Genomic DNA, 133,484 nt, shown 5'->3' on the forward strand with positions numbered 1-133,484 from the left:
CTGCAGAATGCTGGTTCTGACCCGATCAGGTAGGGCCCTGGAACCTGCATGTTAACACCTCTCGGGTACTCCCACAGCCAGGGTCTGAGGGCGCTATCAGCAGGCACTAGAGAAAGAGACAGCACCCTGGCCCTAGAAGTCTTGGGTCCCTCAGGCCAGGTGCTTCTCACTGCACCCTCAGATGCTGCCAAGCTGTAGGCGAAGTTCTCATAGGCAGCTGCGCATGCTCTGGTGGACTGTTTAGATGAACAGAGATCTGCTCTTAACACGACAAAGGCGATACAAGCAGTGTGTGTGTGTGTGTGTGTGTGTGTGTGTGTGTGTGTGTGTGTGTGTGTGTGTGTGTGTGTGTGTCTGCGCACATAGTACTGGAGCTTGAACTCAGGACCTTGCCTTCTCCCTTGGCTTTTTTCTCCTCAAGGCTGGTTTTCTTACTGTTTGAACCACACCTTCACTTCTACTCTTTTTTGTTGTTGTTGGCTGTGGGGCTTGAACTCTTAGCTCAAGGCTAGTGCTCTACCACCTTGAGCCACAGCACCACCTCTGGTTTTCTGGTAGTTAATTGGAGGTAAGAGTCTCTCGGACTTTTGTGCCTGGGCTGACTTTGAACTTCGATCCTCAGACAGTAGTCTCCTGAGTAGCTAGGATGACAGGCATGAGCCACTTGTGCACGGAACTTCCATCTTTTCCCTTTTGCTGGTTAAGTGGAGATAAGAGCTTCATGAGGGGCCTGGAGTTCAGCCTAGTGGTTAAAGTGCTTGCCCAGCATGCATGAAGACCCAGCTTTGATTCCTCGGTACCACATACATAGGAAAAAAGCCGGAAGTGGTGCTGTGGCTCAAGTGGTAGAGCTCTAGTCTTGAGAAAGCTCAAGGACAGTGCTCAGGCCCTGAGTTCAAGGCCCGGGACTGGCCAAAAAAAAATAGCCTCATGCACTTTTCTGCTTGGACTGACTTTGAACTGTGATCCCCAGATCTCAGCCTCCTGATTCGCTAAGATGACAGATAGGAGCTATGATAACCAATGGTCACAAGTGTGCAGAATCACCTTGTTAGGTTCAGTGCGTTATCTTCACCAGACTTCCCAAACCAGGGGATGTTTTTGGATGGTCTCCAGGACCCTCTTCTTTCACCGAGGCTTGGCACCCACCCCGGCCATGCATCTTTCCCTCCCCTAAGACACAAAGACAGGACTTTAAAGTGGTTTCATATTTTAACAAACTTTCCTTTATTAGGTTACTATTATGAACCATCATAAAATAGAACTGGAGTTTCAAAACTGTACACGCCACAAGGCTCTGGGCCTAGGAAAGGAGGGCAGGGCTGAGGACCCCGGGGGCTGGGGGTGCAGAGAGAGCATGGATATTCACCAGCTCTCTCAGGAGACAGCGGGGTCAAGGTGACATGTTGGGACCTAGACAAGTGGACCCCTCCCTTGTGCAACATTTGCTAGACCCACCCTGAAAGTGGAGCAAGGAGAATAATCTTCAGGAGTCTGACGGGTAAGTCTCCTGCCGCAAAGGGAAACAAAAATCCTTAAAATACAAAGGGGTAGAATACATTCCTCACCCAGTCTTGGCACCAATTGTGTGCTTTAAAAAATATACTTCACTGGAAGAACGTTGTTTTTTTTTAAACGGTACCCTACAGCAGCTGCTTAAAACATAATTCTTACGGACAAATATATACGCATATATATTAAACATTTTAAACAAATAAAGACATCTATTGTACCTGTGCAGAAATGAACAGACCTCAGATTCTAAGAGTTGATTTCAAGAGAAAAGACCTGGTGGGGTGGTGGCAGGTGCTGGGTGCCAGCTGGGGGCTGGGATCCCCTCCTGCTGGCAGCCCCCCCTGAGGCCCTGGAGGGGTGATGAACTTGGGGTGATGGTTTCTGTAAGGCTCAGCTCTGGTCTCCCCTGCTCACATTGAGCGTGGCTTCTAGAGCCTGAGATTGACTCTTCTCTCTCCCTTTCACTGCCCCATATTCTGGGCACAGAGCTTCTGAGGCCGCCCTAGGGAATCTCAGCAAGAAAAGCAGATGTAAATTTAAACTCACACCAAAAAAGATCCCCTAGAAAAACAAAAACAAAAACAAAACCCAGAAAACCAACCTACAAAGAACAAAAGGAACTCAAACGTGTGCAAGGACGCATGAACTCCAGAGGTAAGTGGCTCCCCCCCCCACCCCCCGCTGGCCCCTGGGACCCGCACAGCTGGCAGGGAGCTCAGTGACAACCCTGGGAAGCAGGGTAAGGGATGTACACAAAGACACCTCGCGCCTGCGTGCAGGTGGACGGGGAAGGACAGGTGTGGCACACAGGCCCTGGGAGTGGCTAGTGGAAGAAAAGCAACAGAACACCAGGGGGAGGAGACTGAACAAGAGTTTTCCTTTGTTAATGGAATAAATAAATGGCCTTTGTTATTGTTAAGAGAATAAATACAGGGCATGGGGTGTGGCCAGAGTCACTAGGGCCTGGGGAAGAGCTAACTCGGGGTTCGGTCTTGGTGTCCATGGGGTAGATCTCCTGAGGCTCACTGTGCAGCCTGGCTTCCACCCTTCTCACTCCTGGTATGGCTTCAAGCACTGGTACCGTCCACTGGTCCCATTACCTTAGACCTGCCCCCCCCCCCAGGTGACATCAGCTTTTCCCCAAAGTACTCAAAGCAGCCCGCCCCACCCAAGAGCAGACTGTGCCCATTGAGGCTTTCGTAGGAGTTTATTCTCCATCTGGTTGGTGGAGGGGCTGTGATTCGGCCAGGGGGCTGCTCTGGCCGGCTATGCTGGCACATGTCCTGGGCAGAGCAGCAGGGAGGATGAGGAGGAAGCAGGGAGGATGAGGAGGAAGCCCAGGCTGCATCCAGGCCAAGTGCAGGTGCAGTGGCGGTGGCTCAGTGAGCTGGCACCAGGTGGCTGTCGTGCTGCGTCCCGGGGCGCGTCACTGGTACAGGAGGTAGGCCTTGAGGGAGGCAGGCAATGGCAGTGTGGGGATGGCGCCCAGGCGCTCCTTCCCCAGGGCCAGGCGCACTGAGCGTCGGCAGAGGTCCATGAGTGGCAGGGGCTCAGCTGCGGACAGAGAGGGAGAGAGATCGTCAGCTCAGCTCAGGATGGTTCCGGAACACACAGCGATCACCCAGGCGCAAGGTTACCTTTGATTCGTGTGGATCCCGGCAGATAATTAAGAAATAGGAGTTTCTTTTGGCTTTAAATGGATAGCGGCAGCTAACACAGAGAAACCACTCTGGGCTGGGGAGCTGTGCCAGCCTTCTGCAATCTCTGATTGACTTTTTGAACCAGTACTAAGGCTTGAACTCAGGGCCCCTTAGCTTTTTCTGTGCAAAACAGGGCTCTAGCTGGGCGAGGTCGCCCATGCCTGTAATCCTAGTTACTCAGATGACTGAGATCTGAGGACCAAGGTTCAAAGCTATCCCAGACACAAAAGGACCTGAGACTCTTATCTTTAATTAACCTCTAGAAAACTGGGAAATGGGGCTTGGCTCAAGGGTAGGCTGAAGAGCTCAGGGACAGTGCCCAGGCTCAGAGGTAGGGCGGTAGCCTTGAGCTGAAGACCTCAGGGACAACGCCCAGGACGAGTTCAAGCTCCTTGACCCACAGAAAAAACAAACAAACAAAAAACTGGTGCTCTACCATTTAAGCCATAGCTCCACTTCTAACTGGTTAATTTTTACTGGTTAGTTGGAGATATAAGTTCCAGAATTTCCTGTTCAAGTTGGCTTGGAAATGAGATCCTCAGATTTCAGTCTCCCGAGTAGCTAGGATTACAGGCATGAACCACGGATGCCTGTTTCATCTCTAATGGGTATCACAAGTGACAGAATAAGCAGAGATGCCATCCTCCTCCTCTCATTTTACAGGAGAAAATTCACAAGAGTGTGAAGATTGCCTGAGGTGCCTGGGTGGGGGACTCGGGCTGGGACAAGCACCCAGGCACCTCGGGCCTCTTTCCTGTCCCATCTGGACAAGCAGCGTCTTGAGTGCAGGTCTGTCCTGGCATACACAATGCGTGCGTGCACACGCACCTGAACACATTTATTCCAGGGACTGGGCTCTGTCCCCTAACCTTTTTGCTCAAAGCTTGGTACTCAATGAATGGAGCCAGCTTTTGGTCATTGGTTATGGTTGCTCCAAGAAAGAATAAATCATTCTTACTCCTCCACAAGACAAGACCTCACCCCACCCAAATGACTCCCTGCAAGGACTAGCCATGTCTGCAGTGCGGTGTCTGTAGTGCTGGCTCCAGTCCTCAGGTAGAGGAATGGCCAGTCAGGGAACAATGTCACATCGGGAAAGAATCCTGACTCAGCAGTGGTCACATTCATTGCTCATCCTCTGGTGCCCAAATAGTGGTCAGTGTTCACAGCCTGCCATCACTTTGTCCTTCTCTTCCTCCTCCTCCCCCTTCCTCTCCCCCCCGCTTCCTCCTCCTCCTCCTCTTCTTCTTCTTCCTCTTCTTCTTCTTCTTCTTCTTCTTCTTCTTCTTCTTCTTCTTCTTCTTCTTCTTCCTCCTCCTCCTCCTCCTCCTCCTCCTCCTCCTCCTCCTCCTCCTCCTCTTCTTCTTCTTCTTCTTCTTCTTCTTCTTCTTTTTCTTCTTCTTCTTCTCCTCCTCCTCCTCCTCCTCCTCCTCCTCCTCCTTCTCCTTCTCTTCCTTCTGCCAGTCCCAGGCTTGAGCTCAGGGCCTGAGCACTGACCTTGAGCTCTACCACTTGAGTCACAGCACCATTTCTGGCTTTTTTTCTATGTGTGTGAAACCAAGGACTCCAACCCAGGTCTTCATGCATGCTACGCCAGGCTCCTGGCCACTACTTTGTCTTTGAAGCTCTTTTTTCACCAGCTGCCTCAGATACTTCTCTCCCAGGTCTCCAGCTACATGGCCATTTTTTTCTGCCTCCTCTTGAGCCTCCTGACCTCTAGCAGGGCTTGGCCTTACTCTCTGCCTAGCCCTCCCCACCCTGGTGGTCTCTTTCAGGGTCATAGCTTCTTATTTTATTTATTTTTTGTTGGTCATGGGGATTGAACTCTGAGCCTGGGTATTGTCCCCAAGCCCTTTAGCTCAAGGCTAGCACTGTACCACTTGAGCCACAGTGCCACTTCCAGTTTTCTGGTGGTGGAGATAAGAGTCTCGCAGACTTTCTTGTTTGGGCTGTCTTTGAACTGTGATCCTCAGATCTCAGCCTCCCGAGTATCTAGGATTATAGGCATAAGCCACTGGCGCCCAGCTCTTGCTTGCTTATCTCATCTCACCCGACACAGCCCCAACCTTCCATGTACATGGACTAAACACGACAGTCTCGTGAGACGCACTGATCCCACCACCTCTGGTGGCTCTCACACTGGACCGTGCCTCGTTATCTTTCACTCTGACAACTGTCATGGTGGCCCTGCAATCAGCAAAGGGTTCTTCTAAGGCCTGTGTCCACCCCCTCAGGAAGGATACTAAGGCATGGGTGCTGGTAGGCATCCCTACAGCGGGCTGACGACAGACCAGCACCCTCATGTCCTGCTCAGCAGCCCTGGACCTGGCCACCCATGGCCTCGGTGGGTCCTCGAAAGGCAGCCCTATCTGACTGAGCGGGATTGAGAAAGTGGAGAAGCCCAATGGAGAAGCCAGCACAGGAGTCAGCATAGGTGGAGAGGGCGAGGTTCTCATCCTTGACTCGGAGTCTCCTGATGTTCTCACAGTTTGATTCTCTGTCCAGATTCTAGCAACTTATACACTGTGGTTTCCAGCCAGCTCTTCCCATTCACAATCCTCCACCCAAATCGTGTAGAATTTTCTAAGCAAGAGCAACGGGAAACACGTTCACGCTCCAGCCAGGATGCAGTGTGAGAGAGCATCGGTGGTGGGACACAGGCCTAGACCTCTAGAACAGTGTGGGTAGAATTTTTATTTGAGAGGTTGCTCTCCACGGGCAATCGGCCCCCAGGCCCCTCCACCGCTCAGGAACTATATACATCAAGCAGTAGTGCAAACTTGCAGTGCTCATGAGGATATTGGCTGGCAAAGATTCCCAGAAGGGGCTGAGAGTGTGGCCTAGTGGTAGAGTGCTTGCCTAGCATGCATGAAGCCCCGGGTTCAATTCCTCAGTACCACATACACAGAAAAAGCTGGAAGTGGTGCTGAGGCTCAAGTGGTAGAGCTCTAGCCTTGAGGGAAAAAAACCCAAGGACAGTGCCTAGGCCCTGAGTTCAAGCTCAGGACTGACCAAAAAAAAAAGTTCCCAGCGGGACAATGCCGGGCCATTCTTCCTAGTCAGACACTGGTGGATCATGCTTGTAATTCTAGCTACTGAGATGGCTGAGATCTGAAAGTTGAGGTTGGAAGCTAGACTGGGCAGAAATCTGGGCTGCTTCCAATTAACCAGCAAAATGTCAGCCTGGAGTCATGACTCAAGTTATAGAGGACCAAACATCCTGGGGGCCCTGCGCTGCAAAAGTCTCACCCAGCTGTCGGCTCACTGTTAACCCTGGCAAAGCACGAGTGGAGGACAGAGAGAAAGGGGCAAGGAGGGCTTCCAAAGAGAAAGACAGAAGACTGCACTCATGTCTGACTGTCCTGGGTGTTCCAGCAGTTTCCAGAGTACACTGGTTACTCTTCAACAATCTCCCAACACTGTGAGGAAAGAAGTCCCTCCCAGGGGGTTGGGGATTTAGCTCAGCAGAAGAGCCCTTGCCCGGCAAGCGCAAGGCCCTGAGTTTGGTCCTCAGCTCTGGAAAAACAACAAAAAAAGAAGTCCCTCCCAGGACCCTGTCTGACCCAGGAAATAACCAAATCCCAGCCAGTGAGGTCACTGACTTCCATTTATTTGAGAGGCCCTAGAGTGCCCAAGGCTGTAAAGAGCAGACTGCAAAAATAATACTAGCGGGCTGGGAGTTTGGCCTAGTGGTAGAGTGCTTGCCTAGCATGCACGAAGACCCGGGTTCGATTCTTTGGTACCACATACATACAAAAAAGCCAGAAGTGGTGCTGAGGCTCAAGTGGTAGAGCTCTAGCCTTGAGAAAGTCCAAGGACAGTGCTCAGGCCCTGAGCCCAAGTCCAGGACCGGCAAAAAAAAAAAAAAAATAATAATAATACTAGCTTACTGTTCTAGAGTTTAGCCACTGCAGATCAAAGCTGTAGGTGGGTCAATCAGAAAGAAATGAAGAACTCATTTGTTTATTCATCCATCCATTCATTCCTGCGTCACCCATCTACTCATTCATCCACTCAACCATCATTTACCAATCCATCTATTCTTCATCCACCAAACCGCTCATTCCATCCATCCCTCACTCATCCAGGTGATTATATCCTCTATCCATTCATCCATCCATCTGTCCATCCAGCCATTACCTAATCACTCGACCATCCTTTCATTCATGCAACCTCTCACTCTGTCCATCATCTTCCATCCGTCCATCATCTATCCATCTATCCAGCCAGCCAGCCAGCTAGCCAACATCCATTCACACTGAACCAGTCAAGGAGGGTAGGTTACAGTAATCATTCATCTTCCACCCATTCGTCCAGCCAGCCATCGTCCATTCATTCAGGAGTCAGGTAATCCAGAAGACTTCTGCTAGAATTCCTCATTTAACCAGATGAAGGCAAGAGTGGCCTTAGACTACACTGGTGTATCTATTTGAAGTCCAGCAAGTGCCTACATTCTGGCCCAGTTCCATGGAGATGTGTGGAGGGTTCTGACTTAGACGTGGTGGGCAATACTTACGATCGAGTCCATTCAAGTAGCGCATGCGGATCTCGCAGTGGCCCCAGACGGCGCTTACTACAGGATACAGTTTCTTGCCTTTGAGTCCACGAAAAGCCACTCCCATGTACTGTCCATCCACAATGAAGCTCAGCGTCCCGTCATCCATGTCCAGGGCCACCAGGAAGGAGTCAGGCACGAGGAACGTCTCATCCGGCTCCAGAAAGGCTGGGTAGGTTTTGCTTGGCTGGTTCTTGCCATCGTGGTAGAGCCGGTTGCGCCCCAAGTCCCAGCCCCAGGACTCATGGTTATTGCCCACAAGGGTCGTGTACCCCACAGAATGTAAGGGGGCATCAGCTGTAGCCACGCCCACCACAGCATGCGTGCCTCGCTGCCTCATGGCCCACGTGATCTGCCACACATGCAGCCCGCGTGTGTACCCCACTTTGCCCCGGATTGCGTCCGTGCTCTGGGCCACGGGATGCCGGTGGAAGATCAGCTTGTCGTCCTCCTTCACAAAGACGTTGAGCGAGCGGTCGTTGTTATTCCACGAGTGGAGCAGCTGTATGTCGTAGGACACGGGGGGCATGTCCAGCAGCAGGTCCAGTCGGGTGGGTTTGCAGTAGTCCAGCCCCTGGAGCTCCTGCTTCAGGGGTCGGTATGTGGGGTCACGCATGTCCACAGTCTTGACTCCTCCGGTGACCTTCTGACCCATATTTACCTCGGCTTCACCTTCTCACCGACTCCCAAGGCAAACTCATCAATCTCAAGGTCTCGGCTCCAGTTCTCTAATCGGGGCCAGGCAGAATTCCTCAGGAAGGTTGCTAGGAGACCTTGCACGTTGTGGAGCACTCAGTATTGCCTAATGGATGGAAAGAGAAACAGGAGTCTGTGTGAGCAGGGGCGGAGGACGAGGGGGAAGGTTAGTGAGGAATGCAGGCTACCCACACCAACACACCCCAGCAGCCCGGCGTGGGGCAGTCCTGGCACAAAACGAGGTACCCCTGTCCCCCTGGCTACATTATCACAAAGCGAAGGGACCATCTGCTCGTGGTCTTCGTGGAGAAGTGGGGGGACCAGGCGCTGCTCTCAAGGCTTTGGCTCTGAGACACACAATGGGTGCCCACAGCTACCTTGTGAGGGTTTCATAGGGCAGGAGGCCAAGGTGGCACCGAGCCGGGGCCCAGCCATGGAGCAGCAGGCAGCTTTTAGGCTGGATGAAGGGAAGCAGACTGGCCTGGCTGTGAGAAGGGAAGGGGAACTCCACATACCAGCAGGGGTCTGAAGGTCCTTCATCCCCACTCCCCCTCTCCTCCAGGAAGGGGACCCAGCAGGAAGGCCTAGAGATGGTTCTGGTTCCACAGCGGAGGCCACAGGTGCTCCCTGAGCAGGCCCTCTCCTGCCTGGTCCGCCAGCAGCCATTCAAGCCCCTGGCTGGCTCTGATTCCAATGGCACCTGAGCAGAGGGCGTCATCTCCTAGCCCCAGGTCAGTCATGAGCCGCCGATTAGAAGATGCAGAGGCTTTGCTTTTCCTTCTTTTTTCAGTCCTAGGCTTGAACTTAGGGCCTGGGCGTGGTCCTTAAGCTCTTCTGTTCACAGCTAGTGCTCTACCACTGAGCTCCACCTCCAGGTTTCTAGTGGTTAATTGGAGATAAGAGTCTCACAGACTTGGGGCAGGGAGTTTGGCCTAGTGGTTAAAGTGTTTGCCTAGCATGCATGAAGACCCGGGTTCGATTCCTCGGTACCACATACATAGAAAAAAAAAAGCCGGAAGTGTTACTGAGGCTCAAGTGGTAGAGCTCTAGCCTTGAGAAAGTCCAAGGACAGTGCTCAGGCCCTGAGCTCAGGACTAGCAAAAAAAAAAAAAAAAAAAAAGTCTCACAGACTTTCCTACGTGGGCTGGCTTTGAACCATAACCCTCAGATCTCAGCCTCTTGAGTAGCTACGATCATTGGCATGAGCTACTGGCACGTAGGCCCATCGCTGCTTCGCCCACTTGTACCCTTCGGCTCCAAGCAAATGTCTCACCCTTCTGGTCTCATCAGCCCCCCGAAGATGGAGGTCTGACTCCGTAATGCCTCATTTTTTTGAGATAGGACCTAATTTTTGCCCAGACTAGCCTCAGACTGCAGTCCTCATCTCTGCCTCCCAAGTCCCTGGGCTTCTGGGTGAGAGTTATCTCTATCCTTTTTTAAATGTGGCTACACAGATTTCCCTTTCTTTCCAGTTCCCAGAAAGCTGGCTCCCTTCCTATCTTTTTTTACCTTTCTGCCTCCTTAGGATGGCCTGGCCTGGTGGAATGCACCCTGTGTCCTGGGCTCCCAAACTCTGTACTTCAATAGTGGCCTGAGGATTAAGATTTTCCCTGAGTGTTTCCAAGTGCCTGCTGGTTCATCTGTGCGTCACATTCTTATCTACAATCAAATGGAGATGGTGTTCTGAGCAGGCCTGGCACACTGGCATTTTACTTTTTTTTTTTTTTTTTGTGGGTCACAGGGCTTGAAACTCTGGGCCTGAGTGCTGTCCCTAAGCTCTTTAGCTCAAGAATACCACCCTACCCATTGAGCCACAACCCCACTTCTGGTTTTCTAGTGATTAAGTGGAGATAAGAGTCTTACGGTCTTTAGTGGCAGGGCTGGCTTTGAACCATGATCCTCAGATCTCAGCCTACTGAGTAGCTAGGATTACAGGTGGGAGCCTCCACGCCCAGCTGGCATTTTACTTTTGCTCTTACATTATGGAAATGTGTTCAGCCAGTGCAATACCTGGTCTTCCTGCTTAATCCACCTGTCACAATGGTTGAATGCTATCTTTTGGCTAGGATCCAAGTGCCAGGTCTCTCCTACGCTAGGGCTTGGCAAACTTGTTTTGGGCATGGCCAAGTGACAAAGGCTCTGCTAGGTGTAAATAAATGGATGTTCTATGGTCCAGTAAAGCTTCAGGAAAATAGACAGTGGGCTAGCCCTCGCTCTACCTCTGTGCAGTCCCTGAACACAGAGCTGGGGAAGGAGGAGTGAATCACTCCAGGTGCCACCAGAGCCAGGTGACAGACAGGGCAATGGGTGGACCTGCACAGCTCCGGTTAACAGGGAGGGAGCCTGACAGGGGTGCCAAGCTGCTGGCAGGAAATGGGGAACCACTACAGGGGCTGCTCTGGGTTACCCCATTACCAGCTGCTCTGGAAACAAATGCCAAAGCCCAGGCCTTGTGAGAATGTTAAGGTCAGGATCACAAAGCCAGCAGGTGGCCAGCAGGAGGTGAGAAGACAGCCCTTGTCTCCCACAGGAGAAGCCAGGCCACAGAGGGTGTGAATGGATAGTTGTATGCTGCGAGAGGACAGAGACAGCCTGCCACCACCACCACCCCCAGCCGTCACACGCTCACACATGCGTGTATACACACACAGCACACGTGTACACCCGCATGTACAGGTGCATGCACACACGTGATGCACACAGAAATTTGGGGCTGCCTTGGCTCTGGAGTGGAACAGAGGCACGGAAGCCGCACAGTTCCCTGACCAGCAGCTCCTGGTCCTGTTCCTGGGCAGTTCTGGCATGACACATGTCCTCAGCTGGGGATGCTAAGGGGACCTGGATGCCAACAGCAAGCTCATGGTGTGAGCCTCTCACAATGGACTCGGGAACACGTAGGCTGAGAACACAGAATCGAGTGGAGGAAGAACCAGAGGCAGCACACCCCGAAGGGTGAGCAGGGCTGAGTGTGATTCAGGCACGAGCCCTGCGTTCACCCTGTCCCGTCACCCCCACCCCCAGTAATGTCACAGGAGGTCCTGGCTGGGCTCATAGCTCAGGTGATATTCATGAAATTAAATCTTTCCACCCAGTGTCCCGGACAGCTGCTCTGAACGAGAGCTGTGTCCCAAGAAGAAGTCCGGTGAATGCCTGGCCTGGGAGAAGATGAGTTCCCAGTCTCACCATCGGCTGCAGAGCCCCTTCTAAGGTGGCCTCGTCCAGAGCCCGGCACCTCTGTCCAGTTTGCTGGGAACATGGTTCTCCATGGAAGAAAGGAAAAGCCATCATAAACCACAGGCTATTCCAGCTCCTTTGGCCCTCAGATGGGCTGAGGGCAGCCAGACCAGGAACCATCGCTCCCCATGAGCACGGGGAGCCAATACACCCCGAGTTTCCATACACTGAGGGCCCTAGACCTGGGGCCATGGCTCTCTCCCCTGCCTGCCATGATTGGAGGTGATTCTCTCTGCCCGGGAGGGGCAGGAGAGACATGGCATGCAGGGGACATGACTTGTGGATACCCCACTGTCTGTGTCGCCACACCAGTCATTCCACGAGCCACAAGGACAGAATGAGCGAGGGCTGAGGGCGCCAGGGGTGCACAGGGTTAAGGAACTAAGAGTAGAAGGGATGAGGGTGAAGGCACCGCCTGTGCAGATGTCATGTGTGTCCAGAGACAGGTGCGATGTGGCAGTTCCCTGCCCGGATGTCCAGCAGCCAGAGTTGTGGAAGAGTCTTGGCAGAGCCTCACTGTCACCAGGCAAGAGGTTAACTCTCAGGGAGAATTAGCAGTAACATAAGGCTGTTTTTTGTTTTAATGCAAAACCATAAGCACAGCATGATCCCCTTACCCTAAAGAACAGAATCTAAAAAGCTTCTCCCTGTCCATGTTTAGCTGCAAACACAAATAAAGCCCCAGAAGACAAAACACTGTGCCTTTCACAGCAATGAATCCTGGGAGGGGGTGAGAAGAAATAGCTGAGCTTAAACACATTGTGTGTGTGCTGGTCCTGGGGTTTGAACTCAGGGCTTGGATACTACCTCTGAACTTTTTTGCTCAAGGCTAGTATTCTACCCTTTGAGCTACAGCTCTACTTCTGGCTTTCTGGTGGATAATTAGAGCTAAGAGTCTTGTAGATTTTCCTGCCCCAGCTGACTTTGAACTATAATCTTCAGATCACAGCCTCCTGAGTAGCTAGTAACACAAACATGAGCCACCAGACCTTGGTTTAAACACTGTGTATGCATATGTGTGCATGCATGCGTGATAGTTCTGGGCTTGAACTCAGGGCCTGGGCACTGTCCTTGAGCTTTTTTGCTCAAGGCTAGTACTTGTACCACTTGAGCCACAGCTTCACTTCCAGCTTTTTCTGAGTAGTTTATTGGAGATATGAGTCTCACAATTCTGGCAGGTAGTGTGACTTAGTGGTAGTGTGCTTGCCTAGCATGCACAAAGCCCTGGGTTCAATTCCTCAGTACCACATACACAGAAAAAGCTGGAAGCAGTACTGAGACTCAAATGGTAGAGCTCTAGCCTTGAGCAAAAAGTGTCTAAGGACAGAGCCCAGGCCCTAAGTTCAAGCCCCAGGACTGGCCAAAAAAAAAAAAATAGAGTTTCACAATCCTTCAAACCATGATCCTCAGATCTCAGCCTCCCGAGTAGCTACAACTTCAGGCGTGAGCCACTGGAGCGCAGCTCTATTAAAGTTTTATTTTTTTAAATAACATATTTATTATAGATTCTCAGGAAATCAATTTGTAGCCAATTTTCTCCAGGTGCAACATCAAACAACCAAGTACAGTGAAGCTTTTTTAAAAAGCACATGTATATCAGCTGCCAGGGGTTTATGCCGGTAATCCTAGCTACTCAGGAGACTGAGATCTGAGGATCATGGTTCCTGCTAGCCCTGGCAGGAAAGTTCACGACACACTTTTCTCCAATTAACCAGCCAGAAGTGGTGATATGGCAGTGCAGTGCCAGCCTTGAATGAGAAAGCTAAGCAAGAGCATGAAGCCCTGAGTTCAAGACCCGTATGAGTATACACACACACACACACACACACACACACACACACACACACACACACACACACACACACAGTGGAATATTTTTCCTACGATTTCCACAAAGACTTCCAACTGTGCTGCTTCTAAATCACTCATTTACCCAGTAAAAGTCAGAGCCACCGCCTGTTTCCTCAAGCCCCACACAGCTGCTTAATACCACAACCCAGCCTGGTAGGTTGTAGCTCAACTCTGCGCTTGGCCAGGGCCTGGCAATGCTGCCATACCACAAACACAACAGCTGCCCTGGCCTTGGCTGACCACCTCTAAGAAGGATGAATGGGGACCTCAGGGGCTCAAGCCTTTCAGCACTGGGCTCTGCCTGGACTGCCTGCAGCCCTGTCACCTCCCTCCAGTGATAGCCACGCCTCCCCTTCTCCCAGATCTATTAGCCAGAGCTCCACGTATCACCTCTCCCAGAAATCCTTGGTTGTGAGGTTTGCTCCTACGGCTGGAGACTCTGCCAGGGCGACAGGTGGTCAGAGAATGGGTAGGCAGGGGACCTCCTGAAGCTGGGCTCCCCTCTTTGCCTCTGACCCCAGAACAGCAAAACCATTGTTTTGCTACAAGACCAAGACAGACTAAAATTCAGGATGTGGAACAAGTTGACCTATTTATAAAGCCTCCTTTCACCTGCAGATCAAACACCCTCCCCTCCCTCCCCCAGCCCCCCCCCCAGCACACATTAGTGGTTGCAGCTCAGGATTTTGCAAGAGAAACATAACCCTAGCTGTATGCTATTATATGAAGCAAGGCCTGGCTGAGTTGCAGCCCCTCTGGATTACTTGCTAATTAGGGTTCCAGGCTGTGGAAGGCAGTAGGCGGCACATCCCTCTCAGGGCACGCTCTGTACGAGTGGGGCTACTAAGGTGCCACCACTAGCAGGACCCATACCCTATGGTTGCAATTCTCCCCACCCCACCCCAGGGACTCCAGATATAAAATCTCTGCCCCTGGATCCAGCAGAGAGGTCTGGACCATTCTGGAAAGTTCTGACAAACAGTTTTGGAGAGAAAATTCCCACACCGTCCACAGTACTAGCCTCTGACCTCAAAAGACCAAAAATGCACCTGCCACAGACACCTACGGCAGGACGGAAATTACTCACATACTTTCAGAAAGGACTTAAATCAGTTGAGCAGTGCCCCTGGGAAACCAGCGTGCTATTCATACAGAGACTGGAAATTAAAATACAAACTTAGGGTAACAGCCTCGTTAAAAGTGGTGATGTGGAGCCCTGGGGCTGGAGGGTCCCAAGAGACACAGTGGTATGTCTCCTCCAGAGCCAGTGAGGACACCGATCCTGCATGGCTAAGGCACCTGGCCCACACAGGAGCAGGGCACCCGAAAATACAGAGCTCGCAAGGCAGGGGAGGGCTGTTCACCACACATTAGAGGAAGAAGGGTGGAGATCGTGATTTCAGGATAGAACTTCTAGCTGTGACTCCTGACAACACAAAGACGGGGAGAATAATGGAAGGGTGACACTTATCAAGGTGTATTGGCTCCATGCCTACAATCCTAGCTATTCATGAGGTTGAGAGCGAAGGATCATGTTCAAAGCCAGCACAGGCAGTAAAGTCCATGAGACTCTGATCTTCAATTAAACTCCAGGAAACTGGAAGTGGCGCAGTTTCAAAGTGGTAGAGCAGTAGCCTTGAGCAGAACTCAAGGACAGTTGCTAGGCCCTGAGTTCAAGTCCCACGACCGACCAAAAAACCCCAAAAGTATCCTCCCCCCCAAAAAAAACCCCTCCTGAAAACAGTATGGGCACACAGTAGGCAAATAATACATGCAGCTCCTTCAAAGCCAAGGGACACCTGAAAGCAGAGCATTTGAATGGACACTCAGCTTGGAATCTCTAAGGCAAGCCCAGGCCCTCTGCTCAGTGGGGCAGCCCTGAAGGATCATTTGTCAAGAAGGCATCCTGAAACAGGAGAATGGAAAAACAGGAAGACAGGGAGGCCCGAACAACTTCACACTCTCAGTGCCCCCAGAACCAATCACAGAAAGCCGTTAGGGCAAAAGCACAGGTCCCTTAAAATATCCACAGGGATCCCTAGACCCCTGGCAACGTGTCAGAGATACAGATTTTTGGCTCCACAGACCTTCTGAACCAGAAACTTGGGGTGGGCTTTCTAGGCATTTAGGGGGTGATATGGTTTGAGAAATAACAGATCTAAAAGAATTAAATATTCACATTCTAGAATCTGCAAAGTCTTACTCCATGGTGTGTGTATGTATGTGTGCCTATACTGGGGCTTGAACTCGGGGCCTAGGCCCTGTCTCTTAGCTTTTTCACTCGTTTGTAGTTCTGTGTGGGAGTGAGTAACTGGAGGTAAGTGTGTTGTGGACTTTCCTGTCTGGGCTGGCTTTGAACCCTGATCCTCAGATCTCCAACTCCTGAGTAGCTAGGATTATAGGCGTGTGTGCCACTGCGCCTGCCACGTGGTAGTTAGGGTTTTTTTGTTTTGTTTTGTTTTTGCCAGTCCTGGGCTTGAGCTCAGGGCCTGAGCACTGTCCTTGGACTTTCTCAAGGCTAGAGCTCTACCACTTGAGCCTCAGCACCATTTCCGGCTTTTTTCTATGTATGTGGTACCGAGGAATCGAACCCGGGTCTTCCTGCATGCTAGGCAAGCACTCTACCACTAGGCCAAACTCCTGGCCCCGGTAGTTAGTTTTTTAACTTCTTATTCTATCTTGACATGCTACATTTCCAATGCTACATTTACCATAAGAAATCTCAGTACAGAAATGCATAAAATACAAAGAGTTTTTCCTTCCTTCTAGGCTATTCTGGGGCACAGACACAGACACAGGACAGTCATTTCTGGCCAAGGGTCATGATATACCTTGTGCTACAATACCACACAACAGCCCTTCGTGTGCTCATGCTCTTTTGGTGGTATTTCCTTACCGTGCACACCTGAGCCCTCTACCTGGGACAATGGCTGTATGAGGGCTAAGCATTTTCCCCACAGCCAGGCGCCTTCAAACCCATGTCTTTTTTCATTTAGTTCACAGCACCTTCCCCACTCATCCTTGAAACCTTGGCTCTTGGGACTCCCACCCACTGACCTCTCCTGCAAATGAAAATTTAAACATCTAACTAGCCTACCGTTAGGCTTTCTGGTCTTTGCAACTGTCCGTGCGGGCCGGGCACTGTTTGGACTGAGGTTTGTCAAGTGAACCTCAGCTGGATGGCAGCCAATGCCTTGGGGAAGGTTTTAAATGGAATCAGCAGTGTGTGGAGTCCTGCAACCCAATCACCTTTCCCCGGCTGGGATTTCACAGGACGGAAGTGGAGGTCAGGAGAGAGGTAAACCCCTGGGGCCTCACAGCAGCTGGGAAAGGAGTTTAACTTAGTAGGCTCCAACAGCCTGCAGGAACTCCCTCATGATGTTCCAGGCTTTCCTCGTGTAAGCCTATCAGTCCTGAGTCCTCGAGAGGGGAAGGCCCTGGCAAGCTCCAAGTCACTGGTCCTACACTTCTAGGCAAGCTAAATGTCTGGAGCCAGATTCCTGATTCCTACAGCACTAGCTTGTCTCATGCAGGATAAGGCAAGGAGAAAGGAAATGACCTAACGGCAGAAAATGGATGGCATACTCCTCAGCTGTCAAAAATAATTGCTAATGGGAAGATTCACTGTACAAGAAGCAAGCTAAGCCAGGGGTGGTAGCACAAACCTGTAATCCCAGTACTACACAGTGAGAGCTTTCCTCAAAATAAATAAATGAATCATAACTAAACACAGAACCACCCTGTGACCCAGCCATACAACTCTCGGTCATCTACCCAGAATATCACAAGTTAGGCTGGTTACAATAAAGACACTTGCACATCCATGTTCACTGCTGCACTATTCACAATAGCTAAGTTATTGAAACAGCCCAGATGCCTTACAACAGAAGAGTGGGTGAAGAAAATGTCGTACCTTTACGCAACGAAATGTTTGTCATTTGTAGGGAAACATGAACCTAGAATAAATCATGTTAGGTGAGGTAAGTCAAGCTCAGACACAAATGGGACATGTTCTCTCATATACATGAGCTAGATCTAAAATACAACTGGACATGATAACTTACATGGGCTCTATACATTTACACACAGGCTGAAGGATAGCCTTAGAGGAGACAACAAAAGATGGAACTTCTTACTCTTCTGAATGTAGTACTATGCATGTATGTACGTATGTATGTATGTACGAATGTATGTATGTATTTTTTGGTTGGTCATGGAGCTTGAACTCTGGGCCTAGGTGCTGTCCCTGAGATCTTTAGGTCAAGGCTACCGCCCTACCCCTCGAGCCTCAGCCCCACTTCCTAGTTTGTAGTGGTTAATTAGAGATAAAAGCCTCAGGTTCTTTAGTTAGCCCACACTGGCTTTGAACTGTAATTCTCAGATCTCAGCCTCCTGAGTAGCTAGGATTATAGGTGTGAGCCACTGAGCTCAGCTAGACAGTACTATTTATCAAAACAAGTTCCAAGGAATGGAAACACATTTTATTTTATCCTGTCTTTCTTTTGCAGGGGAGGAGCACAGAAATGGAGGGAAGAAGGGTGAGCAAATTAAGTGATATATTCCACACACGATGTAAAATACACAGGTAATGGAAACATAATGGGACAGGAGGGGGAAAATGGGAGAAAGTGAAAGAAACGGTGACATTGCCCAACAAGCAGTTTCTTTACTGTACTTTACTTATTGTTGTTGTTTGCTAGTTCTGGGGCCTAAATTCTGGGCCTGAGCACTGTCCTTGGGCTTTCTCAAGGCTAGTGCTCTACCATTTGAGTCATAGTACAACTTCCAGCTTTTTCTGGGTACGTGGTATTAAGGAATCAAACCCAGAGCTTCAAGCATGCTAGGCAAGCACTCCACCACCAGGCCACACTCCCAGCCCTTCACTGTACTTTTAAGTGTATGGTCCCATGGTGTCCATTCACAGATGGAGAGATAATAAACAAGCTGTGAGGTGCACCTACAGTGGGGTAGTATTCAGCCATAAGAAAGGAAGTACTCATTCTTGTTCTAATGTGGATGAACTGGAAACTTTCCACTAAGTCAGAGAAGCCAGACACAGGGGTCAGAGGAGGTGGTGTGGAGAGTGACTGGGCAGGGCCTCTTAAGTAATTTGGGGATGGAAGTGATGTTAAAAATTGTGATGTGTCAAATACTAGTGAACTGTCCTCTCTTTACGCAGCAAACATGCTGAGTCTCACCTCACTACCTATGAGAGCTGCCCATCTGTCCTATGCCTGTGGGAACAGAGCTGGGTTGAGGAGATCTGGAGCTGGGGGAATGCAGTCCTCACAGGGACCTAGCTGGCTCCACTCAGACAGGACTAATGACTTCAGATGTGGGAGTGGTGAGCCTAGGGCCCAAGTGCCGCAATCAGCATCTCCACCCTCCTCCCCTTTCTTTTCTGCAAAAGAAAAAGTACAGAGCTGCGGTTTGGCAGCGCTGCTTCCTCGCCGGCACCTGTGGATTGAGTTTCTCTGGAGGAATCTGGCTTGTGTGCCTGCATCTCGTGCCTATGCCTGAACTGTGGGGAATGGGGTTGGGGGGGACCTTGGGCCTTGCTGGTGTGAGAAGAGATGTTGGGGTAGACAGCGTCTACTGCGGCCTCCCGCCAAGGCGGGGTGGGGGCTTCCTTGCAACTGGTCCATACCCTGAGGCTGCTTGCCCCGACAAAACCCTCTGCTCTGATTTCGGGAAATCATCCCAGCCATGCAACTCTCTGGTTATCCCTGCCAGCGGTGGCAGGACCTGGCTTCCAGCCTTGCCCACAGTCACGAGGACCCAGGCTGAGATACAGCTGGAGAGGACTTGTCACCACATGCAAACTGGCAAAGGACAGGTGGATCCATTCCCAGGAGGATTACCCCTCAGGGCCCCAGCCACAGCCCGTCACCTCGGCAGGGGCCACCACTGCCCACATGTCCCTTGGGGCTGGCCTCTCTCACGTGGAACACAGGCTCTTGGCCTATGCAACACTCAGTGGAAGGAAACTCAGCTCCAGACTTGGGTGACCTGTGGCAAGTTTCCTTCCCTTGCTGAGCCTCAGGTCCCTGTCCCTCAGCCACTGAAGTGGGGGTGAGGGTGGCTCCCCTTACTGGTTTGTTTGAAGAGATCCCAGGAGATACTTAGTATTAAATGAACAGCCATCATATGTGTTCAGTCTTGTGTTCATCCCTGAGTTGTGCAAGGAGAAGACGGGAGGGGAGGAAGCAGGGGTGGTCTCCAGGGACGGGATCTCCGGGTGGCCCCGTTAGTAGAATGCAGCCATGCAAATCCCCAAATTCATTTTTGGTCCTCAATTCAGCAAAGAACAGCAGCTTGGAGGTGCTGCGACATAGCTTTACATACAGCCACCTCACACTCAGTGGCAGTAGAGGAAGCCGTTGGGCACTGCTGGCAGACAGGCTGGCAGTGGCTTTGTCTGGCCCTGCCGACGGTGCTCTGGGTGAAGGGTGGCAGTGGCAGAGGGGCTGGGCCTCTGGGGCAGCCCCATCTTCCCCACCTGTGCTCTCGAGGCCGGGCAGGAAGGATCTGAGCACTGGGGAAGTCTCAGGAAAGCAACTTGGCTGGGAGACGCCTGTTCCATTCCTCATGTCTTGAGAACACAGGGAGGAAGGGGGGAAGTGGAAAAAGGGAAATTGGCTCAATAGCCATTGAATGGGCCAGTCCAGGAGGCAATCCAGGAGGCAATTACAGCCAAGGGAGGAAGCACGGATAAAGGCAGCTTGGGAGACCGCGGCAAGCCCACGGCCAGCCACTTGAGTGTGACCTGCACCCCACAGCCCCGGTGCATTAGAGGCACACAAGTGTGTGCTTCAAGTGCTTGCCTTTGCAACATTTGGGGCCGGGGGTGGGGGGCACTGAGTACAAAAGGAATTTCCTGAGCAGGCTGGGTTCCCAGGAAATGAATACAGTGCTTTACAGACAGGTCCCTGTGTCCTGGACGGCTGAAGGGCGACTGTCCATCTCAGCTCCACACCCAGGCACAGGGGAACCCCCCAGCCCCCTGCTGTAGGCTTCTCGCTTGGGTACAAATTTCTGCTGGCCCTGATGCCCAGTCCTGCTCCCACCAAACACACAGAACACACCGACCAGTCCTGATGCTGGCCGAGCTCCCTTCTCATATCAAAAGTGCCTCTTTTCTGCTGAGACAGCAAGAGCTGCCAACAGAACAGCCACTGGGACCCACGTTTTTGCAACACAACGTGCTGACAATGAATCACTGAGGTTTAATGAGATCGACAGCTGGACTGGTGGCAGAACCCGTGTGAAAGTCGCGCTGTGGTGCTCGGGGGTCCTGTACTCTCCTCAAGCCCCACATGGAAAACCTGACAGGATGGAGAGCCTGTGGGCCAGTTTGACTCTTTTCAGCCCCTTGGGTGGCATGGGATCTGGGTCCCCATATGCCCTATGCCTGGTGGTGACACCCATGGGAGCTCACAAGGCAGACGTGGCCCAGGAGCTTTGTGGAAATGAAGTTGAAGGACCCACTCAAGCCAGGTGACTTGGGGCTGTCAAAATGTGTCCTTGGGGATCCCGAGACTTAGAGGAAACCTACCACATCAAGAAGAAGAAGCTTCATCTTCCCCCAGAAAGCTGATCTTGAAATACAACAGATGGGGGACAGAGGAGGCAGGCCCTGTCCCAGGTTAGGGCTCTTGGCTTACAGAGGCAGGGGGACCCTGTGTCACTGAGGGTCTGGGTAGGAAAGCCCAAGGAGACATCACCCGGAGGCCCCTCTTCTACTCACCTTCCAAACTCCATAGTCTCTCGGCTTCCTCTACTTCCCCAAATATTCCTTAGACCAGCTTGTCAGCATTCCCTCCAAGACACACCTGCTTACAAAGCGTTCCCAGATCTCCCCGTGCCTCCTCCACACAGCCATCTCTGGTTGGCCTCCATGGCTGCCTCATGGCTGGCTCCTCCTCCAAACTGCCCCCCAAGATTACCTCAGGGACCTCGTTCCTGCTGGAACTGAGGCCAGTGGTTAGTCAGCGCCCCAAGTTCTGGCTGACACCTACAAGCCTGCTCAAGACCCAAACACATTCAGCCAGTGGCCTCACAGTCTCCCAGACACCTACCAGAGGATCCAGAGTTCTGGAATGTTCCGGCCGAATGCCTTGGGAAAGAGCCAGGAGAAGAGCCCATGGGTCCTTTCCGCTGGGAGAGAATTGGAAGAGGAATGAAGGCAGCTCCAGCATCTGGGCAGGGTGGCCGCCCTGCAGGCTCCCCAGGCCTGCCTCGCCTGGCCCGCTGGATCAGCCTGGCCCGAGTGAGTTCCACCGTCACCAAGGGGAAGAGGCCCTTGGTTACCACTGGCCGAACACAGAAGGCAAAACAAACACTGCAGGCCAGGCAGGCCTTGCTCCTCACTGCTGGGAACCATTACGGGCTAATGAGCCCAGAAGTTTTAAAAGCCCTCCAGGAGTAGCAGGCTGGTGTGTAACTTGTTCCTTTCTTGTACCACTGTACCTTTCCTTCCCAGGGCCTGCAGACCCCTCAGCCAGCCCCTCATGAAAGTGGGGGAAGCCAGGCTTGCGCAGGACACTGGCATAGCCCTGTGTCATGAGGTACCCCAGGGACCATCTGTTGGGGAGTGGTCCTGGTTTTTAAAGAAGCTACATGATTGTCAGACACCAGCGGCTCACACCTGTAATCCTAGCTACTCAGGAGGCTGAGATCTGAGGACTGTGGTTTGAAGCCAGCCAGGTCAGAAAAGTCCATGACACTTATTTCCAAAATACTACATAAGAATCTGGAAGTGGAGCTGTGGCTCAAGTGGTAGAGCACTAGCCTTGAGCAAAAAAGCACAGGGACAGCATTCAGGCCCTGAGGTTAGCACTGGTACCAAAACAAACCCAAAACATTGTCTCAGGAAGCAAAGGCTCTGCCTCACTGAAATGCTCCTTCCTAATCTTCACTCGTCTCAGGGGAGCCTGATGGCCAACTCCCCCTGACCTCCATCTTGCCCCAGTGGCAGAAAGGGGGTGACAGGGGTGTGGAGTTTGGGGTTCTCAGGGTGATATGCTTGGGAACTGAAAGGGCACATTCCCAATCAGGAACTATCAGAGACCCCTCCTCCTACATGGTGCCCTGAGTCAGTAGGGAAATTTCTTAGAAAGCAGGAATACTTAGGGTAATAAATACTATGACACAGACCTAGACACATGGCCTGAAGCCAGATAGCCAGGGAGTGAGAATGCCATAGCAGGCTCTTCCCAGCGGGGACCAGACTGGAGGCGGCACATCAGACAGCTTCCTTCACAGTGCGGCTCACCCACCTGGTTTCAAATGGGAGCCTGAAAGCACTTTATATAAATGGAGAGCAAATGTCCCCGCTTCCCAGAGTGGCTACAGTTCCACTACCTGGTGACAAGGGCAGGGAACGGCAAGAGTTCCAGAAACACAGCAACCAGTGCCTTCTTGGGGTTTCTAAGTGGGGACCTGCCCACGTGGCTCTAATATGGGACATGGTCACCAAATATGTACTTGAATGACATTGGAAAACACACCTTTCTTTGCTCTCCTCCCTTCCCCTTCCCTTCTCTTTCCTGCCCTTCCCATTGTATTCTTGCTTCCTTCAGGCTTCCATTCTGTCTTCCTTTTTTTCCCCCTTTCCCTACTTTGATTCCAGTGAAATAAATTGAAAAACCACAAAGGTACAACTAGGAAATATTTTTTAGGTTCACAGAAAATTTGAGTGAATTGATAACCCACTAAATAGCACTTCAACCTGGCAGCATAAGAAAGCCTTGCTCATTTCTCACCTGAAAAAATACGGAGGATAAATATCTCCCCTATAGGTCTAAACCCTCCCAAGTCGAATAGCTCCCGGCTCATGGCATGGTTTCTAATCACGCCCACTGCTCACACAGCCGCATGGGTGGGTAAGTTGAGTGTGAACAGGACATATGTACAGGAGGGTGTTCAGTCTCAGTGAGAATCGGTGGCCAGATCTTAACACATGATCTCATATTCCTGCCACTGACAGAGGGACCCAAGGACCTCAGCACTGCTTGAAGGCAGAGATGTTTGATGACCACCCTGTACACAATGCTTCATGTGGTGAAATGTTGCTACTGCTGAGGAAAGCAGCATGGTCCGCCTCCAAAACCTCAAACTAGAATGGCCATAGGATCCAGTGATTCTGCTCAGAAAGCAGGGTCCTACAGGTAGGTATGCGACACCCATTTTCACAGCAGCCCAGGTGGAAGCCCTGCCCTTGAGCACCCCCAGGGGCCTGTCTGGAGAGATTCTCACACCCACAGAGCTCAGACTTCAAATGGAGGAACAGTTCAGATGCATGGATGTGTCTTGGGGCATTCGGCTTATGTGAGATGTCAGTCAGACGATAAGCACTGCAGCTTTACTTCTATGATGGCCCTAATATGGTCACATGCATGGAGACCGACAGTAGAATGGGGGTGGCCAGGGCTGGGAGAGGGGAAGCTAGTGGTGGATGAAGACAGAGTTTTAGTTGGCACAGGGGCTCACACCTGTAATCCTATACTCAGGAGGCTGAGATCTGAGGATTGCGGTTCAAAGCCAGTCCAGGCACTAAAGACCATGAGACTCTTATTTCCAATTAACCACTAGAAAACGAGAAGTGGTGCTGTGGCTCAAGGGGTGGGCGGTAGCCTTGAGCTGAAGAGTCAGGCCCTGGTACCTCTCACCTGTAATCTTAGCTACCCAGGAGGCTGAGAGCTGAGGATGGCAGTTCAAGGCCAGAACAGGCAAGGGATATCTCCAATTAGCTACCAAAAAGCCAGAGTGAAGGTATGGACCAAGTGGTAGAGTGCCAGTCTTGAGCAAAAAAGACCATGCAAATGCTGGCCTGTGACAGTATGTATGATGCTTTCACTGTTCAGAGGAGGCCCACACCTTCCCTGCGTGGACTCTGCACATGCTGTCAGGACACTGCTCTCTCCCCCTCTGCCTTTAGTGGCGTCTGGAATATCTGCTACACCATTAACCAATATGCTATATTTATGAGCAATTTGCAAGTGGACATGATAAAAATCTGAACTCTAAAACTACGTCCAGTCCAGACAGTGCAGCGTGTAGGTCACACCACAGCCTTGGCTTCCCTCTTGGCCTTGGTCCTTACCTGCCTAGGGGACAGGATCCAGGTGGATCTCAGAGATAGCAGTAAGCTTTTCAGTATCAAGCAAGTGTGTATTTGCCAATAGATCCCCCTTGTACACCGTGCCAACAAGTAAATGTCTATTGCACACTGGCTCCCACCACTGTCCTCACCTGGCAGGCTAGGGTGTGTCCCTGCTAGGAGGGTGGGAGGACTCCTCATCTACATAGATTTTATGTTCATACTAATTTCCCTTTTTATATGTCAAGTAAATATTTGTAAAACTTATACTCACACAAATGAAATTATTATAATGATTAATATATTTTTCCATGTTTCATTGCCTGAATAAAAACTGTTTACCACTGTTAAAAGAAAAAAAAAAAAGACCAAGCAAGAACAGGAAGGCCTAAGTTCAAACCCAGGAGTGGCACAAAAAAATACTTATTGAAAATAACAGAAAGAAAAACCTCTAAGACAGAGAAAATAATAAAAAAGTAAATACTGGTTGGAATGGCTAAGAAATGTGGCTTGTCACCCTTGGCTGGGCCCCCTCTGCCTCGTTAAGCTGACCAATGGCCAAGGCCACTCGCCCATCGGGCTGCTTTCCCAGCAGCTCTGCTGCAGAGGACATTTGGCCTAGCAGAGAGAAGAGGTTGCTGAGTACTTGACCAGGAGTTTCCTGGGCCCCTTTACAGCCTCTGTTCCTTTTCTGTAGGAATGGGAGCTAGGCGGTCACCATCTCCAGCTGTATCTGCTTCCAGTCCCTGCTGGCTGACGCCCCTGGAGCAGGGCGCATGCGTATATGGTCACTCTGACGACAGAATGAGCAGGGAGAAGTGGGCTTGATAAAGCAGATCAGATGCACTGAAGGTCAAGCCCCCAAAGGCTAAGAAGCTGGGACCCCACTTCATGTTCTCAGGGCTCCTCTGAGAGCAGACACTGGACAGTGTGGATGGTGGGTTCCACCCAAGAAGGCCTTCAACTCTTGGGGCATCTAACATGCCCACAAGGACAGCCCAGCTTAGCGGACACTTGCTGGTAAAGCCAAATCTGAGAAACAGAGCCTGGGAGGGATCGAGACCACCCTGTGCCCTGCTGTCACTCTCACTTCCCGGGCCTCTGTCCCCATCTGGTGCAGAGCCAGCCGACTCAGGCCCAGTGGGGAAAGTGTTCTTCCAAGGTCATGAATTCCTAATCAATAAATTGACTGGGACTAAAATAATTTCCCTCTGTCCTTCTTAACTGCATCTGAAAACCCTGCCCAGGTCCCTGATGCCAGGCTTTCACTCTCTTTAGCGCCCCCACCACCACCTCATCCCTGTTTCTATTCTAGTCCTCAGCCAGTCTTCCGGCTCCTCTGCCCAGGTGGCTCTCTGGAGCATTTTGTCTCAAACTTGCTGTGCTCTGCCCCAAATATTCTCAAGGCAACTCAAAGCAACCCCTCCCAGCCTCCACACATCTGAACACGTCTGTCCTCAACCTCCACACCACCCGGATCCAAAATCTCATCTCCTGGTCCTCCTCCACAGTGGGCTTCATGGATACCAAGTACAGATTTTCTGCCCAGGCTGGCTTTGCACCATCATCCATAGATCTGATTTGTCTGAGTTGTCAGGATTACAGAGTAAGCCAATGCCACCCAGCATAGGATATATCCATGTACATCCATGTCAAATTATGGGAACAGCCCAGATGCCCTAAGTAGATGATTAGATTTTAAAAATGTGGTACAGATACACAATGGAATTTTACTCATCTCTTAGAATAAGATTGTGTCATTTGCAGGGAAATGGATGAACTAAGAATAAATCATGTTAAGTGAGGTAAGCCAAGTTCAAAGATACAAACATCGCATGTCTTTTTTCCCCCTCATACATGTAAATAGATCTAAAATATAACCTGGACATGATAACTTAACAAAAAAAAGTATGTTGCTGGGCACAGGGGCTAATGCCTGTAATCCTAGATATTCAGGAGACTGAGATCTGAAGATCACAGTTTAAAGCCAGCCCAGGCACTAAAAAGTCCATAAGACTTTGATCTCCAATTAATTACCAGAAAACCAGAAGTGGCACTGTGTCTCAGAGGTAGGACAGTAGCCTTGAGCTGAAGAGCTCAGGGACAATGTCTAGGCCCAGAGTTTAAGTCCCACAACAAACCAGAAAAAGAGGAAAAGTATGTTATAACAAGATGCGGGGGTGGTGGTATCCTGGGAGTATGGCCTAGTGATAGAGTGCTTGCCTAACATGCACAAAGTCCTCAGTTCAATTCCTTGGTATCACATACACAGAAAAGTGGCACGGTGGCTCAAGTAGTAGAGGGCTAGCCTTGAGAAACCTCAAGGATAATATCCAGGCCCTGAGGTCGAGCCCCAGGACTGACAAAAAAAAAGACTGCAGAGTGGCTCCAGTGATGAGTAACTACCTAGCAAGTGTAAGATTCTGAGTCTAAACTCCACTACTGCCCCAAACAGCAAGCACAACAAACAATCCCAAACTCAGGATAGAATTATCACAAGATCCAACAATTCTCCTCTAGGTATTTCCAGAGAACTGCCAGGAGAGTGTGGAAGAGACAGTCACATACCCAAGCTCCCGGCTTTATTCACCAGAATCTTCACCCTGACATTCCTGTTCCCTTTCTACGGGACCCCACCCTGAATCTGAGCCAGTACAAAGGCTGTCCCCACACTGCCCCCGTCCTGCTTCATTAGACAAGGGCTTTCTCTAACTTTCTTCTCAATTGTAGTGGTCACAATATGGGGAAGAGGCTGCCACTGTCACCTAGTCAATGTCTTGTAGTGCCAGGACCTGCCTGGCCCCATCCAGTGGTGAGCTCTCACTCCTCAGCTGGTCCCAGGACCCACACCCAGGACTCCAGTGGCTCACAGCTCTCTATCTAGCCAGAATAGAGGAATTCAGCACTGAGTGCATGCTATTACCAGCCTCCCATGTCACCCAGACCAAGGTTCCCTATCTACACAATGAAAGATCAAGGCAAATCCGCCTTGGAGAAATGCTGGATCCTCTCCTGCAGTGTCACCAACATCAACAGCATCTTAAAGGCCCTAAGAAGTCCTGCAGGGCAGAAGCTCCCAGGTTCAATTTAACTTCAGCAGTGTCCAGACTTGAAGCAGACCATCTTTCTGAAGCCCCTCTTTTCACAATATCCATAGGGATGCCAGTTCAAGGGCCTCCAAACCTTGTTGGTTTCACTGCTGGGAGGTGAGCCTGCCTTCCCCCCGCCCCCCCGACTCCCTTTACAGCTTCCTCTAGCATAGTTCTGAAGAAGACGCACATGCCTTACAGAGCCTACACTCTGCACGGTGATGTGACAGGGTGTCCTTCCATCTGCCCTCCATGGCCCCTCCAAGGGCAGACCTGACTGCAGTACCCTAAGACCACTCCACCTCTGAGGAGGCAAACAGGCTGGCTCTGAGCCTCACTGGGCCTGGCCTTCAGTCCAGGGCTGGGCAGACTATGGCCTGGGGGCTAAATCTGGACCACTGAGTGTTTTTGTAAATAAAGTATCATTGCAACATGGCCAGGCGCATTTGTTTACATCTCATCAGGGGTGTTTTCATACAGTAGAGCTGTGTGGCAGCCATGACGCCCTGTGCCCCCACAAAGCTCGCGTATTTACTGTCTGACATGTAGTTTGCAAACCATGGTTGAGACCTCAGGGCTTCACTGTCCACATCTTCTCCTTCTAGGCTCAGGCTCTGGCAAAAGGACCAGCTTCTAGAGAGCAGAGGACCCTGCTGTACGCCACCCTGTCTACACGTCCCCGCCCTCCCTCTGCACTTCCCCAACCTACCTACGACCCTCAGGGACAGGGGCTTTCCTCCCCAGTCCAGGCCTCATTCACGCAAGTGCTGTCCTTTTTCTATTTCCTTACACTGATTGGCAAGGAAATAGAAACATGTACCCCAAAAAGACACAGGTTGATGCATACTTTAAACTCACAATAATGCTGTAGTAATAAGTTCTATATATCACAAAATAAACACACACCAGAAATTAAACTGGAGGAAATAGAAACAAAGCTAGCTATTCTGGAGGCCATAGGCTCGATGGTCAGTTGGCCCTCTCCATGTGCTAACCCTGCACACAGAATCACCCCATCTCTTCAAGTCACTCTAGTGGATACCTATCCCCTGCATCTGACCAAAGCGAAGACCCTCAGGTAGGAGGAGGTGGAGAGTCCCAGGATCCGGGTCCCTGGAGACCTAGGGGCCCAGGCAGGAAAGGGCTGGAGGCAGGAAAGGAAGGCTTAGGGACCCCCCAGAGAAGGCGCCAGCTGCTCCTGGGGTATATCCAGGGAGATTTTTGTGTTTTGACTCAGAGGCACTAAGTCTTTCCAATTAAGCTGAGACAGACTAAACTGTGGAAGGAGGAAAACCCCCTGGGAAGTGGGACTTGCCGCTCTGCTGAGCTGCTGTATGTCTCTAGAGACTGGGGAAAAGGGCTCCTTCATCCTAGTGGCCCCTTTGGGAAAGTAGACAGGGCAGCCACAGCAGGATCTGTGGGTGTCCCAGCTGCTCAGGGTTCTCGAACCTGGCTTCTGCTCCTGAACTGGGCCCACACAGATGCCATCCAGCCTGCGCAGGAGGGCATCCAGTCATGGGAACAGGGAGCTAGCAAATCCAAGCTTCATGTCCAGTATGGTCATACCTCTAGACCATGCAAGAGCAGACAGGATGGCTTCATGGGTATCAGCCTCAATGCTGGGCTCCAAGTGCCCCTCCAGAGTGAATCTGTGTGACCATGACATCTTTGTCTCCATGGCATGGGGAGACTGAGCCAACATGAACTGAACACCAGTGGCTCACCCCTGTAATCCTAGCAGCTCAGGAGGCTGACATCTGGGGATCTGGGTTCAAAACCAGTCCAGGCAGAAAAGTCCATGCAACTCAAAACAGCCAGCAAAAAGCCAAGCTGGAGATGAAGCTCAAGAGGTGAGTGCCAAAGAGAGCAAGCCAAACATGTGGAAGGACCCCACTTGGTAAACTAAGAGAGCCGAGAGGACTTGGCAGCTTCTTCCGTGCCGTGTTTACGGCAGGGAGCTTCCTCCAGCCAGGCCTCAGGACCATACTGGTGACCAGTCGGCCTTGTTTTTAGAAACTGCCAGCTCACCTCCAGCCCTGGCTGGCAGCTCCACTGGGGAAATGAGCAAGGCTACCCTCAGAGCCGACAGCCGAGAGGAGGAGGGGATAGGATAATGACAGGTTCAACTGTGCCACCCAAAACATGTGTAGGCATCGCACATGCAGACAGGCACAGCAGCACACGGGAGTCCCAGGAGGGCAGACAGTAGCCACGAGGGACTCCCTGGGGTCGTCCCCCAGTCTGGCCTCCACAGGGGCCTCGTCACATGCTCATCTAGATCATACCCATCCCTGCCACCACCCAGTAGCCACCCGTGACACCAGCAGGGCCTACTATAAACCAGGCATGGCTCCAAGGCCACAAGGGTCACCTGTCCCTTCCATCTGTTTCCAGCCCCCACATCTGATTCCTCCCCAGATGCCCCTGACAAGGGCAGGGGTATCTGTCCCAGTGCTCTCACCCCACACCCAGCTCTGTGCTTCACTGAGTCACCTGCCTCCCACTTGCCCCCTGCCCCCCACCAGAATAGCTGCTACAAGGGCAGGGACTCCATCCTGCTTTGTGTCACAGCACCGTGCCTGGCACAAATGCTGCTCTGTGGCTGAGGGGCTCTTTCTGTCTCACACTACCACAGTCCACAGAAATGCTGTTCCTAGGGGTGGGGGAGCCTCCCCAGCCTCCCCAGCTACACCATCTTGATTAAGGGTTGGCCAGGCATCCATCCATCCATCCATCCCCCATCTGCAATGGAATCTTCCTCCATCCAATCTGAAGCCCCTGTGGAGACTTGATCGACAGACTCCTCATTCCTGCAGGACTCAGTTCAGTGTAGCCCAGACTTTAGTAGGTAGGACTTGCTCATCCCCAGATGCAGCAAGCAGCTTTAGCCTCTTTCTCAACACGATGCCAAGAGTGACGTCACCAGCTCGGACCGGATGACTGAGGAGGGAACGACACCCACCCTATGGGTTAGGGCACCCAGACCCACGGACGCAGCAAAGGTGCATCCATGCAGCTCTTCTGTCCTTACAGACCAGCAAGAAACTGCCCTTCCAGATTGCACTGCCCACTGGCACAGGATGGCTCCCACACCTCATCCCATCCACCAGCCCACGAGGCCCCCAGTCACTTTTCTAAGAAAGAATGAGTCTGTTCTGCATCCAACCACACAGACCCCGAGGCACAGAGAACAGACTTGTCTCCAATTTGACTGCCTGGCCAGAGCTGGCTCTAAGAAACCGGGGGTCACAGTGCATTATGGCTCCTGAGCCATCAGTCACGTCCCTCCCAGAGTGTCTGTGTGCCAGGAGACACTGACTGGCTGCTGTCTCCCACCAGGAGCCACACACAAAGTTCCCTTTATGAGAACAAGACAGGCAGACACTGGCCGACCCAGCATCAGGGAATGCCAGGTTTGGGCTTTCTCCAAGGACACAACAGGCTTCTGTCCTAATTCTTTACTGTCCCCACCTGGCCAGTATCCTCAGCAGGCACAGATGGAAGACCCCAAGCCCTACAAAGTAAGCCTTCTATGGCTGGCCACAGATACCACAGACATATGAAGGCAGAATAGCCTGAGTGTGAGACGCCTCTCACTCCCCAGCAGAAGCCCATGGAGAGCTGAGGATGGTGGAACAGGCCATGCCAGTGGGTCCCTGTGAAAAAGACTCGGTCCTGTCCACCTGGTCCCATGGTAGCTGCATCAGATGCCAACTTGCTGAGAAAAATGTTCACGATTGATTTTTAAAGATTTTTGTGCCAGTACTAAGCCTAGGCACTGTCTCTTATCTTTTTTGCTTAATGCTGGCACACTACCACTTGAGCCACAGCTCTACTTTCAGTTTTCGGGTGGTTAACTGGGGATAAGAGACTCATGTACTTTCTTGCCTGGGATGACTTCAAACTAAGATCCTCAGATCTCAGTATCTTTCTTCTTTTTTTTGCCAGTCCTGGGGCTTAAACTCAGGGCCTGAGCACTGTCCCTGTGCTTTCTCAATGCTGGAGCTCTACCACTTGAGCCACAGCACTACTTCCAGCTTTTTCTATGTATGTGATACACTACGGAATTGAACCTAGGGCTTTGTGCATGCTAGGCAAGCACTCTACCACTAGGCCACACTCCTAGCATCAGTGTCTTAAGTAGCTACAATTACAGGTATGAGCCACTGGTACCTGGTTGAGATAGGCTGCCAGAAATTTCTAAGGGTGGCTAGCTTACATTGCTGATGAGGGAAATGGCGATCTCATCATAGACACACACAAAAAAGATTATGAATTTTAAAAAAAGAAGAAGAAAAAAAGGATGGCCTAGAAAACCACAGCACTGTGACATGGGTAGAGCTACCAGGAGGCCTCCAGGAGGGATTCCACAGCAGCGTTTCCAGCAGCTAAGGAACGCCTGGAGTCGGGGGCCTGTGAATAACCTCCTCTTTGGAGTCTGTCTCCTGGTTTTCCTTTCTCAGGAAAAAAGAAAACAACAACTCCAACTACAACAAAAACAAAAAACCAAAAACCAGGCCCCTGAATTTCTCACTGCTCTTTGGGAAGATGGAGCTCCGAGTGGAGGGGGTGGGCGAATGGCTCCAAGCAGGGCTCCAGCCATCTGTGGCCAACGATGTGGCCGTTTAGTCTTTGTCCCTCTGGAAACCTAGGAGCCACAGCAATGGTGAGCACATGAAGTGGCTGAGACCTGGGAAGTTACGTTAGGAACCTGCAGAGGCCGTTGCTCCAGAATCTGCCCAACAGGGGCGCCTCTGCCTGAAGAGCAAGGGCAGCCACACGTGAGAAAGGGAGCTGCCTCATCTCTGCTCGCTCACGCCTTGATTCTGTGAAAGTGAAAAAGGCCAGGGCTGGGAATGCAGCTTAGTGTTGAGTGCTAGCCTAGCATGCATGAAGCCCATATACACATTGTACCACTGTGGCTCAAGTGGTGCAATGCTAGCCTTGAGTAAAAGAGCTCAGGGACAGTGGCCAGGCCTGAGTTCAAGCCCCAGGACTTGGTTGGGGGTTGGGGGAGCAAAGTCCATTTAAGCCATCCTGATAAGACTGGGCTCCAGTATAGGCAAGGGGTCTGTCTTCTGATATTTAGGGTCTTTCTTGTCCCCAGGTTCCACGGTGGGCATCATCTGAGATTGCCTGACAACTCTGCCAATGGCCTCAAAGCAAGTCAGAGGAGAACTGGAAAGCCCCAATGATCTGTGGACATCGCGTTAGGGAGGGCCGCCAAAGACTGCCAGCTGCCCTCTCTGCAGCTCAGCAGGAACTTGTCATGTCATCCAGGCTCTTGAACTGCCAGGCCCGCCAGGGTACTTCATAAGACCGGAAAAGGTCAAATGCTCTGACAGAAGGTCCTATGGATGGATTTCCCCTTTCCAATATGGAAGAGGGGAGGAGGGGCTAAGGGAAAGCCCATCTGTGGGGTGATGGCTGAAGCAGCCAAGTCCTCAAAGGCGAGAGCTGGGAAGAAAGGACCACCTGGCCCTCCACTGCCAGCATCAAAGAGTGATGGCAAGACACTGTCACCACGGGAAAGGTCACTTCTAGGTCAGTGCTGGCGGCACGGGAAGGGAGTGACCTATTTCCAAGACCCAGTCAGGAACCTCCCTGCAGACCCAGACATCTGACACAGCCAGACAACAAAGGGAAGGGAGGGTGGGAAGAGCACCAGGAAGGGCAGGGTGGGGCTGAGGGGCTGGGGGTGTCTGGTGACCTCACAGTGCTTTCCTATGTGACACCAGCTCCTGCCTCCTATGGTCATCAGAGTGGTTAGGCATGGTGCAGCTTATAAACCTGCTAGCTGTGTGTCCGCTCTTCTGGCCCTCCAAAACACCTTGTCAACCTTAGCCACAGAGGAACCAGCCGGTGGTCCTGGCCTCCTCAGAATCTGGCCCACCAGTGACCCCACTCTGAAGAACACACATCACCGTGGATCCTCTTCCTAGACACCAATTCTTAACCAGCCATCAAATTAAGATTTTAAATCCCACTTGCCAAAAAGTTCCAATCATAATACACCCCAGGTGGGTGAACGAGTACTTTTCCACTAAGCAAGAATAATCCAGAACCTGCTGAAAACTTTTAAAAATGAGAGATTGGAGTGGATGAACCTAGAGTGAATCATGTTGAGACAAGTCAAGACCAAAAGAACAAAAGGCGCATGGTATCCTTAATATGTGGCTATTAGATCCAAACAGTACAAGAGCGAGGACTCAATATTTGCATACCCAATGCTATGGACATGGTATTGGAAATGTAAACACAACTACATATACATAAAAACCTATGACTCTATAGACGTAATGTTTTATTACATAGATTAATATGTATCTACAATATACCAACCCTTAGTTTTTAGAACATAATCAAAATTAGGCTAAGTGCCAGTGGTTGTATATAGAGATTCCCTTCTTGAATACTTGTTTGTTAAACACATCATTTGAAATATGATGTAAAAATCAATGTTAATTCTTTAATAAAAAAATAATGAGAAAAAAAGTGAGAGATTGGCACAAGCTTTGGGGTTGACAACCCTGGGTTCAAATCTTAGCTCTCATCCAGACTCAGATATGGCTAGCAATTTTCTAAGCCTCATAGTTTCCCCATTTGCAGAGAGAGGATCATAACCTCGTGACAATATTATCCACTCAGCCCTGTACCTGGTAAATGCAGAGTGCTAGTTAAGCTAGAGGGATCGGCCCAAGACATAGAAAGCCCAGGTGAACAGGGCTGGTTCTCAAAGCTGGGCTGTTAATAAAGGGCCACTGAGTGCTTTACCGGACAGCAGGCACAGCATCACAGTCCCTTACTCATTGTGCCAGTGGATATACTTGACCCCTACAGTCATACCCTTGTGTTAAAACAGAGATGTCGTGGCTTCCTCTGCCCCAGCCAGCATTGCGCACTGGCACTGAGAACCAGTGCAGAGCCCTGCATAAATGGCACCCACTGGGACAAATCCTGCTGTTAAGGCTAATTTTTGCCACAGAAGACTCCAATAAAGAACCTTTATCATGACCTTGGCAGTGCCCGTGCCCATCCAGCATCCTCTGCTCCTCACAGACTCAGTCACAAAATTCACATCTTACCACTCTGCCATCAGGCTGGTCCTACAGTCAATGAGCCTTTTGGCGGTCAGAAATAATATGAAAGATGGCAACTTCAATGTGAAGAAATAGGGACATGAATGAGCCATTACACATCTGTTTTTTGTTCTGTGTCAGTACTAGGGCTTGAACTCAAGAGCCTCGTATTCTTATTTAGCCTTTTCGCTCAGGGCTGGCACTCTACCGCTCGAGACACAGCTCCACTTCTGGCTTTCTGCTGGTTAGCTGGAGATAAAAGTCTCATGGACTTTCCTGCTTGGGCTTTGAAACTGACCTCCACGGTCCCGCTGTGTCTGTATCCCTGCTGCCCATTAGCTTCTTCTCAGATGCACCCCTGCAGGACTGGCCCCCTTCTCTCCTGGCACCGGCACTGAGGTAACGAGAATGGGTCTGGGTAGGTTTCAGTGAGGCCTCATAGGACTGTGCTCCCCAAAGAATGGGGGCCACCCTGTACCACATGGAATATTTGGGATTCCATGGCATGCACACTTCCCTCGTAGACTTCCTGTTTCAGCCTTGGGTGGACCACTAACCCAGAAACTCGACACTCAAAAGAGCAGGCTGAGCCCCAGGAATGCATGATTAAGGCCCCACCAGTGACTGCAGACTAAACCTAGGAAGGCTTAAGAGCTTTCTTCACCTTTGTGTTTATAGACAAGCTTGTTTGTTGAGGGTGGTAGAAGCTTGGAAGGAAATAGGACTATTTCCAGCACCTGTAATTACTGTGCTCTCTCCTACCAGAATCCTCAGCAAAGTCTCTCCCATAGCTGTGAGCCCAAGTCAGAAACTTGGAAACTCAGAGGTGCCAACAGGAGGAGGAGGAGAAGCCAGACGGCCTGCTTCTAGAGGGGGGCTGTCCCCTGGAGTTTGGGAGGGCTCAGTTCCTCCTGGCACCAAGAGTTCATGGCCAAAGCATGCTGTAACTCCATCCTTTCGATCCCTGGAAACACCAGTGACATAAACGAAAAGTTCCCCTGGGAGGAAACAAGAAACAGAGCACCCCTAGCACCCGGCCAAGAGCAGGATGAGCTCGGCCTGCACAGGGAGAGGCAAGCTAGGGTGCAGACCTGCCCATCAGGCCAGACTCCACTCCACTCTAGGTTAAGGGATCCAGCCTGTGTTGTGGCATATTATCTGAGGCTCTGGGGAGCAGAGCCATGGAGTAGGAGCTGACTATCCCACATTCATGGAGAAGATGGCTAGATTATCTGCTCATCCATTCATCCATCGTCCATTCATTCACATTCCTTCCAAGCACTTACCATGCCCCAACCATCTTGCCCCAGCCATTCTGCCCCAGCGCCTAGTTCCAGACTTTGAATAGCTAAGTGCCAGGAGCCCAACAGTGATCAACCAAGGTCTCTGGTGTGTGTTCCAGCACCTTCCAAAGTGCCTCTGGAGTTCCACTGATGCCTTCAGTCCAGGACTGACTAAAGGAAGCAGCCCCAGTCCTGTCTCCCTAGCAAACTTGCAATATTCAAAATGGAAAGGGGATGGGTGCCTCCACAGGCAAACACCAAATATGATGCAGTGAACATGCGCGTGCACACGCACATATGCATATGCACACACACACACACGCACACACACACACACAGAGTGCACGGGAGACACTGAGGTGAGGACTCCCCGGGCCCTCTAGAGCTCCCCAATGCCGGGGTGAGATACAGACACCCCACTCTGTATGGCTCTGAGGAGAGAGGGAAGTCCTCTAGATGTTAAACCATCTGCTCTGCCGGCTGAGCAGGTGGACGTGGCCAATGCTGGGGCAGTGGGGGCCCAAGAGACAACGATGGCTAACCATGGCCTTTCGATTTGATTTCGTCTAGCCGAGACACCCTGTCTAGGAGACTGGTTGACCTCAGTAGCTGTGTGCACATATGTGAAGGAGGAAGTTTCTGCTACACAAAGAAATTAGTGGGGACTGGAGACAGAAACCCACACCAAACCCCAGGACCCCTGTCCTGAGCAGGTGAGGAGAAGTCTGACTGTAAGAAGTCCCCTGACAGCCTGAGCTTGCAAAGGGGTCCCTTCCTCCCCCGAGAGCAGGGAAGACCCAGGCAGGCAGGAGGCTCAGGCCAGAGCCCAGCCTGGGTTCTCCGGAGGTAGCCTGGGGCAGGAACAGGAGAGGCGGGGAGAGGGCTAGGGAGGCCAACAGAGACAGCAGGGCAGACACGGGAAGGCACTCACTCCAAGGCACTGGTTCCAGCTCACATGGCCCCGAGTGGACCTCTCTCCTCACCTGCTCTGCCTCTGGGGGAACAGTAGTCCTCAGGAGTCCCAAGGCAAAGCCAAGGACTGCAGCACCTGCAGAGCAGCAGGGGTCCTGCCCTGGGCTTCACAACAGGAGACGACTCAGGGCAGCGATGGATATGCAGTGGTCTCAGACTCCTCCTTCAGGACTGGCCAAGTCACAGCTCTGGGCTGGGTTCCCATCAGGGCCCCTCCTGCACCAGTCATACTGTGTTACAACTACCAGGTCACGCGACTGTCCTCCAGGGACAGAGACCCTGCCTTGTCCAGAGTCTGCACAGTGACCCACGTTGCTGAAAGCACAGAACAATTCACACCAGTCACCCTAGGGGCACCAGCCACACATCTGTCGGCTCTCAGGCCTGTGGCATATCTGCACATCCATTCTACAGATGTGGAAACTATGGCTCAGAGAGCCTAGGAATGTATCCATAACCAAGTCGGAAGCAGTCAGAGCTCATGCCATTTACATGACACTGGAACCTGGGAGCACGGTGGCCCTGGGACAAGTGTACATCACAGGGCCTCAGCCATCCTCACGAGGAGCACGGTCCCCATTCCCTGCCAGCTCCCCAGGAAGTTTGGTGATGCTGAGACTAAGGCAGGGCGGACTTACTCTGCCAGAAGAGAAAGAGCAAAAAGTCCACGGCCAGAGAGAACTACTCAGCGTGGGGAGGGTCCACTGCTGCCCAAGATCCAATCATGGTGGACTCCAGGCGCCCACCTCCAGCTCCAGGCCTCACCCACCATTAGCCAGACCCCAAGCCCCCGCCTGCACTGGCCACAGGAAACCGAGGCTCTGCAGGCTGAACTTCCCAGAACAATCATGCACTTCCCCAACCTGCCCGGAAAAGAGGAAGGCGCACAGCTGCTTCCTGTCCCCACCTGGCTCGTCCCAGCCCACCACTGTCCACGCAGCTTCCTCTGGCTCTTGGGAACCGTCAGGCCAAGCTGGAACACAGTGGCCCTTAACACATATGTAGATTAAACAGAAGGTCAAAGAAGAAGAACAAGCCCCCATCGGGCCACCAGCTGATCAGCAAGGGCTCAGAAAATTCTAGTGCTACTACTAAAATCAGCTCACTACAGGCAACCTGCCACCAATGACTTTGAAACTGTCTTTTCCCACCAGGTGGTCTGAAAAAAAATCTCCTTTTTGTATATGTCTCTGTCACTGTCTCTCTCTCTCTCTCTCCTCTCTCTCTCTCTCTCTCTCTCTCTCTCTCTCTCTCTCTCTCTCTCTCTCTCTCTCTCTCTCTCTCTCTCACACACACACACACACACACACACACCACATACCACATTCCAAATACCTGGAGACAATGATGTTGATGATGCTGTTTATTAGACACTTAAGATGACTCCAGGTACCAGCTCAGTTCTCAGTGGCTTCCTTCCACCTTCCTTCCTTCCTTCATTCCTCCTTCCTTCCTTCCTTTTACCTTCCTTCCTTTTACCTTCCTTCCTTCCTTCCTTCCTTTCTTCCTTCCTATATTCCCTTCTGCTCTACCTCTCACACATCCCAAATCTATCACGTCCAGAAAGCCTTCCCAGATTCACATGCTTAGCAAAGCTTGATCCCAGCTGGGTGCGGTGGCTCACGCCTGTAAGCCTAGCTACTCAAGAGGCTGAGATCTGAAGATCAACGTTCAAAGCCAGCCCGGGTACTAAAGAATGTGAGACTCTTATCTCCAATTAATCCCTCAAAAACGGGAAGTGGGGCTCTGGCTCCAGGGGTGGGGCAGTAGCCTTGAGCTGAAAAGCTCAGGGACAGCGTCCAGGTCCAGAGTTCAAGCCCCATGGCACACCAAAAACAACAAAAAAAAAAACTTGATCCTCATCAAAATCCCAGACAACCCTGCCTGGCATTTACTGCCAGTACCACCCTCTGCCAGTGCTGGGTAATTTGGAAGTTAACTGCCAGACAGCACCTGAAGCAAACCCTCCAGGGCAGACATGAAATGTGCCTGCCTCCCTCCCATATCCCAGAGTCCCATATCCCAGAAAGCAGAAGTAAAGCAACAGTTTACCTGTGTCACCTCCTTCCATAGGGTCCCTGCACCCCCAGTCTACAGGGGGAAACTGAGGCTTAGAAAGGTTCCACAACACATGAATCCAAAGAGGCAGGAAGCATCTGAGCTGGATGGCAGCCACCTCCCTTTGATTCCCAGCCAGGCTCAAAACTGCTTGCAGCTCCCTCTTGCAGACTAAACACGACTGCCCAGGGTGGCGGCCTCCAGAGACCAGACTGCCATGCTAAAGAAGGGTCACCTCTTCCCCAGATGTCACGGAACAGCTGGACTGCGTCTGAGCCCTGAGACAGCAGGACATATATGGACTCTAGGGTACCCAAATCCTCCTGTCCAAACCCTGCTCTCCCCCTGCCAACAGATGGTTCTTTGCCATGAGTGGTGCCCCATCACCATCCAGGAACTAACAGCAATTTGCCTTTTGTTTAGAGCACAGCAGAGACCCTCCAGAATCCCACCAATGCCAACACCAGCATCTGCTCTGCTTGGCTTGTACCTGGGGCCCAACCCAACACAGCTATCACCTGCTTGAGGCTGTGCAGGTGTATACACAGACACAACGCATACCCAACCCGGTCCCACAAGAGCCATCTCTCACGCCTCCTCAGCAGAATCTAAGAAGCCCAGGCACTTGTCCATCTCAAGCCCCCAGAGCAGGTGGCTGGGCCAGCTAGGAAGCATTTCCTTGACAGGCTGGGTCCCTCGGGGGGCCATGGGCCCCAGAGAGGGTGAGGCTGCTGTCTCACCTGGCAGCATCCACTTCGCTTGGCTCCCCTCCTCCTGCCCAGTCCCACGCAGGGCCTGCTGAGGTCTTCTGGGCTGCAGGGGAGGCTGGGTCTCCGCAGCCCCTCACTGACCTCCGGCACCTGGTCCAGCTTGTAAATGACTAAGCGATTTCTCCCTGGAGCTGTGAGCCAAGAGGCCCCGCTGGCTGCAGAACTGTCCCAGGATGCCCGGAGCCGCACGCGTGGAACCCGTAATTAGTGAGCCTTCTTCTTGGGAAAGAAAACCCCTCCATGTTTTGTTTTGTTTTCCCCTTAAAGGAAACAAATCCACCCACACAGTTACTGGAAGCACCAGCGTGTGAAACTGAGTCCTCTGCAAAGAGAATTAGTGAGCAGCCTAGGGGGCTAGGACCACCATAGGTGGAGCGGCCTGTGCCCCTCAAGAGGGGACTCAGAGGCCCTGCCAGCCCCACCTGCACACCTGGGTTCTCCCCAGGGCAGCTGGGGCCAGCAGTGGATCTATTCCGATGTGGGCTGTGCACTCAGGTCAAATTCACTGGATGTGCAGTGCAGTGCAGTGCACCACAGAGCAATCAGACCTCACCCCAGGAGCAGAGCCTCGCTGGCAGAGCCTCTCTGGATCTGTTTCCTCATCTGCAATAGAGGTGGGCCAGACCTAGCAGAGTGTATGTCCTGAGAATGGGCAAGAGATGCTTTGCACTGGCAATCACAAAACGCTGGCCCAGGGTGGAAGGGGATGTGGTGGGGGGTGGGGGTCTTAGGGCCCTGAACCTCAGAGCCGGCTTGAATCTCATTCCGGTGCAATCAGCCCTGCATTTTATCTCTAGCACCACCAGGTTAGGTGTGCAGTGGCCAGCACCTGGGGGTGACCCTTCCTGGGCCAGAGCTGGTGACCCTGCCTGGCTTCTTGGTCTCGCCTGTCATCTTGACAGAGGGCAGATTCATCCTACAACAATTCATTTTCAAACTAGTACACTATTACGACTTTAAAAACAAATATCCCAGTCAATTTACTTGCCAACTTTTTTTTTTTTTTTTTTGCCAGTCCTGGGCTTGAGCTCAGGGCCTGAGCACTGTCCTTGGACTTTCTCAAGGCTAGAGCTCTACCACTTGAGCCTCAGCACTTCAGGCTTTTTTCTACGTATGTGGTACCGAGGAATCGAACCTGGGCCTCTGTGCATGCTGGGCAAGCACTTTAACCACTAGGCCAAACTCCCGGCCCACTTGCCAATGTTTTAAAGCCAGGATTCTTGACTTAGAGGAGGGAGAAAAAGGTCACAGGAGCCAGTGTGCCACAGTGCCCGCCCTGCCCTACAGCCTTCCTCCCTGACCCCTGCAGGCTGGACAGTCTGATTCACTTTAACACCCTCGTTTTATTTAGGAGCACGATCACAGCCACTGGCCCAGAGAAATGGCCCCAGGAAGTGTCCCCTGGGAAGGCAATGACACTTAATGCTGAAGTTTGTTAGAGAAAAAGATGTAAAAAGACCTATGTCTAATCTGACTGAGGGAAACCCAGGAGTGAAGCTCTTGTTTTCTCAGTCTTTTTGTGATTTCCTTGACTACAAAGCAAGCATCAGGACCCTGCTGTGCGTTCCCCACCTTCCTCCTCTCCTGGTTATGAGTCTGTCAGTGTCACCCAGGCTCTCCTTGCTCTCACCATGCACAAGGCAGGCAGCAGTTAGAGGTGTTTTGTTGTTGCTATTTTTTGTTTTGTGCCAGTCCTGGGGTTTGAACTCAGGGCCTAAGCATTGTCCTTGGGCTTTCCTCAAGGCCAGTGCTCTACCACTGGAGCCACTAACTTTTTCTGAGTATGTGGTACTGAGGAATGGAACCCAGGGCTTCATGCATGCTAGGCAAGCACTCTACCACTAGGCCACGCTCCTGGCCCTGCTCTGTATACGTATGTGCTGCATTCGTGAATTTGTGTATTTTGTAACTGGGCTCAATGAGGCACGGTCAGATGTATGTAGAGCTCAGCAGCGATACTGAAAATCTCCACTGGACATACTCAGAAACATCCACGTGTCAGTGTCCTGAAGGGGAAAATAGGAGATCTTTTTGGAGCTTATCCTCAGGCCTCACGCTTACTGGGCTGTCTTGTATTTAAGCCATGTCCCTAGCCCTTTTGTGCTTTATTTTTCAGATATGGTCCTCATGCATTCCGCCGGGGACTCACACCATGGTCTTTCTTACCTGGATTACACTCCACACTATCACACTCACCTGGTTGCTTTTTAACCCAGACTAGCCTCAAACCACAAGCCTCCTGAACTCTGCCTTGGATAGCTGGAGTTGCAGCACCAGACATAGCACTCACGCTGGCATAGCTGAACTCCCAAGCTGCAGCACTGCAGGCATTTCCCCTCACCACCTCTCCAACACTCCTGTGCCAGACAAAGACTCCCCTCCATCGGAATGTCCTCCCTTCACGGAAGCCCAGGCGCACCCCAGCCCAGGGCCCAGGACACAAAGTACGGTAGTGACCGCTGCCTTCTGGCCTGCTCCTCACCTCTGTCCTGAGCCTCTTCGGGCTCACAGGTTGAGTGGACAGTGGTTCACGGCAGACTGCCCACATCAGCGTTCAGCTTGACCCGTGGTGTGGCTAGGTTGGTGGTGGTAGCTTTCTAGCTGTAGCCTTCTCGTCTGTAAAATGGGCTACATCTGGCCAGGTCGTGGGCAGCAGGGAGGGTTCGCCCTGGAGGAGGCTGGGCACACATCAGTGCTCCATCAAAGGAGCCACCTGGCCTCTCGCTCTGAAAGCCCAGAAAGAAAGGTGGTCTGTGCACACCAGGCCCACTGTGGACAATCAGCACCTGCCACCCATGGTCACCTTCCTGGGTACAGCATTCCCTGGGGACTTTCCAAAGCCAACGACTTTGCGATGAGTCAGCAAAGATCATGCAATTATCACAAAACGCAGCTTGTCCAAGAAATGGCCACAGTGCAGGCCCAGACTGCAACTGGTGAACTTTCACCCCACTCCCCACCTGCAGCGTCTGCTGCAGCAAGAAGAAACGGAGTTCAAGGACATATCCGTGGCTGCCTGAGTGTGCAAAGGTCCTAAAGATCTTCCTCACAACACTCACAGCAGGTGAACCGTGCTGGGTGTAACTGTGAAAACAGATCTTGTGCCAACCTCCCACATACACCAGAACCCAGCACCACCCCGCCTCGGCACCACCCACCTCAGATGCAGCATGGTCGGCCAGGCCCTGCTTTGCCTTACAAGATTCAGAGAGAAACACATTGGCCTCCAGACTAACGCTTTCTCCTCCCCAGCTCTCCTGCACCTCAAGACCAGTGATTGGAAACCAGAGACCAGTGGCTAGCTGTAATTCTAGCTTCCCAGGAGGCTGAGATCTGAGAAGCTGACATTCAAAGCCAGTCCTGGCAAATAAATCCAGGAGCCTCTGATCACCAAAGAACCAGCAAAAAATGAGTGGCTCAACTGGTAGAGTGCCAGCCAGAGGCATAAAAGCAAAGCAAGACTTCAAGAGCTTAATTCAAGGCTCAGTACAGGTTAATAATAACAACAACAACAATAATAATAGATTTAATGACTGAATTGAGACAGGAATTCAACACCATTTTTTTCTACTAAGCATTAATAGTTTACCAGGCTGCAGCTGAAACAGTCTAGGACCCAGAGAAGTGACCCCATCTTCCCAGAAAGTAAACAGAAGGCATGTCCCATGTCCCCAAACATGGTGGGTAAAGCCAATCTCACTCACCCGGCCACCCAGCCACTCACAGAAACAGCTAAGGATACTGTCTGCTTGCCCCTGGTTTCATTTGCTCCAATCTAGTCCTGACAGTTTACCAGATGCATTCTGAAGAGAGGCCAGAGGCAGGGAGGCTGAGAGAAAACCATTTACAGTTAGCCTTTAGGGCAGTGGCTGTCAATATTTGAGTTGGGACAGCTGTATTGGAGACTGAGCTAAAGCCCTGCACTTGCTAGGCAAGTGCTCTGCCGCTGATCTACACCTCTTAGTCCTTTTGCTTTCAGTTTGTCAGATAAGATCTCTCATCCCCCCCAACACCCAGTCTCAGACTTCAATCCCCCTACTTTTGCCTCCTCTGAACTACTGCATCTTTAGCAATTCAAACTACTCCCCTCCAAAGTTCAGTCTTGTATAGAATCCTGCTTCTCAACCGCAAAAAAGTCCAAATGAAGTAGGAGTCCTCTGGTTCAAATAGTTGGGAGATCTTTCAGGAAACTAGGACAACAGTGCAAAGGAGCCAGCTTTTTTAAACATCTCAAGTACAAGAGTCTCAGCTGACCTTTCCTAGGATTGCTGTTATTCCTAAACCTGAGAGCACTTTTCCAGAAGAGAGGTGATCAGGGCTGGAATTAAGATATCAGTCTCCTCTACTATCTAGGTTTGAAATTTCTATAATAAAAACACACAAAATAGTAGGGTGAGGTGACTCACATCTGTAATCCTAGCTACTCAGGAGGCTGAGGTCTGAGGATGGAGGTTCAAAGCCAGCCCATGCACTAAAGAAACTCGTTTTCCAATTAACCACTAGAAAACAGGAAGTGGTACTGTGGCTCTAGGGGTAGGGTGGTAGCACTGAGCTGAAGAGCTCAGGGACAGTGCCCAGGCCCAGAGTTCAAGAACCAGGACCAAACAAAGCAAAAACAAAACACACAAAATGAACCTTCTCTGTGGAGAGACATGCTAGAGGAGAAAGAAACACAGCCATGGCATATCAGATACAAGATGAGACAAGACAAGACAAGATTCCTGGGTCGGCCCTGACTGGGCCTCTCCTTCCATGGAGGCGCCTAGACAGAACTGGCATTGAGGGGACAGTAGCCGAATGATCAAAGAATTTGAAAAAGAAAAAAACACACTTGCCCTGAGCTGTTCAGACCATCCTGAGTCTTCAAGGGACCAGGGAGGGCAAGAGAGGAAATCATTGCAGGCAACAGCCTAAAGTCGCCAGTGGGATGCGGGAGAAAGCAGAGTGGGGAAATGTGTTCCTCGGCGCATGTATCTCACAGAGGACCCTGGCACTTTTTGTACAATGCACCGCAATCAACACACAGAGCCCTGGGCTACCTCAGGGTAATTCTGAATGACCTCCCCACCAGCACTTTCTCCCTGCCCAGTCTCCAAGTTCCTTCCCATTCCCATCTGTCCAGGAATTCATCCCCTACGCACAGAAAGCCAACCCAGGGCAGAGCTCAATCTCCTGTCTGAAGGAGGCTTGCTGGGTGCCATCTACCAGCTAAATCTCACAGCGAGGCCAGCTTCCTCTGTGACCTTCCCACAGATGTTTGTGGAGCATGTTTCCCCACTCCCTACCCAGGAGAAGATTTGGGCCAACAGAGCAACACCAGCCCAGCCAGACACTGGAGCTCCATCAGACCTGCAGCCGACTGAGGTCAAGTACATAACCATGGTCTGAATGGGTGAGGCCCGATGTGGCCAAAAGGAAAGACGGGACAATGACCAGGGCCCCCCAGTGACCATGTTCTAAACGGGAGAGGACAGACAAACTGAGACCAGTCTAGCTTAGCCACGTATCTCGGAGGCATCTTAGGCAGTAAAAGGGTGAGAAAGGATGCAAGAAACCCTTGCTCTGAAGCTCTGAGGCTTTGCCCCAAGGATCCCCGAGACGGCCCCAGAAGGAACCTTCTCCCCTAACCCCCGAGTCCTGGGACTTGAACTCAGGCCTGGGCCCTGTCTCTGAGCTTCTTTTGCTCAAGGCTAGCGCTGTACCACTTGAGCCACAGCTCCACTTCTGGCTTTTTCTGTGTAAGTGGTACCAAGGAATCGAACCCAGTGCTTTGTGCATGCCAAGCAAGCACTCTATCACTTGGCTACACTCCTGGCCCAAAAGGAACCTTCTTGAACAGTTATCAAAGGAAGAACGGTATCCATGAATGCCTGAAACCCACCCATAGCCCTAGTACTTGACTGTTTCCTACACATGGCTGTGGAGCCACTGGCTCTCCAGGGCCCTGGGCTGCTTCCCAGCCCTGCTAGGCCGTGCTTGGCAAATAAGAAATGCTCATCCATGATGCCAGTGGGCTCAGAGTTACAGCCAATCACAAGCTGGGAAGTAAGGCCAGCCTGTCACCAGCAACATGGCTGTGTATCCTGCAACTTGACCATCTCTGTAGCTCAGTTTTTCACATGGGAATAGGGAAGTGACATCCATCGCCCAGGACTGTGCACAGTGCCTGGCACACAGCAGCCATTTGATAAAGACTGAATAATCTCAGAGCAGGTTGGGCTCCAAGTTGCTGATCTGTCTTTTCCGTCACTTCTTCCTGCCTGGTTCCTTCTGTTGTGGTAGAGATGAGATTGGCTTCTAGCTCTCTGCCTAGCTGCCTGGGTCACCTTGAATTGGTGTTAGTTTTCCCATCTGTAAATAGGAGTGACACCAAGCCCCTAGGTACCATGGACACATAAAGGCTGGGTGAATTCGTGCACACCTGGCACCAAGACCCTGCCTGATGTGCCAACTTCAACGGGGCCTTGCCCTAGTAGATACACCACAGTGCCATGCCTCAGTGAGGGCACCTGGCCCTTGATTGCTGCCCCTGCGGCTCAATCTCTCTCCCTCTCCCCCTCCAGAGTCTGTGCCTGCTAGACAAGGTGCTCGTCCACTTAAGTAGTGACTTCATAATGTCCCCCCTGCCCAGCAAGGCACCCCCACGCTTACCTGTTCACCTTGCTTGTCTCTCCCACTCCCTATCACTCTCCATCTCCCCCACCTGGGCCAGAAGGGTTGAGGCATCACTGTTCATCAGACTATATCACTGTGTCAAAACTTCTGACAGAAACAATTCAGGGAAGAAGATTGACCTTGCTTCCCAGGATCAGGATTTTCAGGGCATCCTGGTGGGGAGGACCTGGCAGGGCAGAGCAGTTCACCTCATGGTGGCCAGGAAGCAAGGCAAGTGAATGCCTGTGCTTTCCTCTCCCGTTCCACTGGAGCCCTGGCCTCGACGGTGCCGATACTACCACTGCGACTGACCATCACCATCGCCCTCTCTGAAGTGAAGCCTGCTGTCGATAGAGGAAACGAACCAAGCAGACCCTACAGGAAGAGGATTCAGAGGGGGGAGTCGGGAAGGCAGCCATTCTACTGCAGGGCCCTGGGGAAAGGAAAGGCAAAGGCACCACAGTAACAAGCTATATATGGGCACCCCCAGGAATCTAGCCTGCTGTCAAATTTCCCCAAACATCCCTTCATCCCTCCCATGTCTGAGGAACTCATTCCTCTTACGTGTTCCTTGAAGTTGTATAAATGTCTCCATAGATGTGGCCCTCCCTCCGTGTCTTTTCTCCAGACATACAAAAATCCATCCCCTTCCCACCATCCCCCCTTCCCACCTGCTGTCCTCCCTGGCCCTGAAATGCCCCTGCTCCCCTTTTCCCCACATTCAGGACACTCTGGGCACCACTGTCACTGGAAATGGGCCGGTCTCTCCCGATGAACAGATGGTCTCTGATCTCACAGGCAGCTACCCCATGAACGCCTGAATGAAAGGGTGAGTCCATGTCGTCGGGGGAACTGGCCGCCAGAGAGAACGATGGAGGAGTGGCTCTAATTAAGATGTATAGCATATGTAACTGGCCTCTTAAAACACCATCTTGGACAGCTCATTGTGGACAACTTTTTTTTTTTTTTTTTGCCAGTCCTGGGCTTGGGCTCAGGGCCTGAGCACTGTCCTTGGACTTTCTCAAGGCTAGAGCTTTACCACTTGAGCCTCAGCACCACTTCCGGCTTTTTTCTATGTATGTGGTACCCAGGAATCGAACCCGGGTCTTCGTGCATGCTAGGCAAGCACTTTAACCACTGGGCCAAATTCCCGGCCCCATGTGGACAATTTTTTTAAAGAAAATAATGTCTATATTTTTTGAAGAAAGAAGTGTCTGTGGACCTGGGCAGTGGGGACAGGTTGTGACCTCTGCTGAGCTGTCCTCTAACAGGCTACTGGAGAGGCCTTGGAGAAACCAGGGAGGGAGGTCTGGAGATGGAGGTTGGCTGGTGGTGGTATTACTCTTCCTATCCCGGGAGCAGGAGTAAGGCCAGGGGCCAAGAGAAGCCAGAGCCATGGTGCCCACATGGAACTCTGGGTTGTAGGCCTGCATCCACTCCATGGCAGCCTCTCCGCACCTGCCATGGAGGAAATGCCCTTGTCCACTCCCAGAGCTCCCAAAGTCCATCTTTAAAAATACCCCAGAGGCCGGGAGTTTGGCCTAGTGGTTAAAGTGCTTGCCTAGCATGCATGAAGACCCGGGTTCGATTCCTCGGTACCACATACATAGAAAAAAGCCGGAAGTGGTGCTGAGGCTCAAGTGGTAGAGCTCTAGCCTTGAGAAAGTCCAAGGACAGTGCTCAGGCCCTGTGCTCAAGCCCAGGACTGACATAAAAAATAAAAATAAAAATAAAAATACCCCAGAGACACCAGGCGGCTCACACCTGTCATCCTAGCTACTCAAGAGGTTGAGAGTTGAGGACTGCAGTTCAAGACCAGTCCAGGCAGGAAAGTCTGTGAGACTCTTATCTCCAACTAACCACCAGAAAGTGCTCTGGGAGCTGTGGCTCAAAGTGACAGAGTGCTAGTCTGGAGTAAAAAAGCTCAGGGACCAGGCATCGAGTTCAAGCCCCAAGACCAACAAAAACAAAAACAAAAGCCCTCAGAGGTACACAGTGAAGCCACTTGCTACTTTGAGCAACTATTAAAAAAAAAAAAAGACCAGGTGACTTTTCACTGCTGAATAGATGGGCAAAATGTGGCCCAGTGTAAAGTAGCGCTTCAGTCAGCCTTACAGAGGTAATTCTGACGCAGGATAGGGTTTGGATGGATGCTGAGGAGGTTGTGCTGAGACAAACCCATCACTGAGGGGCAGATACGGCATGGTTCTGCTTATTGGAGGCGTCAGGACAAACACATCCACAACCACAGATAGAATGGGGGTGCTGGGGACATGGGTGGGTGTTCACTGAGAACCATGTGTCATTTCAGGAGGGATGAGAATGCTGGAGTGGAGAGTGGTGATGGTTCATAATGATATGAAAGTGCTTAATGTCACTCGGTTATATCTTGTTTGTATGTCACAATTTTTTAAAAAGACAGAATCATGAAACCAAGAGATGTCTTCCCAGATGGCTCTGAGGCAACCTGGCACCAGGTGTCAGATGAGCATCAAAAGTGGCCACCCAAGGGCCAGGAGTTTGGCCTAGCGGTAGAGTGCTTGCCTAGCATGCATGAAGATCCGGGTTGAATTGCTCGGTACCACATACATAGAAAAAAGCTGGAAATGGTGCTATGGCTGAAGTAGTAGAGTTCTAACCTTGAGAAAGCCCAAGGACAATGCTGAGGCTCTGAGTTCAAGCCCCAGGACTGGCAAAAAAAATTTTTTTAAGTGGCCCACGCAGCAAGACATCAAAGGTCCCCTTGCCAGTCCCAAAGGCAAGCACCCACAAGGCTCTACCCCTGGAGCTGCCAACCACAGCAACAGCAGCTTCGTAAGGGAGACCCCGGCTGGCACACTTGCCTTCTTTTCCCAGCCTCCTAAGTAAGCTTTGTGAAATCCCCAGTCTCAGGAGTTCAGTTACAGCAGCAAGAAACTCACAAAGACATCATCCCTGCGGATTTTTGCTCCCCTGGGCCCCTGGGGGATTGGACGGTGCCTGTCCACATTGAAGGCTGACCTCCTACCACGAGAAACCCAATTCATACCCCAAGGCCTTCCAAATGCATGACACTTGGGTTTTAGTTGTAAGCAACAGGGAGACAGGGCCTTGTATGCATTGAGGATAATGGATGTTTTACCAGGTATCTAGTTATCCCCCAATCAGCTACTTGACATCCCAAATTAACTCTCATGGCCCCCCTTTATCAACTGGGCACCCACGCACATCTCCTCAAACCATCCTAACCTCCAAGTAAAGACAATACCAAGATCATGGTCCGTGTAGTAGCCTACCTGTGACGAATTCACCCTAGTCCCTTACCCAGAAGGAGGCAATGTCCCTGAGGGCTACTTGCTCTCTTCTCAGATTCTATAACTTAAATACCACAGTGAAAGTAATAATGATTGGCTGAGTGCTGGCTCCTAGCTACTTAGGAGGTTAAGATCTAAGGATCGAGGTTCAAAGCCAGCCTCGGCAGGAAAGTCCCTGAGACTCTTACCTCCAGTTAACCACCAAAAAGTCTGATGTGGTAATGGGGCTCAAGTAAAAGCTAAGCAAGAGGGCAAGGTCCTGAGTTTAAGCCCACAGTACTGAAGCATACACACAATAATAATGATTAAAACTGATATAAATGTACCACATTTTGCATGGCAAGGAATAGGAGGCAAGAAAACAAAGACATCATAGTCCCCAAAACACATTCTCAATGAAGTAGCAAGAGCCCACCAGGTTCACAGTCCTGATTTCTATAACTTTCCATGAAGATATAGCTGAGATTTACAAATCCCTTCCAACACTCTGTCCCATTTCAGCCAATGGTGGTTCGTTGCCAAAGGGTCTGGTCCATTCACAATGCTTCCTGGGTTGGTTGACCTGATCCTGGGTCATGGTAAGGCTGAGATGCCTCCCTTGTCTGCACTGTGGGGCGCTGGGCGCCTGGAGCAAGCTCCGAGGTCAGCACCTGGCTCTCCTCTTAGTCTGTTAACTCTGGAGGCATGAGGATTCCCAAGTACTGCATGGCTGTCATGCCCTTCAGGTCAATAGACTCATTGCTACGCTCCAGGTAGAAACAGTGCTCTCCCTGCACCCCCACCTCCCTCCGGCTGGAACAAGACCTCTAGTCCAGCAGAGCAGAAAACAGGAGCACTTATCTTGTTTCTTGATCAGTGACACTGTTGATTCTAGGGCCCATGAATCCTGGCTATAGAAATAACATTATATTGGCCCTGAGTTGGAACATGGGCAGTCTTCTACAGGGCCTTACCCCAACACAGCCAAGGTATAGCTACCCAGCTGGCATTGTAACTGTGTCTTCAACATTCCACCATTCTACCAAAAAAGCTGGTAGACAAACAAGCATGCTGGGGTGGGGGACGGGGGGAGGGAGGACAGACAGGCAAGTCCTGTGAATTCCCTGGGCATGAGCCTGTAACACTTCTTCAGCTGTGGAGTTCCTTATCAGAAGCAATGCTGTGTGGAATACCAGGAGGGAAATGTGGGTGGGAGGGGGATTCTGGAATCCACAGATGGTAGTTTTGGCAAAAGCCTTGTATGCAAGTAAGATAAATCCATTTCCAGAGCAAGTATCTGTGCCAGGAAGGATAAAGTGCTGTCTGGGACATGGCAGGCACCTGCCACCAGGTGGCTGGCTGGTCATCCTAGAGTTGATCCGCCTGGTGCTGGTTTCTGCTGCTGGCACACTGTGCACAGCAGTGGCTTTAGCCAGAATATCCTTTCAAGCACAATGTCCCTGCCTGCCACCAGGGCCACTGTCCTGTGTCCATTGAGATGACAAAGGCAGCTGGGAAAAGAGTCTGCTGGGTATGTACAGCTGGGTCACACTAGCCACGTGATGATCACTGAAGTCCTCTTCTGCTGCAGTCTTCAATGAGCAATCACAGGGGATGCAAATGTCGCCATGGTCTTTGTCTACTCAGAGAGGTCTAAGTGCAAACCTCTTCCCCGAATGTCTTTGCAACAGATTTTCCTCTCCTACTCCTCCTAAGCCAAACCAATAACTAAGGCCCCCATGTCAGTATATAACAGGCATCTACACAAATTCTCCATCTCTTGTTAACAGGGACCTGACCTGGTTCCTAAGGAGCAGCGGAGGGGACAGAGGTGGGAGGAACCATGGGACATTCCGGTTACCTCTCCATGGAACTTGAACCTCTAAGACCTGCTCAGCCTGATCACGACACCCTACTTCCACCTGATAAGGCAGGGTGTACTGCTGTACACACCCAAATTTATGGCTTTGTGGGGCAGACAACGCCTAGGTAACATGGGCAGCTCAGGTCAAATGGCAATATGGCAACCCACAGTCAAAGGCTCACGTTCCACTTAAGGCCTAGCATACCTAAAGTTGCCTCTCTAAAAAGGAGAGGAGTTAATGGAGGTGCTGGCTGTGCCCTGCTCCAAAATCCCAGAGACCTGAGCTGTGATTCACTTATAGAGGCTACCAAAGGCTCCACTTATAGTAGCATCTGCCACTTCAAGCACCATCAGAGCTGCTGGTCACATGATACGAGAGGCATAGCAGCCTGGACCTGTTGCAGAGACTTCTCCTATTCTAGGCCACACAGACCTTGCACGTTTTGGGGTCACTAAGTGGTTGGGTCAGAGCAACACCCAAGTGAGGGGGCCTTTTTAAAAGTCCAAGTAAGTCTACTAGCATTAGCATTAACTCCCTTCTTGTGTGTGAGAGCAGGAAGAGCCACAACCCGCCCTTCCCTTAGAAGTACTGTCTCGGCCTGCCCCACACCACTGGAAATTTCCCAGAATGTCAGTGCAATTTCTTTAGCATCTTCTGACTTGAAAATGCCTTACAAGCTGGGTGCTGGCGACTCACACCTATAATGCTAACTACTCAGGAGGCTGAGATCTAACGACTGCAGGTTGAATCTAAGGACTGAGATCTAAAGACTGTAGTTTGAAAGTCTATAGGACTGTCTTATCTCCAATTAACTAGTGAGTGTGCGTGTGTGTCTGTGTGTGTGCGCACACACACTCACACACATACACACATAAAAGCGGTAGAATGCTAGCCTTCCCTGAGTGAAAAGGAACTGTGGCCAGGCCCTGAGTTCAAGCCCCAGGGCTTACACTACGGACCTTTCCAGTTGAAAGCAAACTGCTTCTGCCGAGCTCCATGAATGGAATGGGCAACAAGTCATTTGCTGGGTTCATGGCTGCATTCCAGCTACCAGGAGATGTGTGCAAGAAAGCTCTGCAGGGTAGCTGCTGCAACTGGAACTTCTCTTGACCCAGTGGATGTCCAGGACTGTCATTCTCCAGAGAGGCTGTGAGTTGTGGACAGGCCAAGTGGGATGTGGAGGGAAATTCCACCCCTGCCTCTTTCATCCTCTTGGGGGGACATGAATCTCTGCTATCCTGTGAACACGGGCAATACTGCTTGGGATTCACAATATTCCTAGTGGAGGCTACCATTTTCCTTAGCTGCACAGCAGACCTAACTCCACACATCAGGGAGCCAGTGCGAGAATTCCGCCAGCTGCTGGCCACGTGTACTCTAGTCATGCTTCCTGGTCTACAGACAACCATGTCTGGGGACCGTTTGACCTATTGTGAGCTGGACCTGATTTAAAGCTCCACTGATCAAGTGACCTCCATCAGCCCCTCTCTAACCCGAAGTTCGGGTAACATTTCTGGTCTCCTGGAATCAATGTCAGCTTAGAACTGGGTTCCACAAGTCCCAGATGATCTGCATGTCTCCAGGGCACTCACCCTTATCAAAGGCCTCAAGTTCCTTTGGGGAAGGCCAAGGGGAAGATGAACTGTCAATTTATTAGTGTGCATGGGTTGCAGTGCAGAGGGACACAGAATCTTCCCAGTTCCTCAGGCCAGGAAACTAATTGAGGGGCCATGATTCTCTGCTTTTGTGTGTGCCAGTCTTGAGGCTTGAACTCGGGCTCTGTCCCTGAGCTTTTTTTTTTTTGCTCAAGGCTAGCACTCTACTACTTGTGCCATATCTCCACTTCCAGCTTCTTTGGATACTAAACTGGCAATAAGAGTCTCATAGACTTTCCTGCCCAGACTGGCTTCAAACCTCAATCTTTGGCTCTTAAGCTTCCTGAGTAGCTAGGATTACGGGTGTGTGCCACCAGTGCCTGGCAATTCTCTGCTATTATGATTTACACGAGATTTCCCTTCACTGGAGGTTTTGTGCAGCTTGTGGAGTCAGGAAGGCAGTTCCGTTTCCACCTACTTCACTTCGAGGAGCGTGGTGATGAACTCACCCGCGCCCTAGGCTGCACAAGTCAGACGGCTCCGATTGCTGCTTTGCTCCTACTGCCCGTTACAGTAATTACTAATCATGTCTACGCTGCCTCTGCTCAGCCCTATCACCCCAGGATCCCATTATTCCCCCTGGGCTTCCATGTTCTAAGTGGCTGTGATTCTGGGGAAGGAACCATCACCGAGCTCCTCTCTCAAATCTATTTCCAGGAAAATGGGAAGTGTGCCTTGAAGCCCCACTGTTGTGGTGGGTTTAAGTGACAAACCCACTCTAGCATTCCAGTCTCTCAGTTTGTGACTCCCTTCTTCCTCAACCCCAGGGAGTTTCTACATTTTTTCCTTCACTCACTAAGCTAGCTTCCTCCCCCGCTCCCCCTCCCGCACCATGCTGAGGTCTGGAACTCAGGGGTGTGCGCTTGCTAAGCAGACATTCTATCACCACTTGAACCACGTGCTCACCCCTTTTTGTGTTAGCTATTTTTTTGAATAGTCTTTGTGATTTTGCTTAAGTCTATCTGCACCACAATCGTATTTACACCTCCCATGTAGCAAAGCTATAAGCACCTCTGTTGCCATCCTAGCTTAGTTGATTTTTTTTCCAGTAGTGGGGCTTGAACTCTCAATCCTGGCCCTGTCCCTGAGCTCTTCAGCTCAAGGCTAGTACTCTACCACTTCAGCCACAGTGCCACTTCCGGTTTTCTGGTGCTTAATTGGACCTAAGTCTCACTGACTTCTTGCCTGGGCTGGCTTTGAACCGTAATCCTCAGATCTTAGTCTCCTGAGTAGCCACCGGCACCTGGCTTTATTAGTTGAATTATTATCACTGATTTTTTTGCATAGGTTGACCTAGAACTGTGACCACCCTAATCTCCACCTCCTGTGTAGCTGCGGTTACAGGTGTGACCCACATCCCTAGCACAAGCCAGGTTTTGGTCCATGGGTCAGCTGACTAACCCACCAAATGGTCAGGCTCTCCTGGTTCCCTGAGCTGCAACATTACCAAAAGAATTTCTGCAAGAACAAGTTCAACTGACACAACTCGCCACCCCCTCCAGACCCTCTCCATCCACTCCCAGGTTCCTGCTGCTCTTTTGGAATGTGAGACACCACTTTGGGGGTCACCCTTGTAAAAGGGTTGGTCAGATCACAAGAGTGGAAAGCAAGGGCACCCGCAGTTCAAGGATGCTTATTTAACAATCCTAGGGACCCCAAAACAGCTGCTGCCGGCGGCTCCTTCTGGCTGACCTGGCAATGCGTTCACCGCCGGGGCAGGTGGAGGCCACACCTTCCAAACCTGGATGTAAAGAGTTTTACTCTCTGTCCTTCCCAAGTATGGGATCCCTCTGTTTTCTAAGTGGTGCCTTGGTGTGGGAGAGGCTCCCAGAACCCTCCAACCACAGCAGAGTCAAAAGCGTTAGACTGGGGTTGAGGCTTGGTCTACAGTTTGTTGACAAATCATTTCCTGGTGCCCAGGCTTGCCATGAAGCTCCACACCCACATTGCACAAGACCCAGGCCTGGATGGCAGGCAGGGCTGGGCTCGACTCTTAACAGATTCTCCTGGCCAACCCTCCAGGGAGGCCCAGGGAGCCTAAGCTGATGAGGTCTCTCACCATCCCTGGACTCAGAATTCTTAATGTTGGGCAATGAACAGAACATTAAAACAAAACAAGCAGGAAGCTGCCCAAAGGCGCGGGGGTGTTGCAACAAGCAGAACTCCTCTGAGAGCCACTGGCATGCACAGCCCTCCCTTGTCAGTGCAATGTCAACCTCACCTCACCACTACCCTTGCCCTAGCCTGGAGTAACAGGTAACTCCTTTGGAACTAAAGCTTAAGTCCCTAGACACTGGTTGCTCACATCTATCATCCTAACTACACAGGAGGCGGCTGAGATCTGATGATCACAGTTCCAAGCCAACCTGGGTAGGAAAATCTGAGAGATTCTTAACTCTAACCAGAAGTAGAGGTATGGCTCAATCAGTGGACCTACAGTCCTGAAGCTAAGGGAGAACACAAGGTCCTGAGTTCTAGCCCCAGTACTGGCATTCATGAGCATGCACGTGTGCGTGCACATGCGTGTGCACACGCGCACACACAATTGTGTACACAAGACTTAGATCTGGTCTGGTACTAGAACCTTTCATAAAACTGGTCTGTACTGGGCTGGGAGTTTGGCCTAGTGGTAGAGTGCTTGCCTAGCATGCACGAAGACCCGGGTTCGATTCTTCGGTACCATATATGTAGCAAAAAGCCAGAAGTGGTGCTGTGGCTCAAGCGGTAGAGCCCTAGCCTTGAGAAAACCCAGGGACAGTGCTCAGGCCCTGAGCCCAAGCCTAGAACTGGCAAAAAAAAAAAAAGCTGGTCTGTACCATGATCATGATCTGAACACACGCACACACTGAACTCTTAGCCACACATGGCTAGCAGCTGGCTTCAAGCAGAGCTTCGCTGGTGAGGCTGGGAAGGGGAGAGCCCTGGCAGTGAGATCTCATCTGCCCACCAGTAGGGGAATGGCAGGCCTGTGTCCCTCTGGGCTGGGAAGATGGAGACACCCACCCCAGCCCCATGCTTTTGTCTGATACAATTCAGAACAAAAGATATATTGATTCATACACAACAGCCACATCCTATTTCTTGATAAGAATTGGTGCCCAATTGCCAGACTAAGCTGGTGAACACCCTAAGAATCAGAGAATTTGCAAAACGCATTGCAGGCGAATTCCCATCCAGGTGCAGGTGCAACACAGAGCACACTCCACACACATTAGCCTCAGAGAGCTGCACGCTGTCCTCACAAGCAGGGAAAAATCAAACATCTCGGCTGATTCCAAGGGAAAGAGTTTTATGCAGCAGCCCTGGGGAGTCCTGGTGCACTGGAGCAGCCCAAGAATGCAGCCTTGCCTAGATCCAAAGTGACATCACTGGAGCCCTGGGGAGTGCCAGACCCTGAAAGACACTGTCCTTGTTGAAGCCTGCCTCTGGCTTCTTTCCTGTTGTGGCTCAAGGCACTACTGCTTCTAAGGTGACAGCCAAGCTGAGCAAGCAACTTGAGCCAGGCCTGGTGGCTCATGCCTGCAATCCTAGCTACTTAGGTGGAGATCTGATCTGAGGACTGCAGTTCAAAGCTAACCTAGGCAGAAAATTTCCAAAGATTCTAGTTTCCGGTCACCAGCAAAAAGCTGGAAATGGAAGTGTGTGACTCAAGTGGTACAGTGCAAAAGAGCCACGTGAGAGCATAAGGCGCCCCAAGTTTAAGTCCTGCTACTGGCACAAAATAAAAAAGGAAAGCATGGCAATGTCTTCAGTGATTGAGAACCTGCCTAGAAAGTGCAAGACCTTGAAACCAAAAAGAAAAAGGGAAAAATCTGTAAAAGTGTTACATCTCTTACACACACACACACTCTACCTACTGAGTAGAATAAAAATGCAGAGAGCAGGAGCAGGAGGAGAAGGTGGGGAGGGGTAGGGAGAGCTTCAAATGATCTAATCCAGCCCATCACTTTGCAGCTGCCTGGCCCATAACTGCAGTGCCAGGACAGGAAACCAACAGCAGGACTTGCAAGTCCTGGTCCACTGCCCTGTCTTTGCAGTTGAAGTAAGTCGCACACCGCCTCTGGGCATCATCTCACCCAGGAAGGGTAGGCTTAGCTAGATGCCCAGTTGCTTCACAGACTCCATGACTCCTTTCCATCTGGGCAATCAAATGCTTCATCTAATGCCTCTCTCATAACTGGTGGTTAGGAAGGTTCAAGAACTGAGAAGCCAACCCTGCTCCCTTCTTGGCTTCCTACTCTTCTCACACTCAACAAGCAGGGATGAAAGCCTTTCCCAGCTGCCTCCCCCCACCCCCCACTTCCAGGGTCACCAAGCTTTAGTCACTGGAATGGCGCTCTCACCAAGAACACCTGTTAAAACTCAGCTCATGAGCAGTTTCTGATGCTACTGGCTGGAGAGTTTAATTAAATATTACTCACTCAGGAAGCAGCCCCTGCCAACTCACCAACAATCTGTAGTTGGTTTTCAGCGTGGGGGGAGGAGCCTGCCCCCCCCACCTGGGCTGGCACTGCAGGGGCTTCCGTGGGCAGTGATGGCTGGTGGTCCAACAAGTCCCCTCCCCCCACTCCAGAAACAAGCGAGAGCCTCCGGTTCACACTGACAGCACGCCCACCACGAAGGCACGGACCCCGCACAAGCCCCCAGGGTGTCCAGACACGGGCAGCATCCACACACACAACCACACGCGCACACAACTTCCGGGCACATCTGCCTCCATCCACTCCATCTTGGCCAGGACGGTCGCCGGGCGCCCGCACACACCCCAGGCCCGGCTGCCCGGCCCGGCGATTCCACCCACGGGCTCCGGCGCTCCGGTTTTTCCGTTTTCATCCATTTCCTGACATGACCCTCGCCTCTCCCTCCGCTCCGTCTTGCCCGGAGCCGCCGGCGGGGCGGGTGGCGCCGCCGGCGGTGTCTCCCGGGGCTCCGGAGAAGGCGCTGCGGTCGGGCGGGGACCGGCGACCGGGCGGGCCGCGCGGCGAGCCCGGTCCAGACTAGCGGAAAAGCGAAACTAAGTTGGCCGGGCCCGGTCCGGCCGCCCAAGGCGGCGGGGCCGGGGTCCGCCCGCGCCGCGGCCCGGGACGGCCTCGGGAACGCGGGTCCGGGCGCTGGGCACCGAGAGGTGCCGCCGACCACCCCAGGCCCTCATCTCCGTCTGCGGCCGCCGAGGCTCAGCCCCAGACGCGTGGGGCCGCCGGGACCCGGGCCCGGACCCTCGGCCCGCGTCGCCCCGCAGGTGGGACCGGACACCTCGACGCGCGGCGCGGCGGGAGCCGGGAGGCGCCCGGCCCCCTCCCGGGACACTGGCCCCCGCGGACCGGCCGCGGCCCCGCGCGGTGCCCCGGGCGCCGCCCCGCGCCCGCCCGCCGCCCGCCGTGGCGGACCCGCGTCCGTGCCCCCCCCCGGTCCCCTCGCCGCGCCCGGCCGCGCGCGCCCACCCACCGGGTCGTCGGTGTCCGGCGCTGCCTACCGCGCCCGGGAAGGCCGCCGCTCTCCGAGACCCTGTAGGTTCTGGGCGCCCCGGGCCGCGCCCACCGCAGGGAGCGAAGTCGCCTCCTCCCCGCGGCCCCGGCGCCAGCGCCTGGAGCCTGGCTGCAGCTGCGAGCGCGCGGGCCGCCCGAGCGCGACTTCTATGCGGGGAAGAAAAAGCAACGGACGGCTTTAAAGTGAAAAAAAGCCTAACGCGCCGTGGGCGGGCCCGGCCGCCCCGCCCACCGCAGGCCCCGCCCCGCCCGCGACCACGCCCACAGGCCCCGCCGGCTCCGCCCGCCTCCCACCGCGCAGGCCCCGCCCACAAGCGGGCCGCGCGGCGGCGGGCGTCACGTGTCTCTCGGCCCCGCCCCACCTCCCGGCCCCGCCTCCCGGCCCCGGTGTACCAGCCACGGCCCAGGCGTGGCCAGCCCGTGGCCTCCGCCCCGCTGGGGCTCGCTGAGGCACCACCGGGCCTAAGGCCTAGCTAGCAGCAACTAGAGGGGCCGCAGCAGTGCCAGGCCCCGGAAAGGAGGTCGAGGATCATTTACTTAAACAACACGGGGAGCCGATGGGAAGCCCAGCAGTTTAAAGCTCTGAACTGCTGAGGGACCAGAGTAAGCGGATGCTCGCCCGCAGGTAATGGGGTCTCAGGTCTCCGGGACTCCCACGGTCGGGGCTTCCTAGCATCCACGGTGCACAGCGGGCCCAGGTTTAGGGATGTCTTGGCTCCCGGAAAGGGGTGTGTGTGCTTGAATGGGTCTGAGTGTGAGAGTGAATGCAAGTCCGAGAATGTATGTGTGTGTCTGTGTGTGTGTGTATGCTTGAATGGATCTGAGTGTGAGAGTGAATGCAAGTCTGAGAATGTATGTGCGTATGTGTGTGTGTCTGTGTGTATGTGTGTGTCTGTGTGTGTGAGTGTGCTTGAATAGGTCTGAGTGTGAGAGTGAATGCAAGTCCGAGAATGTATGTGTGTGTATGTGTGTGAGTATGTATGTGTATGTGTATGTGTGTCTGTGTGTGTCTGTGTGTGTGTGTGTGCTTGAATGGATCTGAGTGTGAGAGTGACTGCAAGTCTGAGAATGTGTGTGTGTATGTGTGTGTCTGTGTGTGTGAGTGTGTGTCTGTGTGTGTGTGATTGTATGTGTGTATGTGTGTGAGTGTATGTGTGTGTGTGAGTGTATGTGTGTGTATGTGTCTGTGTGTGTGAGTGTATGTGTGTGTGTGTGTAGAGAGAGGGGGGGGGCAGAGACAGAGTTCACCTTGCTGTGTGACCCAGGTTTGAGATTTGCAATCTTCCTGCGGTCATAATCTCCCCAGTGCTGGCATTACAGGCTTTTATCACCACACCAGGCTTGCTTGAATGAATGAATGAATGAACAACTGCCAGAAAGGGTCCCAGCTATGAGGATTTCCCAGGTGTCCTGAGGTTCTGATTTATTAAAAGAATTTTCTAGCCCCTCCTTACCAGAGCAGCCCCTTAGGACTGAGGAGATTATGTATGTTTAAGGATACCACTGTTTTAAGAGTGAAATCCCCTTCTGTTGCCTACTGTTCACTGTGTGTCATCTCCACAGATCTCTACTATAAGCTGGCAGGGCTGGGCAGACACTCCTGTGCTCATAGTAAAGATGAAACAGCCACTAAAGGCCAATGTAGCAGAGCCTGGAACCCAGCCGGGCTGTTAGACATGGAAGTCTGACGTCTTCTCGCATGTCTGTACTGCACAGGACTTTCCTTCCATTCTCAAGCCAGGCTAACACAGATGCTTCACAGACTGCTGCGGACTGGCGAGATGCAGACCTCACCTGTGACTGTCTAGACCCAAAGAGCAGTCTGGCTGGCAACTCAGCGCTGCTTCACATTTCAAAGAACTTGTGGCTTCCTGTGGGCCCTTGGCAATCAGAGAACAGCTATGGTATTGGGGGACATGCCACCAACCTGTGGTTGTTGCAGCCTGGCCTCTTGGAAGAGGAGAGTGTTTCTAGGGCAAAACAAGCACAGGCCATGATTAGAATGGTAGGGCCTGTTTGCCTGGGCTTCAAGACCCCGCCCCCCCTTTTATATGAGGGCTCTGACAGAGGAAGTTCCCAGTTAAAGGGATTGATTCCTCCAGCACCTACGACATTAACCTTGAACCATCAGTTCTGATCCAGTCGTGTTTCTTGAGTCCTTCTGGCCCCAATTTCCTGAAGAATGTATAGGAAGTGGGGTACCCTCTTCTCCAGGACTCTAGCATGTGGGCTGGCTGTTGGGGAGCTCCACACCACAGCAGTGACAGCTATGGCTCCTACGATAGTAGGCAATCAATCCCGAAGGCCATATTAGGCATAAACTCCTATTACTGCTGATACTATTATTTGTTAAAAAAGATAGATAATCTTACGATATTGTCATGACTGCTGATAAACAGGGTCTTAGCACTAGTTGGTAAACACCAGAAGTCTGACTCAGATCTGAAATCAAGGATCTGTGTCCCACAGAATAGGAAGGAAATGACTCTGGGCTTCCAGCTGCCCCCTACGCCCCCACCCCACTCTACCCTCTTCTCCAGATGCAGTTACTCTGACTCACAAAATTGATAAGGATAAGTGATTAGGGAGCAAATCAACATAAACGTCTTTTCTTCTTATCTAGACTAGACGTTTTGGATACAGTGACCCTTAGGGGAGAATTCTGCCCTCCCAGAGATAGAGGCTCACATCTTTTCTGAAATTTTTACTCCTGGGAATGAATGATTAGAGAATTTGGAACTAAATAAGCATAATACAAACCACAAGTCCTCCATGCTGTATTATCTTTTCTTTTTCCTGGTTCTAGGGCTTTAACTCAGGGCCTAGGTGGTCTCCCTGAGCCTCTTTGTGCTAAGGCTAGCACTCTACTACTTGAGCCACAGTACTACTTCTGGCTTTTTCTGAGTAGTTTATTGGAGCTAAGAGACTCATGGACTTTCCTGCCTGTTCTGGCTTAGAATGATGATACTCAGATGTCAGCCTCCTGAGTAGCTAGGATTATAGGTGTGAGCCACCAGTGCTCAGGTTTAAAAAAAAAAAAAAGTTCTTAGTCTGTAGAGACTCAGTATTTTTATCTATATAATTGATTGTTCTCCATGTTTGCCAAGCGATGAGGAAAGATTGATGAGCATTGAACAAAACAGTAACTGAACACAACATGTGTTGGGAATTGTGTGTTAGAATGAAATCAAAGGATTCTGAGGAATTGTGACAAATTCCACAAGAAAGAAAGGAATACAGGAGCACATTAATAAAATATGGGTCCATTATACATGTCTAGAAAGCTATATCTACCTCTTGAAGTAAGACTGAAGGTTTCGATCTTGTTGCAGTTATAAATTACGTTTATTCATTTTATAGATTTGGATGGAATGATTTATACTGGATCACATGTTATGAGACAGTGACACCTGCTGGCCATATGTGATATTGCAGTACAGCTCTATCAGACATTGTTAATCATAAATAAATAATGAGGTTTGGTGGCTTTTGGCCTGAGACTTGGGTAGTAATCAGGTTTGGGAAGAGTTCTTCTGGATTTAAGATGAAATTAGTAAGAGAGATAATCTTGTGGCAGTAATTACAAAGTTGTTTAAGAACATTTCCAGTGAAAGAATAATGAGCAAGCTAAAGTCCTAGTGCTTGTCTTAGGCCTTCAGTAGATATTTTTTGTTAGTTCTTCAGGATATTTCCCCTATGGGACAGCATCTTCAATAGCATAATAAAATTCTGTTAAAATGATACACATCTGCAATCCCAGTTACTCCAGAGTTGGCTGCCTGGAGGATAGTAGTTTGAGATCAACCCGGTGTATATGTGACCCGGAGGTGGGGGGAGGAGAAGGGAGGTTGTGGGTTTGCAATATCCCATCTCAACCAATAGTTAGATGTGGTAGTATACACCTATGCTCCTAGCTATGAGGGAAGCATCAAGAGGAGGATCATAGTCTGAGGATGGCTCTGGGAAAAACTCAAGATCCTATGTGAAAAACAACCAAAATAAAAGGGAAGAAAGAAGGAGGAGGAGGAAGAAGAGGGGGAGGAGGAAGAGGAGAAAATGAGAGGGAAGAGAAAACAGAGGTGAGAAAGCCCCCTTAATGTACGTATTCCTTTGGTCTCTCAGCTCTAAGCGAGCTTCATGAATATGTATTGTGTAGTTCTGTATACTGGAAAGTAGTAAACAAGCAGACCAGGGTCCTGGCCTTAGAGAATTTCCATCTCTTTGACAAACTGTTGGCGAGCTATAAATGGGGTCATTTCATACAAAATGGAGAATAAAGGATTGTTGTACATATGTTTGTTCTGTGGTCTCTAGAGGGCTGGGGGAAAAATAACCTGTATTCTGTTCAGAACTTTAAGACTCTATATAAAGAATCTAGAAAGGTCACCGTTCTGTCCCAAATGACATGTCATTCCCCTCCAAAAGTGAGAGTTTCATCTCCCCCCTCCCCCAGCCTACCACAGGAGTGTTTCGCTTGGTCCAGACCCACAGATCCAGCCTCGGAGCTCCACCCACATCTCACCCAGGGCCCAGCTGCTCTAATGAGCCGGCTCTGTGCTGGGAGCTTCCTGGTGCTTGTTCCACAGGATGGAGCCAGCAGCACTGAGTTGGAGAATGAGACTAAATAGCTCCTGTTCTGCCTTAGGTAAGAGCACAGATCATCAGTCCTGTAGTCCTTCACACAGGGCCTAGAATATTCTGGCTGGGAACTTGGTAATGGCAGTTGGTGGAAAGGATATCTTTTTCCTGAGGCATGCCCTCTATCTTTGCCTCCATGGGAAATGTGGGTGGAAGAAAAAAGAGTTAATTAATTTCTGTGTGTGTGTGTGTGTGTGTGTGTGTGTGTGTGTGTGTGTGTGTGTGTGTGTGCATGTACACTGGGGATTGAACTCAGGGCCTGGGAACTGTTTCTGAGCTTCTTGGATCAAATCTGGTGCTTTTTAGTTAGTTAACTGGAGATACGAGTCTCACAGACTTTCCTACCCAGGCTGCCTTTGAACTATGATCCTCAGATCTCAGCCTCTTGAGCAGCTAGGATTACAGGCGTGAGCTACCAGCGCCCAGCCATGATTTTCAAAGCTGACATTTGCTAATGTGCCAAGCAATTTGCTCTGTGCCTTAGATGTGCGTTCACATGTGAGTCTCCCGTGCTCATGTGGGGCTGTGAAAGTCTCCATTTTATGATGAGAATCTGGGACATTAAGGTGATTGCAGAGCTAGCATGTCCAGAGTCACCCAGCCAGTAAGTGGAAGAGCTGGGACTTGAACCCAAAGACATTCTGAACCAGAAACTCAAATAAGCCCTATGGCAGAGCAAAGTGCTACCTTCCTAGGCCCCAGAAGAACAATAACCAAGCAGAAAACTGGTGCAAGTCTGGGCCTTCCCTTTGACAACCAGGAAATGAGGAGAGTCAGCTCCAAGGAGTGGCTGTGCAATGTGGAGAGTGTGACAAGGGGTTGGGCAGCATATAGGGGGAAGGGTGTGGGCCTTGCCTGGGCCCAGCCCCCCCAAGACAAGGTCATTCTGAACCAGGGTCAAGGTGGGATCCAATGTAAGAGGAGGGTGATTCGGACACACACAGGGTGGACAAGAAGAGAGGCAGAGACCAGAGGCAAAGAGCAGCAAATTGGCATCCAGCGTCAGGAGCTAGAGGCCATAAGCATGGCTCCTCCTCTACAGCCTCTGAGAGATACCTTGACCTTGACCTTGTTTGCCACAGGCAACCACCATGGCCTTTCACATTCCCAGCCACTGACCTCTTCACCCACCTGCCTCTTACCTGCTTCCCCCTCAGCAATGGAAATAATCCTTGGCTTGCAGACTTTGCATCTCAGAGTCTAGAATCATGTTCTTTTGGTAGTGGCATCCGTATTTGAACTCAGAGTCTTATGCTCCTGTTTATTCCCCTAGGGCCAATCTCACTGGGCTCCTCCTACTTAAACACTTCTTATGTTAACAGGGCTTGCACCACCACACCCAGCCTCTTATGTTGAAATGGAGTCTTTTTTGCTTGTTTGCTTTTTGCTTAAGCTAGCTACAAACTACATCCTCTGTTCTCTTATTCCTGAGCAGAAGAGATTGGAGGCAGGCGCCAGGGCTCTGGGCCTTGAGTTCATAAACCTTAGCCTACTTGTAAGGCCTTATCTCACACTCATCCCTCCCAGCCACATCTGGAACCACCTCCCGCCTCCATTGGCTCTGCCATTCTTCTCCTACCCTTTGCCTCCTTCACTTTCCCTTCTCCTTTCTGCCATGACAGTGGCCCCAAGTCTCTCTGCTGAGATTTCCCCTCCTTCCCTGCCTCTCTGATAGGCCCTGCTCCTACTCTGTCTCCCAGCACCCATCCTTCCCAACTTGGTTATCATGGCTACAGCACCCCTCTCCTGGCTCCCCCACTGATCTCAGGCTCATTCTCATCTCTCCAAAGGGTGCAGTTCATGAGGGGCTGTGCTGTCTCCCCACTGTCCCCAAGGTACATCGTAGATCCTGTATCAGTCAGTCAGAGCCACATAACAAACTACCCCAAAACTCTGCCTTTTTTTTCTAAGTTTACTTTATTTTGTTGTAAGGCTATCAGAGGGGTTACAGTTATATAAGATAATGAGCATACTTCTTGTCAAACATCATCACTACCTACCTTGTTTTCTCTCCTTAGCCCCCCCACAACCCCCTTCCTCCCCCTAAGTTGTAAAGTTCATTTCCAGCATAGTGTCTTGTATCGATATTGGATTGTCCTTTCTCACCACTTCGTTACTTCCCTTCCCTTCCCCAAATCTGATAACTGTATATATAAGACAGAGGGTACCAAAATAAAAAACAGTGACAATAGGGGATAAACCAAAGGGGGAAAAAGAAAGAAAAAAAGAAATAATATCACATAGAACATTATAAACTGAAAACAAAGAAACAAATCACAATCTCTTGTTTCTGTATCTGGGTGTGGATATGGCCAAAAGGGAATGCTATGACATTGTTGATGGGAATGTAAACTAGTTCAACCACTCTGGAAAGCAGTATAGAGGTTCCTCAAAAGACTAAACATAGAGTTCCCCTATGACCTAGCAGTCCTACTCCTAGGCATTTACCCAAATGACCACCAAAAAAGGCCATAGTAAAGCTACCACCACAACCATGTTCATTGCAGCATTATTTACCATTGCTAAGATATAGAACCAACCTAGATGCCCCTCGGTAGATGAATGGATCAAGAAAAATGTGATATATACATATATATACATATATATGTATATATATATATGGGAGTTTTATGCTTCCATCAGAGAGAATGAATTTAGTGGCACAATCATTTACTTTTACCCTTTTGTCTGGTGACTGGAGGTCAGTTGGTCCCTGCAGGCATGGACTCTAAGCAGTCCAGCACCAAGGGCTTGGGTCCTGGGATAGCAAAAGCTTTAGGGAAACCCTTCTCCCAGCAATAGTGGGAGAAGGAATGGCCAGGAAGAAAAGCCCTAGCATTCACATACATTTCAAGTCCCTGCCTGAGCCATGGATGCCAAAAGAACTCATGGCCAAAAAATGCCTCATGACTGAGTCTTCAGTCAATATTTGTTGAATGAATGTAGATATCATGTGAGCAAGCTTAGTCTCCAAGAGACAAAAGGGATGGGAGGAGGGGTCCATATACAGCCACCACCCTAGAGTGGTCCTTGTGTTTCTTTGATTTTTGTTTGTTTGGTTGATTTGTGCCTGTTCTGGGCTTGAACTCTGGGCCTGGGTGTTATCCCTAAGCTTCCTCGCTTGCGGTTAGAGCTCTGCTACTTAAGCCGAAGGTTCACCTCCAGCTTTTGGTGATTAACTGAGACAAGTCTCAGGCTTTCTTGCCTGGACTGACTTGAAATATCAGTCCTCTTATTCCAGCTTCCCAAGTAGCTAGGATTACAGGCGTGATCTGTAGGTTGATGTCCCCAGATCATGCCATAGAGGGTGGCATTAATCTGGAAAAGGATAGATCAGCGTTTGCCTCCTGCACTGTAGGGAGAAGTGTCGGTCCTATTTGTCCTGCTGGAGGTGTCAGAGACAGACCCAGCCATGAAATTCTCTTCTCTCATTCCCTCACAGCGTGTCCTGGTCTCTGCCCTAATTACATCAGCCCTGCTGGGCCAGCTCAGGGTGCAGACCAGCCAGCCCTGGTTACAGTTCACCCAGGACCTTGAAGACAAGGCCAGCGTGTCCCTGGGCCTCCCTGCTCCCCTTTTCCCCATGTGGAAAGAACTGCATGTTCTCACATTCTAGAAGTTACTTTAGGGGCCTCCTTCCCAGAGGCGGGCAGGAGGGGGCCGGCATGTTCCCCCTGCCCTGCTGGAACCCAGGCTATGCAGCCCCCAAACCACAGGGGCATCTGATGCCAGCACTGTGGGGCAAGGTGGGGGAGAAATTCAGAGATACTTATGATGGCCAAATAGAGAAACCAAGGCATGCAGAACTAACTGTCTTGCTCAAGCCTCTGACAAAATGATCCTTAAGGCTTTTGAATTGAACTCCAAGACTGGAAGCAGAAATGTTTGTAAAAATCTCTGGGCTACTGACTCCAAGCAAACTTAGGACTTGAACTCAGAGCCTATCACCTCAACTTGGCTTTTTTGCTCAAGGCAAATACTCTGTCCCTCGAGCCCCAGCTCTACTTCCAGCTTTTTCCTGGTTTATTGGAGATAACCTGAGGTTTTCCAATCTCAGTATCCTGAGGACCTAGGATTATAGATATGAGCCAGTAGAAGCCACTAAGGAATCTAGTTTTGTGAGGCTTGAACTGAGGTCCTGGGTGCCATCTTGAGCTCTTTTGTGCCAGGCTAGCCCCTCTACCACTTTGAGCCACAGTGTGACTTCCAGTTGTTGAGTGGTTAATTGAAGAGCCACCAGCAGGGAGTCTGGTATTTTTGATGATTACTGTGCAGGTGAGTCTCAGAAAGGCAGCGTGGCCTCATGAATGTGGGTGCCCAAGTCTGGGGGTTCACAATGGCTGCACAGTGAGTCACTCATCTGCACCTCTGATCTGCCTCTTGGTGCTGAAGTTCAGGACCCCTGGGCCCCCATTGCTTCCACATGTGGGTGTCCACAGGTGGGGGGCACGGCTAAGGTCTACAGAAGCAAGCCTTTAGAAGATTACCTGTCAGTCATCTTGTACATCATCCCTCCCTGGGCTTGGGTTCCACTCTGGCAGGAAAATCACTAAGGGTTTTTCTCCCTCAAAACTCCAATCACTTAAGTAAGGTAAGGCCTGCCAGACTTTTTTTTATTATTATTATATCGTCATTATTTTCCCTTTGTCACATATAAGTCTTCTGTAGCTAGGCACGTTTAGATTATATAAACAGTCTGCTCCTGGTCAGACTTTTCTTTCCTGATGTGTTCTCTCTCTTGAGCTCTGTATAGGGGCCTCTGAGTCTGGCCAAGATCCCAGGAGCCCAGGAGGCCTGGGGTAGAGTGAGGCGACTCCTTTCTATTTAAAGAAAACACGCCAGTCAATATTTTTAGGTACCAGCTAAGAAGTTGCTTCCTTGGCAGAGGGTCTGTTGTGTCGCTGGATGGAGGCTGACCCTATTGGCAACAAGGACAGAGAGACAAAGGAGGAAAGGGGGAGGGGAAAGGGAAAGGAGAGAGGAGAGAGGGGGACAGATGTGTGGGGAGGGGTGACTCCCATCTCCTGGGGCAGACTCAGGGGAGAGGCTGACATCTGGTTTTAAGTGTGAGGTCTGTTTCTTTTCTGCTCAGCTGGTGGGTTTACTTGGCATTCTAGAAGACTCCTTCAGGACATCAATGGCTATCTGACCCTGGGCTCCTCCGGCCTCTGGGCCTTGCTCCCACCAGGACCACTCAGGCAGGGGCACTGGCCCGTGGACTGGCCTCCAGCGATGGCTGCAGGAAAGCTCCCAGGAGCCCCTGGGATGGATCCCCAGAGCCAGGGCCAGCTCTGGCATGTCAGCCTGGGCTTCCACGTCTGGGCCTCCACCAGTCTCTGTGCCCAGCTCCGTGATGGGGCACAAGGTCCTTCTGCAGTTGGGCAGAGTCACACCTGGTGCCCCGAGCAGCTCATGAGGACATAGGAGCCACAGCAAGGGACCTGGGAGAAACTGTGCCTGGTGGCGGGCTAGGGTGCTGTTAAGGGCAGGCATGGTCACTCAGGCAATGCTGGGCAGGCCATGCCCAGGGCTGGCCACCTCCACAGTAGACAGAGCACTGTGAGAAGGCTCGGATCTCACAGGAGCCCTGGGGCAGGTCCTCCTGTGTCTTGCTTCCTAGGTTAGGATAGGACCAAGCATCGCACTTGGCAGGCACACTTCATGTAGGGTGATATGAAGTTAGCCCATGCCACTGAAGTGTGTGTGTGTGTGTGTGTGTGTGTGTGTGGGTGTGTGTGTGTGTGTGCCAGTACTGAGCTTGAAGTTCTCACGTTCTCACTCGTTTTCACTCAAGGCTGGTGCTCTACCACTTGAGCCACAGCTCCACTTTTGGCTTTTTTGCTGGTTAAGTAGAAAAAGAGTCTCTCGGATTTGTCTCCCCACATTGGCTTCAAACTGCGATCCTCAAATTTCAGCCTCCTGAATAGATAGGAGTACAGGTGTGAGCCACTGGTATCCGGCTCTGGACTCTTTAATCAAGGCTTCCCCCTCCCCAGGCTTGGAGACCCATCCTAACTCCCTCACCATCCCCCAGTAGAAGCATCCAGAGCCCTGCTGTCCTGAGTCCTCACTCCTGCCACGCCTGAGAACAACAGATTCTCTCTGCAAATTCTCCTGTGCACAGACTGCCGAAGAGGAGGAGGAGGAGGAGGAGGAGGAGGAGGAGGAGGAGGAGGAGGAAGCTCTTGAGCTAGATGCTAGTGGCTCATGCCTATAACTCAGGAGGCTGAGACTTGAGGATTGTAGTTCAAAGCCAGCCTAGATAAGAAAGTCTGTGAGACTTACCTCCAATTAGCCACAAAAGAAAGCCAACATGACACTGTGGTTCAAGTGGTCAAGCCTTGAGTGGTAAAGCTAAGAAACAGTACCTAGGCCCTGAGTTCATGCCCCAGTATTGGCACCAACAAAGAAAAGAACCCGCCTGTTCTCATTCCTATGGACCAGGAGACATTTAGCAAAGGTGTGGCCCTCTCTCAGGTGCCTTCCCATGGGGTGGATACAGTGAGTCCAGGCCCAGCAGGAACCCACCTTTGACCGCAGCCCCATCCAGCGATGGATTTTGAATCTGGCCTCCCCAGAACTCCATGCAGAGAGGATTGGGGATGGAACCTGAGCAGAGTGGGAGCCTTGAGGCCAGCTCAGTGCTTGACAGATGAAAACACAGCCTCTCCTGTCCAAGAATCAGCTAGGCAAGCAGGAGACTGATGAGGGAGAGGAAGTGACACGCTGCCCAGGCATCTCCTAATGCTGTCAGCATGGCCACCAGCTGGACCCACGAGGTCCTCCAGGACACTGCATGCAGCCAGAGCCACGGCGCCACTGCTCTTTTCCTCTGGCGTCTTGGGCCATGGAGATGTTGGAAGCTGCTCACAACCATCTTTCCTTCCGGGAAAAGGCAGCTTGTGGACAGCAGAAGGATTGCCAAAGGAGATACAGGACCCTGGGGCACAGCTGATTTCTGATAAACAGTAACTAGTTCTCAGCAAATAGACCACAAATATGTTTTAGTATAAGTGAGTTCCAAATCTAGCCTGGGACTGACTTATGAGAAAGTTTGATTTCTTCCTTATCTGAAATCTATATTTTAACTGGGCACCCTCAGGATGCATTTACCAAGTCTAGCAATTCATCAGAATTAAAGAACTGAACTTAAAGTTGTAGCCTGATTAATTCAATCACTAGAGCCACCACCTCTCCAGCCCAGGAGCTCCCCTAAAAACAACAACAACAACAAAAATCTACTTTGAGTTGAGTTTCTGCCTCTTGCAACCAAAAGGATCCTGAATAACGCAGCAAATGGTGAACATTCAGACACAAAACCCAGTAAGACTCTAACAGTCTGCAACCTTGTCTCAGGCAATTGGGTGAAGGTGGAGAAGAAGGGAAGGGAGCAGGTCAGCCTTTCTCATCTTCCACTTATTTCTATCAGCATCTCCTATGCTGTTTTCACAGTTTTTCCTCTCCTGTCCTTTTATCTGTCCCTGGTTTTCAAACACTAGCTTAAGGAGATGGTTCCATTTAAGTAATAAGAAAATCAAGTTGTAGAGCTCTGGTCCTACTAGCTAATTACAGTCTGGCCTGATAGAATCTTGACCTGGCACAGGAGATGGAGCTCAGAAGCCACCTTCTCCTGGGACCCGACAGTTTCGCTGGACCTTTTCCAAAGACCTGACAAAGCTTCTAGCACTCTCCAAGAGGAGGCACAGAGGGGTTAAGTCATTTAAGCACCTGTTACAGTGAAAGGCCTTTAGCCACATTGGAAGGGGTCCTGGGACTCCGGGCACTCCTGGGGCTCTGCTTTCCTCCACATGGGGGGGGAGCGGGGTTAAGATGCTGCTCACGGCTCCATGCTGCCTCATCCTCAAGTCTGAGTCTGGAGAGACAGGGTTGTTCCTACCAGTGTCCTTGGAGCCACTGAGATTTGAGCCACAGGAGCCACAGTGTGGATAGACTGGCCTTCTCCACTGCCCAGCCCAAGCCAGACATTAAGCCTGACATCAGAACCCTCCAGGCTCTCCCAAGGTGGATGGGACCCCCACCACTGGGACCCCAGTCTTGGGGGAGGCAGTGAGCCTCTTGCTATGCCTGAGGACAGCAGAACCCCAGAAAGTCATGGGCACAGAGGCTGAAGCCACCGAGCTGTGAGGACCGGCTCCATTCCTGGGTCTCCCAGCTGGAGGGGACAGTCCAGGATACACTGCAGCCCCTGGCTCGGCACGCTTACTGTATGGGTCTTTCCCTTCTCCCTTGAAGCCTTGGGGGGTAGGCATGCCCCCTCCTCGTCTCCAACCCCATAACTTTGTGGTCTGTGTCTGGAGCTCCTCCCTTCTGGATGGGCAGGTTGCTTTAAAAAAATGTCCCTCTGACATCTCCTGGGGTACTCTTACACGTTCCTTTTGGGGTGACTTTTTAGGTAGCTTGGGATCTAGGACGCTGGCCTCTGCAGCTCTGGTGCAGCCAGACCACAGCTGCCTTCCAGAAACACCTGCACTGTCCAGCACCCACCATGTCCCTGCTCCATGACCCCTGTCCTCACCCCCAAGGGCACACAGCACAGACCAGGCCACCACCCGCTACAACCATCTCACAAACACAAACTCAGGTATGCACTTTGGTGAAGCCATTTTATTGTTTAAAAAATAGATGTGACATTTGGTATACAAAGAAAGAGCACTTAAAAAACTGTTTCAAAGGCATTTGTTCTCAATGTGTCTCATCACCTTGGACATCTTTAAGTTTCCATGAAAAAAAAATAGGGATTTCTTTCTGTGAAAAGCCTGGTACATGTTTGGCCCTTACAGGTTCCTGTCCAGGAGGCTTGACTGCCAGCTGTGGGGCTTTGGGGAAGTGACTGGATCCTGGGGGCGCTGAATCCACGGATGAATTGATTCTTAACACGAAGGCATGCTTGGTGGTGTGTTTTTGTTTGTTTGTTTAGGAGCTAAGCACCACTGGCTCACGCCTGAATTCCTCACTACTCAAGAGGCTGACTTCTGAGGATGGCAGTTCAAAGCCAGCCCAGGAAGAAAAGTCCCTGAGGCTCTGATCTCCAATGGGCTACCCAAAAGCTGGAAGTGGAGCTGTGGCTTGTCAATGAAAGAGCTAAGGAATAGCACCCAGGCTCTGAATTCAAACTTCAAGACTGGCACATACGCACATGTGTACACAAACACACACTACAAAGTTTAAGACAGAAATCAAAGAAAGGAGGGAGGATGACAAGCAGAGGGGACCAAGCCTCTGAGGGGCCACTGTGAAATCCAAATCCAAACGCAGGAAGCCTTGATTATTCCAATTCTCCAGATGGAGGCGGGGAGGGCATAAAAAAACATTTTCTGGAGATAAGTATCAGGGGAAAACCAAGAGTTTGAAACATTTGTCACCGGATTGGAAACAGATTTAAATTGCAGGAACCCAGAAAGCCCCTCCATTCTTTCTTTCCCCACCACAAATGGCCATGTTCTGTCTGTGCATGCTGGCTGGCGGGGCGCCCGAGGAGGGGCCTTCGGGGTACTGATGTGCTTCTCACAGTGGGACTGCTGGGAGCCCAGCTCTGAATGGGCCATATCTGGTTCTGTTCACTGCTTTGGCTGGCTTTATAGGGCAACAGCTCCTTAACCTGTGCCTGGGTTTCCAGGTTAGCAGAGGCTGGGGCTCCCAGCCCGCCTCACAGGGCTGGTAAAAGGCACCAGCAAGGGAGCGCACTGGACCCTGTGCTCGGTATCTGCAGCTAAGCCTCATCTAAGCCACAGCTGCCAGGCCTTGCTCCCCTGGCAAGGTCCGAGAGGGCAGCTGCTGGAAGAGAAGACTACATTCCAGGCTTCCCTACAGGAGCCGGGCTCCCCTCCCCACCCTTCTCAGCCTCTGTCCACACATTCCATGGAAGAGGCAGGTAGAAGAGGTCTGTACCTTGCAAACCCCCCATCAATGTAATTTAGAGGGCTGTAAGTAGCATTTCCACTCTGTTGCCCTAACAGTAAGTATTCCTTGGTATCCCTGATTTGGCATAGATGGACACCGACTGTGGCTGAGTCAGGATGGGAAGCATGGCTTTTCGCTCTGAAGACCCGCCCTGTGCCCAGCCACGGGTGGTCCCTCTGTCTTTCCTAACTGCAGGGAGAGAGGGGGAGAGAGCAGGTCTGCTATGGGCCTTTTCCAAGGTGGTTTTCTAGAAAGGAAACCTTTGGCAGTCTGGTGCAACCCCCCTCTCAGGCACACTCGCCCCACAGTCCAAGGGCACATTGGGGAGTGAGTCACTGCTGGGCAAGAACAGGACATTCTAGGCCAGGCTGGGCAGTGATTCACTGTTACTCGGTGGTGACTAAGCTCGCCCTCTGGAGTAGATGGAGGCCCCTCTTGGTGTCGCAACTGCAGTGGGATGAGTCCACAAAGAACAGAATAGGGTGCTGGGGCCAAATGCTGGGGGAACAGATAAGAAATTCAAGGAAAGTTTGGGGGAAGGTTCTGCCAGGACTCGGTGGTGTGTGGGCACCCTCGTGTGGCCAGACATGGAACTGCTACTGCAGCCACCATGTGGGTCACTGAGGGCTGGCGTGGGGACGAATGGCGTGGTTCTGCCATGACTCTGTACAGAACTGATCTGTTGAAGTTGGTGTTTGGAACCCGGAGTAAGCACAGTTTTAACAAGACTGCCTTACACATGGAGGAATGGCACCTGTGAAAAGAAGTCTTCCCTATCTGCAGTGTGGAAGAGAACACAGACACAGGGTCAGACTGAGGAGGGGACATCACAGCCCGTCTGAACCTTTCCATGTCCTACGAAACAGGAAGTGGACATGACAATTACAAGTGTCCTGGGAGTTTTGCTTTTTGGTTGTTGTTAGCTTTCTTAAAAAAGAATGTCAGCTGCTCCAGAACAGAGCCCTGGCTGTGTGGCTTCGGGTGAGGGTAGGACTGCTTATTTGCTCCCCCAGGCTCTGGGGTAGGGCCCAGAGATTGCCCAGTGAGGTCTGGCTGCCCCTGGCCCTGCCGGTACCCTTGGTTACCTGACTGGTTACATCACATCTCCCCTCACCAGAGGGCAATTCCTCCACAAACCAGAGGCCACTTTGAGTGGAAACACCCACCAAGCCCTGAGTGCTAATGGCCTTTCAAAATAGAGACCACCGCAACAGTCCTGGGTCCCAATATATGCTTCACTAGGGGAGGCCTGCTGGGGACGGAGCGGGGTCCCCAACTCACCTCCCCAGGGAAAATTCTCAGTGGAGAAAGGAGATCCCCAACTCTAGGTCTCTGGGATTCTTGTGACATCCTAGCTATTGTTGCTAAGCAACTTTTACTGTCCCTCCTCTATATAGGAGAGGCTGAGTGGCAGCAAAGAAATGGGGAGGCACTGGGAACCCAGCGCTCAGGACCCTGGACACAACACATGAAGCTACCTGCAAGGACCAGGCAACCAGCTAACCCTGTGGAAGCGGGACAACGGGCCACAGAGGAGACCACTGAGGACACAAGAGGCTACAGCGGCAGCAGGGATCACCTGGACAGAGGATTACAGGAGGCCACACGGGCAGCACGAGTCGCCTGACACCAGGCCATAGAGGAGGCCACAGAAGGGGCAGAGGTCACCTGGACAGCAGGCCACAGAGGACTCTGAATCACTTAACACCTGGCCTCATTCCCTCTTGGGGACTCAAGCTTCTCCCGTTTTACTTGGTGCTGGCATAAATGCTGGCTGTCTTGGGGTTTCTTGGCTGACCTGGGTCTGAATTCATCTCAAGAACAGAGAAGCCACCTGTGCTTTGTTTCTAGATCTAGCCCCCCACCACACAGGACAGGCTCCCTTGGGGGCTGGGCCGGGGCCTCATTGCACCCTCTCCAGGTCATGTCGGGCAGAGAGAGGAGGGTGGAGGGGAAGACGGCAGGAGGAGCCAAGGCCAGAGGCCTCCCCATCACCCCAGAAAGGCCTCATAGTCCATGTACCAAGCCAGCTGGCCAGAACGAGGCAGCACGCCCGAGATGGGCCACTTCTTTGGTTGGTGACCCACGCGGCTCACCAGCATGGTGATCTCCCGCTTCATCCTGCCCATGACCAGGACCGCCACCTTCTTGGCACGGTTGATGAGGGGCAGGCTGAGGCTCATGCGCTGGTGTGGCCTGGAGGGGCTCTCGGTCAGCACCACCAGCTGCTCACCCTCCAGGCCCGTGGGTGACTGTGGGAAGAGGGAGGCCGTGTGCCCATCGATGCCCATGCCCAGCAGGACCAGGTCGAAGCTGCTGTTGGCCACCAGGGCGGAGATCTCGCTGGCATAGGCCTGGGCGCCCTCGTCCTCCTGGGCGCAGAGTCTCTGGTGCAGGTGCACAGGCATGGGGTGGATGTTGTAGTAAGGGACCCGGATGTGCTGCAGTAGGTGGGCCTGCAGGCCCTGGAAGTTGGAGTCGGGATCTGAGAGGGGCACACAGCGCTCATCAACCAGCCACAGGTGTGTGTGGACCCAGGGGAAGCCAAAGTGCCCGGTGGCCAGCTGCTGGAACAGGGCGATGGGGCTGGAGCCGCCCGAGAGTGCCAGGTGGAACTTGCCAAAGCGCCGCACGGCCTGATGGGCGGTGGCCTCGATGTCGCTGGCCAGCTTAGAGATGAGCTCCTCCGGCCAGGCAGAGATTAGTGGACTCTCCCTGTACTGGGTCCTGAGGACCTGGAAGTCACTGGGCCTTGGGGAAGCCCCCAGCCCGGGAATCAGCTGCTCCGGCTGCTCCTGAGTGAAGGACAGCTGGCCGCCAATGAACTCGAAGTCCAGCAGACGACCGTTCTCTGAACCCCCGGGGTAGATGCGAGGGACTTCACGGGCCACGCTGTCCAGCAAGGGGGTCCAGAAAACCCAGGAGGCCAGCAAGTTCTCCGTGGTGATGAAGGACTCCTTCCGGCAGTGGAAGATGTGAGACAACAGGACGGAGTAGGCGTCCCGCTCCTGCACGGGGCGGAAGGCGTAGTAGTCCGACAGGGGGCGGCCGAAGAGGCGAAGCCCGGGCCGCTCCTCCACCTCCCTCCAGCTCTGGGAGGGCAGGGAGGGCCTGAACAGGTTCCGGCTGACCAGGATGGCAGGGTGGCCCAGCTCGCCATGTCCGAGGTAGAAGACGATCTGCTGGGGCAGGCACCGGCTCCACTCTGAGGCCCACTGGCCCTCGCTCTGGGCACAGTAGGCCCGGTTCTTGAACACGACCCGAACGTAGCCTACTCTCTCGTCCAAGGCCTTGCCGGACGTGAGGATGAAAGGCACGCCCTCCCAGCGCAGATTGTCCAAGTGGACCAGGACCCCTGCGGAAAGAGCGGAGGGTGAGGGCCAGCTCCGCCTCACAGTCCACCTCCACTGCGAGTCTCCCAGCCTTCCCGCGCCTCCTCCCGCTGGGAGCCCAAGGCTGTGAGCACTGCTCTTAGGAACAGGACTGGGGGCCAGGGGTCTCCAGGAAAGGCATTTTCTGCCTGTGTCTACAGGCACTCAGGATGCCCCTGCAGCAAGGGCAGATGCAGACTAAGGCCTGGCAGGGAGGCATGTGCACGTGTGCCCCTGCCTGAGCAGGGATGTGTGTGTGTCTGGGCAGGGATGGTGTGTGTGTGTGTGTGTGTGTGTGTGTGTGTTTGTGTGTGTGTGTGTGTCTGGGCAGGGATCTGTATGCACATGTGTCTAAGAGGAGATGGTGTGCACACGTGTCTGGGAAGGGATGCGTGTGTCTGTGCTGTGTGTCCCTGTGGTCCGTGTCCTGACCAGAAGAGCCACTGACATGGTCCATGCTGCACCTCCAAGCCATAACATCCCCCAGGGACCTGTCATCAGCTGCCGGGGGTCTGTGTGAGGACTGAAGGAGATAGGCGGATCGGCCGGCATCGTGTACCGGCCTCTGCCCATGGTCCTCGCTCTCCCCCAAAGCCCTGAGCAATGGTTCTAGCAGGCATCACTGCCCAGTGTGGTGTCCACAGGAAGTGCCGCTGGCTGGGATCTGGCAGAGGTGTGCATCAGGAAGCCGGACGCACGCCCTGCAAGCATGGCACCTGGCAGCCCTGGGAGGCTTTTGGAACCCGGCCTGAATGGAGGTAGATGTGAACAGACTGGCCATGACATCCTTAGCGCAGAGTGCCGGCAGATGGCCCCCTGCGGGAAGCAGGCAGAAGGCCAGGGGCAAAGGAAGGTCAGCGTGCCCTGAGGACCCTGCTGTCCCGGCAGCCCACCTGCGAAGGTTGGTGTCAGGCTATGGAAGCTGCCAGGCTTCTGCAGCTCCTGGCGCACCTGCGCGCTGTAGTTCTGGTACTGGCCCAGCACGGCGCTGCCCCTTCGCAGGCCCCGCAGGGCACGGAAGGCCTGCAGCTTGTGCTCCAGCACTGCGGCCGAGCTGCTGATGTCACCGGGCAGCTCCATGGCCACGAGCATGAGGATCTCGGTCAGATGGTTCTGCAGGGTGTCCCGGATGACGCCATACTCCTCATAGAAGCTGGTGCGGCCTGCGGGGAGGGGGGGGGGACTGTCAGGAGGGCCCCCAAGGTGTGCCAGGATCCCCACCCACACACTTGCCAGGGACCTTCCTTCCTCAGTCCAAGGCAAAGAGTGTGCCAGAGCAAACCTCCATGCGCCAAGGGCAGAGGGACAGCTTGGAGTCCCTCCCTTTACAGACAACTGTCCTAAGGGAAGGTGACAAATCTTCAACCCCATCCAGGAACATGTATGGCAAACTTCTAGACCCAGAAAAGGCCGGACTGCACTGTCCAGCCCTCCCTGGGCACTAGGCTGCAGCACCAGCATGCTCTGCACCGGAAGAGGCTACAGTGGCAGTCAGGTGGGGTGGGGGCTCCATGTGACTGCTGTCTCCTGAGCAAGCTCCTATCGTGAAAAGTGACAGGCTGCAGGGTGCCAGGGGCTCATACCTACTCCTAGCTATTCAGGAAGCTTAGATCTGACGATCCAGGTTCAAAGTCAGCCCAGGCAGAAAACCTGGGAGACTCATCTTCAACCAGGCAGCAAAAATCTGAAAGTGGAGTTGTGGCTCAAGGGGTAGACCACTAACCTTGAGCACAAGAGCTCAAGGACAGAGCCCTGAGTTCAAGCCCCAGTACCAGCATAAAAATAAAATAAAACAAACAGATAAGAATTCTTCAAACTGGGAACCAAGCAATAAACTGGTACTAGATTATACAGGTGGAAGCAAACCATGTTCTCAACCAGTCATAAGGAAAGTCTGTGAGACTGTTATCTCCAACTAACCAAAGTCAAAGCAGAGCTGCGGCTCAAGGAGCAGAGCATCAGCCTTGATCAAAGAAGCAGGGTTAGAGGCATGCTCAGCTGGAAGAAAACCAACCAGTGAACAAAAGCATCAGATATAAAGTGTAAATCCTATTCTGACCAAAAAAAGAAAAAGAAAAACAGCCGAGAGAGTGTCCAGAGTCTGAGTTCAAGCCCCAGCACTGGCAAAGGGGCGGGGGAGGAGGGAGGGAGCAGGTTCTGGTGTCTCAGGAGGCTGAGATCTGAGATTCATGGTTCAAAAAGCCAGCCCAGGCAGGAAATTCAAGAGACTCTTACCTCTAATTTTTTTTTTTCCTGTCATGGGGCTTGGACTCTGGGCCTGGGTGCTGTCCCTGAGTTCTTCAGCTCAAATGTGCCACTCTATCCCCAGAGCCACCGTGCCAGTTCTGGTTTTCTAGTGGTAACCTGGAGATATGAGTCTCACTATCTTTAGTGCCAAGGCTAGCTTTGAACTGCAATCCTCAGATCTCAGCCTCCTGAGTAGCTAGGATTATAGGCATGAGCCAGTGTGACCAGCACTCTTTAATTATTCATCAGAAAACTGGATGTGTCACTGTAGCTCAAAGTGGTAGAGCGTTACCCTTAGGCAAAAGAGCTCAGGGATAATGCCCAGGCCCTGAGTTCAAGTCCCATGACCAACCAAAAAAAGGTAGGCAGGCAGGCAGGAAGGAAGAAAGGAAGGAAGGAAAGGAGGGAGGGAAGGATAATATGCCAAAGTAATAAACCAAAACAAAAGGGCACAAATTATGAATTCATTGATTTAAAAAAAATTCTGTTGATATGAAATGCCCAGAAAAGGAAAAATCTAGAGAGAAACACAGATGAGGGGTGTCCAGAGGCAGGGGAGCGGGAAGTTATGGATGATGAGCGTGGGGTGCAGGCTTCTAACCCCAATTAATGGTGGTGGTGGAGGTGGACTCTGAAGCAGGTGAGGTGTGCGGTGGGGGTTACTTCTGTGGGACTTTGGGGGAGTTTTAGCGTGGGGAGGCACAGCAGTCAGAGGTGGTTTGGGAAGCAAACTGTCAGACAGACTTGTGTAATGAAATCAGCAGGGCGACATTTGCTTCATTCGAAGGACATCAGAAGAATGAGGTAACCCAGAAAGCAAGGACAATATTTAGATGGTGAATCAAATGGCTGGTTAGGCACATAATCAGCAGTTCAGATTCACAGTCCCCAAGACCACGGGTCAAACACCTGCTCTGCCAACTTTGGCCCTGTGACCTCAGGCAAGTGATACTAACACAAAATTTTTAAAAAGGTAAGGGGGGACTAGGAGTTTAGTAGCGTGCTTGGCTAGCATGCACGGAGACCCGGGTTCGATTCCTTGGTACCACATACATAGAAAAAGCTGGAAGTGGTGCTGTGGCTTAAGTGGTAGAGTGCTAGCTTTGAGAAAGCCCAAGGATAGTGCTCAGGCCCTTCAGAGAGGCTTAGGGAGAGTATCCAGGCCCCAGGACAGGCAAAAAAAAAAAGAGAGAAAAGAAATTCAAGAAGTTTTAATGGGCTGGGAGTTTGGTCTAGTGGTAGAGTGCTTGCCTAGCATGCACGAAGAATTGGGTTCAATTCCTTGGTACCACATATATAGAAAAAGCCAGAAGTGGTGCTGTGGCTCAAGTGGTAGAGCCCTAGCCTTGAGAAAGTCCAAGAACAGTGCTTAGGCCCTGAGTTCAAGCCCCATGACTGGGAAAAAATAAAAATAAAAAGGGAAGGGGAGCCAGGTGTGGTGGCTCACACCTGTAATGCTAGCTACTCAGGAGGCTGAGATCTGAGAATCATAGTTCAAAGCTAGCCCAGGCACTGAAGACTGTGAGACTCTTTTCTCCAATTTACCACTAGAAAACCAAAAGTGAGGCTGTGGCTCAAGGGGTAGGGTGGTAGCCTTGAGCTGAAGAGCTCAGGGACAACACCCAGCACCTAGGCCCAGAGTCCAGGGCTCACGACCAACAACAACAGCAAAATAAATAAATAAATAAATAAATAAATAAATAAATAAATAAATAAATAAATAAATGAGAGAAGGGGGCAGAATAATCATATTGGCACCCTAACAGTAATGTTACAGGGATTAAAGAGTTCATATAAGCTGGTCATTGGTGGCTCTTGCCTGTAATCCTAGCTACTCAGGAGGCTGAGATCTGAGGATCATAGTTCAAAGCCAACCTGGGGAGAAAAGTCTGTAAGACTCTTATCTCCAATTAAGCACTACAAAATCAGAAGTGGAGGGCTGGGAGTTTGGCCTAGTGATTAAAGTGCTTGCCTAGCATGCATGAAGACCTGGGTTCGATTCCTCAATACCACATACATAGAAAAAAACCGGAAGTGGTGCTGAGGCTTAGAGCTTTAGCCTTGAGAAAGCCCAAAGACAGTGCTCAGGCCCTGAGCTCAATCCCAGGACTGGCAAAATAAATAAACAAACAAACAAACAGTAATATAGCTAAGCGCCAGTGGCCCATACCTGGAATCTTATCTATTCAAGAGACTGAGATCTGAGGATCATGGTTAAAAGCCAAACCAGGCAATTAAATCTGAGACTTTTTTTTTTTCGGTTGGTCGTGGGGCTTGAACTCTGGGCCTGGGCACTGTCCCTGAGTTCTTCAGCTCAAGGTTACTGCCCTACCCCTTGGCCTGGGCAATGTCCCTGAGCTCTTCAGCTCAAGACTACCACCCTACTTCTTGGGCCACAGTGCCACTTCTGCTTTCTAGTGGCTAGTTGGAGATAAGAGCCTCATGGACTTTAGTGCCCAGGCTGGCTTTAAACCACAATCATCAGATCTCAGCCTCCTAAGTAGCTAAGATTACAGGCATGTGCCACCAGGCTTGGCTAATCTGTGAGACTTTTATCTCCAGTTAACCTCCAAAGAGCTGGATGTGGGACAGTGACTTAAATGGTAGAGCATCAGACTTATACATACATATGCACACAAGATCTTGATAACTATTAGCACTTTTATTAGTATGGGGTAATAAGAAAGAGGCTAGGCTACCTGCCAGGAAACTCAGAGAACACAATGACCATTGGCGAAAAGTTAGAAAATATAGCTGAGTGTTTCCAGGAAAAGTAGAGTGGTATTGTCAGTGTGGGGTGGAAGTTCCTAAAAGAGCTGTGGGTTGGAGAAGGCCACGAAGGATGGTGATAATTGGATGGAAAACACAAGGCTAACCCGGGAGGCCTAGGTCTTCCCCCACAGCAAGCTGTGCAAATAAGAAAACATCTGAAACATCCGAAGACTAGGTGACACTGGATTTGAGCAGAAGGAGACCAGTTTGAGCCTGAAGAACAAACCCATTTTGGATGAAGACAATGCCAGCATCCTTAAGTGCCTTGCTATCTGCTTACTCTTCATTACATTAGCAAATCCCTAAGAGGCCCTGGTTCTATTTTTATCCTCTGGATTCTTGGTTCTCGGGGAGAATTCATGTCTCGGGTTTACTACCTGCTGGGAAGAAGAGAGCTTCCTGCACTCCCTCATTTCAAGTTCTAGGGGTGCAGCCATGTTTAGCTCAGGCTACAGCTCGCAGGGCTTTGCTCTATCTTGATCAGCTCTGCCTTTCTGGGTGTGAGTACAGGCCTGGGGCTGTCGTATAGGCCTGGAGCCCAGGCAGGCAGTCCAGCTGGAAGGGAGGAAGCTGGGGCTAGTACTCATGGCTCACAATATGCTGATCTGTTCTGCTGGTTATCATCATTTATTTTTTTCCTAAAAAAGATCTATACTGACTCCAATATCCTTTCCTGAAACCTACTAGTACTTGAAAAGAACAGAAAAGGCACAATGAGAAAGAAGACCTCAGCCGGGCTCGATGGCTCACGCCTGAAATCCTAGTTACTCAGGAGGCTGAGATCTGAGGATCAAGGTTCAAAGCCAGCCCCAGCACTACAAAGCTGTGAGACTAACTCTTATCTCCAATTAATCACTAGAAAATGGGAAGTGGGGCTGTGGTTCAAGTGTAGGGCAACAGCCTTGACCGGAAGAGCTCAAGGACAGCATCTAGCCACAGAGTTCAAGCCCTGTGAACCACCAAAAGAAGAAGGAGGAGGAGGAGGAGGAGGAGGAGAAGGAGGCGGCGAAGGAGAAGGAGAAGGAGAAGGAGAAGGAGAAGGAGAAGGAGAAGGAGAAGAAGAAGAAGAAGAAGACGACGAAGAAGAAGAAGAAGACGACCTCCATGAACCTGGCTCCTATCGGGCCAATCCAGACTGTGGCCAAGGTTACAGGATCACAGAGCACGGTGGCCACCGCCCTGTCCTTGGGTGCACAGCTTTGGCTTAATGAATACACTGAGAAATGCTCATACATGACTTAGCACTAGACAGTAGTTGTACAACTTGGCAATATACTAAAATCCATAGAGTTGTATTCTTTAAAAAGGGTGAATTTTGTTGAATATGAATTTTATCTCATGTGTCTATTTTTTTATAATCTTGGCTCTGTACATCAATTTTATAATAACGATTTAAAAAATATTTACAAGGAGACCAGAAAAAAAAAACCCTGGAAAGTATTATTTATAAAGGCAAAAACTAAACTAGAAATGATCAATATGCATAATTATAGAATCTATACCACTTATTCTGTGATAGAAATAGAACTGAATGAAAACATAGAGCCACTACAAGATAGACTATGCCAAATGCCCACTACAAGATAGACTATGCCAAATGCAAATACATGGAGATTTACTATGCAAATGAGTGTATGTGTGTGTGTGTGTGTGTGTGACAGAGAGAGAGAGAGAGAGAGAGAGAGAGAGAGAGAGAGAGAGAGAGAGAGAGAGAGAGAGAGAGAGAGAGAGGGAGAGAGGGAGAGAGGGAGAGAGAGAGGGAGAGAGGGGGAGAGATTGGGTAAGAAGGGACACAGTATTACAGACCAGTTGCGGGTCTTTATATAATAATGCGACCTGATCACAGGGGACATAGACGACTGTCAGATGATCGCTGTCTCCTTTCCTCGCAACCATGGAAGGAGCACCAACCTTGTCATTTGTAATGAACTGGCGTGATTACCTGACTTAACCCTTCTAACCAGGTGAGGGATCAGGGCCCTTGGCATTGTAAAGAGCCCAAGCTAAGGATGGCCACGTTCAGAAGGGGACCCTATCCTTACAGCTTCCATACTGTAGGAGACCCAAGTTCCCCCGGAAAAAGCAGATTCTTTACAAAAATAACAAGTAAAAGCCAGCTGCAGTGCCTGCCTGTATCTTCTGGGATCACTAAAGTAAGGAAAGTGAGGGCCAAGTGAGCGGGCTGGTGTTTCCATTTCCCCCCCCACCTCTCTTTCTTTCCTCCTCCCCCACCTCCCAAATGGAGGCTGCAACTGCCTTGGGCTCACCCTCCAGACAGCTCAGCAGATGGGGTGGGAAGGGATGCTGCTGAGTGAGCTCCCAACGCCTCCAGACACTCAGGTGAAAGGCTGGACAGCTGGCGCTACCTCAGAGGACCCAGTCTGCCTCAGTCACTGGGTGTGGGGCACCAGATGGTCACTCTAACCTGCAGACGTGAACCTGCACTGAGTTCTCCTCCCAGTGTCAGGGGGAGGACCCTCCCCTGCAGGAAGTCCCTCCCTTCCTCTGCCCAAGCCTCTGCCCTGTCAGGAGGGCAGCAGAGTGCCCCTGAGGGCCCCCTGGCAGGCAGGCCAAGTGCTGAGGGTCTGGGTGACTGGGAGACCAGGAGTGCAGGGGTTACAGGTTTGGGTTCTAAAGAGTCAGAAGCTGTGGTTCAAAACCCCATGCCTCCCTGTGAAAGACCTGGTTGTTCCTGAGGTTGATGAGGGGCCACTGACACATAGCAGCTGGTGACCTGACCTACATCACCCTCTGCCCACGCCACTGCATAAGGAGACCCAGCTAGGGACCTGGACACTGCACTGGGACTCTTGAGGGGAGTACCATGTGAGACTGCCAGGTTAGTTGAGGCAGGCAGGAGGAGGGCCTCCCTGCCTCTGACTCCTCCAGGGTAGCAGCCTCAAATGCAGCAAGCCACAGAAGGAAAAAAACAAAAAAAACCCCTCACAGCCATGGAGGGGGAGAGCTAGGGAAGCTGCCATGTGGGTGAGGAAAAGCATCAAATGACCTTGAAGCTCAAAATCCCCCTCCTCAGGCTCTGTCCACACCAGGCCAGGAAAGCTCAGCACCCCAGTCTGGCTTGCAGCCCCTCACTCAGCATGTGAGGATGTGGACCACGATGGGGAAAGGGGGCTGGGAGAGAAGCAGGGTCAAGGTCAGCTTGGCAGGGGTGGGGCTGGGGGCTGAGCTGTAACATGTGGCCTTGGTGCTTCTGCCTCAGAAACATTCATTTGTTTCCTAAGCCCACCACACTCTGGCAGGAGACCATCTTGCCTCCTGTCTGCTCACTACCACTTGCCCACATGGCAACAGCCTGAGTCCTGTGGCAAGGGGAAAGGATGGAACAGTGCCTGCCATCTCTCCAGCATGGACTACAGAGTCCAAAGCAGGATCAGGAGGAGGGGAGGTGTGTGTGGGTCACAGCGCTGGCACAGGCAGCTCCACAAGGCGCTCACATGCATGAAAAGGAGGAACTGGAGCTCCTTCTGTTGCCAAAAAACCTATGTCAGGGAGCCCTGGCTGGGGCATGAGCTGGTAGCAGAGTCACCCTGCCACCTCTGAGCCTGTCCAGGGAGACCCAGCCCCAGCAGTGCCACACTGCAGCAGAGGACCTGTCCTGGCAGCAGGAGTCAGTCCCTCAGGAAGAGAGGCGACTTAGCAGCCTGCCTTACTCTGAGCTAACGACACACAGCCCCCTGAGGGAAGTAAGAATCTACCACTGCACCAGCTTTACAGACAGCCACAGCCCTGTCCCTTTGGCTAGAACAGGTGACTGCTGCTATTCCAGCTCCGGCTCCTCCCCAGCAGTCTGGCCCCAGCAAGCTGACCGGCCTCTGGTCCTCTGTCTGCCTGCCTCCAGATTCCAAAGGCACCTTTACTAGGACAATCAGGCCTGCAGTCTCCTACACCCTTGTTCTGCAGGGACCCTGCCCAGAACCCAGAGTGAGTGATACAAGAAGAAAATGGGAGGGAGGGTGGCAGACACAGAGGTGAGGGGGGCACTAGAAACTTGAATCACCCCATTTCTCCCTGCCCTGTGGTGGGCACAAAGAGAAGACACTGCCAGAGTCAGGCCAAGTCCCAAAGGCATAGAGACCCCTGGGCAGATTCCATCTACCGGCTCCCCCGAGATGGCAGCACTGCCACTCTCAGGGCCAGCTCTGCAGTCAGACAAAAGCTGAGGACATGGTGCCACCAGGGACTCAGGCCCACTCAAATCCAGAGCTCTCACAGCTGAGCCTCTGCAGAGGACCAGAAGGGGATACTGCGAGGACTCAGGAGGACTTCCTGAGACCCGTGAAGAGTCACTGCCAGGGGAAGGACTCCCCAGAGCGGGGAAATCCAGAGCCTTCTGAAAGATATCCTTCAAAGCCTGGCCTCCTGCTCCTCTCAGCTCACCCGCCTTCTACAACACTGCCTGTGTACACACCACCCCCAGGGTAAGGTTTGTAACATTCTCCATTAATCTTCATCAGCAGCCCCACAGCCCACACAAAGCTTTGAGTGCTAAGTACCCATTCAAAGAGGAAAGCAGAGAAAGCCTAAGAGTAAGCAAGGGGAAGAGGGAAAAGAGAAAAGATAGGTAGAGAGACAAAAAGAGGCAAGCTTCTGGTCACACACACACACACACACACACACACACACACACACCTGGTCCAATGTCAGGCCTGCCCTTCTCTGGCCCCACACTGTGGGGATAACCTTGGAGATCACCAGCAGCTGCAAAAAGGTGAGTACAAGCTGGGGCTGGATGTGAACACAACTCTGGGCTGCCATGCCTGGAAGCTGCAGCTAGCTACCCAAGATCGGCCTGCCTGACTCTTTTGCCGACCCCTGGACAAGTCACCGAAGCTCATGTGGAGCGGGGTGGGCAGCTGTGCCCTCCTCACATGGCAGTCAGGAATGGGCCCTGAGGACACCATCCCCATCAGCCTGCAGTATGGCTGGGTAGGAACTGCCTGACATGGAGTGGGTGCCAGAAAACGTAGTAACATCCGGAGCACAGCGCTCAAAGTGACCTTAGCTGTCATTGCCCACAGAACCTGCTCACCGGCAGATGCAGAAATGACAAGTTGTGGTGACCAGCGGGAGGCGGAGACAGGAGCTCCTAACCCTGCGTGGTGGGGGGGACTGCTCACAGGCATTTATTCAGTACTCAGAGGGGTACATTTTCTGAGTCTACAGTTGGGTAGGACACAAGGTGTGACAGGTACAGCAACAGCTCAAAAAGAGCAGGGGTGGAGGAGTATCTGCCACGAAAGGGCGCAACAGGAAGTGGGCCTCACAAAACAGTCAGGCAGCATCCCCCCGGCAAGACAGAGCAATGGAGCTAGTACCAGCCCTCTGGGGCAGGGGCAGGGCCAGGAAGAGCAGGAAGAGCTCTGCTCATGCAAGCTGTGTGGGAAGTCCTCACCCAGCTGGTGATCTCTGCCACACTCACATAAACCCCAGGGCAGCCCGAGCTCTTATCTCTTGCCAGTTGTTCTCAGTGTCTGTGCCATGTATGGAACCAGACCCAAAGCCTCCTACAGACAGCAATGGTGGCCTTGCCACCAGGCCCCCTGCAGCTGACCCCCTGTGGAGCCAGGCATCCAACAGGCTCCCAGACCACAGACCAGCGGAAAGCCTCCCTCTGAGCCCTGCTAGCCACACACCCTGGAGGCCAGGTTGCTCTCAGGCCTCCAGCCTGCAGGGCCTAGAGTATGCTCAGACCCTGGGCAGGTGTGGCCTTTGCAGGCAGAATATGCAGCCACTCACACACCTTCTGCATCCACCGTCTCCTTCATGATGACCTCTACCCGCTCCACGTGGTGCCGGTTCCAGAGGCCATCCAAGGCCTGGCGGTTCTGGTCACGGAAAGGCAGAATCTGAGCCACGGTCTGTGAGGGAGGAAGACCAGACATGTTGTAGATGCTTGTAGATGCTTCTCTAGAGGAAGGGCGGGGCGAGGGGGGAGCAGCTTCAAGAGTTCGAGTTCAAAACTTCCCCTGATCCGGGGGAAGATACTCCCTAATGAAGACTTCATCAGGGCCAGGAGTTCAGCCTAGTGGTAGCATGCTCACATAGCATGCACGAAGCCCTGGGTTTGATTCCTCAGTACCATATACCCAGAAAAACCCGGAAGTGGCGTTGTGGCTCAAGTGGCAGAGTGCTAGCCTTGAGCAAAATGTGTCCAAGGACAGTGCCTAGGCCTTGAGTTCAAGCCCCAGGATTGGCAAAAAAAAAGGGCGGGGGGAGGCCAGGAGTTTGGTCTAGTGGTAGAGGGCTTGCCTAGCATGCATGAAAACCTGGGTTTGATTCCTCGGTAGCACATATATAGAAAAAAAGCTGGAAGTGATGCTGTGACTCTAGAGGTAGAGCACTAGCTTTGAGAAAGCCCAAGGGCAATGTTCAGGCCCTGAGTTCAAGCCCCATGACTGGCAAAAAAAAAAGACTTCATCAATTTCAACACCTTCCTTTGTTTTGGGGGGTACTTGGGTTTGGACTTAGGTCCTTGTGTTTGCTAGGCACACATTCTACTACTTGAGCTATGTTTCCAACACAATTTTCTTTTCATTATTTTAAAATAGAATTCTTGCTTTCTGTGGCATGGACCATAGTCTACTATATATACTTTCCACATGGTTAGACATGGCCCATGCCACCAAACCCAATTGTTATTGGTTGTGATGGGATCTCAGTTTTTGCTTGTGCTGGCTTTGAGCTATAATCTTACTTCTCTTAGCCTCCTGAGTAGCTAGGATTGTAGGTGTGAGCCCCCATACTCAGTAAGACTCCAAAACCTTTTAAGTGATGCAAACAAGAAAGAAGATAGTTAGCACTACCTATCTTACATGACTATCAGCTTATAACAAAGATATTTTCATATCAAGAAATATAAGAAGGACCAGGAGTTTGGCCTAGTGGTAAGAGTGCTTGCCTAGCATGCAAAAAGACCTGGGTTCGATTCCTCAGTACCACATATATAGAAAAAAGCTGGAAATGGGGCCCGGGAGTTTGGCCTAGCGGTTAAAGTGCTTGCCTAGCATGCACAAAGACCCGGGTTCGATTCCTCGGTATCCCACATACACAACCAAGCCGGAAGTGGCAGAAACGAGACTGCAACAAGCGACAGAGAGCGAAAGCAAGCAAGCGGAGCCCAACCGAGTGGTGGCCGGAGCGAGCGGGGCCAGAGCGAGCAGGGCCGGAGCGTGCGGGAGCGAGCCGAGCCAGAGCCAGCGAGGCCGGAGCGAGCCGGGCCAGAGCCAGCGAGGCCGGAGCGAGCCGGGCCGGAGCGAGCGGGGCCGGAGCGAGCGGGGCCGGAGCGAGCGGGGCCGGAGCGAGCGGGGCCGGAAAGAGAAGGGGGCCAAAAAAAAAAAAAAAAAAGCTGGAAATGGTGCTGTGGCTCCAGCAGAGCTCTAACCTTGATAAAGCCCAAGGACAGTGCTCAGGCCCCAAGATCAAGGCCCAGGACTGGCAAAAAGGAAAAAAAAAGAAATATAAGAAAAGTTTTAAATTGGCTGTGTCCAGTAGCCCAATCTTAGCTACTAAGAGGCCAGAATATGAGGATCATGGTTCAAAGCCAGCCAGGGCAGAAAAGTCTGCTTGAGATTTTTAGCTCCAATTAACCACTCAAAACCCAGAAGTAGCACTGTGGTTCAAAGTTGTAGAGCTCTAGCCTTGATCAAAAATGCTCAGGCAAAGTGCCTAGGCCCTGAGTTCTGGCTCTAAGACTGAACCCCTCCTCCACCCCCGGCAAAAAAGAAAAATGAAGCTTCAGGGCCAGGAGTTTGGTCTAGTGGCAGAGTGCTTGCCTAGCATGATGAAGACTCAAGTTTGATTCCTTAGTACCATCTACATAGAAAAAGCTGGAATACTACCACTGTGGCTCAAGTGGTATTGCTTCAGCCTTGAGAAAGCCCAAGGAAAGTGCTCAGGCCCTGAGTTTAAGCCTCAGGACTGGCAAAAAAAAAAAAAAAAAGTTTTAAATTGAACACATCCAGTATTTCTTCTGATTTTGCACGCAGCACGTGCCCTGGTCAGGGGACCACTATTTGGGACTGTTACTATGGCAACCGCATGGGCCAGACAGAGGGCAAAGCCTTTGCCAGGTAACAAACTGGCACTCAGTGCCTAGGGGGCAGGTGTGCTGTGCCCTGGGCTGGGGTTACAGGGTCTGGATGTACTTCCTTAGGGTTTGAGGCCTGGGCAGTGAACTGGCTACCGACATGCACCCCCACAGGCTCCTTCCTCAGGGCTTAGGGGCTCACAGTTCCCTATTAATGTTAAGTTCTTCAGCTCAAAAGAGAACCCAGGAAGAAGAAACTGCTGGGCAAAAGCATATGGGTACAAAGTTAGAACATAACTCTAATTCCCACAGTGTCCACTACCAGCGATCCCTGGCTGGGTCATTCTGTGGAAAAGCAGGGTAACGAGGCAGAGTCAAAGCCCAGACCCCATCTGGGAAGCCCCAAGGACAAGGCTGCACAAACACCAGGAGGTAGGGTACTACAACAAGGACAAGGTTGGCAGTCTTACCTGCTGCTCCCTGCAGGGTGACCTGGAGGCCAGAGCTCCCAGTGCCCTTGAGCCTAAATCCCCATTCCATACCCTCAGAATCTGCTGGCAGCCCTGGCAACTCACCTGCTTGCCCAGGTAATGGTCCACTCGGAACATCTCCTCCTCTTGGAAAAAGTTCCCGAGTTCTGAGGCCAGCTGTTGGGCTGAGCGATGGTCGTGGCCGAAGGGTTTCTCCAGGACAACTCGCAGCCAGGCGCCGGGGCCTGGCCTGCAGCTGTTGTTAATGTGGCCGGCGATGCTGGCATAGGCAAAGGGTGGCACTGAGAAGTAGAAAATCCTTCCAGCCTCCCGGAGGCCTTCCTGCTGGACATGGGCCTCGATGTGTCTGCTCAGGGCCTCATAGTCCTCAGCCGTCTTCAGTTGGTGGTACTGGCTCAGCTGCAGGAACTTTTCCTTGAGTTCAGCACAGTGACTGGGTACCATGTCCTTGGGGCAGGAGAGGGACTCCAGGGCCTTGGACATGAGCCCCTGGCCTTGCTGGGGGGGCGTCAGAGCAGCCCCGTGGAAGCTGAAACTGTGGCCGTTCCCTGCCTCATCCAGGTACAGCTGGAACAGTCCCTGCCATAAGTACTTCTTGGCCAGGTCCCCAGTGGCTCCCAGCAGGATTATGGAGATGTGTCCCTGGAGCTCGTGGGCCTGCAGGCAGCCCAGCAAGGCCAGGCAGGCAGCCACTGTGAGCATTTTCCAAGCACCTGGCAGCCTGTTATGACTATGCAGACAGACAAGGAACAAGGAAGGATTAGACGTGCTTCTGTGCTGGGACCCAAAAGCAAACCCATGTCCAGGGCATCAAACATTTCCTGCTTGGCATGAATCTGCCATCATTCTCGGGAAGGAATGCATCCCCCCTCCCTCCTGGGCAACCGGGCCTCTGTATCAGGCAGGCAGTGGTAAGGAGGCAAACAGAAGCCACAGGTCACACTGTGGCTGCTAGGAACTAGGTGTCACAAGCCACCAGAGAGGCCCACTGGGCTGAGAGGAAAGGATTATGCAAACACGGCCTGTCCCCCAAGAGGAGCACAAGTTACTGAGGCCAGCAGGGGAGCCCTGCCCAGCTGGGAATGTTCATAGACCTGTAGGCCATAGCTGAGACTAAGGGAAGAAGTGACCACTACCTCCTCATCCTTCACTTGGCTTTTTCCCCAGGTCTACTGACCGCTGCTGACAGAATCACACTAAAAAGGGCTCTAGCATGGAGATTAAAAACAAACTTTGGGCATGGGGCAGGGCTGCAGCCTGTAATCTTGGCTCCTGGACAGGCAGGAATCAGGAAATTGGGTTCAAGGCCAGTTAGGCATACAAGTTCATAAGATTCCATCTCAAACAATGAGTAGGCACAGGAGCACGGGCCTACCAAGGACTGTAGTACCCACCAGCCGGGGCAAAAAGTGAGACCCCCACCTTGAAAATAACCAACATAAACAGGGGCTACTGGCATAACTCAAATGGTGGAACACCTGCTTAGAAAGTGCAATCCCCAGTGTTGCCAAAAAACAAAGCAAAACAAAAAACCTTGGGCTGGGTGCATGCCTCAGTGGTAGAGCACTTGCCTAACACACAAGAACACTGAATTCTATCCCCAGCACACACATACACATACGGAGGCGGGGCAGGGCAAGTATTATGCTTACATGAATGGGGTCTTACGGGCCGGGAGTTTGGCCTAGTGGTATAGTGCTTGCCTAGCACGCACGAAGACCCAGGTTCGATTCCTTGGTACCACATATATAGAAAAAAGCTGGAAGTGGTGCTGTGGCTCAGGTGGTAAAGTGCTAGCCTTGAGAAAAGTCCAAGGACAGTGCTCAGGCCCTGAGCTTAAGACTAGGACTGGCAAAGAAAATAAATAAACAAATAAATAAATAAATGGGGTTTTACAGAGATAACAATGTATAAAAGGCTCTGGTGCCTCCCATGCAAACATCACACCAGCCCCGCCTCTCTGTACCTTCCAACCTTCCTCTCTCTATCCCACCCCTAAATACATACAGCTCTCAGGCCCACTCTACTGCTTTCTGCCTTTCACTCTGTCCTTGGCTTCAACTGTGTCTTTCTCAACTGGCCCCTGCCCAGAGGGAAGGCAAACTGCAAGGTCAGTGCAGGAGAGCAGCGGGAGAAACCAGAACCCGGAGCACAGCCTGTGGAGGAGAGGTGCCAGCAGCCAGCTGTTTCCAAACCCTGATCTGCCTGGAGAAGGGCCCAGTGCAGGAAGCTGGGGACCTCGGGGTCAAAGATCTAGGCCAGTGCCTGTGCCACCCCCAGCCCACAGTCGGTGAAGAAGGGTGGATGGTGCCTGCCTGCACTGTGCCTACCAAGTAAAGCTCCTCCCTGGGAGCATGCCAAACGCAGCCTGCATGCCCAACCAGCACTTGCCGCCTAGCCTCAGGTTAGCTGCTTATCTCACTTGTTCGCAGCACTGAAACAAAGGTAGTATTGGGGATTTCAACACATTTATTCTGCACTTGCTAAGTAGCTGTCCTTCATCATAGTGAACCGCCCCTATATTTGTTTGTTTCCTAACTGTGCCCTTTAACCTTAATGCTGGGGCTCAAATTCCAATGTGCATTTGATGTTGGGAAAGGGCAAGATTTTAACATGATAAGGGGAGGGCTGGAGGGGTGGCTCAAATGGTAGGACTCCTGCCTAGCAAAGTGCAAAGGCCCTGGGTTAAAGCATTAGTACTGCCAAATTTATAAAGGAAGGAAGGAAAGGAGGGAGAGAGGGAGGGAAGATAAAAGAATGAAAGATAAGAAAGAGAGAATAAGGAAAGAAAGAAAGGAAGAAAAAGAGAGAGGAAGAAGGGAGGGTGGGCAAAGTTAGGCACTGGTGACTCATGCCTGTAATCCTAACTACTCAGCATGCTGAGATCTGACCACCATGGTTCAAAGCCAATTCGGGCAGGAAGTGTGTAAGTCTCTTATTTCCACTGAACTAAATTTAAAAGGCTGTGGCAGTGGTCAAGTGATAGAACACTAGCCTTGTGCAAAAGCTCAGGGACAGCACCCAGGCCCTGAGTTCAAGTATCAGCAGAGAGAGAGAGAGGAAAGAAGGAAGGGAGAGAGGGAGGGAGGGAGGGGAGGGGAAGAAAGGGAAAGGGAAGGAGGGAGGGAGGGGAAGGGAAGGGGGGAGGGAGGGGAAGGGAAGGGGGGAGAGAGGGGAAGGAAAGGGAGGGAGGGAAGACACAGAAAAGAAAGGAAGGCAGTGGGGGAAGGTCCTGAGGCCTGGTAGCCAACAGCTGCCCCCAACTCCACCTCCCCACCTGCAACACTGACTCAGCAGGTCCAGGAAGTCCTAAGGCCATGAGTGGTTTGATTTTCCATCCCCTTCACTGGCTGCTAACTACTAAGTCACACATACATCCGCTTGAGCAGGTGGCTGGCAGGGTCCAGGGAGCTCTGGGTGACTTAGCACAGCTGCATCAGCTCTTGTTTCCCACAGGAGAAAACTGGGTACCGGGTACCTTGTGATGGCATGGCCGAGCCCTGGGTCGCTACACTAGGCAGATTCCATGGAAAAGAAGAGACTGTCAGGGCCCACGGCACCTGACCATGGCTGAGCCCACTAAGAGAAGGAAGGGGCACGGGATGGACTGTAGGCAAAGGCTACCTGAGTGAAGTGCAGAATGCCTGCGAGTCCCAGAGCCTCACAATTCCATTGTTCCTTCACCTTGGGGCTACAAAGCAACCCTGCAGACTCTGCGCCAGAAGCAAGACCTTACTGTAAAAATAACCACGAGGCTGGGAGTGTAGCTTAGTGGTAGAGTGCTTGCCTACCATACATGAATCCCTGGGTTCGATTCCTTGGTACCACATACTCAGAAAAAGCCGGAAGTGGTGCTAGGGCTCAAGTGGTAGAGCATTAGCCTTGAGAAAGCCCAGTGCAGCTTGGACAGTGCCCAATCTCTGGGCTCACATTCTAAGACTGGCAAAAAAAAAAAAACCAACTAGCTGGGAAATAAGCATGGTTAGGGCCTGTAATCCCTGAACTTGGGAGGTTGAGGGAGGAGGAGGAGAAGCAGGAGGAGGAGAAGGAGGAGGAGGAAGAGAAGGAGGAGAAGGAGGAGGAGGAGGAGGAGGAGGAGGAGGAGGAGGAAGAGAAGAAGGAGGAGGAGGAGGAGGAGGAGGAGAAGGAGGAGGAGGAGGAGGAGGGGGGAGGAAATGAACATGCAAGCTAAGCCAGCAATGCTTCACTGCAGAGTTCGGTGCAGGGCTCTCCTCCAGGCCGGCAAAGGGACTGCTCTGCAGGGTGCATGCCGCAGCTAGGATAGACTGGACGCAGAGATTGGCTTCTGGGCACACTTACCCTTGACTGCCCAATCCTGGGCCTGAGGGGTCCTCACTGGGGAGACTCACCTGTGAGACAAGGGCTCTAACATCCCAGAAGGGAAAACCATGACTTGGCCAGCCAGGAGGCGGGGGGGGGGGGGGGGGGGGGGGTTAGATCAGAACCCGGCTCCAGTCCTCATTTCTGCCCTTGCACAAATGGCAGATGTAGCCAGTGTTCACAGGTGTCCTTGCCCAGGCCTGGCCCAGGCAGAGCCAGCTAGTGCCAGAGCTGAAGCTGGTTGGCCACAGGAGGTAAACAGTGCTAGGCCTCTCCACCCAGCAGGGAGAGGGGAGGGAGAGGTCAGTGGCTGCTGCCCTCCTCCCCTGCTCCCCTCAACACACACCTTTAATGAGCTGCCTCTAAGTGCAAGGGGGGAAGATGGAAATATTCCTTCAATCACAGCCTGCTAAGCTGGACTTTATAGAAGAGTATGGCAGGGGACTGGGAATGTGGCTTAGTGGTGGAGTGTTTGCTAGCATGCATGAGGCCCCAAGTTCAGTTCCTCTATATCACATAAATAAATACAATTTTAAAAAAATAAAAATCAAGGGGCTGGGAGTTTGGCCTAGTGGTAGAGTGCTTGCCTAGCATGCATGAAGACCCGGGTTCGATTCCTCGGTACCACATACATAGGAAAAAGCCAGAAATGGTGCTGAGGCTCAAGTGGTAGAGCTCTAGCCTTGAGAAAGTCCAAGGACAGTGCTCAGGCCCTGAGCTCAAGCCCAGGACTGGCTAAATAAATAAATAATAAAATAAATAAAAATCAAAAATGTCCACTTGGGGCCAGAAGTTTAGCCTAGTGGTAGAGTGCTTGCCTAGCATGCACAAAGACCAGGGTTCGATTCCTCAGTACCACATACATACATGGGAAAAAAAAAAGCTGGAAGTGGTGTTGAGGCTCAAGTGGTAGAGCTCTAGCCCTGAGAAAGCCCAAGGACAGTGCTCAGGCTCTGAGCCCATGTCCAGGACTGGAAAAAAAAAATGTCCACTTGGTTCACCCCCTGCTAACGTTAGCTCTTGGTTTAAAGGTCAGGTGCTCAGCAAGACTTTCCCAGACCACTCCATTAAACTGTAAAGCTGCCACCTCCGTCACACAGCAGCTGCCTTTCTGTCTGCTGTTATTTCTGTCTTTTCTATGTCACCTTCTAAGATATTATAAAATTATTACATTTATCCTTCTTTCCTATCTGCCACTCCTTCCTCCAAGAAGGAAAGTCCTCTGGTTTTGTTGACTGCAAAATCCCCAGTATCTAAAGCAGGCTGGCACACAAAAGGCTCTGAAGAAGCATTTGCAGAATGAAGAAACAAACAGGTCCCATTGACACAGGGCTGCTTGTGTCCTTGTGACTAGCGTACCTGTATGTGAATGAGGAACAAGCAAGTGGCTCTCGTGGTGACCTCAAGCACTAGAACATGTGCATGGGCACAGTTACCTAGTATTTATAACACTGATGACATTGGGAGGGTAGTACTAGAACTCAGGTGTTCTACCGCTTGAGCCACACCCCTCTAGCTGTTGTAAGAAGTTAAAAGTGGGCACTAGTGGCTCGTAATCCTAGCTACTCAAGAGACTGAGATCTGAGGTCTGAGGTTCAAAGCCAGCCTAGGCAGGAAAAGTTTGATTCAAAGCCAAAGAAAGAGCTATTACTAAATTGTAGAGTGCTGTCCTCGAAAGGAAAAAACTAAGGGACAGTGTCTAGCTCCTGAGTTCAAGCCCCAGTACACATAGACCAGACGGACGGACAGACAGACAGACAGACATACACACACACACACACACACACACACACACACACACACACGCGCGCGCGCGCCCCAAAATAAATAAGAGCTATTTATTTAGCATTGAGCCATATGCTAAATACTAGACTAAAACTATGCTGAATTCTTGCCACAACTCCATGAGTTGAGTACTGTCATTAATGCCAAGTTTAGCAGCGGGAGGACAGGAAAACAAGGTTCAGAATTATGCTGACTTCCCCCATGTCAAACAGTTTCAAAGGGATAGGACTTAAGTCCAGCAGTCTAGATCCAGAGCTAACCTACAACCCACTACCTACAGCCATGGGTTAGATCTCCAGATTGCAGAACTACTAACACTGTCAGTGCAGACACTGGCTTCCCATCTCTACCAGACTGGACCAACAATGGTTTAGGTTAACAAGCAGCAATCCTGCTCCTAGCTCATCCCCTTTGCCCAACAGTAGTTCACATTCTCACCTTTTGACCTTCACTATGATGAAGGTTCCAGAGACCTTGACTTCAACATTTTGTCCTGCCTCTGAGCAACCAACTTAAGGAGGCCTCAGAGAAGTTATTTAAGTTCTTTGTACCTTGCCCATGGGTTGGGAAACGAAATCAATGAGGACGGGAAAACAAGCCAATCAGGAGTCCACATGGGGATTATCAGAGCGCAGCACTTACCCAACTGCTTGTAATCCTGTCTACTCAGGAGGCTGAGATCTGAGGATCACAGTTCAAAGCCAGCCTGGGTAGGGCAATATGTGAGACTCTGTCTCTAGGTAACTAGCAAAAGGCCAAAATTGGAGCTGTGGCTCAAGTAATAAATTGCTATCCTTCAATGAAAAAGCTAATGGGGCAGCTCCCAGGCCCTGAATTCAAGCCCCAGTATGAGGGGGCTGAGAGGGAGGAGAGAAGTAAACTTCTAACTTAGCCCTAGCCACTCTTCTCCAGCTATAAAATAGGGATAACCTACCTCATTTTACTGTCTGGCCAGAAGAAACCAGAGGTTCTTTGGGAAGATGCAGTAGTGAGAGATGGCCCCGGAATCAAGACAGCAAAAAGCAATAGCAGACTATTGAGCTCCCCAACTGGTCAGGGTCCCTGGATAAGAACCTAGCCCAATTCACTGTGAAATCTACCCCAAGGCAGGTGGAGTGGTACCTTGTTCAAATTCCACAGGGGACGTGAGATAGCTAAGCTAGTCAGAGAAAATTAAGTTAACTTTACATTTCCCTTTGTTTGCCCACATACTTGTTTCACTTTTAAAAGGCCATGAACTGTCCAGGCCCAGTTACAGGAATTGAATGCTAATTTCATTTTGGGATTAAAACAAAGCAAATTCAGTGTATTGACTAATGTAGCTTTTTGTTAAACGTTCGTGTATTTCAAAGGAAATGGGGGAGACAGACACAGGGGTTCACAGCTATCATCCTACTCAGGAGGCTGAGATCTGAGGATCTAAGAGAGTTAGAAGTCAACCCCAGCAGCAAAGTCCAAGGAAACTCTTATCTCCAAATGACCAGCAAAAAGCAGGAAGTGGAGATGTGGCTCAAGTGGTAAAGTGGTAGCCTTGGGCAAAAAAAAAGAAAGAAGGCTTAAGACCAGCGCCTAGGCTGAGTTCAGGCATACACACTTACGAAAGCACAGAAATGAGCTCTGCGCATGTTACCAAAAGAGGAGCCCCATGGAGTCCAAAACTTGTAACTGCCATGAACCCGGCAGAGCCTACAAGACCTAACCGAGCCCGCGCCGGTCCTCCGCAGGTGTCGCCATCCTCCGCCAGCTCTGGGGAGCGGCGGGCGGGGCCGAGCTGGGGGCTCCGCGCAGCAGTTCAGGGCTGCGCGGGCTGGCGTGTGGGGCGCGCCCAGCCCAGGATGCCCGTGCGGGAAACGCGATCTGACAGCCTGGCAGCGCCAAAGCGGCCGAGAAGAGCGCCGGGCGTCGGGGGGTGGGGGGGCGCGGGGCGCGGGGCGCCGGACCCGGGGCGCGGCCTGCACGCCGCCTCCAGCCCGCCTCCGGCCGCGGCGCTCCGCTTCAGTTCCGCGGGCCCCGCCAGCCCCCGGGCCGTCGGGGGCGCAGCAAGCAGGGGGTGAGGGGCTGGGGGGGGGGGTGTAAGGGAGTGGGCAGCTTACTTCATCTCGCTCGGCCGGGCGCGGGGCTGAGACCCCGGCCCGCGCCTCCTCTTCCGCTGGGCCGCTGCTCCGACAGGTGTGCGCGCGCCCCGCGGACCCGGGCGCGGGGGCGGGGGGGTCGGCGTGAGGGGAGGAGCGCGTGGCCGAGGCCCAGGCCTGGGCCAGCCCCGCGCTCACCCGCCCTCCCCGAACCCAAGAGGCCGCCCAAGGTCCGGGCGAGCGGTGACAGGCGCCGCGGACAGGCCTCAGGCCACGCGGGCCCGCGCGACGCTCTCCGGGCGCCCGGGGGCGCGCGCCGCAGGCGTCCGAGTGAAGCGCGCACTCGCGCAGCGGCGCTGCAGCGTGGGAGGTGCTTAGGAGACGGATACGCGAGGAGGGCCACGCCCCCGCCTCCTATTGGCCGGATAGGAGGCGGGGCCTGCGGTTGCGGATTTGATTGGCGTGGAGGCGGAGCCTGGGCGCCAGCCCTGCCCGGACGCCCCGCCCTGCTCTCCTCCTCTCCCGGTCTTCTGCCGGTCGTGGAGCTTCGCTGCGGCGTCCAGACGCGCGTGTGCCCCGAAAGATACTGAGGGGGGAGGAGGTGGTGTCCTGGAGGAGGCCTTAGGAGCCGCGTCAATGGCTCCTCCTCCGGGACCCGGAACGGGTTTCCCCACAGATGGGCATCGATGAAGTGGGGACGTCCGTGGGACAGTCCCGCGCCTCTGTCCATGCGCACGATGCCCCTGCCCGCTGGGGACGCGGCGGCTTCTTCTCTCGGTGGCCCTGTCTGCCTCAGCAGAGCCGGTCAAGGCAGGGCTGCAGCCACGTCGGCCAGCCTGACTGCCCAGGTCCGCCTGGGGCGCCGGGTCCCCTCCTGGGGCCAGCTCGAGAGGGGACTGTCCAGGCGGAAGGCAGGAGCACGCCTCCCCTCGCGATGGCTACTTCAGAGGAAGAGCTGGGAACCGGAGGAACTTGGCAGTGGCCGCGAGAAAATGAAGCCAGCAGCCCCGATTACCACACAGGATGTTGGGCAAGGAAGTTCCCGGAAGGCTGGGGAGCGGAGGGGAGCTGTCCCCAATCCCGTGGGGCCTCTCAGGGGTGTGCAGAGCGTTGGCCAATCCAAGGAGGAGTTAGGTCACACTGGATGGAAGACTGGGGTATGGAGTGAGCTAGAGGATCTGAGGCGGGAGTCAGCCAAGCCAGACTACCTGAGAGCGGGGCTCTTTGTCTTCACATTCTGTGAGCTTAGGCAACATAGCTGAGGGGTTCCCCAGCCCGCTTCCAAAGACTGTCACATGGTGACCTTCTGTAACCTTGGGGACATCTTTTTAATTATCCCCAAAGAGCCAGGCATTGGTGGCTCACACTTGCAGCTGTAGCTACTTCAGAAGCTGAAATCCAAAGATTCTGGTTGGAAGCCAGCCTAGGCAGGAAAGTCCCTAAGACCCTTATCTCCAGTAAACCAGCAGAAAGAGAAAGAAAGAAGTAGAGCTCTGGCTCAAGTCCAGAGTGCTAGCCTCAAACAAAAATGCTCAGGGCAGCACCCAGACTCTGAGTTCAAGCCTCAGTACTGGCACATAAAATAAAACTAAAACATCCCCAAAACAGTGAACATGGTCAAAGTGCATTGTGCCTATGTGAAGCTAGCACGAAATACTGTTTGAGCAAGGGCAGGAGGAGGAAGGGAATGAAGTGAGCACAAAAGAAAGGTGAAATTGATGTGAGCATGTTACACACACTTGTGGAAATACCACAGTGAGACACCTTTATACAATTATGCTTTAAAAAAAAAATACAGCAAGGAGGTTATGTTGGTGGCTCACACCTATAATCCTAGCTACTCAGGAAGCTGAGATCTGAGGATCACATTAGAAAACCAACACAGGTTAAAAGAAAAAAGTCCACAAGGGCCTGGGAACGTGGCTTAGTGGTAGAGTGCTTGCCTAGCATACATAAAGCCCTGGGTTCAATTCCTCAATACCACATAAACAGAAATAGCTGGAAGTGGTGCTGTTGCTCAAATAGTACAGTACTAGCCTTGAACAAGCAAAGCTCAGAGACAGTGCCCAGGCCCTAAAGTCAAGCCCCAGGACTGGCAAAAAGAAAGAAAAAAAATACATGAGACTTTTATCTTCAATTAACCACCAAAAACCAGACATGGAGCTGTAGCCCAAGAGATAGAGCACTGGCCTTGAGCCAAAAGCTAAATAAGAGCTCAAGGTCTTGAGTACAAGCCTCAGGGCCAACCTCTTTGATGACTATCAGAGGAAAAAGAAAAATCCCTGAACCAGTTGAGCTGTGAGGAGCTTAGTAAGAAATGGCTGCCTACCATTTTTGAGCAGTGGAGGGTGGGGCTGAGAGTCACATCTGTTCTCTTCCTTTGCACAATCACACCTCCCCTCTTCATGGGGCTTAAACTCAGTGCCTGGCCACTGTCTCTGAGCTTTCTTTTTTGCTCAAGGCTAGTGGCTAGTGCTCTACCACTTGGAGCCACCATCACCACTTCCGGTTTTCTGGTGGTTAGTTGGAAATAAGAGTCTCACAGACTTTCCTGCCCTGGTTGGCTTTAAACTGTGATCTTCAGATCTCAGCCTCCTGAGGAGCTCGGTTGACAGGTGTCAGCCACTAGCACCTGATTCCTCACTAATCGTATCTTTCTCTTAGTTACATTTCCTTCTGTGCCTTTTTCATGGATCTTTCCATCAAAGAAACAATTTGGTCATGCTAACTCCTCACCCATCATCTAGCTGTGAAACTTTGGGCTTTGAGCTGGCCCTCAGTGTTTTTACCTACCTTTTTTGTGCTTTTTTGTGCTAATGTAGCTACTATGCTCTCTTGGCCACATCACCCTGACCACATGGGCCAAAAACTCCATGAAGGCAACATGAAGAAAAGAAAACCCCCTAACTAGGTGCAAGTGATTCACCTCTAGAATCAGCTACTCAGGAAGCTGAGATCTGAGGATGAACATTCAGACCCAGCCAGCATAGAAAAATCTGTGAAACTCTTATCTCCAATTAACCAATAAAAAGCTGGAAGTGGAGATGTGGATTAAGAGGTAAAGCAGCTAGCTTGCCAGGCTCTGTGGCTCACACCTGCAATCCTAGCTGTAATCTCAGGAGGCTTAGATCTGAGGATCTTGGTTCAAAGCCAGCCTGGGCACTAAAGTCCATGCGATTCTTATATCCAATTATCTACTAGAAAACCAGAACTGGCACTGTGGCTCAAGAGGTAGAGCTGAAGAGCTCAGGGACAGCAATCAGGCCCAGAGTTGAAGCCCCACCACCCACAAAAAAAAAGAAAGAAAGAGAAAAAAGGGGGTAGGAGAATAAAGGAAATGCCTTAGGGGAAAAGGGAGCCTGTGATTGGTTGTATTGGTAGTTTATCCCCTACTGGGGAAGGAAAACCCTTGGAGCTCTGTTTATGAAGCTGATTGGGGGGCTTCTAGTCTTTCTGTGGTGGGGGAGGCAGAAGGCAGGCTTAGCCCAACCTTCATCACCAGTCCAGACATGAGACCCAGGTTGACGATTGCCTCCTGGAGATGTCTGCGGAGTTGGAAATAAAATCACGTTGCAGTTTCTATTTTCAGGTACCATGCTCTAAGTCAGCTCTCCTTGCAGGCTCCTGGCTTTCCACTGGGGAGTAGAGAGAAGGAGGGTGGGAGGGAGAGCGGGAGAGGGAGAGGGAGGAAGGGAGCAGGTGTGCTAGGCTTTCAGCTCTGCATAGATTTTTTTTCATCCCCAGACTTGAGAAACCTCAGAACTTTATTTTCATTAAGATTGGCTTTGTAAAGTAGGGGTGATTTGGTTTTTTATTGCTGTCATAAAAATAGGCCCCAATTAAACAACACTAATTTATTATCTTACTGCTATGCAGGTCCAAAGTAGGTGTGGGGCTCCAGAATTCAGTGCTCTATGGATTTTAGGAATGAAATCTGTCTCTCTGTCTGGCTCTGTCTCTCTGTATGTCTCTCTCTGCCTCTGTCTCTTCTCTCACTGTCTCTCTCCTTTTGGCTATTTTTGGTGTTGGTGGTAGAGCACAAACTTTTCTTCTCAGGCTGACATCAAACCATGATCCTCTGATCTCAGCCTCCTGAGTAGGTGACAGGCCTGAGCCACAGGCACCAGCTATTTTTGGCTTTTTGAAACAGGGTTACACTACATGTGTACTCCAGGCTGGCCTAGAATTCTCCAAGTAGGGCAGGGTAGCCTCTGACTCCTCTGACTCAGCTTTTCAACTGCTGGGATTACAGGCATGTGCCACCATGCATGGCTGAAATCCTGGTTTTCTTGCTGGCTTTGCCGGAGGGCCATTCCCAGCTTGGAAGTTTGTGGCCCCCTTTCTCTATCTTCAAGGCAGCAGAGGGAAAGCCGTGCGCTTTGTATTTCCCTGTCCTAATAGGATTGTATCTCTGACTCAGCTGGGCAATGGCTTCTGTTTTTAAGGACTTGTGAGATTCTGTAAGGACAAAAACAAACAAACAAACAAAAACCTGGAGACATTCCTTTAACCACATCAGCAAAGCCGCTGCAGCCATGGAAGGTGGTAGTCCTGGCTCCAGGCAGTAAGGCCTAGACTCCTTCAAGGAGCCAGTGCCCTACCCATTACGAACTGCACATTGAGATTCTTACCTTTTTGATTCTATAGGATCTGTGTGTGTGTGTGTGTGTGTGTGTGTGTTGTTCTTCAAAGCTGACACTCTGCCACTTGAGCCACAGCTGTACTTCCAGCTTTTGGCTGGTTAATTAGTGATGAGAGTTTTAAGGATTTGTCTGCCCAGGCTGTGTTTGAACTAGCATCCTCAAGATCTCAGCTTCCTGAGTAGCTTGGGTGACTGACACACATAATTTTTGTTAGCTTTATTGGTGAGTGTGGAATGGGGTGGGTCTCCACCCCAAGACTTCCTGGAGGTGAAGATAACGGGAAAAGCAGAGAAAGGATGAGGGAGTAGCCAGTTTGGGTGTGTGCCAGGACAGGGGACCCTGACTCATGAAGTGAGAATCACCAGTACTCAAACCAGTACTCAAGGTACTCAATCCAGTATTCAAGGTCAACCGGCTTTCCTTACCTTGAGATTCATGGAGCATCTACTGGGAAAGCTCTATGCTGGCAGATAAAATAAAAAAGATAAAAGTGTTGGCAGCTGCCCCAGTCCTCTCTGCACCACAAAAGCTGCATAGGAACTCGTGGGCCAAGTGACGACGCAGCCCGGACACAGCCAACCATGGGGTCGTTGGTTCCCGGGAAGGACGAGGCGCCCTTGCAGAGGAGGTGACTGTCAGTGGGACCTCAGGAGACACAGGCCAGCTTCCTGAGGGCATCTCCAGGCAGCGGGTGCCTGGCTAACTTTCACCGGACTGCTACTGCAGTGGCCTGGTTTGGAGCCAGGAATCTGGAAGTTTCTGGTGAGCTGGCAGTTCCCCCGTGGCTGCAGGGGACTGGCAGGGGACAGCCAGGCGTGGGTACCGCAGTCTGCAAATGCAGGTAAGCATCTCTCACTCAGAGCACCAAGGGTCTGTGCCAGGCGCTGTGCTCGGTAGGGCAGAGGCCCAGCAGCAAGCAGGCCTGAGGCTAGAAAGCATGCATGGTGGGAAGGCAGAAAACAAGCAAGTTGATCACCATGACAGTGTAATATGTTAATAAAACCAAGTTATGGGCCTCAAGGGTCTGGGCACTTAACAATGGGTTCCACTGGGCAAGGTTTGACTGAGACAGAGGAACAGAGGCTGGCTGTGTAAATGTTGGAGGAAAGATGCCCCTCAGACAGCATAGACAGCACATACAAAGGGCCTGGGGCAAGATATAGCTTGATTTGGCTGCAGGTTGGAGCATGGAACAGAGGAAGACCAGGAACAGGCTGCAGGGTTGGATATACTCAAGACCTCAGACAGGGCACAGGGGCACAAATGTGGGCTCTTTTCTATTTATAACAGAAGGCTTTGGGGAGCTGGACACGGTGGCTCACGCCTCTAATCCTAGCTACTCAGGAGGCTGAGATCTGTGGATCGCTGTTCTTGAACTCTGGGCCTGAACACTGTCCTTGAACTCTTCAGCTCAAGGCTATCACCCTACCCCTAGAGCCACAGGCCCACTTCCCCTTTTCTGGTGATTAATTGGAGATAAGAGTCTCACAGTTTTCAGGTCTTCAGGGCCTGGGCTGGCTTTGAACCATGATCCTTAGATCTCAGCCTCCTGAGTAGCTAGGATTACTAGCATGAGCCACAGCACCCAGCTCCCCAGAGCCTTATTTCCAATTAACTACTAGAAAACCAGAAATGGCGCTGTGGTTCAAGGGGTAAGGAGGTAGCCTTGAGCTGAGTTCAAGCCCCACAACCGACAATAAAAAAGACTCTGGGGGAGGGGGGGTTTCACATGAGAGAGTGACAGGATCAAGTTTCATTTCTAGAACAGTCCTTTTAGAACTAGGTGTGATTCCAGCCCTGAGGAGTTGAGGTGGAAGGATTATAAATTCGAGGCCAAACTCCCAGGCCTCACTAATGAATTTCTTACCAAGGAAAAGGAAGAATCTGATGTGCGCCTGGCTACTGGCTTAAGAGTCCAAACCTTTCATTCTTTGTTTTCTTGAGATACTACCTCACAATGAAGTCCAAGCTGGTCTCCATCTTCCAGTCCTCCTGTCTCAGCCTCCTCCACTTTTGGCTTTTTTTTTTTTTGGTGGATAATTAAGATAGAGTTTCACAGATTTTTGTGCCTGTGCTGACTTTGAACCACAATCCTTAGATCTCAGCCTCCTGAGTAACTAGAAATGGGCCTCTAGGGATGTGCACAGTTGACCAGCCAAGTTAGTGGCATTAAGTTCTTGAAGCCAGGACTCTGCTTGCCTCATCACAGATGTTCAGGGCTCATAACAATAACCCAGGCTGCAAAAACTCAGCTGAGCTAGTCAGAAACTGTGTTCTCCTATGTGATTTCTCAGGAATCTTGGTTTCTCAGTGGCACAGCTGTGTCGGTCGGGGGCACAGAATCACATCTCTGCTGCTATGGACCAGGAATTGACTGCTTCTACATGCAGTGTTTATTTGTTAGGAAACGCTATAATTTGGATGATAACCATCCCCACAAACACCACATGAAGGAGTCTGCCACAGCTGTTGGTGACACGGGCAGGGGTTGGGCCTTGCAGGAGATCTTTAGGTCTTTGGCATCCTCAGAGAAGGCAATGGATCTCAGGCTATTCCTCTCACAGTCACCCACAGTGCTCTGCTGCCTCACTGCAGGCTCAGAGTAATGGAGCCAGAAGCCCACAGGCTGCAACCCAACAACTGTGAGTCAAAGCTAACCTTCTCTCTTTATGAGCTGATTGTCTCAGGTATATGTTGTAGGGGCAAAAGACTGACCAATGCTGACAAAGAGGATATCTTTGGAGTGATTTAAGCCAAAGGCGTTCAGATGGAGAGGCTTTGGGCCAAGCATGATAGCATACTACTAGAATCCCAGCATTCAGGAGACTGAAGCATGAGGACCATAAGTTTGAGGCCAGCTGGGGGTTATATAATATCTTTCTTCTCTTCCTCTCTCTCTATGTGTGAGTGTGTATATATATATGTATGCTTGTATGTGTATAAATATACAAATACATCTTAGTGTTGTATAAGTTTATACCATATATATATATTATATACTGTTTGTCCATGGGAACAATTACCTTCTAGTATTGTTACTTTGTTAGATTTTATTTCGTGAAATTCAATTATACATGCCAGTAATTTCTTATTACTATTTTTTTGGTTTTGTTGGGGTTTTTTGGGTGGTCGCGCCTATAATCCTAGCTGCTCAGAAGGCTAAAATCTGAGGATCATGTTCTCCTATCTCCAGTTAACCACCAAAAAAGCCAAAATGGAGCTGAGGCTCGAAGTGGTAAAGCCTTGAGCAAAGGTGTGCTAAGGGAGCACACCCAGGCCTTGAGTTCAAACTCTGGTATCGGCATTCACACACACCCCATGAAATTCAAGGTCTCTGACCGGCCCCATTCCCAGATCTTCTGGCTGTTAGAGCTAAGTGTGGCGGGAGTTGGCCAGCACGGAGCTTGCTTCTGTGCTGTGAGCTCAGAACACTGCATAAAGGGAGCCTGTGGTCTCTCAAGTTCTGAAGAAATAAATAGAACATGAATGAGCTCAGGGTTGGAAAACAGGGGTGAGGATCTGATATTGTAAACAGGTATTTAGAGGGGAGGCAGGAAATGTAATGAATGCGGTGTTAATTGTGTTAACTGCAGGGGGAGGTGAACCCTCTTGGGGATTTGCAAAGCTGTTGCCTGTACTGGTACAGGATGGTACAGTCGGACTTACAGGATTCAAAACACAACCTAGGCCCCCCCCCATCCCACACTCTTAGTCACCCTGCTGTGACCTCTGAGGCAAGGTTGTTCCCCCCCTCCCTCCCCGACATTCCTTTGCCTACCTATCCTGCCAGGACTAAAATTTCCATAGGAACTGCAGGCCCAGCCAAGTAGCAACCTGCAGTCCTGGCTTCCCCCAGAAGGAGCTGCAATGCCCCACTGGTCCACATGGGGCGCCACTCAGGGCCCCATCTGTTCAGCACATTCCTTCCCAACTCCATGATGGGTGAATCTTCTCTCTTCTTTTTTTTTTTTCACTTAAGTTTTTTTTTAATGAAAGGTATATAAGGTTACTTCATTCCTGCATCTTCTCAATTGTCTCTTCCTTGTATTTGCCCTTTTCCTTTCCTACTTGGCAGGATTTGGCTTTCCGTTCCAGGATCTTTTTGCGGTCTTTGTCCAGTTTCAGCCTGGTGATAACCACCTTGCTGGGGTGAATGCCCACGTGGACAGTGGTGCCATTGGCCTTTTCCCGCTGTACCGTTCGACGTAGATGACATACCTCTTCCTGTAAACCTGCACTACTTTGCCGATCTGCTGACCTTTATAGTGCCCTCGTACAACCTGCACCTCATCATCCTTTCGGATGGGCATAGACCGGACGTTGTACTTTTGTCTCAGCTCTTTGGAAAGAGGGGAAGACATAATCTTCCTGCGAATGTGGGAGGGTGCATTGAAATGCCTTTTCCTGTTCTTGCTTCGGTCAGAGGTGACAAAGGGATTGAACTTCATTTTGGCCGCTCCTGCTTCAGCGATGGCCGAAAAGGGTCTTCTCTCTTCTTCAGAGTAGATGTTGAACCGGCCAGTACCAGTCTGTCACCTCCTTGGACAGTGTACAGGCCAGGTCTTCTACTCCATGGAACTCTTATCTTGTTTACACACTTCTGTTCTTATTGATTTGATTGATGGATAGTATTAGAGCTTGAATGCAAGGCCTCATGCTTGCTTGGCTTGCTTGCGTAGACCGACACATGCCACCAGGCTGCCGGATTCATTGGAAATGGAGTCTCATTGACTTTTCTCCCTGAGCTACCTTTGAATCTCAGTCCTCTAGATCTCAGCCTTCTCCCTGCTAATTCATTATATATTTTGTTTCTTTTGTCTAAATTAGGGATTAAATTCAGGATGTTTTACCACTCAAACCATACCCCCCAGTGTGTGTGTGTGTGTGTGTGTGTGTGTGTGTGTGTGTGTGTGTGTAGGTCCTGGGGCTTGAACTCCAGCCTTGGTATTATCCCTAAGTGTTTTTGCTAAAAGCTAGTGCTCTACTACTGAATCACACAATTCCATTTCTGTTTATTTCGTTGTTGCTTTTTTTTTTTTCTGGTGGCTAGATAGACAAGCGTCTCATGGACTTTCCTGCCCAGGTTAGCTTTGAACCACAGCTTCTTGAGTAACAAGACATACAGATGTGAGCCACTGGTACCCGGCTCTCCGTGCTTTTTGAAAATATTAATTTTAGTTTATTTATTTTTCATTGCACAGATTTCTAGTGACAAGAAGATCAAGTGCAAATCAAGGACTTGATCATACATACATATATATATATATATATATATATATATTAAGCACTGTGGGGATGAGGGTATAGTTCAGTGGCAGATTCAGGACTTAGCATGTAACAAGCCATGGGTTTAATTGCCAACACACACACACACACACACACACACACACACACACAGAGTCTTCATGCAAAAGATGAGAAATTACCAGTAGAACTTGGGGAACCCGATGGACACACTGAGTAACTGAGAGAGGCCCAGGAAATTGCTTATGATCAAGTCACTGCTGAGAGTCAGGCAGTTAATAAAGGTCTGCCCAGCCCAGTTGATGTGGGTGTCACAGGCCAGCTCTCTGCTGGGTATCTGCAGGGTTGACGCTCTTCCCAGTATGGCCACACGGGGGCGGTATCATCCTCACCTAACTTCACTGTGAAGGGCCAGCCACCTTGGCAGGCCTGCTGGGCCCAGGCTGTCCCCTCAGTGAGCAAGACACATCTCATCTACTATTTGTCCCCTGGTCCCAGTGCCAGTGCCTCACCTGTAAGAAGCTAAAGTTGGAGATCCACATGGACCAGGAATGAATGCTTGAAAGTGTCTATTCTTAGAAATAGGCTTTTCATTAGGCTTTAGAGAAAAAATTCAGGGCTGGGGCCGGGAGTTTGGCCTAGTGGTAGAGTGCTTGCCTAGCATGCACAAAGACCGGGGTTCGATTCCTCGGTACCACATACATAGAAAAAAGCCGGGAGTGGTGCTGAGGCTCAAGTGGTAGAGCTCTAGCCTTGAGAAAGTCCAAGGACAGTGCTCAGGCCCTGAGTTCAAGCCCAGGACTGGAAAAAAAAAAAAAATTCAGGGCTGGAGCCGGGCGCAGTGGCTCATGGCTGTAATCCTAGCTACTCAGAAGGCTGAGATCTGAGGATCGAGATTCAAAGCCAGCTGGGGCACAAAAGGACCTGAGACTCTTAACTGTAATTAAACGCTAGAAAATGGGAAGTAGGGCTTGGCTCCAGGGTAGGTCAGTAGCCTGGAGCTGAAGAGCTCAGGGACAGTGCGTAGGCCCAGTTCAAGCCCCATGACCCGCAAAAAGAAAAAAAAAAATACAAAAGTTCAGGGCCCGGAATTTGACCTAGTGGTAAGAGTGTTTGCCTAGCATGTATGAAGAAGAGCTGGATTCTATTCTTCCATACCACATACATAGAAAACAGCTGGAAGTGGTACTGTCATTCAAGTGGTAGAGTGCTAGCCTTGAGAAAGCCCAAGGAGAGTGCTCAGGCCCTGAGTTCAGTCAACACGACTGGCAAAAAAAAAAAAAAATTCAATTTGCTGCGCTCGTGTATTAGTCCTCTGCTAAATGAGATGGCACCCTCAGTGCCTTGAATCAGGAAGCCTGTAAGACACAATGGCAAACACATGGAAATTGTCTATTTGTTTTTTGTTTGCTTGCTTGCTTGTTTTTGTGGGTCATAGGGCTTGAACTTGGCCTGGGCACTGTCCCTGACCTCTTTAGCTCAAGGCTACCACCCTACCCTTCAGTCAAGCCCCACTTCTCATTTTCTAGAGGTAAATTGGAGATAAGAGTCTCAGGTCCTTTTGTGCCTGGGCTTTGAACCTTGATCCTCAGATCTCAGCCTCCTGAGTAGCTAGGATTACAGGCGTGAGCCACCTCACCCAGCTTTTTTGTTGTTTTGGTTTTTTGTCTGTTTTTCTTTTTTTTTATTGTCAGGGTAATGTATTGAGGGGTTACAGTTACATGCACCAGATAGTAGGTGCATTACTTCTCATACATTGATACCCCTTCTCATGTTTTTGTTCCCATTTCCTCCCCGCTCTGTTTTTTTTTTTTTTTTGCCAGTCCTGGGCTTGAGCTCAGGGCCTGAACACTGTCCTTGGACTTTCTCAAGGCTAGAGCTCTACCACTTGAGCCTCAGCACCACTTCTGGCTTTTTTCTATGTATGTGGTACCGAGGAATCGAACCCGGGTCTTCATGCATGCTAGGCAAGCACTTTAACCACTAGGCCAAACTCCCGGCCCCCCCCTCTGTTTTTTAAGTGAGCCTCTACTATCACCCATCAGAAAGGCTAGGATTCTTTCATCTGTGATGTGTTCCATTGACACCACCTACCCCTCCCCCAATGCCCACTCTCCCCTTCTTCCTTAGTGACAGATACACTCAGTGTGACATTGTTTTGTGCCATAGCATGACGTGTTCAAACCTCTCTTGCAGCATGTAAATAAGTTTAGGCCAATGTGGGTATGACTCATCAAGTAGAATTATGAGAAGAAAGCTAGAAGCTGGCATGTCCCTTTTTTTCCATATTCTTCTTTCCCTTTATCTACCTCTTGCTTCTTACTTGGGATATTGATGTTATGGCTTGATCTCCAGCTACTCTTTTGGGTCATGAGGTGACTGCCAAAGAAGTCATGGGCTCAGGATGGTAGGAAAAGAATGCTATTCTGTTTTTCACCACTATGAATAATATCAGGGAAGAACAACCTTTTTGTGTGTGGGAGGTCACACACACACACACACACACACACACACACACACACACACTGGGTCATATTGTGGGTCAGTACATTGTGGTGAAAGGGAATGGTGAAGTTGTCACCTCATGGTGAACAGAAAGTAGCAAGACACAGGGAGCTGGCCTGAAATCACAGCCACTCAGGAGGTGGAGATCCAGAGGATATGGGTCCAGGACAGCCCAGGTAAAACGTTAGCAAGGCCTTATCTCAATGGTTAAATTGGCCTGGTGGCGGCACTGTTCCTAGCTACTGGGGAGGGGGTAGATAGGGAGCTTGAGGTCAAGACCACTGGGACAGAAGCGTGAGATGCCACAGATGCCAGTGGCTCAAGCCTGTAATACTAGCCACCAGGAGGCTGAGATCTGAGGACTGGGATTGGAGCCAGACAGAGCAGGAAAGTCCATGAGACCATGGCCAATTAACCAGTCAAAAGGCTCAAGTGGTGGAGAGCTAGCTTTGAGTGGAAAGGCTCAGGGGTTCAATCCTTGGCAGGCGCTCGAGTGCACATGCAGCGTTGTTTTGCACAGGGTGCACTGACATCCTTGAAGAGGTGAAATTCACAAGGTCTTGCCATTTCATTTCATCAGCAAAGGCTGCCACCCTGAGGAAACGGTGACACAGCGTGTGGAGTGACAGCAGCGCCGGCTCGGCTCTGCTCTCGCTCACACGGGTGTATGGCCATTCTAATGTCTGTCTCTTCTGGGGTTGTCAGTCTACAGGTTGCCTTGGAGTCTGCTACAAGCTATAGGCTACCCTACCCTCCTTCCCTGCCTCTTCCTCATTCCCCCTTGGCTGGTGGGTGCTGGGTTGGAGAAGGAATGCAGAGCCTCAGGCATGCTAGGCACAGTCCTACCACTGATCTGCCCTCCAGCTCCCCCTGCAAAGCTGTAAGTGAGCAGAGTTCAGAACTGGAGCTGGACGAATTCCCACTCCCCCGCCCCGTTTTAGTTCTGGGACCCTAGATGCGCCCTTTGGTGCCGGCTGCACAAGAGGAGGCAGTTCTGTCCCCTGGGGGTCACTGTGAAACCAGTAGAGTCCCCACTGAAGATCAAGGCAGTGGCAGGGTGGTGCCTGAGCAGGTGGCGGGCCATACCAGCATCTGTGCTCTGACAAGGGACTGCTGCGAATCAGCAAGAGCCACCAGGACAGGGAGGCAGCCGAGGGAAGGACAGGCAGAGGCTGGGGGCTGGGCCTCAGGACAGTGGGCCAGGCCAGCCTGGGACCAATGCTCAGGCAGTAGTGTGGGTGCTAGCAAGAGCTGTTTATGTCCATGGAACCTCAAACACTTTTGCTTCAGCTGACCTCCAACCTTAGTCCTACTGCTCTCTACCTCCTAAGTTCCTGCGATTCCAGGCATGCACTAAGCAGGCAACCACATAATGTGGCTGCATCTGCCTTCCGTGGCTGGGGGAACAGAATGATCACGGCAGCTGGAGAGTCAAATGGGAGGAGAATGTACACGGTGCAACCAGACCCACCATCTTGTGTCATGGCCCTGAGGAGTTGGTGCTAAGAAGAAATCTAAGGAACATTAGAATTTGCTCTCAAAGAAGGGGAAAGGTAGCTGGATGCTAGTGACACAGGCCTGTAATCCTAGCTGCTCAGGAGGTTGAGATCTGAGGATCACAGTTTGAAGCCAGCCTGGATGGGAAAGTATTATCTCCCCAAAAAAAGCCAGAAGTGAAGTTGTGACTCAAGTAGTTGAGCACTAGCCTTGAGAGTAAAAGCTAAGCAAGAGTATGAGGCCCTGAGTTCAAGCCTCAGTACCTGCAAAGACAGAGACAGACAGACATACAGACAGAGAAAATGAGCGAGAATAGAGGAGGGCAGTAGATGTGTGGAGAATGACGCATAAGCTAGTGGCAGAGATGGAGGGATTTGTCTACAAACCACAGATAGCAGCCTACTCCAGGTGGAGGGCCTTTGCTCTGCTCGGAGCCTCCACTCTGCCTTCCAACAGCCCAGCCCCCATGCCATGTGGATCTTTCAGGCTCCAGGAATAGGAGGTGAGACCTGATGTTTGTTGCAGAAAGCCACCACACTGGTGCCCCCTCCCCACCAAACAAATGCAGGGGACATTCTGGCTTTGCAGAAGGGACTAAAGAAAGCACTCATGGGTTCAGCCTGCTTCTGGATCTCACCTCTGGCAGAGGCCATGAGGTTGAAATTGTGGGTCATCAATCACCTCTGTGTGGGCAACACTGAGGGCACAGCCTAGAGGGGTTGAGGAAGGTCACCTGAGGACAGGGCAGTGGCAGACTGCTCACCCGATTGTGCCTGAGGACAGGTGGGCAAGAACTCCAGAGATGTGTCTCCCTGACCAGGTGACCTTGAGTGAGGGCTGCTCAGCACACAGGTGTCAGGCCTTCATATGAAGTGGACTCCCTTGGGGACATCTTCTCCCATGCACCCTCTCCCCTGCAGCCAGGAGAAGTACAAGGAAGAGAAAGGCACCCTGGCCGGCCAGCAGCCAGGCCCCCAGCTCAGCCAGCACAGCGCCAGCCACACAGAGCCAGGGAAGGGGCAGAGGCAGGAGCACCAAGCTCTGCGGGTAGCACAGGTGGACTGCGGCAGTGGCCTCGTGTCCCAGGCAGAGCCTGCCCTCCTGTCCCTCCAAAAAAAAGTCACATATCCCCAAAGAGCCAGCTCCTAAAATGCAAGCCATGCAGAATTGTGCCTTTTAACCAATTTATCTAGACAGGAAAATGAAGCCTCTATTCCACCCCCCCCAAACACACCAACCACACAAACTCACACACACAAATACACATCACCACCACCACCACACCCATCCCTTCCTTTCTTGTAAAACATTCACAAACCTATCTCCCCCGCCCCCACTCTGCCCTCTTGGCAGAATCCCGAGAGAATTGTATGACATTGTGCTCTTTCACCATAACCTCATTTAAAGTGTACTTTTTGTGGGTGCAAATTTCTCACTTTAATTTCTGCCTGAGTCTTAGGGGATCTTGGCTTACACAGAAGCAACAGAAGCCTCAGAAACGTTATTGCACACAAGCTAGTGGTCACTGGCCTTGTATATTTCACACTCATGCACACACACACACACACACACACACACACGCACAAGCGCCAATACATGCACAGTTGTTGAATGGGGAGGGGCAGAAATAGATATTTCCCTGTTGTTGAGTGTCTACTAGTGAACAAAGAAGAATGTTTCTCCCCCCACCCCCACGCCCGGGTTCACTTCTGTCCTAGAGTGAAGGGAAGTCAAGTGGATAGGCACTCTGCGCATCAGACTGCAGTTCTTACAACTTCTGGAAAAGTCTGACCTCCAAATTGAAGGCTAAAAGATTCTGCAGTTCCCCCCCCCCCGCCACTTCTTCCTTTTTGGTGCAAGAAAAGCATCTTCAAATGGACAATCTAAGAGGTAGAGCAAGCCTTGGAGGGGTGAGAGGGAGGGAGAGAAGGAAGGAGGGTGGGAGGGAGGGAGAGGTGCCCGCCCAGAGTGGGCATCATGCTGTGCCAGGGGTTTAAATTAAACTGGAGGGGGGAGGGGGGAGGGGGGAGCTGGTCCTGCTGCTTCTGCATCATTTTGGTGCAGGCACCGACCAGGCTGACACTTCTGACTTCGGGTCCTGTGTGCCAGCAGCAGTGGCAACCTCCCAGCTTCCGGGCGGGCAGCAAGAGACAGGTAACTTTGTGGGGTGCATGGGTCTCTGGGTGCACGAGGTGGCTTTAGCAAACTGCCAGAAACAAGTCCTTTCTTTGGGTTTGGGGTTTCTTCTTCTTGAGAAGCTGGCAGTCCCCCCCCCCCGCCCCGTCCCCCATGCAGTTTGTGAGAACTCTGGTCCCGGAGCTCCAGCCCCCGCTCCCGTCTCCCGCATGGCTTCGTAGCTTTCTGCAAGGTGGGGAAAGCTGAGTCAGTTGACCAAAAATAATTGTTTGATGCTGTTGGAATTCCGCTCAGAAAAAAAAATCAAAACAAAACCAAAAAACAAGGCAGAATTCTCGTGCTGGCTTCCTGTCTGTAGTTGGGTGCTGGATGCACCGCCAGGAATGTAAGTTTGTGGAGAAAATCATGCTAGAGTGGGAGGGCTATAATTAAAATGGTAAAAATCCACTCCATTGCAGTCTGTCTGCTGCAGTCCCAGCGACCTGCTCACCACAGAGGCTCTGGCAGTGGCAGTGCCGCGTCTTCTCTTTACTCTTGCCAGAGTCCAAAGATCTCACCCTCACCTGTCCACCTGTCCCCCAACATGTACCCAGAGCTCCCGCACCTTGCCCCCAACCCTTTCTGCAAAAGACTCCCCTCTGGTAAGTGAGCTGAGGTTGGGGGAGGCAGGTGGGGGTTTGAAGGAGAATTTGAACGCTGCCGCTTTAAGAATGCCGTACTGCGAAATCTTTCTCCTTCAAGTGACTGCAGAAGGCGCAGAATGGAGGCAGCGGTGGCTGCAGCAGTGGGCTGCAGCGGGCGGTGGGAGGGGGAGGCAGGGCGAGGAGGAGGAGGAGGGAAGGCAGGAGGAGGGGGAGGAGGACGGGGAGGCCCTGTGTCTAGTCAGCTGGTGGGGTACGCTGCCTTAGGGAGCACTGAGCCCCAGGCAAATCTAACAGCACCATCAGGACACTTTAGTTTCTGTCTCCCACAAGCTGGGGCGGGGGGCAGGGGACCCCGCAGACTCACTGATGGGGTTCAGGTTCAGCCTGCATTGGCTTCTTGAGCCACATGGAATGGGGCTGGAGATGCGGGGTCCTCTCCCTCCACCCCGAGGGACGCAGAAGTAGCCTCGTTTGTCCCTTGAGGCTGCTGATTTTCCTTTGGTCTTCTGGGGTTGTTTGTTGTTGTTTTCCCGGAGCCTGGGAGGGAAAGGCAGGTCAGAAGGGGTGGGGTGTAGCCGGTGTGGAGGGGGAGGGGAGCTCTCTCGAGATGAGCACTGCCTGGAAAAGGCCACGGAAAGCCCTCTTGGAGCCGTGGCCCTTCCTGGCACCCTGTACATGCCCCCCCACCCAGTCCCCCTGAGTGGGATTTCTGAGCCCCACGCGCGCCTGCACCCAGCTGGCGCAGCTGGTGGGTGTCTCTGCAGGTGCGGGCTGGGAGCTGGGGCTGGGCCTGCTGGCATACTTTCCTAGATTCGGGGTGCTTGGGGCCAAGTGTGCACTGGGGGTGCTGTCAAGGGGCGTCTGTGCAGAGAGAACCGAAGTCCAAGCCTTTCGGGACCCCCCCTCCCCCGAAACGTAAGGATTCTCGGTCTCACACGCTCCTAAGATATACAGCAAGCCTCTTAGACATAAATTATGGGGACAGCCCTTGAAGCAGCAGCTGAACGCGAGCTGAGCTGGCGCCTCTAAACAGAAACCCCATGAAAAGGGCCTCCCTGGAAAGGCCCGCCTGCCCTCCGGGAGGGGGGTGCAGGCACGAGGGGGGGCTTTGTGGGGCAGGCATGCGAGGCACTCAACCCAAACACTGCAGGCACTGAGAAGTGCAACCCATACAAGAATCGCTTATGGGGTCTTAGCATAATTGCCTCAGCTGAAAAGGCATTCTGCAGGGCAAATGCCATCCCTCCCCCGGGTTCAGGGAGTCTGCATTCTCCTAGCTCTGTGCTTGTGCCATTAAAAAAAAAATGCGTTCAGTCAGGCACTGGTGGCTCATGCCTGTAATCCTAACAAGAGACTGACATCTGAGGATCTCAGTTCAAAGCCAGCCAGGGAAAGGAAAGTCTGTGAAACTCTTATCTCCAATAAACTACCCCCCCCCCCCGACCTGACCCTGAAAAAAAAAAGCCAGAAGTGATGTTGTGGCTCAAGTAGTAGAGCAATAACCTTGAACAAAAATGTTCAGGGACAATGCTGAGGCCCTGAGTTCAAGCCTTAGTATCCACACACACACACACACACGCACCATATATTTAATTTTTGGCATCTGCCCATTAGTCTACAACAACCTTAATTTTTCCGAGTAACATGCCTGGGTGTAACTGGTTTCAAGCCAGCCCAGTGGTCCTAAACTCCCTGTAAGGTGGTAGGTATCAGTCTTGTGAGGTCAACAGCATGGGATCCTAAAGACAGACTTCCTGTACCTCGAGACCCGGCCCCTCTCCCCTCTCCCACCCCAGCCCTTCCCCTGGCTCCTTAGAAGGAACCAGCGCAGGACAGAGAGATGGCACCGCCAGGCAAGCAGCGCTGCACTCTGTGCCTTCCTGAAGCCTCCATGACACATCCGCAGGCCTTCTCTGCAGCATAGGCTGCAGACACCAGGAACTGCCCACCGGGGTTCCAGCATGCCTGCCCTGTCTTCTAGCCTCCATCCCCTGCCAGGAGGCCAGATGAAAGAAAACCTCACCCATATGCCCTGCGCGAGAAGTGACCCCTGCATGCGGCCAGAGGGAAATGGGTGGTTTTTCTAGAACCTTCTGGATGTTTCTTATAAGAGGCCTCCTTCCTGTGTAGGGATCAAAGTGGTCATGTGAGGATGGTGGGCAGAGCAGGAGTGCAGCCAAGGTGATGGCCAGGCAGGGAGGAGCAGGACACAGACCCCGAGGCTCCCAGGTGTGGGTTTTTATTTTTAATTTTTTGGTTTAGTTTTTATTGAAAAATTATTACAGTTCTGGGGCTTGAACTCAGGGCCTGGGCAGAGTCTCTTAGCTCTTTCACTGGAGGCTGATGCTCTTTCACTTGTGCTGCACTGCACTTGCATGCGGTGTCCTATTGGTTAAGATAAAAACCTCCTGGGCTTTCTGCCCTGGATGGATCTGAGTCTTCATCCTCTGATCTCAGCCTCCTGAGTGGTTAGGATTACAGGCATGAGCCATAGTGCCTGGCTCCGGGTTTTTCTTAAGCAGAAATTCCAGGGCAAGTGGTGAGGACTGTAGCCACTTAGCTCCATTAACCTTCAGACTGGCCGCCTGGGGGCTGCCAGAGCTCCAGCCCTCGGGTGTGTCATCCCAAGCGCTTGTGTCAGCTCCTGTATTATATTCGGGGACTTGTGGGGGCTGGACACAGAATCCTCTAGTCATCCCACCTTTCAGAGGCGCCCTCCGCCAGGAGAGCAACTTCTGGTGCAGAAACCTTGGGTGGGGGAGAGAGATGGGGCTGGCTCTGTTTCCACAATTGGGGTAGGGGGTGTGTGGAAGCGGGGTGGAGGGTCTCGGGCCGCAGAGGGCCCCCGGCCAGGGCCCGGGCTCTCGGGGACACTCTCCAAGCTCCGGCCCTGACTCTGCCCTTTCTCCAGCCCCCAGCCTCCGCCCGCCCAGCCCTGCCCGCCGGTCTCCTTGCGCAGGGCCGGTTGGCGCCGGGGCTGCTGCAGGTCCTCCCCCGCCCTCTCCGCGCGCAGCCCGCCCGGGCCAAGTCAGCAGTGCTGGCGGCTACGGGGCTGCGGGGCTGCGGCGGCGACGCAGAGACCCTGCACCGCGGGCTGGGCGCGCGCCGCGCTCCGCCGGCCCCGCCCCGCCCTCGCGGCCCCGCCCCCGCCCTCGCGGCCCCGCCCCCGCCCGCGGCCCCGCCCCGCCGCCTGCGCAGCGCGCTGAGACCCCGCCTGCCGGCCGCTCTGATTGGCGCAGCCAGCCAGCCCCGGCTTTATTTAGCCCGCCTCTCGAGGAGGACAGGACTTCCCTGGCGCCGAGGCTGGGGAGCGGAGCCCGGGGCCGGCCGGCCGAGGAGACCCGCGCCGCCGCCCCGCCGCCCCGCCGCCCGCGCCGCCGCCCCGCCGCCCGCCCGCCGTCCACAGCCGCCCCGGCCGGCGTCGGCGTGGGGAGGAGGCAGCCTGCCCGCCCGCAGGCGTTCCCGCAGGTAAGGCGCCCCTCCTGCGGGGTCCGCCCCGCGCGGCGTCGGGCCCCCGGGCACGGGCCGCGCCCCCGCTCGGGGAAGGGGCACTGCCCCCCTTCCCAGCGCCGTGTCGTTAGCGATCCGAGTTTGGACTTGAACTTGAAGGAAGCCCCGCTTTCTCCGCAGGGGACGCTCAGCCCGCCCGTGTGGCGGGTCCGGCGGTGGCTGGCCGTGGGGGGACAGGGACGGGCACGGGTGGGAAGAAGAACCAAGGCCCTGGGGACAGGGAGGGGGGCCGGGGGAGCACACGGGGGTGCACGTCTCTGGTACCACCGGCATGGTGACGCTGCCCGGGAAAGCCCAGCCGCCGCTGTCGTCCAGGCGCTGCCTCCCCCCCCCCCCCCGGGGCTGGGCCGCCGGGCTGGAGGCCTGCGAGCCGAGTCTTCCGCAGGTCTCCCCCTCTCCCGAACTTGCACCGAGAGAACTCTGCCCCTGTCCTGTCCTAAACTGAACGAGCCCATCTTGAGCCAGCCTTGCATTGGGAGGTGGGGGGGTGTGGAGATGGACAGGGGCCGGGGTGGGGGTGCTGGACCTGGCTCCAGGCTGATGTCATCCATGGGGGGGGGCGCTGCTCAGGCCTGGGGCTGTCCCGGAACGAACATCAGAAGCTGTCTTGCTCAGCCCCGGACAGCAGGGCACTGCGGATGCCGTCTGTCTCCCTGCCAAGGACACGGGCAGAGGCAGCCGTCCAGGAGATTGGCTGCACCCTTCACACAGCGCCAACTGGCCAGTCAGGCCCCTGCGGCTCCTCTAGAGACCAGACTAAGGAGATGTCACTGGAGCCAATAACCCAGGGCTGCCTGGATGGCAGCAGAGTCTGGGTCCCAGAATCTGGGAGAAAGGGGTGACAGGGAAGGAGGAGGAAAGGCAACTTGAGGGTGGCAGCACCCACCCCCTGGCATCTCCCCATTTTTGCAGAGTCAGCAGTGTCCCCAAAGCCCACACCCTCTGCAATCTGACTCAGACCCAAGTCCCCACTCTTCTCTGATGCATTTCAACTTGAACTCCAGGTCCCAAGACGGTCACTTGACAGACAGACACCTTTAGTCCATGCAGAAGTGGCTCAGAAATAATCTGCCAAGCCTCTGGGCTGAACTCAAGAGATGAGGACACTGACATCCGGGGGACAGCGGCTACTATCAAGGACACAGGAAGTTTGGAGCCAGCCTGGGATCCCCTGGCACAGCAGATAAGGATGAAGTCATCTGAACTGGGTGCATCCGGTGCCCTGACTCAGGTGAAATGAGACAAGGTAAGGAAATTGGGGAAGGAAGAGGGAATACAGATCTTTGGGTTCAAAACTAAATGACATTACCTAGGGCCACTATAGGAACTGGACATGACCTTTGTGCTCATTTGGAGAACTTCTGCTTTAAAATCTCTCACTGGGCAAAGTGTCATAAGCCATTCCTCTTCTTTTATACTTTCTCCTCTTTGCAATTCTGGAAAATCAGGGCCACTTAAGCCTGGTGGTTCCCTGTCTGGTTTCTGGTACTGCAGTTTAGGACTCTGTCCAGCAGAGGACACACAAGGACCCTGGAAAAGAAGCGCAGTGGCTAGGTGATCTCTGACAAGGCAATTTGCAAAACAAGGTTTTCCCTTTTATAGTTGAGCTTGTGGGTTCAGCAAAGTTTTTTTTTTTCCCCTTAACATTTAATTTTGATTAATAAGAGGAAGCTTGCTCAGAAATTTTCCTGACATTCCAGTATCTGTAACACCTGGGGCCTCCTCTATTTTGTTTTCTCAGTACAGAAGTATGTGTTGTGGTTTTCTTTCATAGTTGGTTCTTGTTTCTTAGCATAGAAATGATTAGTCATTTGTGCATCTGTTATCAGAGGAAATTTGGTAAGATCCCAAGGAAGGGCTGACCATCCTGTGTGTGTAGCCAACCCTGATGCCCTCATGCTTGAACTCAGGGCCTGAACACTCTTCTTTAGCTTTTTCAGTCAAGGATATAGCACCATACTACTTGAGCCACGTCTGGCTTTTTTTTTTCTTTTGGTGGGTTGTATGGCTTGGAGTCTGGGCCTGGGCACTGTCCCTGAGCTTTTCAGCTCAAGGCTACCACCCTACCCCTTGAGCCACAGCCCCACTTCCAGTTTTCTGGAGGTTAATTGGAGATAAGAGTCTCATGGTCTTTAGTGCCTGGGTTGGTCTTGAACCATGATCCTAACATCTCAGCCTCCTGAGTAGCTACGATTACAGATGTGAGCCACCATCACCACGCCTGGCACTTCTGGATCTTTGCTCGTTAATCAGAGATTTAAAAAATCTCATGGACTTACCCTGCCCTAGCTGGCTTGGAGCTTTGAACCTCTGATCTCAGCATCCTTAGTATTGAAAGGTAAGCCACTAGCACCCAGTTTCCTATTCTTCTTTGGTACAAGTCCAGCCAGGAATGGAAACTAAGTCTCTTTGCTTTCCTGCTAGAACACTTGGCCTTAGAAGCAATGATCTGTGACTCGTCCAGCCCTGGGACTTGATTCTATTCCTATCACCTGTCACTAGCTTTCTTGGACATCTTGTGCAGCATCTGTGGAGAGGGGGCCGGGGGAAGAATTGACTTAGGCTTTCTCTGTTTTTATAGCCTTACTACCCACAGTTACATCTACTTGGGGGGGTTGTGGACATATGAGGAAAAGCTGTTTTGAAGTGTTTTAAGCTTGCATCTTTCTTATGACTTACACACACACACACACACACACACACACACACACACACACACACACACACACACAGGTTGTGGGGCTTTAATTCAGACCTGGGCATTGTCCCTGAGCTCTTTCACTCAAGCCTAACCCTCTACCACTTTGAGTTACAGAGTCACTACTGGTTTTCTGGTGATTAACTGGAAATAAGAGTCTCACAGACTTGGCTAGGAGTTTGGTCTAGTGGTAGAGTGCTTGCCTAGCATGCATGAAGACCCAGGTTCGATTCCTTGATACCACATACATAGAAAGTGCCGGAAGTGCTGCTGTGGCTCAAGTGGCAGGGCACTAGCCTTAGGGAAAAAGCCCAAGGACAGTGCCCAGGCCATGAGTTGAAGCCCTAGGACTAGGAAAAATAAAACAATAAAAAAGAGTCTCACAGACTTTTCTGCCCAGGCTGGCTTTGAACTGTGATCCTCAGATCTCAGCCTCCTGAGTAGCTAAGATTACAGGCATGAGTCACCAGCACCTGGCTAAAGTCATTTTGACTGTTCTTTCTTTGGCAAAACCCCAGTGTCCTCTCAAAGACCCAGCTGCCGCTCCCACCCCTCCCCATACAGGGTGTCCCCACTCTGTAGTCCACTGTCTCCTCCCTGCTTAAGGGCTCAGAGACAACAGGCTTTCTTCTGTGGGATACATTTTTGCTAATTTCACAACAGTAACCAGTCATTTCCTTTAAAAGCACAAATTTGGCTTTTCTTCAGAACAGGAGGTGTTAGATAGGGCTGGCTAACCAAGAAATTGTGAAATGGAGAGGGGCATAGTGGCACTCGCCTGTAATTCCAGCTCCCCTGGAGATTGAGGTAAGAGGATTACAGTTCAAGGCCTTCTGGGAAACTTAGTGAGACCCTCTTCTCAAACAAAATAAAATAAGAAATTTAAAGTGATAGAGGGTTTTTATTAAAAAAAAAAGGAGTATAAAATGGGAAGTATTTTAGTGTGTGAGCCAGACAGAGGAAGGGAAAGGGGTGGGACATGTGGGCACCAGTGTAATTCAAACACTTCATACATGTGCATGAAAACAGAAAAACAAAATTTGCCAGAATTGTTTCAATAGCTGGGTGCTAATGACTCATGCCTGAAATCCTAGCTGCTTACACTCAGTCTGTGGTCTTCAGTTCAAAGTCAGCCCGGAAGACTATCCCCAATTAGCCAGCAAAGACAGAGAGAAAGAGAGGAAAGAAGGAAGGAAGGAAGGATGGGAGGAAGGAAGGAAGGAGGGAGGGAGGGAGAGAGACAGACAGACAGACAGACAGACAGACAGACAGACAGACAGACAGGCACAGTGGCTCACGCCTGTAATCCTAGCTACTAAGGATGCTAAGATCTGAGGATCATGGTTCAAAGCCAGCCCAGGCACTAAAGTCCATGAGATTCTTATCTCCAATTAGCCACCAGAAAACCAGAAGTGGTGCTGTGGCTCAAGGGGCAGGGTGGTAGCCTTGAGCTGAAGAGTTCAGGGACAGTGCTAAGGTCAAGAGTTCAAGCCCCATAACTGACAAAAAAAAAAAAAGACAGGAAGAAAAAAAGAGAGAAAGAGAGAAAGGAAAAAAGATGGAGGGAATAAGGGCAGGAAAGAAGGAAGGAGGAAGGAAGGCGGGAGAAAAGTGGCTCAAGTGTTAGAGCACAGCCTTAAGAAGAAAGAGCCAGGGCCGGGAGTTTGGCCTAGTGATAAGAGTGCTTGCCTAGCATGCACGAAGACCAGGATTCAATTCCTCAGTACCACGTACATAGAGAAAGCTGGAAGTAATGCTGTAGCTCAAGTGGCAGAGGGCTGGCCTTGAGAAAAGCCCAAGGACAGTGCTTAGGCTCTGAGTTCAAGTCCCACAGCTAGCAAAAAAGAAAAGAAAGAAAGAATCAAGAGTGTGAGAGACTCACCCAGTACCAGCACCAAAAAAGGAAGAGTGGGAGAAGAAGGACGCAGAGTAATAGGTAAATTTGATCAAAGTGCAATAAATGCATATATAGAAATATCACTCTTTTGTAAAATTAATACACAGCAACTTATACCCCCCAAAAGTTAGGGCATAGCTTCATAGTAGAGTTTGTGTGAGGACCTGGGTTTGAGCCCCAACATCACCAAAAAAATAAGAACTAAATGCCAGGGGCAGTGGCTCAGGCCTGTAATCCTAGCTACTCAGGAGGCTAAGATCTGAGGATCAAGGTTCAAAGACAGCCCAGGCACAAAAGAACCTGAGATTCTTACTCCAATCAACCTTTAGAAAATGGGAAGTGGGGCTGTGGCTCCAGGGATAGGGTGGTAGCCTTGAGCTGAAGAGCTCAGGGACAGGGCCCAGGCCAAGTTCAAGCCCCATGACCACCCCCCCCCCAAAAAAAATAATTTACCTAGCCAGCTCTGAGGGCTTGAGTTCAAATCCCAATTCTGCCAAAAGCAGACCTGGGCTGTCCTGGGCTGCCCAGGCCACTGCAGGATCAGAATCCCCACAAGGTCTACAAGGACGCAGGCCACGGAGCCTTTCTTAGGTCCTCTGCTTCTTTTCTACCTGTAAAGTTTACAGTCTATTGAGGACCCTACCACATACCTACCTCTGCTAAGGCCCAGGACACAGTCCTATCCCCTGCCTGGGACCCCACAGGCCCACAAGCCGTGGATGTGGCCTTGGATTGTCATCACTGCTTTGCCTCTTTAGGTCCCAAAGGCCCAAAGTGACAGCTGATTCCAGGCGCTCCTTTTCCTCAGGAAGCCCCAGAGTAGCCCCTTTATCTCTTCCGGTCAGAAACTGGGTGCCTCCAGTATCCAGCTTTTTGGGGGGCCATGCTAAGTAAACTGCTACTCTATTTCTAGAAAGCTATGGGTGAGGCTGAACCTGTAGCACTGGCTGCTCTAATGGGTGGTGGGAGGTAAAAGGAAGGCAGGCAGGCAGGCAGGCAGGCAGGCCGGCTGGCCGGCTGGCTAAAGCCAAGTGCCAGTATGAGTATGAGAGCTGGAGAGCAGCCTGAACAACACAGACAGTATCTCAGGAAAGAGCAGCAGCGGAACTGCACAGCGGAGAGAGGAAATGCTGAGTGTGAGAAGAGAAAGCGGAGGCGTTTGGGTCCCGGGGATTTTGCTGATGGGTGGAAGCCTGGTAGGACAAAAGAGCGCCGCCATCCTTGGAAGATGGGGTAGTGCTAGGGGAGGGTCTGCTGGGCCTCGAATTTGGACAGAAGACGTTTGCAGGTGGCCTTGGCTGTGGGGTCAGGAGAGAGGGCCTGACCACAGACAATGAGCTCAGCGTGGGTAACAGGGGTCTAGGGGCCAATTTGGGGGCCTTTAACCTTGAGGGAAGAGCCAGAGAGAGCCGTGATGTAGGTGGGGACCCAGGAAGTGTGGGACCTAACACTCCAAGGAAAGGGGGAAGTGCAGAAAGCTGCCCACCGTCAGACAGGTCACCAAGGGCCTCCCAGTTGTGCCTCGGACAGGATAGAAACAGAACAGGAATGAGTTGTTTGGTTGATCAATTAATTTTTGGTGCCTAGTTCTAGGGCTTGAACTCAGGGCCTGGGTACTGACCCTGAGTTGTTTTGGCTCAAGTCTAGCTTTCTTCCCCTGGAGCGACAGCTCCAGTTCTGGTTTTCTGGTGGTTCATTGGAGGTAAGAGTCTCAGACTTTCCTGCCTGGGCTGCCTTTGAGCCATGATCCTCAGATCTCAGCCCCCTGGGTAGCTAACATTACAGGCCTGAGCTACCGGCACCCAGCTTCACAAGCAAGTTTTTAGTGAAGTTGTATCTGAGTCACTGGGCAGGAAAGGGTAAGACTCCCAATTTGGGGTAGCAGAGTTTGTGGGTACTGGCCAGGGACCCACAGCTCCACTGAGCTTCAGCAGTGTGGGCCTTCCCGCCATCACAGAGAGATTACCAGACCCTTGACTTATAGGCCCAACCAAATCTCACGCTGGTCCTACTGTGCGTGACCAGCTTCAATGTCTGCACAAGTGAGTGGACGCTGACCTTTCCAGATGCTCTGCTCCTGGACACTGGAGGCTTACGCCTGAATCCCAGAAGCCTGGAATCTGTGGATTATAGTTCAAAGCCAGCCTGGGCAGGAAAATCGATGAGCGTTATGGCTCAAGTGGTAGAGTTCCAAACTTGAGCAAGAAAGCTAAGTAAAAATACAGGGGCCTGAGTTCAAAGTCCCAGTATTAGCAGCAACAACAACAAAAAGTTCTGTAACACATCAGCCACAGTGGGGTACTAGTGGCTCCAGACTGTAATCCTAGCTACTCAGGAGGTGGGGATCTGGGAAGCATGGCTCAAAGCCAACCCAAACAAGAAAGTTCATCAGATCTATTTGTTTTTTCATTTAGTTGAGTGTGGGGGTTACAGTTATATAAGTAAGGTAATGAGTACATGTCTTTATAAACACCACTCGCTCATTTTTTTCTGCTTACCACTTGTTCCCTTCCCAGATTGTCAAGTTTATTTCCAATATACTGTCTAGTATCATTTCTACATTGTTTCATCCTTTGTCCTGCTGTTTCTATGACTTTATCCCTTCCACAGATCAGATAAGCTTCTATACAAGACAAAAGGTACAGAAAACTAAAAAAGGAAGAAAAAATCGAAATAACTGCATATAGGACTTAAGAGCCTCTTATTTCAATTCTTGCAGTTCATTTTGATATGCGTCATTACATATGGTCCTGGGCACTTGGTGATTAGGCTGTTGTGATCCCCTGCTAAGAATATCATAGACATTCTTGCCATTACAAATGAGGGAAAACATGCAACCTGTATCTTTTGGGGCCTGGCTTGCTTCACATCCATCAGATATTTATCTCTAACTAACAAAAAGCTGCAAGCACAAGTGTGGCTTGAGTGATACAGTGCCAGTCTTGAGAGGGAGTGCAAGACCTTGAGTTCAAGCACCATTCCAGCATTAAAAAAAAAGCCTAATGGTGTCATAAAACCTTAATGGTACTGGCACTGTGACTCATGCCTGTCATTCTAGCTACTCAGGAGGCTGAGATCTGAGGATTGTGGTTCAAAGCCAGCCCGGGCACTTAAAGTCCATGAGACTCTTATCTCCAATGGGAAATGGCATGGTGGCTCAAGGGGTAGGGCAGTAGCCTTGAGCTGAAGAGCTCAGGATGAGTGCTCAGGTCAAGAGTTCAACTCCCACAACTGACAACAAAACAAAACAGTCCCTAATGGCACATAATGACATAGCAAGGCCTTGACAAGTGCAAATGTATATATTAAATATATATCCAATACATGGATATAGATTATATAATATGTAAATGGATATATATAATCCATCTCTATATGATTAAATAACTCTCTATCAGTTGATTGACTAATCCATACAAGTCACCTCAGAATAAGTTGACCTTCTGTCCTTAATTGGGAAAAGGGCTGATGGTTCCTGAGCCAGAGAGAGACTTGAGGAGCAGGAACGTTTTCTTCGTTGATTGAAAAATGTCTGCCAGTGGACACGGGCAAACACTTAAAACCAGTTTCCCTTCTATACCCTATATACTTACACTGACTTACTATTTTTAACTTGGTGGTAATCATTTTATTGATCCAAGTCAAGCAGACGTTTCTTATTCAAAGATGAGCCTTCAAAACTGTGCTAGCCAATAGCTGAGCCTAACAGGCTTTCTGGAACACCCACCACAACTACACACATGCATACACATGCACGCACACACATATGTACACACAGACTCACCACTCCATCAAAGAATTTTCTTATATCAGGACCACAAAGAAGAAAGTCCTCTCCAGCCAGGCTACTCAGGAGGCTGACATCTAAAGTTCAGGGTTCAAAGCCAGCCTGGGCAGGAAATCCATCTGACTCCTATTTCCAATTAAACAGCAAAAAAGCTGAAAGTGGAGCAATAGCTTAGAGTGGCCTTGAGTGAAAAAGCCAAGGGACAGTGCCTAGGCCCTGAGTTCAAGCTTCAGGACTGGCATAACAGAGAGAGAGAAAGAGGCGGGGGAAGAACAGGCCCTCCCTTTCTTTTGCAAGGTAGGGTTTGGGGTCCTGCAGGCCTGCTTGAGAGGTGGTGAGAGACAAGCTACCTGGGCCTCCTGATTCCATATCTGTGTAACTGCTGCCACCACCAGAGACCTGACTCCCTGTGCCAGCCACCACCCAGGGGTGTTCACCACCCAGCAGGATTCAGACCAATAAGGAAGGGAATGGTGACTTCATTTGCGTTCTCTCTCTCTCTCTCTCTTTCCTCCCCTCCTTCCCTCCCTCTTTCCACTTCCTCTCTCCCCTTCCTTTCCCTCTCTTCCAGTGCTATGGATTAAACCCAGGGCCTTGAACTTGCTTGACAAGTAGTCTATCACTGAGCTACAACCAGCCCCCCTCCCCTTTTTCTCTCCCCCCCCCCTTCTAGTTTTCTACCATTTGAGCCACTACATAAGAGTCTCATGGACTTTCCTGACCTACTGCCTTTGAACCACAATCCTCAGATCTCAGCTACCTGAGTAGCTAGGATTACAGGCATGAGCCATTGGCATCCAGCTTCTCTTTCAGTTCTGAACTGAGATCAACCTTAAATTTCAGTACGCTGTACAGTAAAATAACTTTCCATACGTTCACAAAGTTGTATAAGCCGGCTATACTCTAATTCTAGAACATCTTTATACAATTTTCATCTGTGGTCAAGATCAGTGGGCTTTGGCTCCTGGCTGGTGTTTCCCATTGACTTGGATCTAAAACTTTCTCAAATGCTTTACAAAGTTAGTGAAATGATCACCTCAGACAGGGAGGTTGAGCAGGCAGCTACTACCAGCCTAGTGGCCTGTGGTTAAATTGGAGATCCCAGGGCTTTCCAGGAGGCCATGTGGCACATGCGGGGGGACAGGATGGGTGTTGGGGGACACAGAGCTGGTACTCTTCATGCGTGCTCTGCCCAGGTGAGCTCCCTTTATCCCAAGCCCTGGAAGGTGGGCCAAGAAGCAGAGGTGAGCCTCAGTCAGGTGGCTCTCAAAACCGCGTGGATCCAGGGAAAATATGAATGGATTGGTATGTCCAGATAGAGAGGCTCCATATTAAAACCCTCCTTCTGTGCTCAGTAATGCTGGATGAAGAAAGGGAAGAGGAGGCCTAGTCCGAGGTGGATTAAAAAAAAATACAAAGCAGCTTATTTCAGTTCTCTGGCTTCCCTGAGTCTAGTGTCTCCATAGTGTATTTATTCCACGAATAGCTGCCCAGGTCAAGGTATTCTGGTGGCTCTAAAAGGGGAATAAGGAAAAGAAAGGGCAGGAATGGAGATGGCCCGACAGGAACATTTGCAGGAGTGTGTGTGTGAGCAGAGCACTGAGGCTTCCTGGAAGCCCAGTCTGCAGTAGCTGGAGAGCGAGAGGCCGGTGCTGGGGCAGGGGAGGGAGGACGGCTGCTCTGTGTTATCCTGCAGTGCTTACAGTGCCCCGGGCAAGGGTGCTCATTCATCCACTCCTCAGTGCTCCTCATGAGCCCATGCTGTCTGAATGTTGGCCCCTGAGCAGGTGTCATAGAGCGCCAGGCTGGGGGGCTGACAAGCCATAGCGCTGGACCACATTCCCCCCATGGTGATGGCGGTCCTCTTTTGCTTCTCCGGTTCTCAGCTTTCTCATCTGTACCCTGGGTACCACTTATCCCCAAAGCACTCTGGGATTGCATGAGATTTCTGGACAAGGTGGGGCAAAGCTGGATGAGAAGCAACCTTCTCAAGAGCACAGCAGCCCAGGAGGAGCAAGGATCATACCCCACTGTGGCTGGCCACAGGCAGGCCTTTCCCCTGCCCTCTGAAAATCAAAGTCTGGGCCTCCTGGGTGAGAGCACGTGTGTAGGGGAAGGTAGGCCGGACCTGGCAGCTTTCCCTCCGTGCCTGGGCACATTCACCTGCTCATGAGCTCACTCTGTGGCTGGGAATTTTCCAGCCCCATCCTAGTTGGGAGAGGGGACAGCTTACACCTCACCGTGGCTTGGGCCTCCCAACATGTGGCTGCACAGCTGGGAAATATTGGCCTCCCTGTTCTTTCCCTCAAGTCCCCATAGTCGGCCTGAGTGTGCCCCACCCAGAAGGAGGGGAGTCTCCCGGCTGGCCCCCACTCCAGAGGATTTGCATTGGTGAGACTGTCTCTGTGAAACTATTTTGTGCTTATGGGGATGAAGTGAAATGCCACTAGGGAGTGGGGGGTACCAACAAAACTGGTTTAAGTGTCTGGTTCTGGTGGCTCACAGCCTGTAATCCTACCTACTCAGGAGGCCAAGATCTGAGGCTGTGAGGTTCAAAGCTAGCCCAGGTAGGAAGTCTGTGAGATTTCTAATTAACCACAGAAAGTCAGAAGTGGATCTGGCAAATATCATGTAACCCTTCTATTAATTACAATAAAAAAAAGTCAGAAGTGGAGGCTGAGGGTCAAGCGCTGGTGTTATTGCTGAGGGACGTGGTGGCTCAGGCATCTAATCCTAGCTACTCAGGAGGCTGAGATCTGAGGATCTCTGTTCACCAGTCCTGACACTAATGAACCTGTGAGGCTCTTATCTCTAATTAATCACTAGAAAAGGGAAGTGGGGCTGTGGCTCCAGAGGTACAGCCTTGCGCTGAAAAGCTCTGGGACAACGCCCAGGCCCAGAGTTCAAGCCCCATGACCCACAAAGAAAGAGAAGAAGAAGTGCCTACGTCCTGATTTCAAGCCCCTGTACTGGCAGAAAGCAAAAAACAGTGGTGTAGGTGCCAGGGGCTGGGAAGGGGTGTGGAGGAGCCTCGCTTCTGATGAGTTTTGCCGTGTACAACCCCAAGGCTGAGACTCCTAACAGGAGTGAGTCACTGCAGCTCTGTTCCTTAGGACCTGGGCACGGAAGACCCAGGATTGGCATCTGTTCTCTGGCGAGTCCTGGGGCGGGGGCGAGGTCGCACGAGATGGGATTGTATACTAAGGGCTGTCCTTGAGCTAGATCCGCCATCGTGAGAACCTGGGGGCGCGCGTCCCGGATCCTCTCCGCAGTTCCCATCCAGACCCCAGCTGGACCTGAGTTTCGGGGCTGGCACTAAAGCCCCGTACGGGACCCCATGTGAGCCAGGCCCGCCCCAGGCATCGTGCCTTGCCGGGTGCCTGAGCGCCTCCGCCGCCTGCAGGCCGGGTAGCCCCGCTCCCCGGAGCCCCGCTCCCGGGACCCGGACGCACTGCCCGGAGCCGGGCCACCCCCTTCTACCCCCTGCGGATCTCGGATCTCGGGGGCGCGGTGAGTGGGGGCGGACCTCGGGGCTGGGAGGGCGGTGGCCACTGAGGGCGTCGGTTCCAGGCACCGGACGTCCTTTCCCTGGGCCCGCTGGTCTCCGGGACGACGGGTCCGGACTCCCCACAGCAGGGTCTGAACCTCTGGCTCTCCCTGCTCCCCGGGAGTGCGCCCTGGCTTTCCACAGGCCCTCGGGAGCCCCCTTCCGTCACGGAGCGGGGGAGCCCGGGAGGGTCGCGGGGGCTGGGGCACCCCAGGACCCGGGGCGATCGGAGAGGAGGGCGCAAATGGCACGGTGTGGAGAGGCCGCCCGGGGCGTGGTGGTGGAGGAGGGACCCCCACAAACAGTCGGGATGGGTCCCCGGGCTGGGGCCAGGGCCCCCGCCCCGCGCTCAGGGCGCTGCAGAGCCCGGCCGGATCCCGTGGCGCAGTCGGGTCACCTGGTCCCTGGTTGCTTTCCGACATCGCCGCTCGCGCCCGTCCGGGGAAGCCCAGCCTGCGATCCCCGGCGTCTCCGCTGTCTCCATCTCCGCTCCATCTCCGAGCCCAGCCCCACGGTTGCGGCCGAGGACCGGGTTGGGCTCTGCCCGGACTTGCCCAAGCTTGTTCTGCCGGCCAGGCGTCCCCCGCGGAGCCCGAGCCAGGGGTGCTGGAAGCTGCCACGCCTGCCCGGCCCCTGCCCGGCCCCTGCCCGGCGGCACACGCACACGGCGGGAGCTCAGGTAAACGCAGGGGGCGGTTGGCTCAAAGTTCATGAAGAAAGGCAGGGGCCGGGCCGAGTGCTCACGCTCACGATGGAGGCCTCGGCCTGGAGATAAAGGACTGCTGGGGTTTGAACTCAAAGCTTAGGCCTGGGGGGCAAAATGTTTTGTCTGCGTCTTTTCTTCTTTTAATGTTGCTATGTGCCTGGGCTGTTTCTCTCCCTCCCCCCACTTTCTCTTTCTCCCCCTCCTCCTCTCCCTCCTCCTCCTTTTCCATCTTCTGTACTAGGGTTTGAACCCAGAGCCTTAGTGCCCGCAGGCAGTGGGCATGCTGCCACTGGGTTACAGACCCAGTTTGAGAATGGGTTCCTGCGGGAGGGTGTTAATGCTGGTCCTCTCTTCCTTTGTTTTACTTGATCGTGGGGCTGATACCAGGACTTGAACTCAGGGTCCAGGCAGTGTCTCTTAGCTTTTTCACTCACTGTACCACTTGAGCTTTTTTCCCGGTTAACTGGAGATAAGAATCCCTTGGATATGTTCTACCCTTGCTGGCTTCTACCCACACTCCTCCGATCTCAGCCTCCTGAGTAGTTGGTGAATATGGGCATGAGCTCTGGGCACCTAGCACTGTCTTCCCTTCCTCACTCCAGGTCTTAGAGTAGAAATGAGCTCTCCAGCCTTCCTGGCTGCTTATCTGGGCATAGAGTAAGCACATGGAATTTCCCACATTCCCTTCCCCAGCTTGAGACCAGTGTTGTGCTGAGCCAGGCCTCCCCAGGATGTGTTCAAAATAAGAAACCTCACCAGGTAGGAATGGGGAAACTGCTCAGGACCCTAGAACTCTTATGAAGGTCAAGTGTTCTGTGGATATGGGTTCAAAAGCGGACACAAATCTCTTCTTGCCCCCAAGGTAAACAGGACTCTGCTGGCTTGACCCAAGCCCTGTCCACCCCAAAGCTGTCATTTGAATGGGCCCAACAAGGAATCTGGGTCTCCAGAGCATGTTTCTGTCTACCCAAAGCAACAATGGCCTGTGGGGTGGGAGCGGGGCAGTGTGCCTCTGCCTCCAGTTCTGAGAGGCCTCAGGACTGAGGCCCCTCCTCCAGTCTGCATGTCCTGCATGGGCCTCTGCTGTGCAGAAAAGGCCAGCTTGGCTGGGCTGAGCAACAGGAGGCCCATTAGCTGGGCTCCTTGGCATCTACCGTCATGGGGTTTATGAGTGGTTTTTCTCTGAGCGTCTCCTGTTTGGGGGCCAGCCAGCACCGCCCTACTGAGCCCTGCCAATCAAGCTTTCTCTCAAGCCTTAAAATCCCCCAGATAAGGGGCTTGGCAGGCATGAGCAGCCCTGCATATATATTGCAAATGATAAATATTCAATGTAGATGCACCCAGATCCTCTCGGCATCCTGGCAGCACTTCCTACTGGTGGTGGCACTGTGTGGCTGTCCCAGCCAGGTGCTGCTCTCGTTATTGGTCCCTGAGCTGCAAAGTGTGGGGAGATGAGATTCTGCCCCTCGATACAGCACACGCAGTTTCTGGTTAGCGAGATCAGATGTATGCTCATGACAACAACCAGGCAGAGCCCAGGGCTGGGGCTCATGGCTGCAGTCCTAGCTACTCAGGAGACAGATCTGATGATTCTGGTTTGAAGCCGGCCAGAGTAGGAAAATACCTGAGTCTCCAGTTAACCATTAAAAAGCCAGAAGTGGGGTTGCGGCTCAAGTGGTATGTCAGACTTGTGTGAAAAAGCTAAGGGACATTGGCCCTGAGTTCAAGTCCTTGTACTGGCACAAGAAAGGAAGAGAGAGAGAGAGAGAGAGGGGGGGGGGAGGGGGGGAAGGAAAGAAAGGGAGGGAGGAAATGAAAGAGAAAGGGAGGAGGAAAGGAAGGAAGAAAGGAAAACAAACCAGGCAGAACTCATTCATTTATTCATTCATTCAGCAAATGCCCTTGCTAAGTGCAGTGAGTCATTAAGGAGAAGCCTGAATAAAAAGAGCTTATGGGCAGAAAGCTGAGTAGTGCAGAGGCCCTGTGGCTCGGTGCTTGGTCCAAAGAAGCAGGTGTGGTTGGAAGTGTTTGCACGACACTCGGTAATGGATCAGATAGAACTAGGAAGAGGTTAGACACAGCCCTGGCAGCTTACCTTGATTGGCAGACCTGTCTTCCCAGACAGTACAGTTGCAACTGTCTGAGCGTTT

General features: G+C 51.8%; 2 protein-coding genes and 1 pseudogene across 7 annotated transcripts; all 3 read right to left on the reverse strand.

Annotated features, from left to right (window-relative positions):
* Positions 1 to 2,204: 2,204 nt before the first annotated feature.
* Spsb1 (splA/ryanodine receptor domain and SOCS box containing 1) lies at positions 2,205 to 58,999 on the reverse strand. 6 transcript variants are annotated; one of them, XM_090335889.1, is made up of 4 exons: positions 21,498 to 21,558; positions 9,976 to 10,125; positions 7,732 to 8,572; positions 2,205 to 3,069 (listed from the first exon to the last, which is right to left on the reverse strand). In XM_090335889.1, exons 3-4 carry the CDS (start codon positions 8,423 to 8,425, stop codon positions 2,942 to 2,944), a joined length of 822 nt encoding a protein of 273 aa, XP_090192015.1. In that variant the 5' UTR covers positions 8,426 to 8,572; positions 9,976 to 10,125; positions 21,498 to 21,558; the 3' UTR covers positions 2,205 to 2,941. The 6 variants fall into 6 exon arrangements, with proteins under 6 accessions (XP_090192015.1, XP_090192017.1, XP_090192013.1 ...); XM_090335891.1 differs by lacking the exons at positions 9,976 to 10,125; positions 21,498 to 21,558 and adding an exon at positions 58,823 to 58,999; XM_090335887.1 differs by lacking the exons at positions 9,976 to 10,125; positions 21,498 to 21,558 and adding an exon at positions 58,795 to 58,999.
* Positions 59,000 to 75,043: 16,044 nt separating this feature from the next.
* Positions 75,044 to 98,652, reverse strand: H6pd (hexose-6-phosphate dehydrogenase/glucose 1-dehydrogenase). Its single transcript, XM_090335893.1, has 5 exons — positions 98,542 to 98,652; positions 90,407 to 91,052; positions 87,546 to 87,663; positions 77,659 to 77,928; positions 75,044 to 76,749 (listed from the first exon to the last, which is right to left on the reverse strand). Exons 1-5 carry the CDS (start codon positions 98,544 to 98,546, stop codon positions 75,386 to 75,388), a joined length of 2,403 nt encoding a protein of 800 aa, XP_090192019.1. The 5' UTR covers positions 98,547 to 98,652; the 3' UTR covers positions 75,044 to 75,385.
* An 8,494-nt stretch (positions 98,653 to 107,146) lies between these two features.
* LOC150062548 (large ribosomal subunit protein uL24 pseudogene) lies at positions 107,147 to 107,641 on the reverse strand (annotated as a pseudogene).
* Between the last annotated feature and the right edge of the window lie 25,843 nt (positions 107,642 to 133,484).

This window comes from Megascapheus bottae, chromosome 6 (assembly GCF_031878675.1).
Source record: "Megascapheus bottae isolate mThoBot1 chromosome 6, mThoBot2.hap1, whole genome shotgun sequence".
In the NCBI taxonomy this organism is placed as follows: Eukaryota; Metazoa; Chordata; class Mammalia; order Rodentia; family Geomyidae; genus Megascapheus; species Megascapheus bottae.

Excerpts from the sequence above, each read along its gene's own strand:
- H6pd (XM_090335893.1), bottom strand. Across the intron at positions 77,929-87,545 it reads GGAGACGGTGGATGCAGAAG|GCCGCACCAGCTTCTATGAG; the intron begins GTGTGTGAGTGG and ends CCCTCCCCGCAG. Across the intron at positions 76,750-77,658 it reads CCTGACACCAACCTTCGCAG|GGGTCCTGGTCCACTTGGAC; the intron begins GTGGGCTGCCGG and ends CTCTTTCCGCAG.
- Spsb1 (XM_090335891.1), bottom strand. The coding sequence starts at position 8,425 with ATGGGTCAGAAGGTCACCGGAGGAGTCAAGACTGTGGACATGCGTGAC. Across the intron at positions 3,070-7,731 it reads CTACTTGAATGGACTCGATC|CTGAGCCCCTGCCACTCATG; the intron begins GTAAGTATTGCC and ends CTCTGTCCGCAG.